Here is a 141968-nt window from a genome sequence, read left to right as displayed (position 1 = left end):
AGTACCAAGAGTCATTGATTGGGAATAAAGAGTTGGAAATGAATTAAATCTGCAAAATCAACTTATAAAAAATAAGGAGTGAGGATGAAAAGGAGGTTGAATACATTATTTTGAGTTCATTTTTAGATATTATATTAAGGACTCTATTGTAGGTGTGATGAGTTGAATTAGATTATTGACTAAAGCATTTTTAACTAAACCACTTAATATATTTTTTTTAAATCGCTAAGTGCTGTACAGAAATGCAACATAAAAACAATTCAGCCGTTTTCACGAAAAGAGAAAAGAGAAAAACCAGCAAAATAGTGCTATAAAAACAGAAGCTCGGTAATAGAGTCCAATCCTATGGCTCAGGGGAAATCTTGGCAAAAAAAGAATTAGGAAACTAATTGAAATGTATATAACATGTTAAAGCAAGGATTAAAGGCTTAATATATGTAATTACTGATTTAGTATATGTGGAAAAGAAATTATAAAGTAAAGTAATTGGATATGTGTGATGAAGAGGTTGGCATTGTATTCCCTCATATTGATACCTATGCTTTTATTTATTAGTGTACACTATTTAAATATGAAATAAATTTTACTACAGTGGTGCCTCGCAAGACGAAAAGAATCCGTTCTGTGATTCTCTTCGTCTAGCGGTTTTTTCGTCTTGCGAAGCAAGCCCATTAAAGGATTAGCGGATTAGCGCTATTAGCGCTATTAGCGCTATTAGCGCTTTTAGCGGCTTTTAGCGGCTTATCTGCTGATCGGATCAGCTGATAAGTGGCTTAGCGGCTTAGAAAAAGGGGGGAAGGGGAAAAAACCAGCAGGAACTCACAAGACATTGTCGTCTTGCGAAGCAAGCCCATAGGAAATTCGTTTTGCGAAGCACCTCCAAAACGGAAAACTCTTTTGTCTAGCGAGTTTTCCGTCTTGCGAGGCATTCGTCTTGCGGGGCACCACTGTTTTGTTTTTTTTAAAGTGGCATTTTTTGCAGCTCCCAGGTTTTGGGGGAGGCAGGAGAGTCAGAGGTGCTCAGCTTCTGTGCACAGCAAATCAGCTGATGACATCAAGAAAGGCAGGGCAGAGAGATGATAGTTCTGCAACACCCAGAGGGCCAAAGAACTCCCACACTTAGTGTAACTCTTTGACTGGAGAGCAAGAAGGTAAAATGTCATAGCCAAACTCATCATAGGTGGCGGCAGAAGGAGGATGAGAAGACCACCCACCCCCTAGACCAGCTTTTCCAACCTGTTGCCCTCCAGATGGACTTTAAGTCTGCCCACCTATCTTCAGTACAGTGGTAGCTCGGGTTAAGAACTTAACGTATTTTTCGCTCTATAAGACGCACCAGACCACAAGACGCACCTAGTTTTTGGAGGAGGAAAACAAGAAAAAATATATTCTGAATCTCAGAAGCCAGAACAGCAAGAGGGATCGCTGCGCAGTGAAAGCAGCAATCTCTCTTGCTGTTCTGGCTTCTGGGATAGCTGCGCAGCCTGCATTCGCTCCATAAGGCGCACACACATTTCCCCTTACTTTTTAGAAGGGAAAAAGTGAGTCTTATAGAGGAAAAAATACGGTAATTCGTTCTGGAGGTCCTTGCTTAACCTGAAACTGTTCTTAACCTGAGGTACCACTTTAACTAATGGGGTCTCCCGCCACCAGAGCACAATTTCTGTTCTCATCCTGAAGCAAAGTTCTTAACCTGAGGTACTATTGCTGGGTTAGTGGAGTCTGTAACCTGAAGCGTCTGTAACCCGAGGTACCACTGTATCTTTCTTTCTTTCTTTCTTTCTTTCTTTCTTTCTTTCTTTCTTTCTTTCTTTCTTTTAATGTAGGACAAATACAGGACAAAGCGTTCTCCCTCCACCCCTGGCCAAGAACAGACCCTCCAAGTTTCCCTTTTTCCAGGGACATCCCTGATTTGGAGAAGCCATCCCGGTTTCTGATTTGATCCCGGAATGTTCCCCTCATCCTTAGGACATCCCTATTTTCACTGGAGAAATGGTGGAAGGTATGGAATTATCCGACCCCTGAGCTGTCTGAAGGCAATCCTGTATAGGGAAGATTTTTTAAATGTTTTCTGAGGTGCTTTTTCTGGGGGGACGGTTACCCCTATACATTTTGTGAATCTTTGTACTTTCGTCCATTTACTGTATTTATATTTCCCAATAACTATAAAATTGTGTTTTTCTTTAGTCAAAATGAGAGAACCCCTAAACATTTTTTTTAGAAAAAAAAGCACTGGTTTTATTATGTTTTTATATATGTTGGAAGCCGCCCAGAGTGGCTGGGGAAACCCAGTCAGATACGTGGGGTATAAATAGTAAAATTATCATTATGGAATGGGACGTCCCTATTTTCATTGGAGAAATGTTGGAGGGTATGCAAGAAACACACTTCTTCCATTCTGTGCTCCCCCCAAATATTTCTTTTTCAGACACCACCCCTGAAACTGGAGACAAAATGGGCCTCAGCAGCATGAAGTCTTCTTCCAAAAAGAAATGTACAGTGAATTAAACCACTTCTATGTCTTGTTGGCCACGTGTCCTTCAGCTCCCTCTCTTCTTTTTAAACCAATTTTTCTTAAGAACCCATTTAAAGAGAGGTCACGCTCACGACGACAGAGCATTGAAGGCTGATATGATGTCTGTTTGTGAGGGAGACGGAGGGAGGGAGCGAGACTGTCTGATTGACTGAATTAGCTCGGTGAGCAGGGAAGTTAGTGTCATTCAAAAACGAGGTCTTACAAGCACCGGCTTCTTCATAAAGTAAATTTACCTTTTCGTTATTATTTACTGGGTACGCCTGGATTTCATTTGTATGGATTTTTATTCGGCAAATAATAAAAAAATGAAATAAAAATAGTACAGACAATCTAATAAGATGGGGATGGCAAACATTATTTGGAGTCTGTATTATGATCCTGAGGTCATGATTCTTTCTTTTCTTTTTCTTCCCCCTTCAGTTTAAAGCTTGCAGTAGATTATGGGTGCAATTCTGCAGGGAGTTCTCTTACGCAAACGCCACAGAATGACTCTTACCTGTGAGTAAACTTGCATCCATGCTGTGGGTAGTAGTCAACTATGCCTTACTCAGACTAGACCCACTGAAATTAATGAACATTGCTACTCTGAGTAGAACTTAGCTGTCAATTTAAAGCATTCTTAAACCACTTTTAACTGTCATAGTTCCTTCATAAAGAATTATGGGAACTGTTGTGTGTTTAGGGTGCTGGGAGTTGTAGCTCTGTGAGGGGTCTCCTAACTACAGTAAACACAATAATAATAAAATGACATCCAATTGCATCCAAACATTGACCGAAATCTGCTCCTTATTTTCCTGAACCACCATGCAAAATTCCATTGTGGTATCTTAAGAGGCGTTAAATGCAGAGCAAATAAATTCCCAAAAATATATATAGGAGATGCTGGTAGATGCGTCTTCTCGTCCATTCATTATTATTTTTTGAAAAATTTTAGCTGATGGTTTATCATTTTCATTGCATTTTTATTCTCTGCTTTGAAAACATGTAGCGCAGAGAAGTAGATCATGTAAACCTTTGTAAATTGTAGGATCGCCTTTATGGTTTTTTAAAATGTTTGAGGTGTTCAAATACCTTTGCATTTGTGCTTTTATGTGAATTCAATTTATTATGCCAAATACGTGGTTCTACTTGAATTCAATTTATTACGCCAAATATGTGGTACTAACTGAAAATGTGTGCAAAGGTTGTGACAAAGACAAGAAAGAAATGTAGATTACCTACTTAGAAAAGCCATAAATATAGGGAAGGAAGGACATTTTGGAATAAAATATGATGTAAGAATGGTTGGGACATTTGGGACATGAGATAGTAGTTAGAATCAAGGGGTTCGGTGCATTCATTTCAATGAGAGTGTGAATGAAGACCGTGCCACTGAAATTAGTGGGACTTCAAAGTCCTGGCTGATAGCTGCATCCTCCCAGGTTTTTTAACCGTAGATTGCTTTGTAACATTTGCAATGCAGACAGGAGTGTGAGAAGCAAATGGAGGAAACAAAATGGATTTTTCCATAAAATTCCATCGTTTTGTTATTTTCTGCCTAGCACTCGTATATGCATTCAAATCAAAGGTCCTCTGGGTATATACAAAACCACACACTTTGCTTTTGGCTTGGCTCTTGGATAAAACAATTTACAACACTGCCACCTTGTGGCAAAAGAGCTGCATCTGTTTATTCTGAGTTTCTCTTGGATCTTGCCATGTGTGCATTCAAAGGCATATGTTAGACCCAGTCAGCTTTTCCTACATGAGCTCTATCTAGTACCGTGGTTCCTAATGTGGGGGGAAAGGGGGGCAATTTGAATTTTAAGGGGGGCAATTCGGGAATGTGTTATTAACCATGAAAGGCATTTTAGGCTTCCTGCACGTGAATAGGAGTTCACTTTTTGAATAATAGGAATTATTTGTCACTTGGGTGGGGAGGAATCAGGATTTTAGAGATGCTTAGGTGGGGCATGGCCAAAAAAAGATTGGGAACCACTGATCTATTGCAACTGATGCCTCAGCTGGTCACCATTCTGTGCAAATGAAGCTTACAGTGGTGCCTCGCAAGACGAAAAGAATCCGTTCTGTGATTCTCTTCATCTAGCGGTTTTTTCGTCTTGCGAAGCAAGCCCATTGACGGATTAGCGGATTAGCGCTATTAGCGGCTTTTAGCGGCTTATCTGCTGATCGGATCAGCTGATAAGCGGCTTAGCGGCTTAGAAAGGGGGGGGGGGAAAAACCCAGCAGGAACTCGCAAGACATTGTCGTCTTGCGAAGCAAGCCCATAGGAAATTCGTTTTGTGAAGCACCTCCAAAACGGAAAACCCTTTCGTCTAGTGGGTTTTCCGTCTTGCGGGGCATTCGTCTTGCGGGGCACCACTGTATTCATTTCACAACGGCAACAGGTGTCTGAGAGATCCGTCTTTGTTAAAAGCTTGCAGGCTTGGAGCTGGCTAAAGTTTTGGGGAAATGCCTCAAGTAGTGGTGCAGGTGGGTCATTTTAGACTCTAGAGTTAATATTGTTACTGGAGGTGGGGTGTGCTCTTTCAAGCCCATCTTACCCATAGAGGCTAGTAGCACGGGACGCCAGGGCGCCAAGTTCTTGAGGGCGCCAGGCGAGAGTCCAGGGAACACCAAACAAGTGCGCTGAGTGAGTTAGTGAGGGTGCATGCGCTGCTCCCACAGAGCGTCGGCTCAGTTTTTTCCCTTTTAGCCTGAAGGCGCCGAAACGCTCAGCACAGGCCCACTCACTCGGTGTGCTGCCTGCCGTGGCCATGGCGGCACAAAGCGGCCAGCTGAGCCGGGAAACTGCCTCTGCCTCTTCCCCGCCGGAGGACCCACCCTCCAGCCGCTGTCCGCCTCCTCCAGCCCTAAAAAAAGGTCAACTCTGGGAAAGGGGGGGCGACAGAGGGATCTTTGCACCACGGCGCCGGATATGCTTAAGACGGCCCTGTGCTCTTTAGATGGCAATCGTAGACTTTTAGAGTTGGAAGGGAAATCTCAACTAAAGCATCCTTGACCATCCAACCCATGGGTAGGCAAACTAAGGCCCGGTGGCCAGATCCGACCCAATCGCCTTCTCAAACTGGCCCGCAGATGGTCCGGGAATCAGTGTGTTTTTACATGAGTAGAATGTGTCCTTTTATTTAAAATGCATCTCTGGGTTATTTATGGAGCATAGGAATTCGTTCATTTATTTATTTTTTCAAAATATAGTCCGGCCCCCCACAAGGTTTGAGGGACAGTGGACCGGCCCCCTGCTGAAAAAGTTTGCTGACCCCTGATCCAACCTCTGCTTAAAAACCTCCAATGAAGGAGAGTCCACAACCTCCCGAGGGAGACCGTTCCACAATGTACGTATATTATTTGCACAGTAATATAGAAACATAGTGTTATGTACTGAAGTTCTCACCCTGGGCCAGCAGGGGGATACTGTAGATAGTTTTCACTCAGGTCCACATATGCAAATAAGGAATTGAAAGTGACGTTCAGTGATTGGATAGTTACAGAAAGTTGTTACTGTTGCGTTGTAGTTGAGCTCTATATAAGCAAGTTGGCTGAACCCTTCAACTCAGTTCTGTTCTGGCCTGTGAATAAACAAGAGCTGTCTGAAGAATCGCTGGGTTGTCTGATATGTTCACCCACAACTTAACACATAGGAAACTGCTTTCCTGAGTCTATCAAGCTCAGAATTGACTACTTTCAGGGGCAGCAGCTCTTCAAGGTTTCAGCCAAGAACTTTTCCCAGCCCTACAAGGAGACACCAGGTATCGAACCTGAGACCTTTGACACACAAGACCATGCACTCTGCCACTGAGCTGTGGTCCTTTGCTTACTTCAAAATGTGTTAAGCCCCTACTGCTGACCCTAGAGGCCTCGCCACAGAGTAGGACCTCAGACTTCTGCCTCAAAGCCCTGTCCTGAAAGCGCATTGCTATATGTTGGAGTCTTTTCTTTAAACCAGTTTTACATAGCATTAGTAACCCATTAAAACAAGGATGGGAAGGATGGCAATTGCACACCACCAGCTAAAGGACTACAATTCCTATCAATGCCAGCTAGCATGGCCACTGGTCAAAGATGAGGAAAGTTTACAAAAGCATTTTTACTGTAAAACAGTTGATATTTTAAAAATCTCCAAGATTTTTTTTCTAATTTTTTTTAACACACAAAAATTAAAATAAGGGATGATGGGAATTGTAGTCCAACATCAGATTGATGGGAATTGTAGTCCAACATGCTGTTTCCCCATTCTTGCTTTGTCTGTTATGCTTATTACCAGTGCAGAAACCAGACTGCAGGCAATTGAAAAAGGGGGAAGCCCTTCAGTTCTCCTGCCATTTCACCAATACAGTGGTACCTCAGCTTAAGTACTTAATTCGTTCCTGAGGTCCGTCCTTAACCTGAAGCTGTTCTTAACCTGAGGTACCACTTTAGCTAATGGGGCCTCCTGCTGCTGCCGCGCCGCTGGAGCACGATTTCTTTTCTCATCCTGAAGCAAAGTTCTTAACCCAAGGTACTATTTCTGGGATAGCAGAGTCTGTAACCTGAAGCTTATGTAACCTGAAGCGTATGTAACCCGAGGTACCACTGTACTTATTTGCAGTTTTTATTTTTTTACGTTTATATACCACCTTTATCTTCCAAAGATCTCCTCCTCATTTCATCCTCGCGACAACCCTAAGAGGTAGGTTTAGGCTAAGAAATGGTGACTTGCCAAAGGTCACCTGGCAAGCTTCATTGCTGGGGGTGGGGGATTCGAAAGCTTCATTGCTGGGTGTGGGGGATTCGAACCCTGATCTCCCAGGTCCTAGTCCAACACTCTAACCATTATGCCACACTGGTATAGCACAGGAGGTCAACAGGTATCCCAAAGATATTCCTCACCAAGTTTGAAATGCTGCATGGAAATCAGTGGTCAGTTAAGTGGAATTAAGAGCTTAACAGGAATCTTCTGCCTGCACCTGATCCATGAAGGTGGTGCTGTAGTCTAAACCACTGAGCCTCTTGGGCTTGCCGATCGGAAGGTCAGCAGTTCGAATCCCCATGACGGGGTGAGCTCCCGTTGCTCTGTCCCAACTCCTGCCAAACTAGGAATTCAAAAGCATGCCAGTGCAAGTAGATAAATAGGTACCACTGCAGCGGAGAGGTAAACGGCATTTCCGTGTGCTCTGGTTTCCATCACAGTGCTCTGTGCTCCAGAAGCTGTTTAGTCATGCTGGCCACATGACCCGGAAAGCTGTCTGTGGACAAACACTGGCTCCCTCGGCCTGAAAGTGAGATGAGCGCCGCAACCCCAGTCACCTTAGGCTGGATTTAACTGTACAGGGGTTATTTACCTTTACCTTTTACCACCTTACCAACATAAGAGCAGCCCTGCTGGATCAGACTCAAAGTCCACCTAGTCCAGCATCCTTGTCTCAGAGTAGCCAATCAGATGCAAACTGGACTCTGTCCACCAGTGCAAGTAGATAAATAGGTACCACTTCAGCAGAGAGGGTTTGCCAGTAACTGGTACAGTGGTACCTCGGGTTAAGAACTTAATTCTTTCTGGAGGTCCATTCTTAACCTGAAACAGTTCTTAACCTGAAGCACCACTTTAGCTAATGGGGCCTCCCGCTGCTGCCGCACGATTTCTGTTCTCATCCTGAAGCAAAGTTCTTAACCTGAGGTAATATTTCTGGGTTAGCGGAGTCTGTAACCTGAAGCGTATGTAACCTGAAGCGTCTATAACCCGAGGTACCACTGTATTTCAGAAGCATGTTGCTCAGCAGTGGAACTAGAACCTAACCATCATGCCTAGTAGTCATTCTCCCTCCATGAATTTTGTCTATTTCTCCTTTAAAGCCATCTGTGAGATCACTGCATTTTGCAGGAGTGCATTCCAAATCTTCCAGCCCATGCATGTCCTATGCAGACACTGCCAGGCTTAAGATCTGGATCAGCATCCTTGCCCCATGTCTGCAGAGGCTACATAAGAAAGGGGGTCTTCCCTGTGATGGTACCCAAGACCGTGGGATGCCCACGCTGAGGCCCTGCACTCTGCCAACTGCTCAGCCCCCACAAAGTACAGTCAGGGAATCCCATCCAACTGGCTGGGCTATGATGGACAGCATCTTCCTTTCCCTTGTGCTACACTCTGGAATCCAAGCAGCAAGAGTTCTCCATTCCACCTATGCCCTCCTCGAAAAGAGATACAGCCTGAAGGGCCAATTCGCTGGCACATCTACAGCATCGATACCCTCGCCCCATTTAAGCTACAGATAGGTAGCCGTGTTGGTCTGCCATAGTCAAAATAAAAAATTCCTTCCAGTAGCACCTTAAAGACCAACTAAGTTAGTTCTTGGTATGAGCTTTCGTGTGCATGCACACTTCTTCAGATATCTGAAGTGTGCATGCACACGAAAGCTCATACCAAGAACCCATTTAAGCTGTTTGCAAGTGGCATGTCAAAAAAGGAGAGCCTTGCGTCTGTTGGTGAATAGTGGGTGCACATGATTGATGGGTCATCAGCACCCACAGGTGTTTCCCATGAGTAAAGGTAAAGGTACCCCTGCCCGTCAGGGCCAGTCGTGACCGACTCTAGGGTTGTGCGCTCATCTCGCTCAAGAGGCCGGGAGCCGGCGCTGTCCGAAGACACTTCCGGGTCACGTGGCCAGCGTGACGAAGCTGCAACTGGCAAGCCAGCACCAGCGCAGCACACGGAAACGCCTTTTACCTTCCCGCTAGAAAGCAGTCCCTATTTATCTACTTGCACTTAGGAGTGCTTTCGAACTGCTAGGTGGGCAGGAGCTGGGACCGGACGGGAGCTCACCCCGCCGCGGGGATTCGAACCGCCGATCTTTTGATCGGCAAGTCCTAGGCTCTGTGGTTTAACCCACAGCGCCACCCGCGTCCCTTTGCTGGCACATTTACAGCATCAGTACCCTCGCCCAATTTAAGTTGTTTGCAGGTGGAGGGTCAAAAAAGGAGAACCTTGCGTCTGTTTGTGAAGGGTGGGTGCACATGAGTGATGGGTCATCAGCAACCACAGGCATTTCCCATGAACGCCAGGTGGCAAAACAATCCAATTAAAAGGTCCCCATGGCCTCCCAAAAATCTGTTGATCAAATAACCAAGAGCTTTGAAAGGGAGAGCGTATGGCCATCACTTCTAGATTGGTTGCGGAGCCGAAAGACACTCTGGGAGATCTTCAAACTGGAATTATGGGGTGGGTGGGAATACAAACATCCCAAATCAAAAAATTAAAATTAAACCTGCCTCCGTGATCAGATGTCTCTCCCTGTATGGTGTGTACAGGTCTTCATTCGGGGGGGGGGGTAAATGGGAGAAAACAGGGGCAGGGAAAATGAGCACAAAACAATATGCAATCTTGATTACAAAAATCAGCTTCCCATGTAGCTCATCTTCAGTTTTTTAAAAAACGGAGATATGCTTGAGAGTGGCAACACAGGGGCAAACTCTCAAAAGCCACAAGGGAAATACAATTGCTGAGGCTCCAGGAGCTTCTATTAGTTGTCTGGTCTCTCCCGACAAAATTATGTAAAGGGTATTTTACGTGCATAATTCATACAAGCTGAATGTTTTGGGTGACCTTGGCCCAGGTTTCTATTTTAAGTGCGGACCATGCACAGCTGTGGGGAATGAGTAAAAAAAAGGGGGGGTTAATGCTACCACTAGTAGAAATATAGAATTTATTTCAATTTACAATAAGGCAACATAACATTTCTCATACAGGAAGTGACAGATACACATATAGGGCTGCTGCCAACACAGACCATGGAAGAAGGGCATTTCATCAGACACTGTTTACCTCCAGTATTTTTTCCCCTTCCAACTTTTTAGCGTTTTATTACAAAGGGAGAAGAGCGATTTTTTAAAAAATTGAGCGTTTCAACCACTTGCTCTTCTCTGTTCTGCAAGGGGTGGGACAATGGCCCCCCAGACTGGATGAAACATTTTTCCCAGACAGTTCTTCTGAAAGATGGAGTGGATTTCTATAAGAAGCAACCTTTTTAAAAGAGCAAAAATAAAAACAATGTCTGCAGGCTGTTTTGGTTCCTCACTGCAACTGTCAAGAATAGCCACCAGTCAAAGTTTCATTTTTCTAGCTGTTCATCCTGGTAACACTAAATGACATTCACTTCCTCCCTAAAAACTTCTCGGCAACAACAAAAATACACCCATCGAAAACAAGCCATCGAAATGTTAGACCACCTATTCAAACAATCAACACACAGCAATCCATCAGAGTGACCGTAGAGGAGTTTCCCAAACTTTCCATAACCACTTAAACAACGTTGACTGTTATTTGTACAAACTGCATAACTAGGGCTCGATTTTTATTACTATTATTATTATTATAATCATTATCTACAATCCCCCTTGGGCAAACATTCAGAAGTTGCTGCCTGGGATTTTTCCATTCTGCTTCAATCCAGTCCTCTTTTCCCAGACATCAAAAGCAAGAATTCACCGGCGGACAGTGGCAAAACCAACAAGCCACAGCTGAAGGGAAAACAAAGCGATGCCTTGGCTCTCCCCACGCTTGGTGCTTTGATTTCTTCTCTTTTCTAATGGGGGGGGGGAAACAATCCACACGTTTCTATAGCGATGAGGCATGGAAAGCGTCTGCCAGAAGAGATCAGTCAGAGTCTGCTGGTCGACTCGACAAGGCTCCATTTCCTATTATCATCTTGCTGTAGTTCTTCTGCTCCTCTTCCTTGAAAGTCTCCTTGACTTTGGCTCGTTTCAAACCTCCGTCCCTTAAAAGAACAGAGCAGAAAGGGAAATGTATGAAGCAGAATAATGATGGCACTCCTAAGAAGGCTGGCTAGCGCAAGGATTCCCAACAGAACGTCTCCCTCTTCTCTCCCCAAATCATAGAATTGGAGGGTTGAAAGCCTACCCCCTGCACTGCCGGAATATGCAGCTGTCCCACACAGGGATCAAACCTGCAACCCTGGCATTATCAGCACCACGCTCTAACCAACTGAGCTATCCAGGTGATATGCTACAAAGGACTGCAGGAACTTAAAGGGGTATGTGGAGAGAGAGGTGAAAGGAGAAGGTCGTTGCACAACCAAAAGTCATTACAATCGTAGATCTGTTCAGCTAGACACTACTGCATTTGTTAGGGACACTACTGCATTTGTTAGGGACGCGGGTGGCGCTGTGGTCTAAACAACAGAGCCTAGGGCTTGCCGATCAGAAGGTCGGTGGTTTGAATCCCCGCGACGGGGTGAGCTCCCGTTGCTCGGTCCCAGCTCCTGCCAACCTAGCAGTTCGAAAGCACGTCAAAGTGCAAATAGATAAATAGGTACCACTCTGGCGGGAAAGTAAACAGCGTTTCCATGCGCTGCTCTGGTTTGCCAGAAGCGGCTTAGTCATGCTGGCCACATGGCCTGGAAGCTGTACACCAGCTCCCTCAGCCAATAAAGCGAGATGAGCGCCGCAACCCCCGAGTCGGTCATGACTGGACCTAATGGTCAGGGGTCCCTTTACCTTTATTGCATTTGTAGGCAGTGCTCAGAGGAGATCAAGACTGCAATCCTAAGTGCCATTTACTGGGGAGTGAGCACCATTGAACTGATTAGGGCTTACTTCTGAGCAGACCTGGTTAGGCCTGCACTGTTACTCCTAGAATCATAGATCTGTAGTGCTGGAAGGCACCACAAGGGTCGTCTAGTTCAACTCCTTGCAATGCAGGAATCTCAACTAAAGCATTCAAGACAAATGGCAAACTGAATTCTAGGTCATTACCACCTACTGCTGAAATTTAAGGCACTAAATTTTTGCAGAGTACTCTCTAATTTCTCTCTCTCTCTTCTCTCTTGGACATAGTCTAACTTTTCTCACCAGGGCAATTCTGTAAGTCCTCCTTGACGAGCGATAGCAGACTTCACCCTGTTAGCAAACTGAACGGCATCTTCTCCTTCCTGCAAAGAAAGAAACAGAACGCAGTTGTCTGTAACCCACATATAAATGCAATAAGGAAGTCAACTGCGGACTTCTCAAGCTTAGCCAGGAGAGGGAGAGAAGGGGGTTGACAATCAAAACAGCATCTCTGGTTAAAAGGTAAAGGGACCCCTGACCATTAGGTCCAGTCGTGGCTGACTCTGGGGTTGCGGCGCTCATCTCACTCTACAGGCCGAGGGAGCCGGCATACAGCTTCCACGTCATGTGGCCAGCATGACTAAGCCGCTTTCTGGAGAACCAGAGCAGCGCACAGAAACGCCGTTTACCTTCCCGCCAGAGTGGTACCTATTGATCTACTTGCACTTTGACGTGCTTTCGAACTGCTAGGTTGGCAGGAGCAGGGACCGAGCAATGGGAGCTCACCCCGTCACGGGGATTCGAACCGCCGACCTTCTGATCAGCAAGTCCTAGGCTCTGTGATTTAACCCACAGCGCCATTCGCGTCCTTTGCATCCCTGGTTAGCTTGCCCCCAAAAGTTATAAAGGCACCAATATGGGCCGTTCCTCCTGCTTCTTAAACGGCAGTGTCTGTGCCAACCCACCAACAATGCAAAAACGGCAGATACCTCTCTCGTCACCGGCGGCAGGTACCAGACGTGGCACACGATGGCCCAGCTGGTCATGATTCGCAGAAGGTAGCTGACGATGCCGTGTTTGCTGCTGTTCCAGAAGGCGTCGCCAAACTGGGGGTCGTACTGCAAAGGGAGGAGGACAGCGTTTGAGAGTCACGCTCACGGCCAACGTGAAAAGGGCCAGTTCTCAAGCCGTGTTAGAAGGAGCATTCAAGGAAGGGAGCAGAAATTCCCAAACGGTGTGGAGCTGTGAGAAGTTAATCAAGAGCTCTAAGGGTGGGATGGGGGTTCAACCATTAGGCCAGTAGCGAGACAACCTCTCGCCTATGGGCACAATGAGGTCCGGCAGGCTACCCCCATTTGGCTTGCAAGGTTAGCATTCATGAGTGGTGGGGAGCTGGTAGATGAAGATGATGAAACATATGGAACTTGTTGAACTGACTGGGAGACCCCGAGACCAGAGAGAAGAGACAGTGGAAGAAGATTGGAAAAAGTTTAAAGAATATCTGAAAAGATATGTTAATATTTAAATCTTAGAATAGCTTTGGAAGTGGATATAGGCTGTAGGGTTAGAAGTAGAAGATAGTGTGTTTTAAAATAGTATTATTTGTAAGTGATAAAATGTGAAGATTTTTATGGTAAAAGTAAACATGATTTTAAAAAATTGTTAAAAATTATGATAGATGTAAACTGCTAAAGATGAGGTAAAATGAAAATCAGATAGGGGGGACTTGGGGAAGCCCACCTAACAATGTTTAGAAAAAATAAGGATAAGGTAAGAATTTGTTTGTATTGTTTGTTTTTTCTGTTTGTGTTGGTTATTTGTGTTATAAAATGAATAAAAAATGGGGGGTGGGGGGGGAGCTGGCTAATTATAGTCAAGCCTCCCGGTTGTATTGAGGCTTCCACTTTCAGTTTTCGGTCTTCAAACATTTCAGAAGTCAAATGGTCTTCCGGAACGGATTACGTTCGACAACCGAGGTTTGACTGTGGTCTGTAGCTAGTTAGTACAGTGGTACCTCGGGTTACAGATGCTTCAGGTTACAGATGCTTCAGGTTACAGACTCCGCTAACCCAGAAATACTACCTCGGGTTAAGAACTTTGCTTCAGGATGAGAAAAGAAATCGTGCTCCGGTGGCGCTAAAGTGGTGCTTCAGGTTAAGAACAGTTTCAGGTTAAGAACGGACCTCCGGAACGAATTAAGTACTTAACCCGAGGTACCACTGGACTGGACTTGGTGCCATGGGTTTATGGCACACTGCTCCCTGGAAAGAGACAAATCTGCTTTCAGATATAAGAACAGGAAAAGACTGGTTGCGCTTCATTCATTCCTCTCTCCAGTCCCTCTTTAGCAATGCTCAGGGCTGGAGGAAGCTGAGCTTCCTGATACTGGATCTCACTTGCATCTCTGTCCAGTTTAATGTATCCTGAACCTGTCTGGAGGCATCTCCAGACTTCCATGCCTGTGTTGGAGTCCATGAGATCCAGCAGCAGCCACACCTTGCTGGGAAAACATGGGGAAGCTGTTGTCCTCCAGACATTGCTGGTCTCCAACTCCCAGTGGCCTCAGCCAACGTAGCCTGTGATTGTTAGGATATTTCCGTTCCACCTTAAAAGGGAGCAGGCTTTGTGAGTCACAGAGTCTGCGCATTTTCTGTTCACAGGATGTTTATGTTTTCTGTTGCTTTCGTTTCTCTCTGTGTGTCGTAGACACTGAAGCAGGCAGTCATGTTTTTCTTTGTTCTGATCAACGCTGAATAAAACTTGTAAATAATGCTCTCCTGCGTGCAACTTCTGCTGTGAATTATCTGCTGATAGAGTGTGCATGAGCTCTGGAATGTGGCAAGCTATTTCTGGAAACTCGTGTCGCTAATTGCTGATACTGTATCTACGGGAGATCGATGGATCGTCCGGCAGCCGGCTTGGGGGCCATGATGGACTTTGTCTCCCTGGCAGTATCCCAACAGTGATCAGGGTTGATGGGACGTGGAGTTCAACACATCCGGAGGGCACTAGGAATAGCTGTCCTAGGAACTGGCTAGAATTGGCTAGAAAACCTTCTAGAACCTAGAATATTTTTGCTTGTTCTTACCTTGATAGCAACTGGGTAGATTGTGCCACCGATTTCAAAGCTTCCCTTTTTAAACATCATGACCGAGGTGTTGTTTATACAAGTGCCTGGTTTTTTAAAAAATAAATAAAAGACAGAGCAATCAGTAAACACAAATCCTGATGGAACATTATTCGCCTTAGGCATTAAAGTCCTGAGTTGCAGAAGGCTGTATTGAACTAAGTTGACCCGATCATGCCAGGACTTCTGATTGCTCAATGGATCTTTATTCTCTCTTTACATCCCTACCACATTTTTATTTTTATTTTGTGGGCTAGGGGTGGGAAGTTGGGGAAGAAGAGGGAGGGCAAGTTCCATTGTGCAAACTGGAGTTGTTCCGTGAATGACAAAGGAACACAGGGAGCTGCCTTATGCAAAGCCAGGCCATGGGTTCAACCAGCTCAATAACGTCTACACAAGGGGCAGGGCCATCTTTACCCGGGGTTGCAGGGCACCTGGGCGCCAAATTCTGGGGAGAGCCAGGCGCCTGCCACTGAAGCCGCCTAAGCTCTTAACTATCTACCTGTTATGAAATAATAATTTTGATCAAGCTAGAAAAACAAAATTCATATATACCTAGGTATTACCGAAATGTATACCTGCTTCACTAAAGGACTTTCGACTTTGTGCACTCATTTACCAAAGACGCGCCGTGCCAGAGGCAGTGCTTGTCATTTACCACGGTGGCGCTTGTCAGTAAATAGATTTAAAAATAAAGTGTTTTTTTCTCCCTCCCTTCTTTCGTGAACAAGAGATAAGGCGTAAGCATGGTGTCTGACATAAGCACAATAGTCATACCTCGGATTACAGCCGTTTCAGGTTGCGTCTTTTCAGGTTATGGACCGCCAAATCCCGGAAGTACCAGAACGGGTTACTTCCGGGTTTCGGCAGTCACGCATGCAACAGAAGCACTAAATTGCGCTTTGTGCATGCGCAGAAGTGCCGAATTGCAACCCGCGCATGCACAGATGCTGGTTGCGAATGTACATCCCGCACGGATCACGTTCACAACCCAAGCGTCCACTGTAAAAGTTAATTTGGGAGCTAAACTAAATTTGGGGGTGCTGGGCAGATTTTTGCACCCTGGCGGCACATACACTAAAGACTCCCCTGACAAGGGGTATATGCTGGATGTCAAGCCACGTATCAGGGGGCAGGACAGGGGCAAGGGCAGAGAAAAGCTCAGCCACATCGCCTTTATTATTTATGTATTCATCATTATTATTTGTTGAATTGTCGCATTACCTTGCCCAGGGCAAACTAAAGCAGCGTACAACCACCCAGACAAAAACACCCCATGCAGACATGTGAAAACCAAGAGAAAATAAGAAATTAACTTATTTCTCTTGTATCTGCATGGGATGTCTGTGGCCTGCATCTAAGTAGCCACAGATAGTTAAATTAGGCCAAAGGCCTGGTTATAATGCTTTTGCCTGGTGCCTAATGAAAGGCGGCAATTGAACTTCCCTGGGGATAGCATGCCACAAACGGGGAGCCACCACAGATAAGGCCTGCTCTTGTGTTGCCATGGAGGAGGCAAACAAAGATGGGCCTCATATTACGATCTCACTGTTTACGGTCATATTCTGCTGTTTTCCTCCATAAGACTGTCACAAGAGAGGATGTTCTCACAGGAATTTGATGTAACCAACCTGAGGGGAACGCCTCACGGCGAGGGAAGAGTTCAAGCACGACTTAGACAGTATTAACTTATGGTCTGTGTGTGTGGTTTGGGAGCTGCACGGTCAGGGGAAAAACAATGCTGTCCAGGGTTGTAAAGACTGCGGAGAGAATAATTGGATGCACTCTTCCCACCTTGGATCAAATCTATGCTTCCAGGTGTCATAAGAAAGCTGCAGAGATAGTGCAGGATAGTGCGCACCCCGGAAATGATCTCTTTCAGCTTCTGCCTTCTGGAAGAAGGTTCAGGGTTATAAAGACTAGGACTAGCCGCCTGAGAAACAGTTTCTATCCAAATACGATTTTGGTTTTAAACACAGTGTAAGGTAGTCTCTATGGGAGTATATTGTATTTAATTATGGGGTATCAGAGTTTTTAGGGGGTTAACCAGGCTGGGATAGCTGGGTTATCAGGCGTGTTGGTTTTTGAATGTCTGATGTAGATTTTTCAATTTCGTTGTTCTGTATCGTATCGTATCGTAATTGTTATTAACCCACAAATGAGGGAACAGAAGTGTGTGTTTTACCTTCTGGAAAAATTAAAATGGGCAGCTTCTCCTTATCCGCAACATGTTCCCTCAACCTGAAAGAAAAGGAGAAATATTTCAGTCTTTGCCTCAGTACTCAAGAGGGTCTCTTGGAATTGAATCTGTTTCCAATAACTCAGAACATAAGTAGAGGGTTGCTGGATCAGGTCTAAAGTCTAATCCCGGATCCTGTTCTCACAGTGGCCAACCAGATGCCACCATGGGAAGCCCACAAGCAGTCGCCTTTGATGACAACATCCTCTTTCAAAGCCATCCAAGCCAGAGGCCATTGGCAACACCTTGCGAGAGCGAATTGTCTAGTTTAGCTCTGTGCTATGCAGTGAAATATTTAAGAGTCAAGCGGGCCAAGTGGTTCTCAGATCGGGAGGTACCTTTCAAGGTCCTCCTCTTCAAAGCACCATTTCAGTTTGGAAGAAATTTTACCAACAGAAGGAAGGTAAGGTTTTAAATTGCATTTTAACCTGTATTTTAAATTGGGTTTTTTTTCCTATTATGTTTTTACTGTAATTTTACTGGTGTTAGCTGCCCTGAGCCCGGCTCTGGCCAGGGAGGGCGGGGTATAAATAAATATTTTTATTTTTATTTATGTTGTTGGCAGTGGCTGCAAAGCAGCTGCATGGACTTGCCAGAGGGGTTTGGTTTAGTAAGCCGGGATATTCAAGGAGCTGCATGTGGGTTTGCAAAGCACTTTTGCAGCTGCTTCACTCCAGCCAGCACTTGAACAAGCAATAAATAATATTATATATTATTTATACCCCGCCCATCTGGCTGGGTTTCCCCAGCCACTCTGAGCAGGTCCCAACCGAATCTTAAAAACACAATATAGCATTAAACATTAAAAACTTCCCTAAACAGGGCTGCCTTCAGATGTCTTTTAAAAGTCAGATAGTTGTTTATTTCCTTGACATCTGATGGGAGGGCATTCCACAGAGTGGGCGCCACTACCGAAAAGGCCCTCTGCCGGGTTCCCTGTAACCTCACTTCTTGGAGGGTGGGAACTGCCAGAAGGCCCTCAGAGGTAGACCTCAGTGTCTGGGCAGAACGATGGGGACAGAGATGTTCCTTCAGGTATACTGGGCCGAGGCTGTTTTGCCAGTTTTGCCCAGAGATAAGGCAGACCAGGGTGCTTAAAAAACAATGTTTATATATATCAGATTTTTTTTATTTTTAAAATAAAATCCTTTTGGAGGAAAAATCTTTCTAAATATAATTTTCGATTTAAGTTACATTATAGTCCAAAGGCTATTCATCAGGAAATAAGGGTTTGTTTTACGTTTTTCATGTGTGCTAAAACTCAAGTTTAAAAAAAATAATTGTTTAACCACATCCGTTAACAAACATGGATACATATGCTATAATGTTATTGTTTTAGTTAAATACATTGTGTAAATTGTTACTAATGATTATTTTTCCCTTTCCAATAAAGTACATCAGAAAAATTGTCGAAATATACACAGTTAACTCATTAAACCTCAAAATAATTTCATAATTAACTGTCTATGTATTTCTAATAGTATAACCAAAGCAGGAATTTCTGATATAACTGAAAAAACTACTCTGAAAATTTATCATTCCGAAAATGAAACCTTCATCTGGTTGTAAATATTAAGATTATAACAACAAGAATGAGTGTTTCTGCAAAAAAAAGAGATTTAAATTAAGTCTTACTGACTAGTGATTTAAATTGATTTGAGCTAAATCAAATCCACCCTGAGGCAGACTATACCTTTATTTGCATTTGCAAGGTTATGAATGGACAGAACTAAGGCAATGACATATCAGAGAGACTGCACACCATTAGCCTGGCCCTCTTTCTTGCCTTACTTTTCTAATCCCCAATGTCAGTTAACACAAGGAGCGCCACACTTTTCCGTGCAGTAAATAAGAAGCGTACAAATATGGGCAGGCAAACTAAGGCCCGGGGGCCGGATCCAGCCCAATCGCCTTCTCAATCCAGCCCATGCACTGTCCAGGAATCAGCATGTTTTTACATGAGTAGAATGTGTCCTTTTATTTAAACTGCATCTCTGAGTTATTTGTGGGGCCTGCCTGGTGTTTTTACATGAGTAGAAAGTGTCCTTTTATTTAAAATGCACCTCTGGGTTATTTGTGGGGCCTGCCTGGTGTTTTTACATGAGTAGAAAGTGTCCTTTTATTTAAAATGCACCTCTGGGTTATTTGTGGGGCCTGCCTGGTGTTTTTACATGAGTAGAATGTGTCCTTTTATTTAAAATGCACCTCTGGGTTATTTGTGGGGCCTGCCTGGTGTTTTTACATGAGTAGAATGTGTCCTTTTATTTAAAATGCACCTCTGGGTCATTTGTGGGGCCTGCCTGGTGTTTTTACATGAGTAGAAAGTGTGCTTTTATTTAATGATAATAATGATAACAATGATAATGATAATAATAATAATAATAATAATAATTTATTTATATCCCGCCCTCCCCAACCGAAGCCGGGCTCAGAGCTGCTAGCAACAATAAAATAATACAGCATTCTAAAATCAATTCATTATAAAATCAGTTTAAATCAAATCAATTCAAATGCAAATGCAAATGCATATCTGGGTTATTTGTGGGGCATAGGAATTCGTTCATTCCCCCCCCCTCCCAAAAAAAAGAAATATAGTCCGCCCCCCAAGGTCTGAGGGACAGTGGACCGGCCCCCTGCTGAAAAACTTTGCTGACCCCTGCTTTAGAGCAACCCACAGCCATTTGTCTCTTGGTGTTCAGGTCAAAAGCAACAACAAACCCCATACCTTTTCGTCACCAGGTGGCGATCTTTCATTTCGGAGCGTTCAAACCAAACATGTGGGCAGGCTTTGACGGTGGCTCTCTGAATAACGCCCATTAGGCCCCCGTGAGCTTGCCCCACCTGTAAGGTCCCCCCACCAAAAAAAAAGACAAAATCAAATCAACAGGGAGTCCCTTCAAAATAGTTCCCTTTTAAAACTATAAAGGAGCCTTGTGAGTGGAGTTGATCCCCCCCCCACGCATTGAAAGTGATGTCATTCTTGAAGGACATGATTATGTCATCTTTAAGTGCCCACAATCTGTTTTTGGAGCTTCCATTGTGTTCTGTTTGCTGGGAGGTTAACAACGTTGTGTCGGGGAGGTGGTTATCTCACACTTCCTACTGCACATTACTGCCACTTCCTTTATTCATAGAATCCTAGAATTGTAGAGTTGGAAGAGACCCCTTAAGTCATCTATTCCAACCCCCTGCAATGCAAGGATCTCAGCTAAAGCATCCATGACAGATGACCGCCCAACCTCTGCTTAGAAACCTCCAAGGAAGGAGAGTCCACCACATCCTGAGACCGTTCCACTGTCAAACAGCTCTTACTGTCTGAAAGCCCTTCCTGATGTTTAGTCAGGATCTCTTTTCTTGTGACTTGAATCCATTGGTTTGGTCCTGCTCTCCTGAGTAGGAGAAAACAAGCTTGCTCCATCTTCCACGTGATGGAACATTGTTTTAAAGGCAGGGTGCAGATGGGGCCTTTGCCATTTATTTGATTAACAAAGCCAGGCATGTCCAAAGACAATTTCGGGGGCCCAATTCAGCCCACTGGTCAATTTAATCTGGCCCCTGTGGCAATTTATTTCCTGGGGTAAAATCCTTTAAAAAGTTCAAAGGTTAACAACTTTGGTTAATTGGCCCTCATGGCCTTTCACTTCATCAAATATGGCCCTCTCTGAAAAAAGTTTGGACACCACTGAACAAAGCCTTCGTGGCAGTGAATTGGGCAGGCATGTCAACAATATTTGTTTTGCATGGGGAGCTATTTTTCTGGAAACCCTACACACAGGTAAGACACAGCCTTTGAATATCTGCCTCACTATAGCAGTAAACCTTCCTCATTTTCTTTCCCTATTTGCCCTTGCCTCTTCTTTCTCCATTTCTCAGTGTCAACTGTAAGCTCCTCAGGACAGAGACCTGCTTTCTTAAGCAATGTCAAGTGTTATCCACACTGATAGCACTGACAGGTGAAAACTAGGAAAAGTGCTTCTGTGCAGCTGCATAGCTAAATCAGTTGCACCAGTTCCTCTTCCTTTTTGCATCAAGAGTTTTCTCAACTCAACACAAAGCAATGGCTTCAATTATTAGCAACTAGGAAGTAGCTACAGTTCAACGCTGGCTTCATGTACAGAGGTCTTTACAACTCTCAGTCCTTGCAATTGCAAAACCCATAAGACTTAAGACGTACCATTGCGTAACAGCCATCATTGGTCAAGATTATGACGTCTATTGGGGATGTGTGGTTGGCAACACAAATTCCTCCTTTCTTAGGCTTGTTCTCCCTGCAAAATGACAGGAGGACACCACAAGTTTTTCACAACTTTGTAGTAGGGGACGAGCGGCTGCGAGATGCCCATAAACCTGCCGCATGTTACACGTGAGTATTCTTCGCTGTAAAGGCTTAATGAGCAGTGTTGCCATTTAAAAGTCAAAAGAAAATGCATTCTTTGTCAACATTTAACATTTCTAAGCTGCAATTCTCAGCCACAAGCAAGACATTTAAAGCAGCGCACAGACTTTAAAAAGCATACAGTGGTACCTCGGGTTACATACGCTTCAGGTTACATACTCCGCTAACTCAGAAATAGTGCTTCAGGTTAAGAACTTTGCTTCAAGATGAGAACAGAAATCGTGCTCTGGCGGCGCGGCAGCAGCAGGAGGCCCCATTAGCTAAAGTGGTTCTTCAGGTTAAGAACAGTTTCAGGTTAAGTACAGACCTCCGGTACTTAACCCAAGGTACCACTGTATTCTGAAAGCAATTGGACTTGGCATTTTTTTAATGATCTTTAACCCCCAGAAGACCCACACACAGGCACTACACAGACAACTTGTGGGACCTTTCAGCTCAAGGAAAAGTCATGTAAGAGGGGGCATGATAAAACTTGTATAAAATTAAGTATGCTGTGGAGAAAGTGGATAGAGAAAGGTTTTTGTCCCTCTCTCATAATACTCAGGCATCCAGTGAAGCTGAATATTCAGGACAGATAGAAGAAAGCACTTTTTCACACAGTGCATAGTTACAACTATAGGACTTACTCCTACGGGAAGTAGCTATGGCCACCAACTTGGATGGCTTTTAAAGGGGTTCAGACAACTTCGTGGGGAATAAAGTTATTAATAGCTACTGGGTAAGTCTCCCTCCCCCCTTGGGAGCATTCCAAAGTCTAGGCATCACCACCAAAAAGGCCCTGCTTCATGTCACTACCCACTGCCCCTTCCAAAGGACCACAGACTATACTTGGAAGAGGATGCTGACATCTGAGCAGGGAAAGATAAGCCCAGATAAGCCCTGTTCTTCTTACTGGGCAGAAGCATCTTGCAGGTAACAGAGCTCAGAGATGACAGAGTAGGCTGTACCACTTGAGACAGCTGGGGGGAAATGAAGTTTCTGACTCCATCTCACAACAAAACACAACAGGCCCTTCCAAGCGTCCTTTTCCCTGTGTATTCATGATGCTTTCAGGGGCAGTTATGTGCAATCCCACTCTGCATACCATTTGAGCCTGCAAAGATTTTAGGGTGGACATAATTTCTTTGTTTCAAATTGGTGGCTGCCCTTTTGCTTCCCACAAAAATTCTGTAACTGTTTAGACCACAAATGTACTGGGGACGGGTGGACAGGTTGTCCCAGATGTGTTGTGCTCCAGCGCAAAAGTACAATAATGCATTGCAGAAGTGGAAGGAATGTGTGGTCAAGCCCAGCATTAATCCGCCATTAACTAGGGAACTACTGATGTACCATAGAAGTAGTGCAGAATGTACCTGCAAAAACAACACACCAGTCTGGAGGGGCCCAAAACACACACACAAAACTTACTTTTAAGTAACAGCACTTCAGCTTAAAAGAGTTGAAGCGCCAGCCATTCCTTGCTGTGCTAGCAGTTTACTTGCAGAGGTGTTTTGTTTTTTTACGCAACAGAATGTTAAAAAGATGTGATCCCAGACTTGTAAACTCTGGTGGTACAATTCATTCTACCACTTGATTCTGCCTGATGTGTACATCAGCAGCAGCAACAAAATACAGCTTGATCTACCTGGCACCATCAGAAAAGAACTTATCTAACTTCTGTCCTGAGAAGGGGTTTTGTTTTCTTTCACTCACTTGTTGTGGTAATAAATGTTGCCAGAAAGCGCTCTGACAAGGATCCGGGAGCAGGTGAGATGGACAAGGTCACTCAGCCAGTCCTTCGTTCTGCAAAACAGGAAAAACTGGGTGTAACAGCAGCCTTAGAAATCTAAATTAGGTCCACATTTTCCAGAATCTAAGAGTTGCAGCACTGGTTATTTACACATCACAACCTAATTTCAACTTCTTGATAGCAAAAGAGGAGTCAGCATTCCAAACAAGCTGACGAATAAGCAGTTCAGTAGCTCTGTCTATAAAGATACATATTCAGAAAATGGATGATTTGGGAAAGTGGACTCCCAAAAATAATGGACACCCTCTTCTCTACAAAATCCAGCAGCTCCCCACTTAGTTCTCACTCTTCTCGCGCTCCCCTTATCAATTACTTTTACACCCCAAGTCTCTAAGATTCTGTCGCCAGTTGGTTCCCATCTCTCTGCTTGTTATTTCAATGTCTCCATAAATGGAGATTCCCCCTTTGCTTTCCCTCTTATAAACACAGCCACGTATGTTTATAAGAACTTTTCTGGCAAAACTGATGGGCCATTAGTTTTACACAGCGCATAATGAAACTTGCTCCCACAAGATTATAAAGCTTCGCACAGCACAACGTTATGCGAATCCCAGCTGTCAATTGGGCATTCCAGTAATTCTAAGAAACAGCTTGCATTGACGCAAGAAGTTGGCCCAAGGCGGAGGTGGAGTTTTGTTTTCTGTTTCGTAACCTCTTCTTTTCCCAAAGCTACTGATGCAAAGGATATCCACTTACTCCCCGTTTGGAAGCTGGCCTACCAGCGTGCTGCCGCAAATCATGGAAAGGATCCCAATGTGTGCCAAGGTAACCCTGGGGGGGGGGGGGGAAACAGAAGGGAAAATCCAAAATGCATTATCCATTCAAGACCGTCAGATCCTACTGGGAGCATCTTCAGATAATTTACAATTGGAAATCCTGACAAACAAGTTTGATCAGAAGAGAAAGACTTCCTTAAAGTGCATACTTTTGGTCTCCTGATGAGTTTTTAAAATGTAACTATATCCATAACCATATAGCATACAGGGAAACCCAGCCAGATGGGCAAAGTATAAATAATAAATTTATTATTATTATTATTACTACTACTACTACTACAACAGTGGTACCTCGGGTTACATACACTTCAGGTTACAGACTCCGATAACCCAGAAATAGTGCTTCAGGTTAAGAACTTTGCTTCAGGAAGAGAACAGAAATCATGCTCCAGCGGCGCGGCGGCGGCAGGAGGCCCCATTAGCTAAAGTGGTGCTTCAGGTTAAGAACAGTTTCAGGTTAAGAACGGACCTCCGGAACAAATTAAGTACTTAACCTGAGGTACCACTGTAGTATTATTATCATCATCATCATCATCATCCTTCTCCCATCCAGGCACTGACCACCTTGGCTGCAGCAAAGTACTGCATCGTGTGTCTTCAGGCGAGGGCTTGGGTCACGTATTGTGGTGTGGATTAGTGCTTAGAGCACTATTTCCCAAACTTGGGTCTCTAGCTGTTGTTGGACTACAACACCCATGATCCCTAGCTAGCAGAACCAGTGGTCAGGGATGGTGAAAACTGTAGTCCAAAAAAAGCTGAAGGCCCAAATTTAGGAAAGACCGAGTGTCAGAGTAGGGCTTGGGCAACCAGGGTTCAAAACCCCACTCAGCTCACTGGGTGACCTTGGGCCAGTCACTGTGTCTTAGCCTTACCTACCTGAGGATTAAATGAGGAGGGAAAGGACCATGTTGTCACTTTGAGCTTCTTGGAGACAAGCTGGGATACACACTAGTGGCCAAAATTGTGGGAACATTTTGGGGGGAGTATTTCTAGGTTTGATGGCTCACAAAACCCGATTGACTCTCTAAACACTCAAGCTCATTGGTTACATACTGCATATCAACCTAAGCAACTTATGCTTCCTTTTCTGGTTATTTGGCTATAACTTTTGATACAATACAGATAACTGAGCAAACTTTGTTGCATTACATTCTTCATTAAATTATCTTTCCATTGATATATAATTTTATGGTGTTACTCAAAAAGAAAGTGGTGTTGTGAGCCATCAAACCTCAGAAATACACTTTCCCCAAAAGGTTTCCACAATTCTGGCCACTAGTGTAATTAATAATAATACTTAACTCAAGCTTGTATGTTATTTGCAGCATTCCTGCAGAGTCCAAGGGTCCATTTCAGCTCAACCCCAGTGACAGAGAATAGCAAAGGAGAGCATTTGCTGGGCTTCAGTGGCCAGCAGGAGGAATCATCCAGAAAACGAAGGGACAACATAGCCTTATACCACATTGGGCCATTGGTAACACTGACTGGCCACTGCTCTCCATGGTTCCAGCCCAGGCGTTTAACCTGAAACCGCCTGCGTGGAAAACAAGTTCACTGCCACTGAGCTACCGCCCTTTGCCAAATAGACGTGCCATGTCATTAAGTCGCAGCTAGGCTTGTTAATCCACTCTATTAAAAAAGAAACCGGTGCTGGTTTGCACATAAACCTTCAGCCTGGCAGGCAGTTTGGGCTTGTTCTCAGGGGCTAGTTGAGCAGAGAACAGCGTTTGTGCACCAGGCCCTTGCTCATTTAAAACTGCTAAAGCTCGACTGGTTCCTTCTGAATAAATGGGAGGTTTTTTCTCTTTCTTTCCTTTCACACAGGGTGGATAAATATCAATGATTATAAAAATACATATATCCAAAAAATAGTTTTTTTTAATTTAAATCCGATTTTTTACAATTAAATGCTTTTGGAGGGAAAATCTTTCTAAAGATAGTTTTCTAGTTAATTTACATTATAGCTCAAAGGCTATTCATCAGGAAATAAGGGTTTGTTTTTAATTATGTAGCATGAGACTTTATATGCAATGTTTAATTTTTTTGGTAAATGAATTCCATTGATCCATTCACAATGTCATGCTCTTCCAGAGGTTTCTGTAAGGTTATTTGGGGCAGTTTTTCTAACGAAACAATATTATCGCAGATGCTTGTTTTTGCAGGACTCAAAAGTGTGGATTTGTGTCCGCAGAGATAACATGCCTTTCCTTCACGGGAAAAATGTTATAAAATAAACATAACAGAGTTGAGGAAAAACCTTAATCCCATTGTTCCTTTGCAAATTTATATACACAGAATCCGTTTTTGTTAAATAAATAGTTTAAATTGTTATTAAGGAAATGAATTTTTTCTCTCCTTCTAATAAAGTACAGCAGGAAGGTTGTCCAAATATAAACAGTTAATTATGAAATTATTGTGAGGTTTAATAAGTTATCTGTCTATGTATTTCTAATAGCATAACCAAATCAGTAATTTCTGATATAACTGAAAAAACTACTCTGAAAATTTATTATTCCAAAAATGAGACCTTCATCTTGTTGTAAACATTAAGATTATCCCAGCAAGAATGAGTATTTCTGTAAAAAAAATATTTAAATAATAATAATTTATTATTTATACCCCACCCATCTTGTTTCCCCAGCCACTCAGGCAGCTTCCAACAAAATATTAAAAATAGAATAAAACATCAGTCATTAAAAACTTCCCTAAACGGGGCTGCCTTCAGATGTCTTTTAAAAGTAAGATAGTTGTTTTTCTCTTTGACATCTGGTGAGAGGGCGTTCCACAGGGTGGGTGCCACTACTGAGAAGGCCCTCTGCTTGGTTCCCTGTAACTTGGCTTCTCTTACTAACTAGTGATTTAAACCATGATTTAAATCATGATTTACAGTCATTCCTCTGCTTGAAGTAGCTTCGGGTTGAGCGTTTTCAGGTTGCACTCTGCGGCGACCCAGAAGTAACGGAACGAGTTACTTCCGGGTTTCACCGCTCGCGCATGCGCAGATGCTCAAAATGACTTCACGCGCGTGCGTAGAAGCGGCAAATCACAACCTGCGTAGACACAGGTTGCGTTCGTTTCAGGATGCGAATGGGCCTCCGGAACGGATCCCATTCGCATCCAGAGGTACCACTGTAAATTGATTTGATTTAAATCAAATCCACCCTGCTTTCACATTATTCATCTTTCTTTTCTTTCACATTATTTTTTCGCTGATTTTTTTAAATTTTAGATGATAGATAGATAGTCTGGAGAAGTTGCCCACTGGCTACTCAAGGTGTGGACAATGGTGAACGTGGATGGGCCCACGCCCTGACTCTGTTTAAAAGCAGCTTCCTACATCCACACACAGAGACAGGCTCACCGAAGAGGCAACAGGAGACAGTAGCGCACAAAGACGCCAATGACCCACACGATGGTCAGCCGTAAACTGATGTAGTGAAAGTTGACGTTGGTCCTGGTGAGGAGGTTCCAGGAGACCAGCTCCTCCGAGGTGAACCTCTGGGTGACTTCATCTTCCACAATCGCTTCATACCCCTTTTTGCAGAAGTAAAACACATCGGAGAGCTCAAAGTCCCCATGGCGCAGGCCAGCAATGGCTTTCTCCATGGTGGTCTGGTCCCTCTGTATGATAACTTCAGGTAGGGAATAAATAAATAAAAAGCGCATTATAGCTCAATGAGAAAACGAAGCCAGGCAGTAGGCAGGTCAATTATCTGCAACACAAGTTCCAGGCAACACCTGGTAGCATTTCCACAAGGTCAGTTTATACCTGCCATTAAAGGGATCGGGCATCAACATTTTATCTAAGAGATCAGCAGAAAATAATTTTGCCAAAGTCCCATTAGCTCGGTCGGTGACTCCCTGGGTGGGAAAACCTTGCTCCCACATGTGGTTTGGCTGAAACCAATTGGAATTACTCCATCCATCATCAGCTTTCTGCAACACATCTGCTATACCAGCTTTCAAATAACCAATTGCATAAATTGATTGGGAGTGTGGAGGTAGAGGTGATGCTTTGGTCCTACATTAATGGCTTGCTCCGTTGAGTGGGGACCGCACTTCCAGTGTGCTTGGCTACCTAAAAGACCACCTGCCCCTGTGTAGACTTGTAAGATTACTTAGACAATCTGGGAAAATTCTACCCATGACGCCACACCCTACAGAATATCAGAGGCAGTGACCTGAAAATGGGCATATTCTGCTGTGGCCCTAATAAATAAATAATAATTATACCTTGCCAACAAAGGCCCGTATAGTTAAAGCTATGGTTTTCCCAGTAGTGATGTATGGAAGTGAGAGCTGGACCATAAAGAAGGCTGATTGCCAAAGAATTGATGCTTTTGAATTATGGTGCTGGAGGAGACTCTTGAGAGTCCCATGGACTGCAAGAAGATCAAATCTCTCCATTCTGAAGGAAATCAGCCCTGAGTGCTCACTGGAAGGACAGATGCTGAAGCTGAGGCTCCAATACTTTGGCCACTTCATGAGAAAAGAAAACTCCCTGGAAAAGACCCTGATGTTGGGAAAGGTGGAGGGCACAAGGAGAAGGGGATGACAGAGAACGAGATGTTTGGACAATGTTCTCGAAGCTACTAGCATGTGTTTGACCAAACTGCGGGAGGCAGTGGAAGACAGGAGTGCCTGGCGTGCTCTGGTCCATGGGGTCACGAAGAGTCAGACACAACTAAACGACTAAACAACAACAAGGTGTTTCCCTCAATTACCTGTCAGCTGCTTTCCCCCCGGGTAAAATCATGGCTGCTTCAAGCAGAACCCACCCATTTCCCCATCTGTTCATCCACCTGCGGCAATTGGGAAAATTCACTTCAGCAAGTGAAGCTTTTGTTTTCCTGATAACTACATATTTACTATCTTTCCTGAGTCAGGAGGAAAGACTGGATTTCTGGCTGCCACACCATTGCCCAATGCGCTGGAACCCAAACCGGAGGAGAGATAACAGGGCAACTCTGGAACAACCCAAGGTCCCCAATGCAATGCACGGTGGGGGAAATGAAAGAGTTGTTTCTGTGGTCTCGAGAGAATAATACAATCCTCCAAGTCAACAGCTGGTGAAGGAAAGAGACTCCCCCCAGATCTTGTTCCTCGAGGCCGGCCTGACAGTGATGAATTATGCAAGCCCAGGGCGGCGTTTTAGCTAACAATGCGCTATAGAAGAAGGAGGTGCAACACTGAGTAAAGCAGGGGTCACATTCGCAGAGAGAACTGGAGCAAGCCTCAAAGGGACGCCAGGGAAGCAGGAAGCAGAGACAGCACAGGGGTAAAAGAAACATTCAGAGAAGTGAATCCACCCTCCTTTTACCCTCTTCTGGGTGGGGTAGGGATATCAAGCAGTAACAACAGAAGTCTTCAAAACCTCAAGCTAGTGACGACAAAAGTAAAAGCAGCGTAATTCTTTTCCACCCGGTCAACCATGGCCTATTGACAACCGCTGAGCAGTGAAACCACAATTTCAAAATCTTGGTTAAATGGAAGTTGTATTAAGCAACCACCTTTCCTTAAGTGCAAAGGAATCAAGTGGGGGGAAAATGTGTTGCAACTAAAGATACCAGAGCAAGTAAAATAAATCGGATAAAGGACAGATTTAATCAACTTACTATGTTGTTGTTTTAAAAAATGCCACCCTCCCGCCAAAGGAGCTTAGGGAATATCTATGACTCTTCTCTGCCACACCAATTCTCATTCTCACAACAGCCCTGTGAGACAGGATAGGCCGAGAAAAGGTGATTGGTACAAAGCTACACCGCGAGCTTCACAGCCAAGCGGGGATTTGAATCCACATCTCTCCACTCCTAGTGCAAAACAGTGTTCTGTACCAAACTGACAAACCTGTGGTCTTGGTTTGCAGGCAAGCACAAGCGATAGTTTGGTCATTTGGAAAAAATAAACTATGGTTTGCCTCGAATTGCTTTGTGCAAGAAGCACACAAATTCTTCAAGGCTAGTCTAAAAAGGTAAAGGGACCCCTGACCATTTTGTCCAGTCATGGCCGACTCTGGGGTTGCAGCGCTCATCTCGTTTTATTGGCCGAGGAAGCCAGCGTACAGCTTCCGGGTCATGTGGCCAGCATGACTAAGCTGCTTCTGGCGAACCAGAGCAGCGCACGGAAACGCCGTTTACCTTCCCCGCTGGAGCAGTACCTATTTATCTACTTGCATTTTGACATGCTCTCAAACTGCTAGGTTGGCAGGAGCTGGGACCGAGCAACGGGAGCTCACCGCGTCGCGGGGATTTGAACCGCCGACCTTCTGATCGGCAAGTCCTAGGCTCTGTGGTTTAACCCACAGAGCCACCCGCGTCCCCCAAGGCTAGTCTATGTAGTGCCAAAATTTGGTATTATGTTTGCTTGAGCCCAACCTTAACATCTACCACACCACTTAATCAACAAAATGTTTGTTTGGTTGATTAATCTCCTAATTAAAGCTACCTGGAGCCCAGTGGGTGCATCTGCATCAGAGATGGTGAAGCTGTGAGCTTTCCAAATGTTGATAGACTCCAAACTCCCATGAGCCGCAGCCAGCATGCCAAATGGTCAGGGATGAAGCGAGTTGTACTTTCACAAACCTGACATAGAGGCCTTATTTACTAAAGGGGGCATGGCCTCAGCTTGCAATTCAGCATCACTTTCCAAAATTATAAAAAGGAAGGGCAACTAGTGAACAAAATTTCCACTGTCTTTGGGCAATGTGAACCAAATGGATCTGCACAAGCTTGTAAACAGCCACCTGGGGCAAGAAGGAACCTCCTCCAAGCATCCAGGAAGGAAAACATTGCAAAAGTTGTTTTACTTAAAAGCCACACTTATGCGTCCCAAATGACTAACACAGGCAGTTGTGGGTCAGGCAATCATGGTTCCAGGACTATCAGATCAAGACCCGCATACAGAAGACTTGGTTTAACACCCTTGATGGACCCACATGAGTGTCTCTACCATTAGATGACAGCCAAGTATTGTAAGATTTTTACATCAGATTTCAGGACCATTCCCCCCCCCCCCCCTTACAAACAGCCATTCTTGTTATAATGGGGCAACAGTTCTAATTTTTAAGAAAACCCTTACCATTTGAAGAAGGAAGCCTCTGTGCCTCTCTCTGTTTCTCAATACGCAGCGTGGCCCACTGTTTTGTAAACAAGAAAAGGGACAGATAAGGCAAATGTGCAGTATTAATTCTGATTTAGTTCATCTTCCTGATCTAAATATTGTTGTTGCAAGAGATGCTCACTTTATCCTTTTATCATTTCTAACATCTTATTGGTATGTGTGTTTTTATGGTGACTACTACCCATTCAAGAGTTGCATTAAGAGATGAAAACAAGGAATAGACTTATTTGAATTACCATATTTTTCGCTCTATAAGACGCACCAGACCACAAGACACACCTAGTTTTTGGAGGAGGAAAACAAGAAAAAAAATATTCTGAATCTCAGAAGCCAGAACAGCAAGAGGGATCACTGCGCAGTGAAAGCAGCAATCCCTCTTGCTGTTCTGGCTTCTGGGATAGCTGCGCAGCCTGCATTCGCTCCATAAGACACGCACACATTTCCCCTTACTTTTTAGGAGGGAAAAAGTGAGTCTTATAGAGCAAAAAATACGGAAATACTGTATTAGTAATGCTCACGTAGCTACTGTACTTGAGCATTCAGTTCCCCATTCTCAAGTTTTCTATATCAAAAAAAAGAAGAAAAAAACCAGCACCACCCCTTCAATCATATTCTAATTGCTACTGTGCCACAGAATTAAAGAATTGGAGAGAAGTCAAGGGTCATCTAGCCTAAGCCCTGTCAACGTGGCTTTTAAATTTTTTGTTCTCTTTGCCGGCTTTCCATGGACATCTTCTTGGCCGCCGTAAGAACAAAGTGCTGGACTAGATGGGCATTTGCCCCTGAACCAGCAGCATTCTTCTGACATTAAGAGCCATTCCCCTCCCACCACCACCCCTGTTAGATATGCCAAGCCAGGTTCATAGGAAACAATTCTTTCAGCCCCAGCTCATGCTCACTGCCTTTTCCCATCTATAGGCTTGTCACCACAGCCCAACTCAAAAGAAACTTCTGCAAGTAGAGCATCGCAGCCACCAGAAATCTGCTTCCCACACAGATCGGTTGGATCTCACGCCTGTGACAGCACCACACAACCAATCAAAGTTGTGGCAGCTAGCAACAACCTCCTCTGTTGGTCCAGGAATTTCTACTGCATCTTCAAAAGGTGGTCATCTAGCCTCAACTTCAAGCCTTCTAATGAAGAACCTACCCCTCTTCACTAAACAGTATTTGCTCCAATCACCTATAGGGACAGGGAGTTGCGGCATGGCTGGTTGCAATCCAGGTATGAGCTCAGAGCTACCAGTCCAAGATAAATAGTCTGAAGATGGATCTATAAATGGATTTGAGGAAAGAGCTTGGAAAACGGCCAGCAGCACCTACTCAAGGGTTCTCCCGTTCATGTATGTCAACAATGATATGAAAAATTGAAAGACACGCCAACAACTCCCATATGTTCATGTTTTGGGGAGAGGAAGAAGTAGAGCAGGAGGGAGAAAGATGTTCTTGAGAAACCAACACTTCTGCTTGGAATCTCCTTCCTCGCTGGCAGTTTTTAAAGCAAATATCTGGGCATCTTTTGATTGCATTTCTCAGTAGAAATTAATCTGAAACCTGCATGCAGATTGTAACATGTGATCCTCATCCCTGTTAACTGTATAATATAATTACAGGTTTTAAGGTGTAGTAGTAATATGTAATCTTACTGGTTTTCAAACAACAGACTAGTTCAACAAGGTAACACGTAACAACTATAATAACTTAATCCCCACAGAGTACACAGGAACAGATGGCGCAAACCAGTTCCAATCAAATAGGTTTCAACAACTCAACTAAAACTGATGTTGCCATTTTGGGGCAAGACGGCTCTAAATTCTTATTTTTCAAATGGTTGACTGACTGTGATTATCAGTCAAACATCTGGCTAGGCTAGTTCCGATAAAACCTTGAGCTAGGTTAAGAGCTCTGAGAACTTAAAAGAAGAAAAGCTACTTGATCCAGGGACAGTCTACATATATATATATTGGCCTGTTCTGACCTCTTTTTCTTAATGGTGACTGCTCCTGCTCAGGCTGGACAGAAAAAGCATTTTGGATTCAGAAATTCATTCCGATTGTGCAGATAAAATAGAACTGATAGAATTCTACAGGATAGAGTTTTAGTGTGTGAAAACAGTCCAGAACAAATGATCCCCAGATGTTGGAGATGTCAGGCGCCATGCTGGTACCCAAGCATCTTCACCTGGCCACAAGCGGTCAAAAGCCAGGTGGAAAATGTGCTTGGCAAATTTTGAACACTGCACAATAGCTAAAGGTAAAGGGACCCCTGACCATTAGGTTCAGTCGTGGCCGACTCTGGGGTTGCGGCGCTCATTTCACTTTATTGGCTGAGGGAGCAGGCGCATAGCTTCCGGGTCATGTGGCCAGCATGACTAAGCCGCTTCTGACGAACCAGAGCAGCGCATGGAAACGCCGTTTACCTTCCCACCGGAGCGGTACCTATTTAGCTATTTGTACTTTGACGTGCTTTCGAACTGCTAGGTTGGCAGGAGCAGGGACCGAGCAACGGGAGCTCACCCCGTCGCAGGGATTCGAACCGCCGACCTTCTGATTGGCAAGTCCTAGGCTCTGTGATTTAACCCACAATGCCACCTGCGTCCCACACAATAGCTACCCAAACCCTTATGGTGGGAAGCCCACAAGCAGTTCCTGAGCACGATAATACTCTCTTCACTTGCCTTGCAGTTCCCAAATGCTGGTATTCCAACGGTGGAGGTACAACACAGCCATCGTGGCTACCTACCATTGTGTGGAGTGATGTTTTGACCCATATTTTTCAGTTCCCATTCCTTTTCAAACCTGTATCCTTGCCTACTCCCACATAGCTATGACAGCAAAGGAGTTAAGGCCTCAGCTATGACTCTTGGGTCTCTAGAGCACCCTCAGGACCTGTTCACAGGAATACAGGAAGCTGGCTTCTACTGAGTCCGACAACCATCCATTGAGCTTTTGTTGTTGTTTAGTCATTTAGTCGTGTCCGACTCTTCGTGACCCCCTGGACCAGAGCACGCCAGGCACTCCTGTCTTCCACTGCCTCCCGCCATTTGGTCAAACTCATGCTGGTAGCTTCGAGAACACTGTCCAACCATCTCGTCCTCTGTCGTCCCCTTCTCCTTGTGCCCTCCATCTTTCCCAACATCAGGGTCTTTTCCAGGGAGTCTTCTCTTCTCATGAGGTGGCCAAAGTCTTGGAGCCTCAGCTTCAGCATCTGTCCTTCTAGTGAGCACCCAGGGCTGATTTCCTTATGGATCGATAGGTTTGATCTTCTTGCAGTCCACGGGACTCTCAAGAGTCTCCTCCAGCACCATAATTCAAAAGCATCAATTCTTCTGCGATCTCCATCGAGCTTAGTAGGCAGCATTTCTCCAGGATTTCAGCAGGGGATCTCTTACCTGGAGATGTTAGGGGTTCAACCTGCAAACTTCACCTCTTCTTGGTGAACCAGGAGGCGGCTCTACTAATCAATCACATGCCTCCTTTTCTACTGTCCTACAAACCCTGCTTGTGTCCTTCTCCAGAGGCTTCTTCTTGGTTATTGGGGAGCAGAAGTCTGCGTTAGTTGGACCTTTGGCACGATCCAGCAAGGATCCTCTCTGCACTCACATGCCCCGTCTCGCCCTCATCCCCAGCTAGCTTGTTTTAGCTCTGTTGTGTCCTGGAATCAAACCGGTATCTGCTCCTTTTCTTCCACCAAGGAGCCCGGGGATGCTTATTATGGAGTTATCTAATTTTATCCTCATAGCAACCCCGTGAAGAAAGTAAACAGAGACAGCCGATTGTTTTTAAGGCTCTACTATTCATAGTTGACCCTGTGAGGAACAGCATCTGGCTAATTCTTGTCACCTCCAACACAGTTGTGTATTTTTATGTTGTGAACTGCCCTGTGACCTTGTGGTGAAGGGCGGTATGCAAAATTAATCATCATCATAATCATCCTAAGCACACTGACTTGAATGAAAGCCCCACTGATCTCAACAGAACAGTTATGTATGTTTATGTGTCCAAGGCCTGGAGCACAATGTCCCAGCACTAGTCAATAAATGGTTTCAGGGTGTGGAAACTCCAAGTTGTGACAGTGGTTGAATGCATTTAATTATGACTGTTCCATGACAAGGCCTACAGATCCAGCAATGTCATGATGTTTAGCAATGTTAAGAAGTTTAGTACAGCAGTATGGTCTCTGAAGGGACGCGAGTGGCACTGTGGGTTAAACCACAGAGCCTAGGACTTGCCGATCAGAAGGTCGGCGGTTCGAATCCCCGTGACAGGGTGAGCTCCCGTTGCTCAGTCCCTGCTCCTGCCAACCTAGCAGTTCGAAAGCACATCATGTGCAAGTAGATAAATAGGGACCGCTCCGCCAGGAAGGTAAACGGTGTTTCCATGTGCTGCTCTAGTTCACCAGAAGTGGCTTAGTAATGCTGGCCACATGACCCAGAAGCTGTCTGCGGACAAATGCCAGCTCCCTCGGCCTATACAGCGAGATGAGCGCGCAACCCCAGAGTCGGTCACAACTGGACCTAATGGTCAGGGTTCCCTTTACCTATGGTCTCTGAACGATGCTCTTGAAGGCATATTTATGTATGCTGCAGCTGATGCAAGACAAAGGCACCCTATATCTTCAGTGAAAGATTCAGTGCAATGAAGTTGTTATGCTCATGAAATGCCACAACTTGCAATACTAACTTCACACAGCAGACCACAGCTGTGACTTCAAGGTCCCTTTCCAGATGACCTGTTTATTGTACAGTCATCACGATTTGCGGGGAGATTATATCAAGCAAGTTTCATCCCACACTTTCCCACCATGCCCTTACTGCAAAATGACCAGCCTTTTGGGGAAGCAGTGTTGTTGTCAAGAGAGCTCCAAATCAGCTTTAATTGCACAACCTGAATTGGCCAGTATGTGACTGAATCCCACCCAAAAGGAGCGACAGTCTGGAAGCATCCTTTGCGTTATTTACCAAGAACAAAACTGACTAGGGGCATAACCCTTTTGCATGATGAATTAGGACTTCATCGCAAGAGTATAAGCACGATTCTGGGTCTAAGGCAACTGAATGGCAGCTTTATACAGGGAGAGAAGGACAATAAAGTCCATTCTCTCTCCCAGCACTGTTAATTAAAACCTGCTTCGGATGAAGAAAAATATTGCAGGACAGTATTTTGCTATTCCACCACGAGTCAGTAAGTGGAGTCCAAAGGGCAACTCTTTATGTCCACCTCCAGCCTTAAATTGTTCTCCTTTTGCTTTAAGCACTTTTCCTTTAAGTTCCTGGTTTTGTTGCCCAACAAACAAGATTCATTAATAGCCAGATGCAAGTCCAAAATAAACCAAGATCCCATAACTCATCTTCCAACGATGAAAGGCAAGCAGGACGGTTTAAGAAGAGGACGCTGAGTTAGTCGTGCTCCTGAAGATCAGATTTCAGTCTCTGGAGAGCAATTGCATTCTACACATGGTGGCTGGATGTCAACAGGCCTTGGGAGCTGCTGACAATAGGCTGGGTGGCTCTGGCAAGCGACTGAATTTACCATCGCAACAACTATGCATTTTGTTAAGAGGAGACAAGGTTTTTCTTTACCTGCTCCATGAATAGGCTCACCATCAATCTTTTCTTCTATTGGCTTGACTCTGCCATTGTGTGTCAGCATATATATAAGTGTCCAAAGCATTTAATATATATATCATGAGAGCCAGCCTTAACCAACCTGGTGCCCTCCCTACGTTTTGGACTACAACTCCCATAAGCCCCAGCCAGCAGTGATGGGAGCTGTAGCCCAAACCATCAGGGAGGGAGGATAAGGATAAAACCAACCTCTAGATAAACAAGGAAACCAGAAATCACACAAAAATGAGGTAGAGGCACTAAATGGGAAGGATGCATCCCAGATGCTCTGCATGGGGGAGAACGGATGTCCTTCAGGCTTTTAAATAAGACCAGTAGGCCGTTTTCCCCCCATAAGAAGAAACTATCCGAGGCACTGCAGACATCTCTAGAGTGAAGCCAACATAATCTCACAACAAAGCAGAATCAATAAGCATAAAGCGTATTTTATGGGGGGCGGGGCGAGTTAAATGCACTAACCTGTCGGTGGAACAACACAGAGGAGACACCTCTCGAGCCTAAAGCCCTTTATTATCTTTGGGTGTGCGCGTATCTGCGTTCCCCGATTGGCTAACGCCGGGGATGCAACGCGAAAATGGATTTTTTGGGGAGAACTGAATGACAGGCACAGCGACGAATTGGAGGTCAGTCTCGCGTTCGCTCCTCCGCTGAATTGAATCTAGGATTTTTAGGGAGGGGGGGGGGGAATCCCTAAAGAGCTGCCATTGTTCGCGTCCAAGACCCTTTCCGGGCTTCCCAAAGGCCCATTTCATTGAAGTGCAAAATAAAAATAAAAAGCATCGCGGGTGCGAGGACGTCCACGCCCTCCTCCGCGTTGCAAACCGCTGAATCACGCAAAAAAGGTCAGCTGTTGTTTATGGCATGGGGGGGCGGAATGGGGGGGGAAGCGCAGCAAGGAGAAAGCAGGCGGCGAAGCGTTACCTTGGGGGGGGGGATCGGGAAAGAGGGAGGGAAGCTCTGCTGCTCATTTTGGAGAGGCAGCCCCGAGGGGGCGGCGCGCGTCGCCCTTTGCGCAGGCAGCGCAGAGCCGCGACTCACCTCCAAGGTCTTCACCAGGACTTTGAGGTACAGCTCCGAGATCCCCAAGGACACGCCGAAGATGGAGGGCAGCACGATGAGCAGGAAGACCGCGGAGAACCAGAAGCCGAAGAGGCGCAGCAGGAGATCCAGGAGGTCTTCCATCCCGAGGGCTGCGGGCGCCGCGCTGGCTTCCCCAGACGCCCTACTCGCCGCAGCGCCTGAGCCGGACGCCGGCTCGCCGCGCCCCGCCTCGGCAGGGGGAAGCCGTCCGTGCGGGCTCGCCGGGGGAAGGCTGGGCAAAGAGCAGCGCCGGAGAGGCCGCCTCTTTCTCCGCGCGGCTCCCCCGCGGCGCAGCTCCACCCACTTAACTCCTTTGCGCCCAAGGCGCAAGGCTGCTGTTGGCGAGGGTGCTGTCGCCGCCGGGCGAGCGCTTGGGCAGGAGGGAGACTACGTCCAGGAAGGCGTGTTCGGAGCTGGGACTCGGGTTGGTCAAGGAGGAGCGGAGCTCCTGCCGAGCCCCGCAAGAGACGAGCTTCCCCGATCTCGTGAGCGGCGTGGGTGTCTCCCTGCGAAGGCTCCTGGGGGCGCGCCATCGAGGCGCAACTCCGGCGCGCGGCGGGATCCCGCCCCTTCGATTGTTCGCTCACGGCCGCATTGTGATCTCAGCATAGGAGCCAACTCCCATAGAATAGTTGAGGCGGCCATCCCCAGCCCCCTCCCCCCATTTGATAGTCATTGCCATTTAAATAGTGTGGATTCGCCCTGTCCTGTGATCGATCTGGCTTACCTGTCGCACCCCCTCTATTCAAGTTGGCACCCATGGGGGCCGCGAGTAAGACCGGCGGCAGTGGGCGGAACTACTGTCAGGGCGCGCGCCCCCCCCCCAGCTGCAGGTGTATTCAGCAACATGTCCTGGAGAACAGAAGAAAAGCCGACTGTATGTCACCTAATCTGACATTCTGTTCTCACAGTGACCAACCAGACACGCATAGGATGCCCCCAAGCAGGGCCTAAGTGCAGTAGCAAGTCTCCCCCCACCTGCACTGGCAGAGGAAGCAGGGTGCTGAGGGTGTGGTCTGCACTGGGTGTCATTCCTGAGGGGGGATGACATCGCCATGCCGCCCCCCAGGACGTTCGACGCTCGCTCCATCCCCGGGTGCACAGCAGCTATTTCCGCCCCTGCCCACCTGGGATTCCCAACAAGTGGTCTTCACTTCACATATATTGCTGTGATTATGTATTTTGTGGTTTTTATATCTTGATTTTATTCTGTGAACCACTCTGAGACCTCCAGGTATAGGGCAGTACAGTGGACACTCGGTTTGTGAATGTGATCCGTGCAGGAGGCACGTTCGCAACCCACGACCCGCGCGTCTGTGCGCGCATGGGTCGCGATTCGGCGCTCATGTGCAAGCACAAGCGCTGAAACTTGGAAGTAACCCGTTCCAGTACTTCTGGGTTCGGTACAGTGCGCAACCCAAAGCGTCTGTAACCCGAGGTATGACTGTATATAAATTCAATAATGATAATAATTACAACGGTTGTAGCCATGGATCACCCGTGAATTTGTCTAATCCTGTTTTTTAAGAAAATGTATTGTCATCCAGGAACTTGACCTCACTGTGATTTTAGATTTGCCTCTGTCATAAAAACACAAAAATAACCGTTACTGGATCAGACCAAAGTCCCATCTGGTCCAGCATCCTATTCCCATTGTCACCTGCCAGATGCTTAATGAGCACAGCAGCACACTCTCCTGTTGTCTTCCCTCCTACACCTGGTATTCAGGTGCATATTGCCTTTCTCACTCCAGGTGTCAACAGAGGAACATGATTAGGCAACACAGAACAGCTGACTTAAAATGATCAGTGAAGTACTCTTGCAGGTATGAGAACATTTAAATGCCTTTATGTACTGCCGGACCTCTAACCTAGTTAGGTAATCCTGGATTCTTCTTAATTTGGTCATCCTAGAGCACTGAAGGAGGAAGCCATTTGTATCTTTATCAGTGACAAGCAGCGGGTTATAATCCATCACTTTGCTGAGCTGTGGCCTTTCTCCTTCCAAGGGTATAAAATTTTGCTCATGTGGCGGGAGGGAGAAAATGGCCAGGCCCTCTCTCATAATGCTAGAACCTGAGGACATTTGATGAAGCTGAATGTTAGGAGATTCAGGATGAGCAAAAGGTCCAGCGCCGAGGGCCTTCTGGTGGTTCCTTCACTGTGAGAAGCCAAGTTACAGGGAACCAGGCAGAGGGCCTTCCCGGTAGTGGCACCCGCCCTGTGGAACGCCCTCCCACCAGATGTCAAAGAGAACAACAACTATCTGACTTTTAGAAGACATCTGAAGGCAGCCCTGTTTAGGGAAGCTTTTAACGTTTAACAGACTATTGTATTTTAATATTTTGTTGGAAGCCGCCCAGAGTGGCTGGGGAAACCCAGCCAAATGGGTGGGATATAAATAATAAATTATCATCATCATCAACATCTCCGCTAGAGTGAACCGGCCCAGGTGAGGTAAACCTTGCCGACCCCTGACATAGTTAAACTATGGAACTTTGTGCCACAGCAGACAGTAGTAATCACTGACGTGGATGGCTTGAAAAGAGGACTGGACAAATTCATGGAGGATAATATCAATGGCTTACTAGCCATGATGGCTATGCTCTCTCTCCCAACGCTGTACGATTCCAAACGCTGGTTTGCTGGAAAACCATAGGAGGGGAATGTGCTCTTGTGCCCGGGTCCTGCTTAAAGGTTTCCTACGGGCATCTGGGTAGCAGCTGCAAAAACAGGGTGTTGGACTAGATCGGCCACTGGCCTGATTCAACAGGCTTTTCTTTCATTCTTCGGAACCGGAAAATTATATCACAGATATGGCCAATAGACGGGTTTTCGAAGCTTCAGTCCAGCAACTGCTTGGCTCAGCTGTGCTAATGTGACTTTCCTCATTCCTCTAGAAAACCCTGTTCCTACCAAGAGGCTTTGAGGCTGGGAAATCAAAATAAGTAGCTAAAACAGTCAGCTACCTCTCTGATAAATATGTAAGAGAGTTCAGAAGGTAACCATCCCCTTTGGAGAACTAGGCTAGGTGCCTACTTGTTGCAAAGTTCAATCTAAATAGAAACGATAGCAATTGGCAGGGTTTCACATCTCGCATTAACGCATTACATAAGTATGTGACAGATGAACGCGGGTAACTATTGCATCAGTCAGACTAAAGAAGTGGTTTTAAGTATCGAGGGTGTGGATAGTGCAAGATATGGGGCCAGCCTTGATTACAATCATTTTACCCACTGCGTTATAGTAAGTCCTTCTGTAGTTAAGCCCCAGCCGACAGGATTGCGACAAGAACTGCCCCACTGAGAAACATGTGAGAGGTAGTAGCATTTTCAGTGGAATTCAAAGATTTGCAAATCTACCCCCCCCAAAAAAAACCCAGCAACTAAGCAGACAACCCACACACACCCTCCCCCTGCAGCTCAAAAATAAAATAAAATTCTGGTGTGGCTTAAGCGTGCTCTGTAGTCGTGGAATATTAAGTGGCGAGAATTCTCTGCAAACATGATAGGTAAAGCAGTTAATAAACCATATGACGAATGCATGCACACCAAATAATCCTGAAACCATAGTTTGTTAAGGGTAAACTATAGATCTTCTTTGGGAAAGTCTCGTGCTTTAAATATATGGTATGTGTATGTATGCATCCGAACTTCAATGTCTAAAATACCTGGTATAGGACAAGGATCCTGAGATCACATTAAGGGTAGCCAAATTCTGTGTGATTGCCATAAAACCTAGGGAACAAGCTGTGCTATCATAATGATTAAGGCTTTAAATGATAATTTTAGACTATTTGTTAGTGACTAAGTTTTAATTTAAATATTTTTTTAAACTGTTGCTATATCTGTAGTGTCCCTGTTATACCTAATTGCAAATTCAAATGTATCCCTATTGTGTTTTATGATTTCCTTGATATTGTATGTGGGCTGGAACTGGTCTGTGACAGAAATAATAAATTATTCTTCTATGCGTATGTATCCAATATTTGTAATAGGGGCAGACTCCCCTGGACAATGGAGTGGCCATTTGCACTGCTCAGGGAGGGGAGAAAGGAGAAAATGTAACTTTATACCAGCTCCCTTTTCAAGGTCACAGAAACATGCTCTGATCCGCAGTGAGCCATCAGTTTTCCTATGTGTTCCTTGCTGTGCTTGTGTGCAGTGACACATTTCAAGGCACCCACATCTTTGTCAGGGGAAACCACCTTGCCTTGCAGATATTTATCTACGATGGCTCAGGTTTCACTTATTTAAACAGCTGTGCTGTTTGTCAAAGGCAGAGCTGCTGGGGAGAGTTTTCTATCAGTCAAGGGAAGGGAAGGGAAAGGTATTTTGAGGGACGTGAAATAATAGCAGGAAACGAAAGGAAATGACCTCAGTTGAAAGCAGGTTTTATTTCCGCATCGCAATATGAAGTTTTATGATCTGCAAGATCACAGATAGGTCCAGTGCTTTTTTTCCTAGGGGGACGCAGGGGTACACATACCCCTAAACATTTTGTGAATCTAGGTTTGGCCTCATTGGAGGCCAGTATTTCGATATGAGTAGGAAAATGAGAGTAACCCCATAACATTTTTTAAGGAGAAAAAAAGCACTGGGTAGGTCTAACTCAAAGCTGTCAACTTTTCCCTTTTCTTGCAAGGAATCCTGTTTGGAATAAGGGAATTTCCCTTTAAAAAAGAAAAACGTTGACAGCTATGGTCTAACTTGCACTTAAGGCATGCGCCACAACCAGATTCACATCTGCACAGTATATTTAAAGCAGTATCGTAACACTTTGAACAGTTATAGCTTCCCCCAAAGAATCCTGGAACCGAAGTTTAAGGATGCTGAGTTTGGTTAGTAGATTCCTATTCCCCTCATTGAGCTACAATTCCTAGGATGCATGGGCGTAGCCAGGATTTTTTTGGGGGGGGCCCTCTTTCGTTGGGGAGAAGAACCTCAGTTTGCTATTGATTTTTATTGATTTTTATTGATTTGGGGGGAGGCAACTGCCCCTCCCTGCCCCCCTTGGCTACGCCCATGCTAGAGTGTCTTGGGGAGAAAACTGTATTGCCGCCAGAGGTTCACACCATTGTCCCTCAAGACAAGGCAGGTGCCAACAATAAGAACTGGAGCTATACAAGGGGAATGAATGGAGATCTCTCGGCACCCTTAGCAAACTACAGTTCCCAGGATTCTTTGAGGCAAAGCCATGATTCTTAAAAGTGGTATGGTACTACTTTAAAGGGGACGCGGGTGGCGCTGTGGGTAAAACCTCAGCGCCTAGGGCTTGCCGATCGCATGGTCAGCGGTTCGAATCCCTGCGGCGAGGTGAGCTCCTGTCTTTCAGTCCCAGCTCCTGCCCACCTAGCAGTTCGAAAGCACCCCTAAGTGCAAGTAGATAAATAGGTACCGCTTTATAGCGGGAAGGTAAACGGCGTTTCCATGCGCTGCGCTGGTGCCGGCTCGCCAGAGCAGCTTCGTCACGCTGGCCACGTGACCCGGAAGTGTCTCCGGACAGCACTGGCCCCCGGTCTCTTAAGTGAGATGGGCGCACAACCCTAGAGTCAGACACGACTGGCCCGTACGGGCAGGGGTACCTTTACCTTTACCTTACTACTTTAAATGTATAGTGCAGATGGGGCCCAGGAGAAGTGTTTTGGCAGCATGTGTCAATTATGTTGGGTCGTAAACAACCAAACGTACAAAGAACCATAGCCAATCAGAGCACACACTAACTCAGCAAAGAACATGCCACTCTGCTTGGTTGCTAAACAACACAACACCCACCCACCCCTTGATTAACTGACTTAACCCTTCAATCACCCACAGAATGATCTCTGCTGTTGTACTTCTGACAACATCAGGAGAGTCACATGTTTTCCATTCCTGCACTATAGCATGCTTAGAATAAACTATCAGGCGTAGTATTTTAACATGCACAGCCTGATCCTATACGGAGTTAGCTGCACCTGAGCCCATTAAAAATCAATGAATTTAAGCATACCTAACTCTGCAGAGGATAGAGGCCTAGCCGATTATGTTATGTACTGAAGTTCTCACCGTGGGCCAGCAGGGGGATACTGTAGACAGTTATGCAAATGAAGGATCAAAAGTGACGTTCAGTGATTGGATAGTTTGTATGCAAATGAAGGATCGAAAGTGATATTCAGTGATTGGATAGTTTTAGAAAGTTGCTACAGTAACTGTTGTACTGGAGCTCTATATAAGCAGGCTGACTGAGCCCTTCAGTTCAGTTCTGTTCTGCCTCTGAGTAAACAAGAGCTGTTTGAAGAATCGCTGTGTCGTCTGATATGTTCACCCACAACTTAACAGGTTACAATTACTTTTACTGTACATCTTAAATTATTGCTAGCGTCGTCTGCTGCTGCTGTTTGTTCATTTAAAACATCTTTGTCTTTCTTAAGCTGACCTCACAGTGATTATAATCATTACTTATTTCAATTGGATTTTTATGCTCAAGTTGCAAACCTAACACGCACTACTTGGGAGTAAGGTCCATTGAACACAGCTGAATTTACATCTAAGTAACATGCAGAGGTTTGTGTGCTAAACTGCTTCAGAAAACTTGTATAAGGTGTAAAGGCAGTGTGGAATTTTAAAAATTGTTCTAACCTTGTTTGTAATTATCATTCAGCTATAAAAAAATGTGCCTAATCGTGATCTTCTTTTAATGACACAACTATTGGCAAACTCTGCCATAAAAGATGCTAAAGGTCATTGTCCACGCACTGTCTGCATTCTCATCGTATAATAACTGGTTGTTAAATTAGGTGAGAGGGAAATGCTGACTCCAAAGAACTGCTATTTTTGAACCTTGGACTGGTTTGTTTTTTAAAAAAAAAAGTTCCTACAGGTTTTCTTACAGTGCCTCAGAGTCCACCACCTGTTCAATGAACCCATTGCAGAGTAAAACTGAAATAAATCATACCAGCAGCCTTGTACCCAGCAATGTTTTGGAATTCTAAGAAGTCAAGAAATAAATAAATGCAGTTTTAAGATCAGGGGGTAAAATCAGTGCCGTTTTGAAAGATTCATTCCGCCATCTTGATTCAAAATGGCACCCCAAATGTAGATGAAAACCTGCTCCTCATCTCCAGAACACCATGCAAAATTTGATTACGGTGTCTTAAGAGGTTCCCAGATGCACAGAGAATGAACAGGTTTCCAAAATATATAGCAGATTAGCACTGACATGAAGTTGACAGCACCTTTCCCATGCACATGGTTATAATAAACATATTAGCAGTGTTCACTTTCAAATTTTATGCTTCTAAAATCCCATCCACACTAGTAGGCAGTGCTTGAGGGTATATACTGTATTTGTGCCATACGTTGTCCCCTCCCCAACCATTATAAGTGAGAAAAACCTAAGGTGTGTGTTGTTATAGTAGTATTATTATTATTATTGAAATGCAGGTTGTCAACCTGCTATAGTTGCACAACATAGTAGTCAAAAATAATTTGTAACTCTTGAATGCTCCTCCTTAACCGCAAACCCAAAGTGCAATGGTTAATTCAATAACTGGTTAAAGTTCCTATTAGGTTTTTGGCTTTTAACTATTTGGGAGTGCGCATACCTCCCCCACATCTGTATACACTGAATTATCTACTACTTTTGAGGCAGGCAAGAAGGATGCTTAAAAACTGGAAAGGAAAACCTTATTCACACTGCTATATAAATTAAATTATATAAATTAAAATTGTGCCTAGATACCTTTATTTGTTTTCAGACAACAGCTCCTATCATCACTCACTGTGCTGACCACGATGGGGGGGAAGGGAACCAAAATAAATAGATAACAAAATAAAGGTGTGCGATATACATATATTCCTTAGGTTGGTTTGTTAATAAAAACCGAACAAAAACGCACGTGTGTGTGTGTGTTTCCTTATGTTTATTGTTCGTGTGTTAATAAAAGCCAAAGAAAGACACCTGCAATGATTCCTTGTTTCTTGCGTGTATCTTAATAAAAACCATATAAAGGCTGTAAAGGCTGTGCGTGTGTATACTGATTCCTTATGTACACACACACGTGTCTTTATTTGGTTTCGATCAACGGAGACAAGTATAGATCCCTTTAGATCCCTTTCTCTGTGTGCCAGTGGGCGGCCTCTTTCTCTCTAGGCGCCCGATGTCTCCGCCTCCTCCCTCGTCGGGTCTCCAGGGCCGGGCGCGGCCATTGCTCCTCTCGCAGCCGGCCTCGCTTCCTTCCCCACCGGCCTCGCCCGCCTTCCGCCGCGCGGCTGAACAGGCCCGTTGGGCGCGGATCTGGCCATGGCAGCCGCCGAGAGCACGACGGCCCTCCTCTCGGGCGCCTTCGTGGGCGCGCTGGCTTTCCACCATGTCAACAGCGGCTCCGACACTGTGCGTAAAAAGGTGCCCTTCGCCCCGTGTTGGCGAACATCCCCATCGCCATTACGCATGAAGTAGACGGGGGTGCTTTCGGGTTACCCCGAGGAAGTGCTTTCGCCCCGGCACCTCTTGTCCTTGTTTAATGGGAGCTCGGGTGCTTTATGCGTAAAAGGGAGCCAGGGCGTGTTGTTGTTGTTGTGTAGTATGTGTTTGTGCAGAGGCCAAGTGAGGGCGCATCTCCTGCCGTGGCTGCCCCTTCCCGCACCAAGTTTCACTCCTGCTTATATGTTTGTATGCATGCGTGTATATATGCACGTGTGCATTTCCCACTTTAAGACAGCGACGGAGCTGCAACGCGCGCAGACCCCCCTCTCCACCACTTACTTTGGGAAGAGTTGCCTCGCGTCTCGTGTGACTCCCAAACCCGAGTGCTTTGTGCGCGCAGCCAGCCCGGTGCCCTGCGTGGGTCTGTAACAACAGAGGGACCGTAACCCTCTCTGCGACCCCTCTTAAAAGCACGGCTTAAATTGAGCTTCCCCTCCTCCCCAGGAAGATTTCACGTCTCCATAAAATGCTGCTGTGTGTCTCCGCTTTGTCTTGGGCGTGCCTGAGATATATGTATTTCAAATTTCCCTCCTCGCAGATCTCCCGGGTCCTAGTCGTAGTCTGACACTCCATAGCCACTACTCGCTTGACACAACGTCGCCTAACCTTGCAAAACAGCTATAATGGTTGCTTCATGGTCAGGTCACCTGGAAGCATCCATAGTTAGTTTAATGTTAGAATAAGCTTCCAAATTTGCTAAAGTTTGGGACTAGTCAGTGGCAAAGGGTGTGATTTTATCTGCTTTTTGAAGGGAGACGACTCAAATACTTCCGTCCAGGCCCAGCCCTTAAATTATGCTGTTTTAAATGAGCGTTTTATATTTGACTTCTTTTAGTAATGTTTTCTTTTGAAAAATTTGTTTTGTTTTGCTAACTTTGCTGCTTTAAATATGCATTCTGTAGTTGGCCTCCTTTGTAACATTTTGTTTTGAAATCTAATATTTTAGATTCCATATAATGTATACATCCAAAGTAACAAAAATTTTACTTTCTTCAGTAATGTTTTATTCAGGATTGTTTTATTTGATGTTTTAATGTAGGTTGCAAACCGCTTTGAGATTTTTTTATTCAAAATGTAAAGTGGTTTAAAAACAACAACAACAACAATAATAATACTGATTATACAGCTCCTGTTAGTGATGCGTAACTTTGGTGTTTCTTCAATTGCAAAGGAAGGATTCCTTCTTGGGGAAGTGAAATCTGAAGCCAAGGACATCATTACTGACTCTCAGATGGATGGTGCTGAAGTTGTGTATACAATTGGTAAGTCAGCTACCAACCGATTCATTGCCTTTGGGGCGGAATGAACATTATGTGGCGCTTGTAAAATATTATTAGTGCATAAGTGTACCAGTATACAGTGGTGCCCCGCAAGACGAATGCCTCGCAAGACGGAAAACTCGCTAGACGAAAGAGTTTTCCGTTTTGGAGGTGCTTCGCAAGACGAATTTCCTATGGGCTTGCTTCGCAAGACGACAATGTCTTGCGAGTTCCTGCTGGTTTTTTTTCCCTCCCCCCCTTTTTCTAAGCCGCTAAGCCGCTTATCAGCTGATCCGATCAGCAGATAAGCCGCTAATAGCGCTAATCCGCTAATCCGTCAATGGGCTTGCTTCGCAAGACGAAAAAACCACTAGACGAAGAGAATCACAGAACGGATTCTTTTCGTCTTGCGAGGCACCACTGTATTTGAATGCGGTGATGGTACTGCTTCTGAGCTGCTGTGAAGTCATTCTGTGGGATCCCATGATGTCTAGCAGCAGGATCTATTTTATACCGCAACTGGTCCTTTCCCTCCCCTACCAGGAATAGTATTATCTCCATGTTTGTCCGGTGGCTGTGTAGTTCTTTTATTTCTATACAGCTTTTCATAATGGTCCCTCGACACTCCTATCTCTTCAGAGCAGCAGAAAGAGAACAAATGTGATCAAAGGCCTCCCCAATTTGTTTTGCATTTGTTTTTAAGGAAGAAAAATTATATAGATCTTCAAATTTACTGTAGTAGTTTGTGTGTCAGTATACGCATGAGAGAAAATACCTATGATGTGTGATTTTTGTGGATATACCCAGCTGTATACTTCTTTTTCAAGGCTCTTTAGTCACATGGACTTCTGCTTATCCACTGTTTGAAGTATATAAACGGAATGTGGGCGAGCATTTTACAAATTTTATATTGTACATTGTTCTTAATTTTTCTGACTTTTAGTTGATTTTAGCAGTACTTCATCTTAAGTTGCTTTAAGACTTTTTTTGTACAAAGCGACTAGCAGATGTAATAAATATTAAAATTATTTGAGCATCTTATAAGGTTGTGACTGAACACAGAATTCAGTTATTACTGTCAGCAGACCACATTGTGCAGTGATATGCCTACACAATCATTCAGGGGAAAGTAAGATGTCGTTTCATTTTCAGATATACAAAGTCACATTCCATGCTACCAACCCTTCAGGTAAGTGCTGTACCCTATTTCAGAAAGAAACTTGAATTCTGTTTCATACAAGGGGATAGTAAAACCCTCTCCCTTGCACGGAGCACTTCATGCGTTGGATTCAGTCAGAGCCTTGGATCATGGTAACAGAATATGCATGCCTAAGGAAACTTATTTCGGTGGGGCTTGCTCACAGATAAATGTTTTCTGTTTAAGTAAGCAAGGGAAGCATGTTTAGAGAGTTCAGGTTACAGATGCTTCAGGTTACAGACTCCGCTAACCCAGAAATATTACCTCGGGTTAAGAACTTTGCTTCAAGATGAGAACAGAAATCATGCTCCGGCTGCACAGTGGCAGCAGGAGGCCCCATTAGCTAAAGTGGTGCTTCAGGTTAAGAACAGTTTCAGGTTAAGAACGGACCTCCGGAACAAATTAAGTACTTAACCCGAGGTACCACTGTATTTTTATTTATTTATTCAGGGTATTTATTAGTTGCATGTCCTCCATAGTTCAGGGCAATGTACAACCAACAAAAATTTAAAAACAAGGATAAAAAAAAATGCAAACACCAATTTTAGCAACCAATCATTGATGTTAGGGTTGTCATGCAGCAAAAGCCAGGGTAAATAAATATGCCTTCAATTGATGTTGAACAATACATATGGAAAGTCAGTAAAGCAAACAAAGTGATTATTATTTCAGGGTAGAAGATGTTACATGATTTTCTCCATGACTTCCTTCTCTTCCAAAGGTCTAAAGGATTTGATTTCTGTATTTTTATTGAAATTATCATTATACCCTGTGTTCATTTGCTGTATGAGCAAATATGTGAGGCTTAGTAATAAAAACCAATGCCACTCTAGAAATGTCTTTGATTCAACATCTCTGTTGCCCTTGGGATTCCTCTTATCTTTTCCAGCTTTTACAACTCGGCAGGAGAATTGAACGAGCCACTGCTGAATAATATATTGTCGAGTTGCAAAAAGGTATTTTGCATTTAGAACTCACCTCTTCACAAAACAGAAATGTGTTCATAGAAATGTATGGATACCAAAGATTACTACTATATTCTTGTTTAAATGCATGCATAATATCCTACAGACTGGTTCTTATTAGACATGTACAGGCAGGTTTTACTTTTAGGTAAGTCCCAGTGAGTTCAGTGGGCTTACTCCAAGTAAGTATAAGTGTGTCTAGGATTGCAGCTTTTGACTGCTATCTCCACACACTTATTGGCAAAGAAGCTCAAATGAATACAGTGGACCATACTTTAGAGCGAACATGCAAACAGTTGATCTGCCAGTGACATGGTTTTTCAACTTTTCACATTATGGGCACATGGTTGTTGTTACAACCTGCAATCACCTTTTAGCACCAGCAATAGGGTGACTCTCAGTCATTATGCAAGAGGTATGAGAACCAGTGAAGGCAGTGAAGGTCCTGTGTGAGTGTCTGGAGGCAGTTGGAGGATGGATGGCGGCTAACAGATTGAGGTTGAAGACAGAAGTAGTTTTTGGGGGGACAGGAGATGGGTGGGTATGGAGGACTCCCAGGTCCTGATTGGGGTAACTGTGCCCCTGAAGGACCAGGGGCGCAGCCTGGGAGTCATTCTGGACTCACAGCTGTCCATGGAGGTGCAGGTCAATTGTGTGTCCAGGGCAGCTGTTTATCAACTCCATCTGGTACGCAGGCTGAGACCCTACCTGCCCGCAGACTGTCTTGCCAGAGTGGTGCATGCTCTAGTTATCTCTCGCTTGGACTACTGCAATGTGCTCTATGTGGGACTACCTTTGAAGGTGACCTGGAAACTACAACTAATCCAGAATGCGGCAGCTAGACTGGTGAGTGGGAGCGGCCGCCGAGACCATATAACACCAGTCTTGAAAGGCCTACACTGGCTCCCAGCACGTTTCCGAGCATAATTCAAAGTGTTGGTGCTGACCTTTAAAGCCCTAAACGGCCTTGGTCCAGTATACCTGAAGGAGCATCTCCACCCCCATTGTTCTGCCTGGACACTGAGGTCCAGTGCCAAGGGCCTTCTGGCGGTTCCCTCTCTGCGAGAAGTGAGGTTACAGGGAACCAGACAGAGGGCCTTCTCGGTAGTGGCGCCCACCCTGTGGAACGCCCTCCCACCAGATGTCAAAGAGAAAAATAACTACCAAACTTTTAGAAGACATCTGAAGGCAGCCCTGTTTAGGGAAGCTTTTAATGTTTAATAGGTTATTATATTTTAGTGTTTTGTTGGAAGCCGCCCAGAGTGGCTGGGGGAACCCCAGCCAGATGGGCAGGGTATAAATAAGTTGTTGTTGTTGTTGTTGTTGTTTAAAGAAGCTATATCTAATTTTCAGATTGCCATTTCTCTTCCAGACTGTGGTGGGCTGGTACAAACTCAGGCGTAATACTGACCAGACAATGACGTTCAGAGAGCGACTCCTTCATAAGCATTTACAGTCACACTTGTCAAATCAGGGCCTTGTTTTTCTGTTACTGACTTTCAGCCCAACGTCTTCAAATTTATCCACTTACAAACTTGAATATGCCTTACATAAACCACAAGAAGGGTAAGTATATTCATTACCCTTTAGTGCACTTCTGTAACTCAGTGAAATATAGCTAATCACTTTCTTGGGTTAATCCCTTTTCCTTTGAAATTTGGAGGAAATCTTGCAATGGAAATGCTTTCTTTCTGTTGAAATTTCACTTTCTTACTCTTAATATCATTGGCTGCAACCTTACACGTAGTCAGACTTGTGATAGCTCTACAGAAATGTGCAGGGGAGACCCAACATCACATTAGCGCAAAAAGCTTGAGAGCTGATGTGGTGCAAGTGATAGCAAACTGTAACGAAGCATAGTACCGTATTTACTTGAATCTAATGCACACCTTTTTTGGCCAAATCACATTGCGAAAATTAAGGTGTGAATTAGATTCAATGGCGCATAGCGTCTAGTTAATACGGTAATAGCAGTTGCACTAGGCATTGCACTAGGCAATCTTTGTAAGTTCCAAGACAACCACGGGATTAGTTTGTGTCTGAGCAGTGTTCAATCTTAAAATATTAAAAGCATATTTCTGAGCAAGTTTACTCAGAAGTAAGTTCCTCTGAGCTCAGTAGTCTTAACTCGCAGGTAAAAATGTATAAGATTTTTTTGTAAAGCTGCAAACCTGGGAGTAAACCCCATTGAACTTAGTGGCATGCACAAAGCAATCCTATACAACTCTTCCCAAAAGTAAGTTGTCTTAAGAATTAATAATGGAATGGCACTATTTTGTGCACTCAGTAAACCTTCCCATTGTAGTTACATTACATTATTCTATTTATCCTTTTCTAAAGTCCTTTTCAGAAAGTTCCTCTTGTTATTGCCAATTTGAGAATGGCAGAAGAGCACGGATACCATACCGCGTCTGGTTCTTGTATTTCTTCCGGCTATTGTAGAGCAGTTGCAAAACACAGGTATGAAAAGGACATTTTGATTTTTTGCATTGCGTTTTTGGTGACTCCAAATGATTGCCAGCTAGCAGCATAGATGTGTGTATATAAATATATTTGTGTGTATATATATATTTGTGTGTGTGTGTATATATATATGCACACATACATACACACACAAATACTTCTTCTTCTTCTTTGGCGATCACTCGTAGCTGAGTAGGATTGTCTTCCATAAACATGGTTTTAACAATGAGTCCGTGACTGTGGAGGCCAGTTCTGGATCCACACCTCCTTCCACAGTGGGGACATTGGTTTCCGGGCAGGAGTTGATCACTGTGTGGATTTGCCAAGCATGCCTTCCTCTTGGCACGTTTCTCCACTGTACCCTGAGTTTGAATGTCTTCAAAGCCCATGACACCTTTGGTAAAGGCTGTTCTCCAATTGGAGTGCTCACAGGCCAGTGTTTCCCAGTTGTCAGTGTTTATACTACATTTTTTTAGATTTGCCTTGAGACAGTCTTTAAACCTCTTTTGTTGACCACCAGCATTACCCTTTCCATTTTTAAGTTCCTACAAGTGGGGAAATGCTAGTGTGTCTGCATCTCCCCTAATAGGAGTGCTCCCGTTCCAGCTATGGCCTCTTCCTGGATATTGCAAATTGGCCCAGTATGCATGTAAAATCAAGCTAAACCATAGCTAAGCCTGAGTGCACAGGTAATCAAAGCAGAAATAGTGGCCACTTTGCTCCTTCAGTCCTCATGGTGCTGTGCTACCTGCAGCAAAGCCATTGTTTGGCATAGTGTTGTATTTAAACCTCAGCCTTGTGTTCTGTCTCCCTCCGACAAACACTGGACAGTAAGCCAAGAACAAACCTTGGCTATCGCTTGCAGCTTGTCAAGTGAGACAAACCACAAACCCAGATTCAGGCAGGAGCAAAGTGCTTGCAATTTCTGCTGCAAGTACTTGTGAGCTTGTGCATTTATGCTTAGTGCCATATGTGGACCAGACCACAATGAGGGCCAAGCAATTAACCTTCCTCCTTCAGCTTTCCATTTTTCTCTTTCACCTGACACTCAGTATTCTGGGCCTGCTTGTATCTTACGAGCATGCTCAGGCCTCATTGGACTTTTGTTTTAAGTGCTGCTCCTCTTTCAGCGGTGTTAAAAAGTTTTGTTTTGTTTTAATTCTGCAAACCTCAGGATTCTCCCCTCTTGTTTCTCAGTGGCTCAATTTCACTGTTGGGATAAGTAATTTTTAAAAAGAGGGGTGGATGGTAGGCTTCAGCCTAGAAAGCTGGACTGTCTGATGTTTACTAAGGAAAAACATGTACTTGCATTATTTTAAGAACTCCACTCACTACATTGGAGCTTGACTTTTAACTTGCTATAAACAAACTTGTCTTATTTTAACCAGCAATTCCATCAGCGAGCATTGTCTCCTAAATGCCCTAGTGCTTGAGATTTCCTTATTCCTATAGGTTTTCATGTCAGCTAAGGGACGCGGGTAGTGCTGTGGTCTAAACCACTGAGCCTCTTGGGCTTGCCGATCTGAAGGTCGGTGGTTCAAATCCCTGCGACAGGGTGAGCTCCCGTTGCTCTGTCCCAGCTCCTGCCAACCTAGCAGTTCAAAAGCACACCAGTGCAAGTAGATAAATAGGTTCCTCTGTGGCAGGAAGGTAAACGGCGTTTCCGTGCGCTGCTCTGATTTTGCCAGATGCGGCTTAGTCATGCTGGTCACATGACCCAGAAAAACTGTCTGCGGACAAACGCCGGCTCCCTTGGCCTGTAAAGTGAGATGAGCGCCGCAACCTCAGAGTCGTCTGCGACTGGACTTAACTGTCAGGGGTCCTTTACCTTTTTTTGAAGGTTGTGTTCAGTTGTCGATGCCAAAATTTAGAGATTTCAAAATCCACTTTGCATAAAATGGCAGATGGAAATAGTACATTCTAGATTTTCTTTTTTGTATCAAAAGGTCAGAATTTTTTAATGAAGATGGGTCTCTAAAAGAGGTTCTGAAGACTGCTGAAATGTCTGCCACCTTGCAGGAGGAAATGGAGGTAAGTTACATGCTTTTGGAAAACTTCTCACGCACCTTTTAACCAGTAACACAAAGTTTGAAATAAGTGTTTGGCAACACAATCTATATGAAGAAATGTTGACGCAAAATGTCCTGAAGCTGGAAATTAGGGAAAAGTAAACCCCATTAACTTGTGCACCAGGCAGATATAATATTATTGTGTATCCTAGAAATAACCATAGGTAGGGAAATGAGTGACATGTGCAGAATTACACTTATTTAAGCTGTATTCCAGAAAAACCTGTTGTTCTGGGGTCACCTGAAAGCTTAATCACACAACTTTTATTCAGGAAGTTAAGTGTTCGGTGACAGCATTATCTAGTCTCCAACAGCACACATAGAGAGTGCCTCAGTTTTATAAGAATAGCTCTGCTGCATCAGGCCAGTGGCCCATTTAGTCCAGTATCCTGTTCTCACAGTGGCCAACCAGTCGCCTGTGGGAAACCAGTAAGCAGAACATGAGTGCAAGAGCAACTCTCTCCCTTTCTGTGATTTCCAGCAGCTGGTATTCAGAAGCCTTGCTACTTCCAACTGTGGAGGTAGAGGATAGCCATCATCAGTTAGCTGTTAAACGTTTTGATTAAGCTATTTTATGAATTATTTGTATACGGATAAGATGACAATTCATTCCACAAGGTGTCCCATATTTTCCCTCTCTCCTAGAATATAGGCAGTAAAGTAGCAGATAGTGAAAGATCAGTAGAGAATCTGCTAGCAGAGGTAGATCAACTGAGACAAGAAGTACGAAGGAAAAAAGAACAGATGCAAACTGCAGGTAACGTAAAACACCTAACTTTCTGTTCCATCTCATTAAACTGACAGGGTACGCAATCTTCCAGAGCTGAAATAGGAACCCTCATTCCCCTTTAAGTGAAAGCTCCATAGAAATGTAGGAGACAGAAGAGTAAGAGTTACAGGTTCCTACTTCAATACCTGTCCTAGGATCTTAAATTCAATCTCCTGGTTCCAATTCGAAAGCAGGGGTGCGTTTATGAATTGTCACTGGATTCCCTTTACATTTGGCATCTTCAGTTTACTTGTCAGCCTTTGCTCCTGTGAAAAGAGCTTACACACTTAATCAAGTGGTAAACCAGGCACTGCTCAGAATTCTACAATAGGAATCAAGAGCATAGATCAGGAATAGGCTACGCAGTGCCCTACTGCTGTTATTGGACTTCAGCTTTCACCACCCTGACCCCTGGCCATGCTGACAGGGGTCGGTAATGGTTAGGAATACAACAGCCAATTGGATGACACCAGGCTGGCTACCTCTGATATAGATATATAGATATATAAACGGCCTCGGCCCAGTATACCTGAAGGAGCATCTCCACCCCAATCATTCTGCCCAGACGCTGAGGTCCAGCGCCGAGGGCCTTCTGGCGGTTCCCTCATTGCGAGAAGCAAAGCTATAGGGAACCAGGCAGAGGCCCTTCTCGGTAGTGGCGCCCTCCCATCAGATGTCAAAGAGAACAACAACTACCTGACATTTAGAATATATCTGAAGGCAGCCCTGTTCAGGGAAGTTTTTAATGTATTTTTAATTGTTGTTGGAAGCTGTCCAGAGTGGCTGGGGAAACCTAGCTAGATGGGTGTGGTACAAATAATAAATTATTATTATTATTGATACTTACTTGTCTAGAAATGACCCTGATGTTGCAAAAGGCATGTTAAGCAAATAGTTCAGATATTTAGAATGTATGAGCTGCTGTTTCACATATGCTATGGTTGGATGTTTTATTAAGCTGTAGTTTCGCACAATATGAAAAGGCTTCAGCAAGTCTCAGGCCCCATGCTTTTGCCTTTCCTTAACCATAGTTTGTCACATCATCCAAATCAAGGGACTTGAGGCTTGCCAAAGTCTTAGGACTGCTCATTAAATAGTTACCAGTCAAGCAGCTGCTGTTCTATGCACTTGGAGGTCTTGTAGGCTGCTGTAGCTGTTATATCAAAAGAAAATACCTTCTGTCTGTTTCAGAAGTTACCCAAACGAAGAAAAGTCACCCAGATGAATCGAAAGAAAATATCTTCCTCTGTCAGGCTTTGCAAAACTTTTTCCCAAATTCTGGACTGCAGTCAAGCAGTGTTACTTTAAAAGGAAGACAGATTTCTAAGCATTGCTGCAACATTGACCACAACACAAAAATAATGGACTGGCTGACCTTAATGTTCAAAGAAAATAGTTTCCCTGAAGCTGAGACAAGGCAGGTAATTAAGCGAAAGGCTACTGTAACTACAAGTGGACCAAAGCCATTCAAAAGGCTACGATCTTTCAAACTTCGTCGAAATCTATTTCGGGAGGACGAAAAGAACAGTGACCAAGAAACAAACATTCCAACCAGTGACACTGAACCTGATGAGGATGTTACAAAAGAGCCTGAAGAACGCAGAGTATCTCCAAGTTTTTAATCCCTTTCAGTACAGATAAAGGATTTCTTTCCCCCCAGAAATTGTTGCCTATGTAACTGTCCATTTGTTCATGGTCTCTGAGAGGGGAAGTCTTGTTTATGAAAACTCACCCATCAAAAATTAAACCAGCATTAATCCCCACAATTTGGGGGGAAACAAAATAGTCTAGTTTCTTCCTCAGTAGATTTTGTATTCCTTATTTTCCACAGGGATTATCCCTGGTGGAAGACTTCAGCATAAAATGTACTGTACTGATAGTACCATGTTTGGACTAAGAATGCAACAATATTTCTTGGCTTTTATCCTGTTGTTCCTCTTTGATCCAGTGGAGGCTTCTCTTGAGGGAAAAGAGAGGTGATTTTCACTAGTTCCTCCCCTCTTCAAGTTCTCATGCTGCCTCCCATGTACCATATTTTTCGCTCTATAAGACGCACCAGACCACAAGACGCACCTAGTTTTTGGAGGAGGAAAACAAGAAAAAAAAATCTGAATCCCAGAAGCCAGAACAGCAAGAGGGATCGCTGCGCAGTGAAAGCAGCAATCCCTCTTGCTGTTCTGGCTTCTGGGACAGCTGCGCAGCCTGCATTCGCTCCATAAAACGCACACACATTTCCCCTTACTTTTTAGGAGGGAAAAAGTGAGTCTTACAGAGCAAAAAATACGGTAATTCCAAAGGGTCCACCAACCCTCTGGAGCAGAAGGGGGTGGTGCACAGGTCTGCAGAGGAAAGCAGGGGGAAATCACCACCACCACTGGATCAGAGTCTTCTGTCAGCAGTAGGATACAAAATGGTTATAACCGATTAAGTAACATGCTGTGCTTGAAAGCGAAGCGGCTGAATTGAAGGCTAAACATGGTTTCGTGTCAGCCTAGAGAGAAATGGGCAAGACCTTAATACAAATATTTCATTCATGATACTGCCTTTGATTGTGTTCCACTAATCCATTTTCCACACGGAGCAATATAGTACATAGTAATATAGCACACAGATGCGCCAAGCCTACACCTACCTAGGGATAAGCCCCATTAGACATAGACACTTGCTTCCAAGTAGGTATCTTTATTGTTAGGCATGACAGCATGTGTTTCCTTCTTTATAAAGTTTTTACTTCATTTTATGACAGCATGTTTTCCATCTTGCATACAAAATGACAGCCATTTGAAGAATGACATGATTATTAGCACAGAGGAGAAGCATTCTGCCATTCACATGGCAATCCTGTGTACTCTGTATACAGCAGAATTAACAGGATCGTATCTGACGTGCTAGTGGTTTGCTTATTAAGGATGTACCAGGAATGACTACAAATCAGTTACAAAATCAGTTTTATTAAGTACAGTTAACATAATTCATTCTGGATATTTGATACTACATACTTTAGGGTCGCTGAGGAATGTTGGGTCCTTATATGTAACCGACATAAATCCTGCAACATAATAAATTCAGAAGCTTTAGAAACAAAGCAATTTGCAAAACATCTAAGTACCTCCATATTTTAAAAAGATGCTCACCCAGTTGTCGGGCTCTTTTAATATTTTTTGCAACCTCTTGCTGCTTCTTCATACATAAGCCTGTAAAATCAAAAAATCCTAAAAAGCCACTTCATTTGAAAACATCAAAAGATCAATTCCTTTATCAATGCAGATTAAACCTATTAAGGGGCCTTTAAAAATATAAGCACTCAAGACTGGTCTCGATTTAAGTTTTAGAAACCAAATTCAATATAATTCAGAATGATGCACAGGTCAAAGGTGGCTGGCTATTTAAATAGCCTTAAAATTAATTAGTGAAGCATTTACCTTAAATCTAATACTGCTAAATCTTTCACATACCTGTTATATGCCTTCCAAAAATGTGACCAGAGTATGGCGAAATAAACTGTGATAAAAGCTGTTGAAGGAGGAAAAAAATTAACAAATATTAAGCAACATTTTGATTTCTTCTTTTTTTTTTTTAACATATTGGTAGCAAATCTCCACAGTTCATTTAAACATACTAATCATGCAGTATTTAAAGAAAATTAAGTACTGAAATTTCACAAGCAGAAAACAATTTAAAATGTAGTTTCTGTTTTGTATGGCCAGTCAGTCTGCAAAGTGGAAATCCAAAGGAAGACCAGAGGATTGGTAGGATAAACCAAAGTAGAGGCCCCTTGCACTTCAGACTGGGTGAGGCTTAACACTGTACCACAGGTATAGAAACTATTTTGTATGCAAGAGAAGAAGCACATGAGCCCACAAGATAATCCTGAAATAGCCGTGGTTAAGAGATCCAGCAATGTTATATACTTTATTCCAAATGCAATCCTGTTTCTATGCTTGCTTTACTTGGCTTTACACCTCCTACTCTTGGTTATTAGGTGTAGAATTATTGTACTTGCAAGGTGACACCCTATCAACCACATGTGCTGCGCAAGCACAGTATTCTGCATTCCTGCAATTATCCTGCCTCCGCACCTTTAAGTCATAATAACCATGGGGATTTGGCATATGTCCAAGGCATACTTTGGATTTCCAACATGCAACTGATCTTGTTATATTTTCTTTGCACGTATTCCTGAGTGTATTCTAAAAGAGTGAATTTTAATTTTACATATTTAGTGCCAGCGGCATTCACTCCTAGGTGAACGGAGCCGCATGAAAGGAACAGAAATGTTGCAAAAGTACCGCCCTGAAGCAGTGTTCTTGTAACACGTAGGAGTGTAGACAAGTGAACTAGCATGATCTCCGATAAGCATAGGCCGGATTTTGCTTAGCTTTCTTTAGTACACCTTGACAACAAACACAAATACAGAGGAATTTACCTGTACATTTTTGTAGTCAACAGCTACCCCACACAAGACACACTTTTTAGGGGGTTCCTTATAGGGATTGTCCATTGGCACAGGCTGAAACAGAAATAGTTTTAGCAGAAGTGTCTTTCTACTTTCTTTTAGTACTGACTGCTTAAGTCAGCCTTTCTCAGCCTGTGGGTCCCCAGATGTTGAACTACAACTCCCATCACCACTAGCTAGAAAGGACAGAGCTCAGGGATGATGGGAGTTGTAGTCCAACAACATCTGGGGACCCACAGGTTGAGAACTGCTGGCTTAAGTGCTGAAGCAGACATGATACTATCATACAGGACAAGTGTCTTGCAACATGTTACACAAAAATCAGCCCTAGGTCAGACTCTAGCATAGATATATGGTACATGTCTATTTGGTTGACCCACCAAATGGGGCTTCTAGTTAGAACTGTTTTATAGAATAGACTAAAAAAAGCAAAAGGCTGCTTCTGGGCGGTTTTTTAACTTATCTTAAAATTGCCACATAGTTCTTATATTAAACTTTAAATGTAAGAACAGAATCCATCATTGATCAATCTTCTTGATTGTCTCCCCTCGTATATATGTACTCAGCCCATCTCAATCCCTTGTGTACCATCCTCGTACAGGAAAGGCGGGGTAGGAATTTTAACCATATTTCTGGCGCTTTGGTTTACAAGCATTGGCTAGTGTAATTTATACCAGGCTGTGGTCAAACATTTAATATCAGGCAGGCACCTTCACAGTATTCTTTTTTGGCACCTACTGAAAACATTTGGACAAGCCTACCCAGATGTTTAGAAAGTTTGTGTGAGTTTTGATTTGTTTTAGTCTATTATATTGTGGTTTTAACCTGTATGTTTTTAATTATGGTTGTAGTTTTTTTATTGTTTCTTCCTTTTTGTAAAACACTTTGAGGTTTTTTTCTACAATTAAGCAGCATATAATATTTTATGAAATAAATGAATAAATAAAATAGGCTGAGAGGCAGTGATTGGCCTAAGATCACCTGGGGAGATTCATAAGAAGGACCTTGTGGATCAGACCAAGAGACCACCTAGGCCAGCAGCCTGTTGTTAACCTGATGCCTAAGCCACTTGCAGAACCTGAGCGAGACAGCAGTCTCCCCACCTGTCAATCCCAGAGACAAGCATTCAGAGGCATACTGCCACCAACAGGGGAGGCAGAACATAGCTGTTGTGGCTAGCTACCACTGACAGCCTTGGCCATTCTTCCTTGGTAATTTTGGCACCATTTTCCAACTTGACACAAAGTTTCTTTTAATTATTTGCCAAACAAGTTCTGTATTTCATGCGTCACAGTTTTCAGAGTAAATAAATTAAGATTGTTGTAAACACTGTAATTTTGAAACACTCATTTTTACTTCAGCTACCTTCGAACAAGGTGTCTTCTATGTTTATAGTTTACAGTTGATAATGAGCCTTAAATAAAGTAGAAATACCTGATTACGCTCTTATATATTTTATACTGACTCCTGTGCAGTTTCACAGCAAAAAGTGCAGTTGCAATACAATTATTTTCTTTAATAATAATACCTTTATTGTCATTGTACAACCTGTGTAAACCACTATCACCCTATGTTTTGAGTTTGAAAACTTTCACAAATATGTAGGCTGATTAGAATGTTAATTGTAACACACATTTCTTACCATATCTGCATTACTGGACAACTGTTCACTATATGAACTACACTCCCGTCTCCATGATGCAACTGGAAAAGACATATGTAACAAAGCACACTCACAACATGTTTTTAAGTATTCACAAGAAATTTAAAGCTAGCAAAGAATTAATGTTAAAGCACCCAAAACCCATCTCCCCTTTTTAATACTTTTGTGGAGATTTATCATAACCCAATAGATATGCATTGATATACCAGCAATGGTTCCCCACCCCCCAGCAAAAATGCTGATGTTAGCACAGGTTTTGTGTTTATATTTAAAATACCTAGCGACCATACATGAGAAAGAGTCCCATGCAGGCAGCTGTATGGAAATCCATGCAGAGGAATGAGCAGGCTGGCAGAGGAGGGACAGATCATTCTCTCTCCTCTTTCAGCCCCCTTAGTTTCATGCTAGCCTCAAGAGGAAGCAAATTCCCTTCCTCCACAGCAAGCACAGAAGCCAAGTGGGCTGAAGGAGGTGCAAAGTAGTGTTCCTACTGAATTCAGTGAGCCCAGGTAGATGACATTAGAGTTGCAGCCTAAGAAGCTGCATTTCCATGTTTGCTGCAGAGAAGAGGCTTCCTGTCCTCTGCGCCAGCAAACGTGAAAACAACAATAATGCAAACTAGTAGTTTTTGTTGGCTTATTTACAAGTCTGCATTAGAAGGAACCACACAAAGAATACATAGCCTGTAAAAACAATTATACACCTGGTACAGTGGTACCTCTAGATGCAAACGGGATCTGTTCCGGAGCCCCATTCGCATCTAGAAGCAAACGTAACCAGCAACGGCATGTCTGCGCGTACATGCACACGTCGCTTTTCGCCGCTTCTGCGCATGACGTCATTTTTAAGCGTCTGCGCATACGCAAGCAGTGAAACCCGGAAGTAACACGCTCCGTCACTTCCAGGTTACCATGGAGCACAACTCGAACGCGCTCATCCCGAAGCACATTCAACCAGAGGTATGACTGTACATGATCTCCAATATCATTCAGCAAGCAGTACTATACTATTGATTTTAACTAACTTTAGAAAGAGAGTGCACACAAGCTAAGGAAAGCTCCCAATTACCAGCTTTGGCATTCCACGAGACACAGTTGGATGCAAAGGTGATCAAACGGGGGAAATCCCTCAGCGTAGATTTTCTACGTAACTGCATTCACTGCTAAAATGGGTGTGTAACAATGCACACCAAGTAAATAAAAAGATGGAAAGAGCCCAGCATGCAGTGCATAGGCCACAGCCTGTGCGGATGGTATCTACTAGGGATCAGCACAAGTCAATGTCATCAACCCATTATTGTGACAAAGGCTCTCTCTAAAGGCTTTTGTAAGGTCCAACACAGTGGTGCCTCGCAAGACGAAAATAATTCGTTCCGCGAGACTTTTCGTCTGGTGATGTTTTTTGTCTTGCGAAGCACGGTCCGTTGCAACTGCGCCTCTTCAAGCGGCTTTTTAAAAAAAGCGCAAGACGTTTTCGTCTTGCAAAGCAAGCCCATAGGGAAATTCATCTAGCGAAGCAACACAAAACCGAAAAACCTTTTCGTTTAGTGAGTTTTTCGTCTTGCGAGGCATTCGTCTTGCGGGGCACCACTGTATTCCAGACCAAGCCAAATCCAAAGTGCAGATTCTAGTGAAATCAGCCTCAGTTCCACTAGGTTCAGAACTCTGAAATACAACACTGATGAGCATTATGAAAAAGCTGAGCCACTTCAGCCCTTGAGCCAATGCATGCATATATAAGTCTGGACATCTGGCTTCACAATGGGGTTATGTAGACCCTTGGACATCTACAAATAGTGCCGTAATGAACAGAATTACAGAGTTAATATATAATGTGGTTCAGGGTTTGCTTGAGGAGCTGCTCTTCCTAAATATATCTTTAAATCATAAGGGATTTAAGCCTAGCTCAAGCTACTTACACCCATGCTATTCTGAAGACAGATGAAGCAGTTATTGTAACACTTCAAAACTGTGCCAACTTATTGACGACAATCAGGACTTACTCCCTAGCAATAAACATACATAGGTTTTGTGCTGCACGCTACTACGTTGCAATGCATAGAAAAACGGCGCCCATATGTTTTGTTTATTCAAGCTTAAAGCTCTAAGGTGTTCCTATTATCCACCCCCCAGCCTGCACAAGGCAGGCCAGTGCCGAATGGCTAAACAAGGTACAGCTTAGGGCCCCACTCTCTTGGGGGCCCGCAAAAATTTTAAAGGAAAAAGAACCAGATGTACATTTCCAAAATATAAGTTAAAAAACAAATAAAATAAAACCTACATACAGCAACAGTGTTTTATGTTATGTAGGCTCCAATGATGTAATTAATGGGCCCTGCCTGCTAGCCTGCTCCCTAAAATATCACTGGTTTGCTCACTTATATATAGGGTGCCTACATTCTGCATAGGGATGCAGGTGGCGCTGTGGGTTAAACCACAGAGCCTAGGACTTGCCGATCAGAAGATCGGTGGTTTGAATCCCTGCGACGGGGTAAGCTCCCGTTGCTCGGTCCCTGCTCCTGCCAACCTAGCAGTTCGAAAGCATGTCAAAGTGCAAGTAGATAAATAGGTACCACTCCGACGGGAAGGTAAACAGCGTTTCTGTGCGCTGCTCTGGTTCGCCAGAAGCAGCTTAGTCATGCTGGCCACATGACCCGGAAGCTGTACACCGGCTCCCTCGGCCAATAAAGCGAGATGAGCGCCACAACCCCAGAGTCGGTCACAACCGGACCTAATGGTCAGGGGTCCCTTTACCTTTACCTTGCATTCTGCATGGACTGGTTGCAAAGCAACATGTGTAAATGGTTTTAGATACCTATTAGGTCCATAAATTACCGTATAGCATATATTCAACACAAAAAACAGTGACAAATTGTTGTTGACAAAGGACAGCTGAACATATAAAGGGCCCCATTACCTTCAGTAGCTTAGGGCCTCATCAAACCTAAATCCACGCCTTAGCGAAAGAAGCAAGCTCCCTCCCTGGTTGGGGCAGGACCTTCCATCTCTTACCTGCACCAGAGGAAACAGCGCCCTTCCTTACGCCAGCGAAGAGGCAGAAAACTCGCCCTGAGTCCTTGGCTGCCATCGCCAAGGCAGCCATGTTTTCCGCCTCCCAAGCTTCCGCTGTGGAAAACACAGAGAGCAGCACCTAAATCCTTCCCTCTCGGTACATTTCCTGTCCCCTGACACGTTTTAGGGCTCGCGCACGCGCCGCGCCGGGAAGAAGCCGCAAGGGCGCCCAGTTCGAACTGTCAACAAAACACGGAGTCCAATCGCCGCACGGCGTTCGCCCCTTGCCCCGCCCCTCTCTCAACGGTCATTGGTCGAGTTTTCTTATACCCACATTTCGGTTTCCTAAGCTTCTCCTCAAAGGGCTCATGAACGGGAAGTGACGTAACACCCCGCATGCACCTTCAATCACACACAAATAGCCCTCGCAGCCTTTGCCTGTAGGGAATTTCAAACTGCAACTGCCCTGATTTAAATTGCAACTGCCCTTTGCTGGGGCTGATGGGAGTTGTAGTCCAAGAGGACACCGGCGCTGCGGAAGGACTCCTTAATGCCATGTCCTATAGCAATAGCCGTTGAGGGGGGGGAGCGGACCTCTTCGAGTCAACTATGTCTCTTCCTTTCCCCCTATTTCTATAGCAGTTGGTATCGCCCTCCTAGGGGCAAGAACGCGGTTGTGCGGAGAGCTGGGCGGTTCCATTTGTGTCGAGGGGTGTGAAGGCAAACGGGAGGCGATGAAGCCGCGGCTTCCCCTCGCGAGAAACGGCTGTGTCCTCCTCCTCCTCCGCCCGCCCGCCCGGTGCCGGCTTGGCGGGGGAGCCCTCTGCTAGGCTATGCCGCTGCCCGATGGAGGGCGACGGGGTCGCTGTGAGGAGGGTGCGGGAGCGGCGGCAGAAAAGGCAGCGGCCGGGAGCCGAGCCTGGCGAAGGCAAGGGGAGCTGCGGCCGGACTTCCTCCCGCTCCCCGCCGGCTCCCAAGAAGCTGAGCACCGGGGAAGCGGAGGGAGAACCGGAGGATGAGGTACCCACGTTGACTCTGGGCCCCATCCTCCTCTCAGAATACAGATCCATCGAGCTCAGTATTGCCTACACGGGCTGGCAGCTTATCTCCAGGGTTGCAAGCCAATAATAATAATAATAATAATAATAATAATAATTTATTATTTATACCCCGCCCATCTGGCTGAGTTTCCCCAGCCACTCTGGGCGGCTCCCAATCAAGTGTTAAAAACAGTACGGCAGTAAATATTAAAAACTTCCCTGAACAGGGCTGCCTTCAGATGTCTTTTAAAGATAAGATAGCTGCTTACAGTATTTCCTTCTGTCTTGTCAGGCTTCAACCTCAATATGTTAGCTGCCATCCATCCTCCAACCGCCTCCAGACACTCACACAGGATCTTCACCGCCTTCACTGGTTCCGATTTGAAAGAGAGGTAGAGCTGGGTATCATCCGCATACTGATGAACACCCAGCCCAAACTCCCTGATGATCTCTCCCAGTGGCTGCATGTAGATGTTGAAAAGCATGGGGGAGAGGACAGAACTCTGAGGCACCCCACAAGTGAGAGCCCCACGAAGCTTCAGCCCTTCCCCTGTGGGCTTAGGAGCAGAGGGATTTATCTGCCTGTCTGTTATGCTCAATATTACCTTCACCCACCAGTACTGGCTTTCCAAGGTTTCCAAGCCCTCCCTGGGATTTGAACCTGAGACCACCTGCATGCAAAAGGAGATGCTCCCTGCTGCCTTTCACAGAGTATACTCAAGACTTCAGGGATAATTCCCACCCAGCGCAATGCACCTGTTAGGCGCAGCGGCACTGTGGTTGGAAGTATGAATTCTTGTGCTGTCAGTGCATGTGGCCCTTCGCAGAAGTGCAGCAGGAAGGGGTGGCCCTCGTGGGATTTGGCAAGGGGGAGCCCAGCCGAGGAGGTGGATCTGCTGTGTTGTCTTCCTGTTTGCTTTTCTGCAACGTTTCCCCAAAGGGCAAGGGCCATTGCTCAGTGGTACAACATCTGGTTTGCATGCAGACTTCAATCTTTTGACATCTCCAGGTGGGGCTGGGAAGGGCTTCTTTCTGAACTCTTGGATAGCCACTGCCTGTCGGTTGTAATGCTGAGTTAGGTGAAGCAAAGGAACTGCGATTCAGTATGAGCCAGCTTCCAATATAGAAAGGAATCCAGAGTAATGTTTTCCAAGCCCTTCCAGCTCTGTCTGTGAGACTTGTAAAGAAATTTTGACAACAGTGATTGTAGAGGCTAATTGGCTTTTTGGCAGATGAAACAAACCTGTGCTATGCATTTTACCATTGGAATCCATCTAATTTAAACATTAATTTGAAGAAACTAGTGTATATAGGTGAAGTTTGTCAGTGTTTGAACCAGATTCACGTTTCATTGTCCTGTAAGTCTTAGTAGAACTGCCATCATTTTTTATGCTCTTCTAAAAATAACCTAGAGGAAGCTTTTAAAGCACGAGACAGGGAAAGTTTTGCTGTTTAATTTCCTACTTTTGAATGCTGTTAATGACACAGAGCCAATAACAATAACTTGCCTCATGCAAGATCTCATTAGATGGTCCTTGATAAATTATGTCTTAGTTCACCTTCTGAACAGTGAGAATAATATTACTCTTCTATCCTAATAGATTGCCATAAGGGTTATTGAGATAATGTGTCTGAAGTGCATTAAACTCTCCAAGGTGCTTATGTAAATGCTAAATATTATAAAAACTCATTCAGATTTTTATTTCTTGCAGTATCTTGACAGTGAAGTTGAATTGTTTGGGGACTATGACAGTTTTTCTGGCAACAACTCTTTGTTAGCTGAAGTACATGATCTAGAGCAAAGATGCATGAAGTCCACTGATGGTGTCCTGGATATTAAAAACCTAGATTGCAGTACTTATGTGGAGCCTGTATGTGGAGATGTTCAGCTACAAAATGCTAAGAATATAGAACAGATATTGCCAATTCCAGAATCAACTACTGACTCCAGAAGCAGAAGAAAGTATGATTTTTTAAGCACTATGGAAGAGCAGAAGGATAGCAGTCTAAATCCTCATGGTGATAGTCTAGAAAACCTGCCATCATCACAGCTTTTATTTCTTAAACAATCAGAGGAATGCTTGATTCATCCTCACAAAGTGGCAAATGTAAAAGAAAGAGCCTATCACCGGAATCAAAGTCCTGATAAGATCTCAGACGTACCTCTTTGTCATGATACAGAAAATGTTAAAAAAGGTAGTGAACCATCTACAAGTTCTTTGTCTGAAGCAAGGAGGAGGAGTCTCAAAGATCATCTCAAAAGTGCAATGACTGAAAATGCTAGAGCTCCTGCGTCACTGGTGTCTAAAAGCAAACAACTCAAAGAGGCTGTTGTATCTGAAGAGATTGGGGTTGCTGAGAGAACTCACAGTGCTTCCTTTGTTGACATTGGTCCATTTTATGGATTGCCAACCAAGGTCAAGGAGCTGCTAACAGAGTTCAGAGGAATTGACAAACTTTATGGTAATACCACTGTACTGCTTATTGGAGTATTAAATTCTGTGCTAATCATAGAGTTGGAAGGTACCCTGAGGATAATAACCCCCTGCAATGCAGAAATACGCAGTTGTCCCATATGGGGACTGAACCTGTAACCTTGGAATTATCAGCACCATCCTCTAACAAATTGACCAATAATGATCCTGTTTAGTGAACAATTTGCAGAATTCCAAAAGACTCTTATTTTGATCTTTAATCACTGAATAAAAGGGTAACACCTGTCTTCTTATTTTTACAGACTGGCAGCATGCTTGTTTAATGTTAGAATCCCTGCAGCAGAGAAAGAATTTAATATACTCCTTGCCAACCAGCGGTGGAAAAACACTTGTAGCTGAAATTTTAATTCTTCAAGAATTACTCTGCAAACAAATGGATGTTTTAATGATCCTACCATACGTGGCTATAGTCCAGGAGAAGGTGTGGAAATAATAGGCTTTTTATCCTTATGCATCCTTGTAGTATACTTCAACTTTTTTGCATAAATTTCTGAAAGTGATGGGCTGCAACCCTGTGCACACTTAATTGGGAGTTCCAAAATCCATTTTAGGATGATCAGGTCAATAAAAATGCCCCCAAATAGTGTGCAAGCTTTCTCCAGTACTCTTAATCAGGCTAGTGATAAACAAAACAAGTGGGAGAGGGGGAAATACTGTATTTTTCACTCTATAGAACCTGACCATAAGACACACCTAGTTTTTAGAGGAGGAAAACAAGAATAAAAAATATTCTGAATCAAATGTTGAAGTGGCTTTGTGCAGCTCTCCCTCTTGCTGTTCAGGCTTCAGCGATAGCTTTGCAGCCTGCATTCGCTCCATAAGACGCACACACATTTCCCCTTACTTTTAGGAGGGGAAAAGTGTGTCTTATAGAGCGAAAAATATGGTAACTGGCTGGTGGTTAAATGGCGGGGGTCTGCATGTGATCAGTCTAAAGATGAAGTGTGGGAGCCCTAGGGAGCAGATAATCAAAGGAAGCTGTTTTAAAGCTCTTTTATGCAGGTAGGTCTCCTTAACTGGAATTACTGAATTCTGTGGGATTCACTTCTGAGGAAATGAGCACAGCACTGGATAGGCATTCTTCATTTGACAGTTGATATTTTACTTATTAATTTTGAGCTGTAGTGCCACTGAACACTTATAGCTGTGAAATAAAGCTTGCATGCAGCAGCTGGTCTCTATTATAAGCTACTTGCAAACATGTTACTGGTATAAAATTTTGATAATAATTGTAAAAAAGGAATTCTCAGTTGTGTTTTTATTGTTTATTTATTGCATATGGTAGGTGGCTGGTTTGTCGGGTTTTGGAATGGAACTAGGTTTTCTGGTCGAAGAATATGCAGGAAGTAGAGGAAGGATCCCTCCAATCAAAAGAAGGCTTAAGAAATCTCTGTACATTGCTACTATTGAAAGAGGGCACACCCTAGTGAATTCCTTGATTGAAACTGGGCGAATTGGTGACCTGGGTCTAGTTGTGGTTGACGAGGTTTGTTATAAAACTCCTGAAACTATTTTAAAATGCTTTTAATTTATTTATGAATTCAAACTTGTTACACTGTGCTACTTATTTATATTAATGGGCACTTGGCTTTTTAAATAATCCCTAATTGGCTGAAATATACAGTAGTGCCTCGCAAGACGAAAATAATCCGTTCCGCGAGTCTCTTCATCTAGCGGTTTTTTTGTCTTGCGAAGCAACCCTATTAGCGGATTAGCGCCATTAGCGGTTTAGCGGCTATTAAAGGCTTAGCGGCTAAAAGGCTATTAGCGGCTTAGAAAAGGGGGGGGAGCGAAAAAAATCGCAAGACTTGCAAGACATTTTCGTCTTGCGAAGCAAGCCCATAGGGAAATTCATCTTGCGAAGCGCATCGAAAAACGGAAAACCCTTTCGTCTAGCGGGTTTTTCGTCTTGCGAGGCATTCGTCTTGTGGGGCACCACTGTATTCAAGACTCTGTATTGGTAACTAGTAATATTACACATGCTTACATTCAATTGTAACCAACACAAAACATAAAAATGTGTTTTAAGACTGACATTAATTGGTCTCCCTACACTATGCCAGAGAACCAAGCCTATAGCTTTAAAGAGGGAGGTCAAAATGCAACACATACGCAAAAGAAATCTGATCTCCATTTTAACGTTCATAAAGTTCTTGGGTTCTGATTCTTTCCTGCTCTCATAATCTCCTTACACCTTTCTTTAATTCAAGTTGCACATGCTTGGAGAAGGAAGTCGTGGGGCTGTTCTAGAAATGACTCTTGCAAAGATTCTTTATACAAGCAGTAAGTAATTTCTGCACGTCTTGGACTCAAATAATAGCTGCATCGATTGTGCTGTTTCTAAAAATGTATGTAATTTGTCTGTTTAATAGCATATTTCAACATACAACAAGTGTTTTAAATGCTTATTTTTCATCTCAAGCCCCCAGACCCCAGGAAGCATAAAATATATCCCACTTGTATTGTTTTGTGTTTTGTATTTTGTATTTGTATTTTATTCTTAATTTTTGTGAGCCACTCAGAGAGCATGTTGGTTGGCAGCTGTTAGCTACACAGAATAAAACATCAAACAACACTGGCAACATGAAGTTTAAAATTATTTCAAGATGGTAAAGAGAAATACAAAGTAAATGAATCAAGTAACCTATTTGTATATACTGAGGTTTGTTTTGTTCACCTTTTCTTTTTCTTTCTTTTTCCAAAAACTTTATTGATTTTCCAAATGTTTTTTAAATAAATAAACAAACATAAATCTCTACCGTATTTAAACCAAACTTAGTAACATTGTTAAGTGACTTCCTTGTATCCCCCTGGTTGAATTTCAGTGTATATCATTTTAACGGTTTTCCAAAACCACTATTCTTATAAAATTAACTTAATCACTTAATATCTTTTTGTTTTCCTTTCCAATTCAGTATTAAACATACTAATTCATCCCATTACCTGATTAAATCCTAAGCCTATCTGTTATTTGCAACCTTCTCCAATTAATTTAACTTAACATATTTAACTAAATAGTCTTTAAATTTTGTCCATTCTTCTTGGTAATCCTCCTCCTTCTGGTCACAAACTCTTCCAGTCAGGTCAGCTAGCTCCAAAAAGTCCATCATCTTCATCTGCCAATCTTCAACTGTTGGTACCTCTTGTGTTTTCCACTTCTTAGCTAATAAAATTTGAGCAGCAGTTGTGGCATACAAAAATAATTTAACATCTTTCTTGGGCAATTCCAAACCTGTTATTCCAAGAAGAAAGGCCTCTGGTTTCTTAGTAAATGTATATTTCAACATTTTTTTCAATTCATTATAAATCTTCTCCCAGAAGTCTTTCACCTTGGGGCAGGTCCACCACATGTGATAAAAAGTACCCTCTTTATCTTTTGTTTTGTTCACCTTTTCAAGCTACACCCTAGGATGGAGGGAGCATGGGAGGCAACAGGCTATGTAGCAAGGAGAGCTCTTTCCTTCAACAGAAAGGTACAGCCATGGGTCTTAGGAAGAACAGCCACTGCTGCCTGAGGCAGCTGCCTCACTCTGCCTCATGATAGGGATAGCTCTGTTATGTCTGCTTATTTTGGCAGCAAGTCCCACTGATTTCCACTGAAATTATTCCCCAGTTAATCTGAATACCGTATTTTTCGCTCTATAACACGCACCAGACTATAACACGCACGTAGTTTTTAGAGGAGGAAAACAAGAAAAAAAATATTCTAAACGAAATAGTGGATATATGATTTTTGTGGTTCATGCTGTGGCCACAGACATGTGATCTGACAGTGAGTTTGGAGTAGCCCAATGCAAAAATCCTGAGGATCCATGTGGAGCTATGCTTTGTAACCACGGAGGAGGGAAGGAAGGGGAACCATGGATCCTCTGCTCACGACTGCAGCAGATCCCCCCCGCCACCCGCAGGCATTCATTCCATAACACGCACAGACATTTCCCCTTACTTTCTAGGAGGAAAAAAGTGAGTGTTATGGTGCAAAGAATACGGTACCATTGCAGCCTCAGATATACAAATACTTTATTATGTAACTGTAGACTTAGGAAGTTTTGCCACCTCAGCTTAGAGTTATCCAGGGCTGCATTTTGTGGGCCAGTCTTAACAATATCCGGTGCAGTTAGTCAAAAAGGGTGATTATGAGGCTGATGCTGCTCTTGCTATTTATCTAATGAGGAACGTGATTGTCTTGTTCTATTTGAAATATGAGATACTATGACTTTCCTTTACTATTCTTCTATGATACATTGAGGGTAATATTTCAAAGTATGTTGCTATATTTTGTATAGAAACCACTCAGATCATTGGAATGAGTGCAACTTTAAATAACGTTGGAGATCTGCAGCAATTCCTGAAAGCGGAATATTACACCAGTAATTTCAGACCAGTATGTATTTGACTAGAGAACTTGTTGACTTTCTTAGAGGTAAATGTTGCATCTTGACCATTTTGAACTAACTGAAGGGATGAGAAGGCATTTTTCCTTTCTGAGCTTTTTTGGCAATTAATTTGCAGAAAAGTGGTATTTGTTGTTTTTTCCAGGCATTTAATTTGACAATGAACATAGCATTCATTATTAGCCTTTCAAATGTTTAGCTTTGCATGGTCAAATTTCTTTAAAATACCTTACCTTCTAATCACTATTCTGGCAAAGATGAGTTTACAGATTCCTCTTCGTAAAACAAGTCATAAGGAAAATACCTTACAAAACGTAAAAGCCACAGACACCATAATTCAAGAAAGTGTTTCAATTTATTTGGGATTTTTAGGAAAGGCAAAAAGAATAATGCATTTTTTTTAAAAAAAAATCTACTCTTCTCTTTTCAAATGCCTTCCACATTACATCTGCAGTATGGCTTTTTGTCAATAGATTCGTAATCTGATTATTCTATGTACATTTGAAAAAATTTAGGTAGAACTGAAAGAATATGTAAAAATACGAGACACAGTCTATGAAGTTGATAACAAAGCGGAAGATGGCTTTAGATTTTCACGTCTTCTTAATTTCAAGGTAATGTCAATAAGCATAAAAAGTTTTTCTTTAACATTTATCCATAGCCAGTTAAAGTAATATGCTTCAACATATTCTTCCTTGTGTCTAACAAAAACAATTGGCTCTAAAAATGCAAATCAGTCTAGATAGTAGTAGTAGTAGTAGTAATAGAATTGCTTACTTTGTTTACAGATATGTGCGTATTTTACCAGCAGAGAATGTATGGTCCTGATTCTAGTATCCTTAGGTGGGGGATACTAAAATGACAAAAGAAATGGGTGCTGTTTTTGTATTTATTTTTTCATTTAAAGCAACGGATGCTTCAGTCATGTTTGTAACGTCAAATACATTGAAGTTTTGTATGAATATTTTGATTAACTGAGACACAACAAAGTTATCCAGAACAGAAACAAAACTGTGTTATCTTTTAGTATTCTACTGGTCTGCAGAAGACTGACCCTGATCACCTTATTGCACTGGTGACGGAAGTTATTCCAAAGTACTCCTGCCTTGTCTTCTGTCCCACTAAAAAGAACTGTGAAAACGTAGCAGAAATGATTTGCAAGCACTTGAACAGGTATGCTTCCTGGATGCTGTATACCTACTTCATTGGCATGTTTACAATTAACCTCAGAATTTACTCATGTTGACGCAGAGGCCTGTTCCTTCACTTTGCAAGCAGAGTGATCAGAATGGTATGCATTGATCAAACAGGATCATGTATAACCCTGTAGGATTATATCTGCAGCTTGAGCAAACTGTTGAGTACTGCAGGGTGTGATGGTACAATTGTGTCCAGAATAACAACCTTTGAAGTACCATATAATTATGTGTTGTGGCAGAGATGTTGATGGAGAAAGGGAGAGACTAGGAATAATTTAGCACTGTGTGAAACATAATAAATAAATAAATAGATTTTTATTTATACTCCGCCCTTCCCGGTTCAGAAAACCGGGCTCAGGGCGGCTAACAACAAATTTAAAACACTTAATTGATGCAACAGAAAACAGCATAAAATACAGTATAAAACGTGAATAACAATAAATTCAGAATTCAAAAATCAATTTGGGGGGAAATCCATCCAGTAAACATTAGATGATCACCAGGGCTAGCTGGCTAAATTAGTCCTATTTGGGCCAGCGAGGAGACCAGGGGAGAATTAGCTGTGGGATCCCAGAGCGGGTAATCTTCATAAAAGGGGGAGGGGGAGGGAAGGAAGGGGAATAAAAGATCAGGCTAAGTTCAAATTGAAAGTCAGGTGGAATAGCCAAGATGGTTGGTATGCAAACATAATCTAAGTGTACTTTTCTTTCCTAGAGACTATAAAAAGTTGAAGGAGAAAGAAAAACACGATCTTCTTACAGATTTGAGAAATATCTGCAATGGAAGACTTTGCCCAGTACTGAAGCAAACAATTCCATATGGAATCTCCTATCACCATAGTGGCCTTACCAGTGAGGAAAGGAAACGAATAGAAGAAGCTTACTCTTCAGGAATCCTCTGTCTCCTTACCTGCACCTCTACCCTTGCTGCTGGGGTTAACTTGCCAGCTCGAAGGTTAATCTTTAAGAAATGTTGCGTCTTTGTGTTTTTATCATGTGGAGCATAGAACAGATTTTAACATTTCTTTCACTCAGGAGCATGAAGCCAGAGGCAGGGGTCCAGCAGGGCATCGGAAGCTGACTAGAAAAGAAGAGCGCAGGCACCTTGTTCTGACATGCTAGCATTCTGTATGCAGGGAAATGTTTTTACATAGAAGAACATTTTGTCCTCTGAGCCCCCTTCCCTCCTCCCATGCACAAAAGAAATGCAGGAGTCTGAAGTGATAATTTGCAGAAACAGATTTACCACCTTATTTGTTGTTGGTACGTGGGTGGCGCTGTGGGTTAAACCACAGAGCCTAGGACTTGCCGATCAGAAGGTTGGCGGTTCGAATCCCCACGGCGGAGTGAGCTCCCATTGCTCGGTCCAAGCTCCTGCCAACCTGGCAGTTCGAAAGCATGTCAAAGTGCAAGTGGATAAATGGGTACCGCTCCAGTGGGAAGGTAAACAGCGTTTCCGTGTGCTGCTCTGGTTCGCCAGAAGCGGCTTAGTCATGCTGGCCACATGACCCGGAAGCTGTACGCCAGCTCCCTCGGCCAATAAAGCAAGATGAGCGCCGCAACCCCAGAGTCGGTCACGGCTGGACCTAATAGTCAGGGGTCCTTACTAGCCCTGCGTTCAGGGACTGGTGTGAAGATGCTCTCGAGTTCCTATTGCATGGGGTCACATATGACCAGTACAGTACTAGAGATAGCTAGTAACTTCCCTTTCCAGTCTCATTTCACTCTTCAGTGATTCCTCCTTGAAGCACTTCTGGCAATGATGAAGAAGAAACGGAATTTGCAGGATTAGTCTTGAGGATTTTAGTATCCCTTAAGGAATTGTTCAGGTGTTTCCTTTGCTGCTCAGCTGCTGCCTACTCATTAATTCCGAGGATAGCTTAGTCGGTAGAGCATGAGACTTAATCTCCAAATTGTGGGTTTGAGCCCCACGTTGGGCAAATCCTGCACTGCAAGGGGTTGGATGAGATGACCCTTTTGGTCCCCTCCAACTACAAAATTCTATGATTAAATCTAAATCAAGTTACAGTGGTACCTCGGGTTACAGACGCTTCAGGTTACAGACTCCGCTAACCCAGAAATAGTATCTTGGGTTAAGAACTTTGCTTCAGGATGAGAACAGTTTCAGGTTAAGAACAGACCTCCAGAACGAATTAAGTTCTTAAACCAAGGTACCACTGTACTTGGATGTAGTATACTTGTCTTTTGGTCTAACTATTCTTTATTCTCTCAGTAGCGCCAGGCATAGAACATAGCGGAATTCTAGAGTTTGGCTATTAAGGATACTGTTGCTGTGTCCCCTGTTGCATGCAATGCTCTACAGATTCCTACGTGCCTTTAGAGCATATTTCAGAAATAAAAGGTGCTCCAAAGTCAAAAGTTGCTATGGTATAAAAATTTGTATAACTGTATGCACTGTAACAATTCTGAGGAATGTTGGGGTTCCAACAATTTGATGCATTTTGTTTCTTCATTTCAGTAATTACTTTTTAAAAAATCAAATGCTTTGAACTTTATATGCGGTAATTAAAACACATTCTCAATGTTTCCACAGGGTCATTTTAAGAGCTCCATACGTTGCAACAGAATTCATGAAGAAAAACCAGTATAAACAGATGATAGGCAGAGCTGGCCGTGCCGGTATTGACAAAGCTGGTGAAAGCATTCTTATCGTGCAAGAGAAAGACCGAAATCTGGTAACTTAAGCAAAAAAAAAAAAAGATTTTCACACTTATCAGTATAAGTCAATTGCGTATTATGGGGTGATGGTCAAATTTTTAAATGTAAGCGTGCTCTGAAATAATTTGATCATCCTTTTAGGAAGTATATTTAAAGGCCCTTTTTCTTTTATTATAAGTTAAGCAAGGCCAGTACCTCATCTTGAAAACCAATGATATCTCATCATAAAATAGCATCACCACCCAGTAACATAACGTACTGACTTTAGAAAATGTTTTATAAAATAAACTGCCTGCCTGCATGGAATTGGGTAGATAGCATTCTGTAACAAAAATGTGATATATGAAAAAATAAAATACTGATTATAAATCCACATATTTAAAATATGAAACATATGCATTGTTAAGGTATGTACAGCTGAAATAATTGCTTTCTTATCTGTTAAACAAATGCCAAATTGTCACCACTGAGAAAGGCTCAGTGTCATATTCAGCTAAGTCCTACATTGAGTAAACTCACTGAAATTACTGAACACAAGTTACTCATGTCCATTAACTTCAATGGATCTACTCGGAGTAGGACTTGCATTGAAAACTCTCCCCAGTAAATTTGAAGAGGAATAGATCTGTAGATCTGGGAAGCATCCTCTGAGAATAGCTCTGTTCTGTATCCTTTTTGTTTGTTTTTATTTAAAACTTCTATAACTTTCCAAAATAGCTCGAGACAGATTACAACCAGCATTTAAAGCTGTAGTCAAGCAGAGCAAACCCACAATTTTTAAAATGCAACAGCAGAAAACAGGGCAAACTATCATACATCATAAAAACTCAAAAGGAGTTGTAAAGAGCCAAGAGCTGTTACTGCCCAAAGGTTTCATTAATAGATGGACATTATATAGCCACTGGTACACAGCCACTCCCCGAGAAAGAGGTCATTCCATAAACCTGAAGTTTTGGAGAAGTTGCTACTCCTAGCTGCAAATGACTTGATTTGTAAGGCATTACAGAACATGGCAGTTGATTCACAAATGCAGTGGTTAAAGGAGTGCAGATCTTGTTAGGACATAATGGAGAAGATAATCTTTTAGGAACATTAGGTACAAATATGCCATATTTTATAACTTGCATTCACATAGCTGTTGCTCTTTTTTTTAAGGTTCAAAAGTTAGTATACAGCCCTCTGGAAAGCTGTTACAGCAATCTCCTGCTTGAGTTCAACAAGGGCATCCGGAGTTTAATCTTATCATTGGTTGGATTAAAGGTAATTCTGAAACCTTAAAACTGGTTGATTGTATTAAGAAGACTGATTGGGGGAGGGAAAGTTTCAGATGGAATAACGAAACACCAAACTTTTTTTAAAAAGTGGTATTTAGCTTGTCTTAGTATACTCTCGTTTGTCCTGTTGTGTTCCACTACAGATAGCAACCAGTCCTGAAGAGGTTTTCCAGTTCATGCATCTAACCTTGTTTAGTGTCCAGCCACAGCTTCTGCCTGAAGGAAAGAGCCTACAGGATGTAACTACGGAAGTATTGCAAGGGCTGAAACAAAATGGACTCCTAAAAGATAGTACAAGCTGTGATGATGGACAAATTCTAGTTGTCACTAGGTTGGGTCAAGCCACTTACAAAGGTATAAAACCTCCCTCTGGGATCTATTAAAATACAGCCACGCAAGGCCAGTCTTACCAGCAGGCAGAATGAAGTGGCTACCCTCATGAATCTCCGTAATTTTAATTTATAGCCACAGTTAGCGACCATTTTGTGTGCATCTGCTGATGCACGGGACCCGGATGAGGGCAGAATGGGACAGGGTGGGTGCATGCAGGGACAAAAAATGGACCCTCCATGCAAAATGGTTGCTGCCTGTATCTTTTTCTGAAATGAAAAGGGATTTGATTTGATTCGATTTTTCACCTCGCTCATCAAAATGTCTTAGCCTGGCCAAGATGGATCTCAGTTCCCAGCTCAACTGATTTTGTATGGACGTATAAAAATAAATCCAGTATCTCTTTAGCTTCTCATTTCTGCCCCCCAAATATTGTCCTCCTTTTGTAGTTTAATCACATCCAGACCTTGTCCGACTGTCAGATTGGGGTGGAAGGAAACATTAATAGGTAAAACATGTTCCTGGTGTGTTTTGCAAGGGAACTGCAATTTCCCAGTACTCCACAAATTCAATCTGCATGTAAGCTACATAAAAACCTGCTGGATCAGACTGAAAAGCCTATCTCATCCAGCATTCTGTTCAGCAATCTTTTCAAGCAGAGCAGCCAACTAGATACGTATGGGAAAGACACAGCAACACTCTATGTATTCTACAATGCTTGCAAGCATGTCCATGATAGTGATGAGTTAGTGTGGAATGTCATAGACATAAGGAAAAGCTTCCCCACAGAACTGATGCCCCCTTGAATCAAGGAGAGCTCTGCTGGGCCTGGTTTGTGGGGATCAAATATGGAGTTTGAGGTGACAGCGCTTCCTGCTAAGAAGAGCAAGTGGTTTGCCACCCTGAAAGGGTTGTGAGCATTTAAGAGTCTTCCAACATGTTGACATGCTGAAATATCTCATCAAATTCTGAAGATCAGATCTGTACAATGTGGGCCATTGTATGATGTCTACCTTTTTATTACACCTTAGGTTCTATCGATTTGGCGTACTGTGACACGCTCTATGCAGACTTGAAGAAAGGCCTTGAGGGGCTAATCCTTGAAAGTTGCCTACATTTAATCTACCTGACAACACCGTACAGTATGGTTTTGCAGTGCAGCCCAAATTGGATGATCTATTTTAGACAGGTAACCTTTTTAAAAAAGAAAAAGAAAAAAGAAGATTTTTATATATTTACATAGTGTCCCTGGGAGCCTTCCTCTCTTTTTCTGAGCTTAGCAAGCACAAGGCTCTCTTGTCAGCTTCAGTGGAACAGCTAAAGTTGTTCCTTGTGCACATGGGGTCTTAAATATCCTATGGAATAAATTATGCTCAGATACATGCAGGATCTAGACCTTTTAAAATTAAACTCCTGGGTTTTTCTTTTTCTTTTTGCATTTTCTTACAAGGCAGATATTGAAACTTATGTGCAGCTAGTGAATTTTTTGCAGTATACCTCAAGAGTGTTTTATCTGTTATACGTCTGAAGTTTTTCATTTCGCGTGCAGCAACTGCATTTAGAAATCAACGTCACGGGACTCTTCTTCCCATAGCCCAGCACGTGCATGATTTGAGTAACTTGCACCCAGGCAAGACAAGAGAACTCGGAGGGTTCGTGGAGGGATCTCTCATTCCCAGAGATTGCCTGCGGTGTTGCAGTGTGCACATATCTCTGCTCTCATGCCAAGTTTGGGTGGTGGGAGGAGAACACTGTACTGTTGAGTCCAGTGCCGCTCTCCTATGTCTCTCACAAGGGGCAGAGCATGCCCTGTGTTTTCTGCAGAAGGTAACTTTCCTTTAGATCTGAGATTAATTCTGCTTTTTAGTACAGTCAGCTAAGTCCAGCAGAACAACAAGTGGCAGAGATTGTTGGTGTGCCGGAGAGCTTTATTACCAAAAAGGCTTCTGGACAAGCTGTCAGAATGGTAAGAGGAAGATTTCTTATTTCAGGTGTCTAAAGATAACTGTGGGAATGGATTATCCATCAAAATTGTGAATTCAGGGGAGCTTCTGTGATTCATTTCTTGGAGTTGGTCATAAATGATTGGATTAAAATTTTGAGTACCTTAACATTAAGTAGATCAGAAATTAGTTGCACATGAATGGCGGAAAAGCATCATATTAGAGTCATACTAAAGCTTATTTGTTGTCATATTTGGGACTACTTGTTTCTGAAATTCCTAGCTGGAAATTGTCTTGTGTGGCCTCTTATGTTGCATTTCATGGTTTAGATAGCCTCAGAAATGGATGAATTTAAAATTGTAAGAGTGTTCCACTATTTCAGATAACTTGAAAGATTGAAACAATTTTTCCATTGGATTGTGTCTTCAATTTCTAATTATACTCCATATTCCTTTAGGATGTGGACATTGGCACAGCCAGTAGACTCTACTTGTCCTTGGTTCTTCATGCTTTGTTAAAAGTGAACAACGTATGGGAGGTGGCAGAAAAATTCAACATATCACGAGGATTCATTCAAACCCTTCTTAATTCAGCTGCTTCGTTCTCCTCCTCAGTTCTACATTTCTGTGAGGTAATGTATAGTAGCTGAATACTTCATTGATGGAACACAGAAATGTTGCTCAGAAACTTCTTTTACTTCAGATTTTCCAAATTGTTCACGCAGCTTCCCTTTCAAATTCCAGAACTGATTAAAGTTGCATTTCTTAAAAAATAGTCCACATTCAGCACATTCTGTTTTACTTAACTTGCATGTGGAGAAGCTGAGAATAAATAACCAGTTCGTTGTGCTTTTATGACAGTATTTTCATACATGTTTCAATTAAAAAATCAATTTAAAAAGGACCACATTGAAATTAGTCAACTAGAAGCAAAGGATTTCTTGCTGTTAGCTCCTTCTATTGCTATTGAATCATTGCATTTTAAGATGGTACCCAAGGAATCTGTTCCAGTGACCTTCCACTGTTTCCTCTTCTAGAAATTTGGCAGGATTTTGGTAGACAATTTTTTGACAAAAATGGACAGACAAAAGTTTTTTATTATTATTATTATTATTATTATTATTATTATTATTATTATTATTATTATACCCCGCCCATCCGGCAGGGTTTCCACAGCCACTCTGGGCGGCTTCCAACTGAATATTAAAAATACAATACAGCATCAAACATTAAAAACTTCCCTAAACAGGGCCGCCTTCAGATGTCTTTTAAAAGTAAGATAGTTGCTTATTGCCTTGACATCTGCTGGGAGGGTGTTCCACAGGGCAGGCGCCACTACCGAGAAGGCCCTCTGCCTGGTTCCCTGTAACCTCACTTCTCACCCTCCGAGCTAGACCTCAGTGTCCAGACTGAACGATGAGGGTTTCCTAACATTTTAAATTATGTTTTATTTTTACAGGAGCTGAATGAATTTTGGGTTTATAAAGCTCTCTTGACAGAACTTACCAAGAGACTAACGTACTGTGTTAAGGCAGAGCTTATCCCTCTTATGGAGGTGGCAGGAGTTTTAGAGGTCAGTATATGCATAACAAACCAGAATAACTACCTTAATACCTCCGCAAACATCCACCTTGTCTAGCGTCCATTCCGGCAAACGTTTGTGGCAAACCTGGAAATACCGTAACCGGTTACTTCTAGGTTTGCCGCTAGCACATGCGCAGAAGCGCAAACCGCTCTGCACACATGCACAGATAGGCGCTTTGCCCTGCATCCTTTTTGGCTAGCGGCCGAGGCTCCGGAACGGATCCCAGTCACAAACAAGATACGACTGTATTCTTTCACCAAACAAATCCAAGCAGAATTTAAAGATGGTTTGTAGAAAATCCTTCAAAGTAACTGTTACTACCTGAGATTGGTACAGCTTTCCCTTTTCCAGAGAAGCAGGGTTTTAATACCCAGCAAAAGAGCAGCACATTTGCAAGCTCTGAAAAAAACGTAATTCCTGCAGCAGAAGTTTCCTGTTTTGCATTCCTATGCTTCTGAACCCATTGCTCCAGCAAGTCTCATTTTGCCATGTTAGCTTTTGAGATGATGTTCCTTTGGGAGGGGTCAGTACAGGAACAGATCTTTGCTGCTGTTTGATATGTCATAGTGAATGATTGCGGTTTTTTGCTGTAGGCTGCACTGAGGAAGTTATTCGAACTCCGTGTTCTTTCGGTTATTTTATGCACCATTAACTGTGGCTGCACAGCTGTCAACACCACCCTGGGATACATATTTAAAAGGATATATATAAATGCATTAAGGGGTGTCTTGGAATTGTAAATTGTGTACCATTGCAGTATGATTGTGGAGTATGTGTTGCAAAGCACCCTGAGCAGCAAACACATCTTCAGTACAAGACGGAGGACAAAATAAACTTGGCCAATGGAGCCAAAGTTCTCTGGTGTCATTTTTTATGAAAGTATTTTTATGGAAATTGACTAGACAGATTGGAGATGGCCCTGAACTGAGCTTTCTAAAGTTGAAAGCTTTCCTCAGTAAGTTTTGCTGTTAAATAGAGCTACTGCATCATCTAATGGTCAGGGGTCCCTTTACCTTTTTACATGTGTATGTGCTCAAAATACAAACCATAAAGCATTCGTACACAGGAATAACAGAATAAATATTTCCAAAAGCCCTGAATTTTAAACAAGCACATTTGTTTCCGTGTTTATCATAGGGCCCAATAAATCTTACTGAGGCTAGTGTGCATTATGGGGGTGAAAGATCTCGACCAATAGTATACGAACAGGGCTGTTTTGATGAAAGATTCAGTGGTCAGAAACGGTAGCTAGAAATATGACAGGTTGGTAGAGACTAGAGGTGTGGTGGTGATGATGAATAGATTTGTTGCCACCTCTCTTTGTAATTAGCCTTTTGTCCACTTTCTCAGGCTCGAGCCAAGCAACTCTACAACTCAGGGTATAAAACTTTAGCACACTTGGCTAATGCAAATCCCGACGTGCTGGTGAAGACTATTGAGCATTTGTCCAGAAGCCAAGCTAGGCAAATAGTTTCATCTGCAAAGGCAAGTAAAATTTGTGAAAAGCATCGACAGGAATGGGGATGAAAATTGTGAATCTTAATGGGGAACGGTCTAATCTGCACATTTTCAAACCAATATACCAACCAAGACACAATTATCCTTCCAAATTTGCACTTCTCTCAATTTTGCAGTTCTCTAACCAGAAATTGGGGGAAGGTGCATAAAAATGAACGTCTGCTTTTTGCATAGGACTGAATGCTCTTGTGCTCGGATCCAACTTGCTGGTTTCTCCACAGGCATCTGTTTGGCCACTGTGAGAACAGGATGCTGGACTAGATAGGCCACTGGCTTGATCCAGCAGGCTCTTCTTAAGTCATTATGAACAGTAAGAGTTCACTAAAATGGGAGGAACTAAAGATATATAGTTGGAGATGCCATAAGAGTGAGGATCAAGTCTAACCCTTGCTCCTGGAGACCATAGCCACTGAGAATCAAGCCCTGCCCTTTCATCTGCATAACTCCTTCCTTGGTTCTGTTTTTGTTTTGTTTTGTTTTACCAATAGGTGCCAGCATGTTGGAAACTGGCATGTGTGAGTGTGTGATAGAGCCTTTGTAGGGATCACACTAGTCTTGTCTTTGTGAGTCTCTTTCTGCTACAGGAGAATGAAATATACATCATCCTGAGAACTGTCAACTCTCCCCCCACCACCAATGCATTCAGAAATGTTTCTTATACTGTATCAGGTTAATTTGACTTTACATGGTTGTTTTTGGATGCAGATGCTCCTGACTGAAAAGGCCGAGGCATTACAAGAAGAAGTGGAAGAGTTACTGAGAATACCTGAAGACATTACTTGAGGCTTCCTAATCACTCTAGCTTGTGAATCAAGAATCAAACAATTATTTTTCTACTCTAATTATTTGCTATACATGTACCTGAGCTTATTTCACTATTAATAAAAGCTCCAAAAATTTCTCTATACTTTCTGTTCAGTATATTATGAAACTCTGATGTTCTTTGGCAAAGCTGAAATTGATTTATCATCTTTCAGTCCTCTTATTTATCATTCGTGGCATCATCATTTGCTATGGATATCTGCTTATTTCTGTTATAAAGTGCTTCTTTTCTTTTTGAAAATCATTTTTGCTTCGTCTCTGTAAACAATGCCTTTCATAAGGCCACGTTAGGAAATTAGAAAGGGGTTGTGGTTCTGAAGCAAAGATCAATTTCTTGGGCTACTCAGAACATAAAAATTGTATAGACCTAATCATGATTTGCCAGCACTGAAGAAACTATCAAATAAACATGCCTCTTTAATACCTGGATTACAAAATCATTATGAATTATGATTTATTGATTTTGGATTAATAAAAGTTACTATTTTAAAATATACTTTGGTATATTAGACTGCAATCTTATGCACATAGTGAGAGTTCTTCTGCGTAAACATGTATAGAGCTGTACGTACATGTCCCTACGGCATGTTCTAGGGGCTGGGATTTCTGCATTGCAGGGAGTTGGACTAGATGACCCTTGGCATCTTCACTATCTTTCAGTGAGTGCTGAGGATGCCCCTCTTTAACCTGGCCTGTGATATCTCAGATGTGTGTTTTCAGAATCCACCCTATTCCAGCTCTACAGTTTTGTAATTTTGTGGCTTTGTGTCCCACCATGGCACATTGACAAGATGCCAAAACAGACATCAAAAAAATCTCATAGGTTAGTGAATGTATATTTCACTCTCTTTTAATGTGTCTGTAGTGTAGTAACAAATGGAACTCTTGTGTCTATACTACAGCCTTCGCACAGCTGCTTCCACTTACTGGGGAACAAACCCTACGGATCATTTGTAACCAGTTCCACGAGACAAACTGCTTTGGTCAAGGGACCAGAGAGGAGGGGACAGGAAAGCTGCTTCAAGTGTTCCATCATTTCTTGGGGTACAGGGATGTTGCTTATCTGCCACTTTCATTGCCTCTTCCTTTCTCTGGTCCTGTTGCCGAGTCCACGAGGGAACTAGGTGGGGTGGGATATTTTCGAACAGGAGGAGGCCATAGTGGAAGCAGCTGGGTGAGTGTAGTTAGTGTTATAGACAACCAAACCCAGTTACCGTGTACTGATAGCAATACTGCAAGTTCTAACCGGGTGTGTGCAGACACTTAAGGCACATAGGTTCAGAAACCAAAGCGAGTCGGATGGTCAAACGTCAACATAAGTAACAAGATCTACAGTAGAGAGCTGCAAATTGTAATCTGCCATTTTGGGGGCAATGCCACGCTAAAAAATCTAGGTGATTGTCCTTTACATATAAACCTAAGAGGAGCCAGCTGCATCAGACTGGAAGACCTATCTAGTCCAGCAATCCGTTTTCCCTAGACCTGGAGAACCTGCCACCTTGCAGTGAGATTTTACTTTCTTGGGCTCTATGATCACTGCAGATGGTGACAGCAGTCACAAAATTAAAAGAAGCCTGCTTCTTGGGAGAAAAGCGATGACAAATCCTAGTCAGCATCTTAAAATGCAGAGACATCACCTTGCCGACAAAGATCTGTATATTTAAAGCTATGGTTTTTGCAGTAGCGATGTATGGAAGTGAGAGCTGGACCGTAAAGAAGGCTGATCGCCAAAGAATTGGTGCTTTTGAATTATGGTGCTGGAGGAGACTCTTGAGAGTCCCATGGACTGCAAGAAGATCAAACCTCTCCATTCTGAAGGAAATCAGCCCTGAGTGCTCACTGGAAGGACAGATCGTGAAGCTGAGGCTCCAATACTTTGGCCACCTCATGAGAAGAGAAGACTCCCTGGAAAAGACCCTGATGTTGGGAAAGATGGAGGGCACAAGGAGAAGGGGACGACAGGGGACGAGATGGTTGGATAGTGTTCTCGAAGCTAACATGAGTTTGACCAAACTGCAGGAGGCAGAGGAAGACAGGAGTGCCTGGTGTGCTCTGGTCCATGGGGTCACGAAGAGTCGCACACAACTAAACAACAACAAGCCTAATTTCATGTGTGTTGTGCATTGGAATTATTGAGCAAGCCTCGGTCCGAAGATTCATGAGAACTCTGTTGAAATATTTGCCTTTGGGTTATTTTCATGCATCATAATAGCAAAGGGAGGAGGAGGTCTTCCTGTGAGCCTGGAAAAGAAGTATTATTGGTTTGAGGTGTGGGGAAAGATAGAAGAGTAATAATAATTATAATAATTATAATAATTTATTATTTATACCCCGCCCATCTGGCTGGGCTTCCCCAGCCACTCTGGGCTGCTTCCAAAAAAAATATTAAAATACTGTAATACATCAAACATTAAAATATTAGCAGAAGGTATGTTTCAATAGCCTGTGTCATTTCGATTTACTTGGTCACTTTGGCCCCACTTGGCTCTGTGATTGATTAAAGTAGAAAAACCTGTTGCTGGGTGGAGATTGCCTGGGAACAGCTGACTCATTGGCAGGTTACTCCTTGTTTATGTGCCACCGCCTTTAAACTGTGACTTCCTGTATTTATGATGACAAGTCTTGGGAGGCACGAAAGCTAATTTGAAAATACACCTTTCTTCGGAACAGATGTGCTGGTGTTATCAACGTGCCTAAAGCAGAAATTGCAATTTTTGAATTGAAAACACGTGCGAACACAGGTGGCTTTTTCAAATTCCTATTGCCACATTTCCAGAACTCCAAAGTAGGGGTCAAATTGGACCTGGCAGCAAAAATAGTAATAGATGCCTTAGATCAGGGATGGCTAAACTCCAGCTGTTGCTGCACTCCACTTCTGCCTGCCCCAGCCAGGACAGCTAATGGTCAGGGATGATGATTGTTTAATTTATTATTCACCCTTCACCAGCAGAACCCAGGGCAGCTTACAAGAATAGGATAGATTCTGAAAACACACACCTGAGATATCACAGGTTAGGTTAAAGAGGTGCATCCTCAGCACTCGCTGAAAGGTAGTGAAGATGCCAAACACTCTTCTTTTTTTAAGTTTTTATTTATACTTTTCAAATTTACACATTTCATTAGTTTTACAATCATTTTAACATTTCAGAGTTTGACTTCCTTTTCCCTCTTTTTGCGGTTCCTTAAATTAATTTTTCAAATATCGGCATATCCAAATTCATTTAATTTGCTCATTTAATTATCTACTTTAAATATATACTCTTATGAAACTGCAGGTTATTACAATAATCCTGCCAATGTTTTTATCTGTTTGTAATTTATCTGTAAATATTCAATAAACCATTTCCATTCTTTTATAAAAAGTTTGTTACCTTGATTTCTTATTCTTTCAGAAAGTTTTGCCATTTCTTACCGTTTTTGTATCCATTCTTCCTTTGCTGGGACTTCTGCTTCTTTCCATTTTGAGGTGAGTAGCATTCTTGCTGCTGTAGTCGCATACATAAATAAATTTCTACACAGTTTAGGTAGTTCTGTCCCTATAATTCCCAAAAGAAAAGCTTCTGGTTTGTTTGTTTTTACAAAGGTTATTTTAAACATCCTTTTCAATTCATTGTATATCATTTCCCAGTAAGCTTTAACCTTACTACAAGACCACCACATATGATAAAAATAACTTTCTCTACATTTCCAACACTTGTTTGATTTAGATTTAAACATGTCCAAAACTGGTTTGAAGTCTATATCGTGATATCAGTTTCGTAATTTTTGACTTGACAATACATCACAAATCACGATGTGTTTGCGTGCAAAACTCGCCTTATGGTAAAAACCATGAAGCCAGCCAACGTTTCTCTCAATTTCTGCAGTCTGTGTTAACTCTGCCAGCTCAGTTCTCCCCTGCCTCGTGCCGGGGGCAGTGAATCACAAGAGCAGGTCCCAGCAAAAATCACAATGCAGAAAAAAACATAAAACCACCCAATGCCTCTATATAGCTCCATCCTTATTTCAGACACTGTGACATATTGGCGTATCGCAGTGTTTAGCTGGCGATACATCACCATGTTCAAAAACAGATATCGCCCAGCCCTAGCCCTAGGGCAGGTCACAGCAACCAAAACCATTAAAAACAACTTAGGGTCACAAAAATAAGTTGTGCCAAAAACATACATCACAAGCATCAAAAGCCAGTGTAAATAGGTATCATGTATAATGAAGGTGTTCGATGCACCTCTGCGGAGAGGAACAACTTACAAAACACCCTCTGCTTAAATATGTCTCTCAAGGTGATTTGCAGACACGAACAGCTAAAAGACTGTACAAAAAGCAACTGAGAATAAGCTTTAAAACAATGCTAAATGAAAACCAAAGGCAGAGACCTTTCATCCAGTAGGGAAAACTTGTCAAAACAAAAAGTGTTGTTTTTGGAAAGCATAGGGTGTAGGCACCAACAACAGGAATGCTATTCCACAAAACAAGGCGGCCACACTGACAGCCCTGCTCTGACTTGCTGTGCAGCCAGCTTCTGATATTTTGGGGACTGAAAGGACAAATTCCTGCAGAACACACAGAACACAATGACCTACTGGTCACGTAAGGGGTGTGGTGGTCTCAAGTCACCTGGTCCAAACTGTATAGGCATTAAGTACCAAAAGCTGAAACGTGGCCTTGTAGCAGGGTGGCAGCCCTGATGATGCTGGTGATAGTTTGCTCTTCCCACCCACAATAAACCTAGCTGCCATGTGCCAAACTACCTGCGTCCTCCAGGCATACCTCAAGGGTAGCCTCACGTAGAGCACATTGCAGTAATCCAGCCTTAGCTTAACAGTACATGGACAACTGTGGTCAAGCTCTCCTGATCCAGGAACAGCTGTAGCCAGTAAAAGGCGCTGCTAGCCATCAAAGACACTCCTGCCTCCCGTGGCAGGGCAGGATTCAGGGGCACTTCCAAATTATGCACTTGTTTAGAGAGAGTGGGGACATGGGTGGCGCTGTGGTCTAAACCACTGAGCCTAGGGCTTGCCGATCAGAAGGTTGGCAGTTCGAATCCCCGCAATAGGGTGAGCTCCCGTTGTTCGGTCCCAGCTCCTGCCCACCTAGCAGTTTGAAAGCACATCAAAGTGCAAGTAGATAAACAGGTACCACTCCGGCGGGAAGGTAAATGGCGTTTCCGTGCGCTGCTCTTGTTCGCCAGAAGCGGCTTAGTCATGCTGGCCGCATGACCCGGAAGCTGTCTGCTGACAAACACCGGCTCCCTTGGCCTAGAGCGCGAGATGAGCGCCCCAACCCCAGAGTCACCTTTGACTGGACTTAACCATCCAAAGGTCCTTTACCTTTACCTTTTACATATGGTAGTGTGGAACTGCAGAGCAGCGCTACCAACACTGGGCAGGGCTGACCGTGAGCGACGTCAAGGTCAACAGTGGTGCCGGGTTAGTATCAGTGCTGCTGGTGCCCTGCTTCACATCTGCTGTTGCCCCAGCCCAGCTCCGTTTCTGTAGGCAGCAGCAACATGAATCCAAAGGGTCTGCCTCTGCCACAAACAGCTGAATGTTGGGAGATTCATAGAGTTGCAGAGTTGGAAAGGACCCTGAGAATCATGTGGTCCAACCCCCTGCTATGCAGAACTCTCAACTAGACCATACGTGACAGATGGCCACCCAACCTCTGCTTAAAAATCTCTAAGGAAGAAGACTCCACAACCTCCCCATGGAGACCTTTCCACTGTCAGACAGTTGTTCCTGTCCTAGCCTCCAGAGCAGGAGAAAACAAGAGTGACAGCCCTTGAGATGTTTGAAGATGGCTATCCTATCTCCTAGGGACGCAGGTGGTGCTGTGGGTTAAACCACAGAGCCTAGGACTTGCCAATCAGAAGGTCGGCGGTTCGAATCCCCGTGAGCTCCCGTTGCTCGGTCCCTGCTCCTGCCCACCTAGCAGTTTGAAAGCACATCAAAGCGCAAGTAGATAAACAGGTACCGCTCCGACGGGAAGGTAAACGGCATTTCCGTGCGCTGCTCTGGTTCGCCAGAAGCAGCTTAGTCATGCTGGCCACATGAGCCGGAAGCTGTATGCCAGCTCCCTTGGCCAATAGAGCGAGATGAGTGCCACAACCCCAGAGTCGGCCATGACTGGACCTAAAGGTCAGGGGTCCCTTTACCTATCCTATCTCTTCCCGGGCTCCTCTTTTCCAGGCTAAACATACCCAGCTCCCTCAACCATTCCTCATAAGGCTTGATCCAGACATTATTCAGGAAGTACATCTTAACACGGTGCATGGTTAAAACTATGGACTTTGCTACCCAGATAGATGTCGTGATGGCCGACAACCTGGGTAGCTTTAAAAGACGATAGGGCAAATTTATGAGTGGAGGAAGCTATTGATGGCTACTAACTGCAATGGCTATGTTCTGCCTCAATTATCACAAGTAAGATATGCCTCTGAGTGCCAGCTGCTGGGGACAGCAATAGGGGAGGGTGCTGTTGTGTTTAGCTCCTGCTTTCAGGCTTCCCAGAGGCACAAGGACATAAGAAGAAGAGTTTGGATTTGATATCCCACTACCCGAAGGAGTCTCAAAGTGGCTAACATTCTCCTTTCCCTTCCTCCCCCACAACAAACACTCTGTGAGGTGAGTGGGGCTGAGAGACTTCAGAGAAGTGTGACTAGCCCAAGGTTACCCAGCAGCTGCATGTGGAGGAGCAGAGACACGAAGATTAGGAGTCTACCGCTCTTAACCACTACACCACACTGACAGGTGACAGTACTCTGTTCTCTCAGTGGCCAAAGAGATGCTCATTGGAAGCCCACAAAGAGCGCCTGAGCACAACAGCACTCTCCCCAACCTGTGATTGTCAGTAATTGGCATTTTCAGAGGCATTCTGCCTCTGGCACAGGCTCAAACACTGAAATCAGGATGCTAAACTAGAAGGAGGAGTCTGTTTCATGCTCTGAAATATGTAAATTGCTCTGATTTGCAAGGTGTATCCCAGTCAACAGGATGTGGATTTCCTGGAGATACATACAAAAGTTTTACTTGAATGCATGCGAGCAAAAGTACGGGTTCCTGTTTTCTTGAAAAGGTCACTAGAATTTGCAGCAAAAAAAGGGGAACCGTTTTCCCTCGCTCACTGTTGTTGTTAGTAGAATGGACTAAGATGGGGTGACCCCAGTCCTTCTTCAGCCAGAGAGTTCAGACAGTGTCCATGGGCAAGTGACTCCTTCAGCACCAGACCTGCCTTCCAGGGTTGTCGTGATGATGAAGTGGGAAGGAGGGAAAGCCTTGTATATATACCATCTCCTTGGAGGAAGTGCGTAGGGAAAATATGATGCACACATACTTTGTGGTTGTCACTCTCCCAGGCTTTTTCTCTGTAGTCTTATCATTCAGATCTGATGCTCGCTCTGCTAATAACTACCGTAGGTGGCTTGTGGGAAGCAGCAAATGACAAAACGTAGGGGAGGAGAGAATGGACATGGGGAAAAGTCAATTGCAAATATAAATAGGATTGTTTCAAAGGCTACTAATTCTATCTCCAACGTCATTTGAACCCTATCCATGAAGAATGGAGCTGCACAACTTGTGAGCCAGCAAGTCCGGCGTTCATATCACGGCCCACCAAGACAGTTTTTGTTATGTTGTATGTTTATCTTCCTATAGTCATAAAAATGTAAGGCTGTCATCACACAGCCCCCATTGGAAGGTTTGCGGTGCCTTGTCACAATCTTGGGGTGAGGCATTGATGGAGGGCATAGGGAGGACTGGCGAGCAACATGAGCAGAAGCAGCAAATCTCTCTCTCTCTCTGTGTGTGTGTGTGTGTCTGTGTGTCTGTGTGTGTCTAATTTCGCCTGCCTCCCAAATTGCTCAGAGTATTATTCATGGTGGTCTTCTTTTATCCTCACAACCCTGAGACTGCCCTCAGGCCCCAAATCTGATCCTTCCCAAAGGCAGCAATCCTAAACCTGTTTTCCTGAGAGTATGCCTTACCAAACATTGAATGCCCAACAACTTGGGGGTGGGGGCTTAAACGCTCCCCTCAAGTATTTTATGGGGGAGGCTGAAGGGACCTCGGCCCCCAGAGGTTGGCTCCTATGGGGCAGATGCTGCAGGTGTGTGTGTGGAGGGGTGTATGTGGGTACCCACCACCACCACGTGAAGCTAGACCTCGGCCAGTCTGCTACTGAAGGCTGCACTTTGTACAGGCCCAGAGGCACTCTGTTCTGGGTGGCCATGGCACCTATATCCTCAAGCTCAGTCCCCTGGGGTGGCAAGCCATTTAAGGCCTCGCTGTAGAGTGTGTGCGCGCGCGGGGGGGGGGGGGCTGATGCCGGATCCCCCTGAACGTGGGAACTCTTCCCCAAACACCTCCAAGACTGCCTCTCCCGCCTCATCTGGGTCGTCCCCTCTGCGCGTCTTTGCGCGTCTTTGCGCGTCGGGTGACTGAATCGGAGGGCGGATCGTTTCTTGCCTTTCCCAAAACGCCGCAACAGGAGGCAGGACAGCGCTTGGGACGCAGAAATGCGCGCTCCCTCCTCCTCCTCCTCCTCTTCCTCCAGCTCCCAGAGGCAGTCAGGCACTGGCAGTAGTAGAAATAGCAGGAGGAGGAGCAAACGCCGGCGAGGATCTCCTTTCTTCCGATCTCTCCAAGCGCGCGCTGGGACGCAGGATGCTGCCGCTGCTGGGACTGATCCTGGCGCTTCTCTGCCGGGCTCCGCTGACCGGGGGCTCCTGGGCGGATCCCGGCCAAAGCGAGGCGGCCGTGCTGAGCTTTCAGCTGCCCGAGCAGCCGGCCAGGGAGGTCAGCCCGTTTTTCCTGTCTCTCACCATCGATGCCAACCTAGCCACGGATCCCAGATTCATCACCTTCCTGGGGTAGGTCACGCCGTTTTCTGGTTTCGCACCCCTTTTTGGGTGTGTGCGGGATCTTGCCCGCTGCGCTTTACGAGAAGGCTGTTTACCATGGGGGGGGGGGGGAGCTGCACCTGACGAGCTGCTGCCTGCTTTGCAGTGGATGAAGATGCCGGAGCTCGGTGCAGGGTCCGTGAGTGAAAATGGAAGTCCCAAGCTGGGTTTCCCCTGAAGTTTTGCGTGAGAGAGAGAGAGAGAGTGAAAACTTGTCTCAAAGCTGAAAAATCTCTTGCTTGGCTTTTGCCTGCAGCTGAAACTTCCCTTTTTGAAATGCTTTGTCCAAATTTCTTCTAACTAAAGGGCTATAGAAGTCTGAACATGCTAGCAGGAGCTAATACTTTCTGCGCTAGGTTTTGCCCGTAATTCCTAGTTAGGAAGAGGGGGCTGTTTTTCTCAGAGTTAAAAGGCACTCTGCATATAATCAGAGGCACAGAAGGTCTCTAACCCCACTGTCAAATTTAGAACATAAGCTCCTCGCAGACAGAGACCTAAACTTGCCTTTTCACTTAGGAAACTCTGTAAAATTCCATATAAACTGATGGCAATGTAGAAGCAATTCATCATCTTAAATACGACGTCTCTGGTCCTTCAGTTGAAGCATAGAGATGTAGACATTGCCAAGATCTCAAGTGCTGTTGAAGTGGGAGTTTTTCCAGGGTCCCCTCCTGCCTACAAACTGTGCCTCCAATGGGCTATATCAGGGGTCAGCAACCTTTTTCAGCCATGGGCCAGTCCACCATCCCTCAGACCTTGTGGGGGGGCCGGACTATATTGGGGGGGGGGATGAACGAATTCCTATGCCCCACAAATAACCCAGAGATGCATTTTAAATAAAAGGACACATTCTACTCATGTAAAAACACACTGATTCCCGGACCGTCCGCGGGCCAGATTGAGAAGGCGATTGGGCCGGATCCGGCCCATGGGCCTTAGGTTGCCTACCCCTGGGCTATATGCTTGCCTCTTTCTCAATTTCTCGCTGTGGCAGCAAAGGATTTCTTAGAAAGGTCCCAGTAATGACTGTATAAACCTGGAGGTCTATCTCCAGGCCTTGTGCCAGCAGTCAGCCAGGTCGGGTACTTGATGTGACCCCAGGGATTCAAAAGGCCCCCTCCTTGGCCTGACCCAACCTTGAGTTGGCAGGGATGTATATTTATTCTGTAGCCTGGGGACCTTGATCCTAAAGGTTCAGAGTTTAGGATTGTAAATTGTAACCTTAGAGCGCATTAGATCTCACTTAGATAAATAGGGTTAATTAATGTGGAATCCTACACTTGCCATCACAGCAGTTGCTAAAACCCATTTAAAAATAATTGCATCAAAATACATCATACCTACATCACAGAAAAGGCGGTCTACAGCAGAAATCTGAGCGCGTTGTTTATCTCGTCTGACAGGTTGCCTGTTTAATGATCACTTGATTGGATTGCCTGGGAAGCCTGGCCAGTCTTTTGTAATGATAAAGACTTAGTTCCTGAGCCAGATCACAGGTTCACACCCTATTCATATCTTAAATGTGCCCTTAAGACAGGATTTGTGAAGGAAAAGACAATGGGGAGGCTTTTCCATTTTCCTTTGACCTTGCAGAGAAAACATTTGGTCAGTTTGGGAATCAAAAATGGTTTCAGGTTGGTCTTCCTGTGCTGATCTATGTACGTGCTTGGTTGGTACACTTATGAACATTTAACATATATCTAAGACCTCAAAATTCCTATCAAACTGCATTGCAGGGGTTTGGACTAGATGACCCTCAGGATCTCTTCCAACTCTAGGATTCTACCATGCCCATGTGATCCCTGCCTTCCATGGCCTTTTTATAGGCACATTTTTTTCTTTATAAGACTCACCCTGTGACACTTTCCCCCTTTCCTGGTTGCCACTTTACTGCCTGGCTGTAGGGTGGCAAGGATAAATGAGTTGGCATCCTTGGGATTAAGGAGTGCAAATGCACTCTTAATTATCTGACCATTTTCGCTTTGACATTTCCTGTGGTTCGCTCCGGGTGCTTTGGCTGGTGAGATATGCCGGGAGAATCCGGTTTCCCCTTGCTGCTGAGATAGCTGACATCTCTTTCTGCTACACGTAGCTGCATTCCAGCAGTTTTAAAATGCATCGAGACATGTGTTGTTCTTTTGTTAAGTGCAGCATATATAAGGTAAAGGTAAAGGGACCCCTGACCATTAGGTCCAGTCGTGGCTGACTCTGGGGTTGTGGCACTCATCTCGCTTTATTGGCCAAGGGAGCCGGCGTACAGCTTCCAGGTCATGTGGCCAGCATGACTAAGCCGCTTCTGGCGAACCAGAGCAGCGCACGGTAACACCGTTTACCTTCCCGCCGGAGTGGTACCTATTTATCTACTTGCACTTTGACGTGCTTTTGAACTGCTAGGTTGGCAGAAGCAGGGACCGAGCAAGGGGAGCTCACCCTGTTGTGGGGATTCAAACAGCCAACCTTCTGATTGGCAAGTCCTAGGCTCTGTAGTTTAATCCACAGCGCCACCTGCGTACCTTCCTCTAATTAGCCTTGGAGCAGCTAAAATCACTGTGTAGATTTTGGAGCTGCCTGGCCACTTGCTCAACCGCCTCTGATTTGTGTTGGCAATGTCACCATTGGCTTGCAGAGTGCCAAATTGTCGGAGGCTCAAAAGGAAGATCACATGCTCTTTTTTCTCTCGAAAGGAAGAGTCCTCAGTTGACTTGCAATACTTTTTGCACGTTAATTCATATAGTGCAATTTGGGTCTTGTAAAGGGGTGGTTGGAGCAGAGTATTCTAGGGTTGCCATATTCCAAAAAGTGAAAATATTTTTTCACTTAAAAAAAAAAATCACCAAATTTTACACTTAAGACATGGGTTGCCATGCACCCAGATTTCCCCGGACATTAAAGCGATTTCTGCCTGGACACTGTTTCCGATGGCCAAATCCTGGCTATGTCCGGGAAATTTAGGTATGGCAACCCTACTGTATTTCCCAGAGCAGAGTTTCAAGCCATGAGCAGTTCAGGATAGGAGGTTTTCATACATGCAAAGCCAAATAAGCCATGGTTTTTATTTTTAAAGAAACATTCCTGGTAACCACCAGAGAAATTTCCTGGCCGCAGGATTCACAAGAGCCAGAGGTAGCACAGATATTTATTTACTCTGTTTTATTTTTTTATCCTGGCTTTTCTTCATGGAACTCAGGTTATAGTGTACATGGTTTTCCTCTCAAGAACCCTGTGGGGTAGGTTAGACTGAGAGATACCGGCTGGCCCAGGGTCTCCCACTGAGCTTTGTTGCTGAATGGGGATTTCATCCTATGTCTCAAATGTCAGACATTTTAACCACTGTGCCACGCTGGACAGATCACTGCTGTGCTAGCTGAACACAGATAAGACATGGCGTTTCCAAGCCAATTGATTCTCCAACAGGAACCCAGGTATTGTTCTCCAAAAACATTCCAATTTTAACATTTCAAGCACATTTAGAAGAAGGTTGTGGCATCTGTCTGGGTGCCTCCAGACAGTTACTCTTTTGCAGGAGGGATTCAAGAACACATGCTGCGAATTTAGGTTTGCACAACTGAAGTAGATTCAAGCACTCTGTCACTCTAGCACAAAAAAATGCACTTAGAAACATTATAACTGGATTTTTGCAGTTGATGATGTGATGGGGAAATGGCAGTGGCACCCGCCTTGTGGAACGCCCTCCCATCAGATGTCAAGGAAATAAACAACTATCTGAGTTTTAGATGACATTTGAAGGCAGCCCTGTTTAGGGAAGTTTTTAATGTTTGATCTTTTATTGTGTTTTTAATGTTCTGTTGGGAGCCGCCCAGAGTGGCTGAGGAAACCCAGCCAGATGGGCGGGGTATAAATAATAATAATAATAATAATAATAATAATAATAATAATAATAATTAGTTTTTGCTGCAAGAGATTTAACACAGCTCCCCTTCTGGAAAGTAAATAAAGGTAGGTTTTTTCCCATTCAAAAGGAAGGAGTTAAAACGATTAGCTTCTGAGCATGTGCTAACAGTGGCTACTGGCTTTGGAAGCATAGCCTGATGAAAGCCAACCACACAGGAACAAAACTGGCATATATGCTAACATGTCTCCAGTTTAATTACAGAGTACAAATTTCGGGATCTCAGCTCAGAATACAGCTCAATACTGTGAGAATTCATATGCCAAGTTCTGTTATTTCCACTTTGGCAGAATCACTAATATCCGTGTATTGTGTTCTACCCAACTGAGTCAATACCCAGAGTATACCCATTGCAATCAATGGACTTGGCTAACTTGAACTCCTTGATTTTATTGGGTCTACTCTGAGTATTGACTCTGGGGATCACCCCTTTCTGTAACATCGGCTACAGATTATTATGCTCCCATTTACTATCCTGAGGTCTAGAAACATGCCAAAGATGTCAAACTGTATTTCATATTATGTAATGAATCTGCACACTCCTTATATCTTTGTTCCTCAATTTTACACAGCCTCCTAGCATTTCTTCGTGTACAATGGAAATAATTTTCATTTCCATGTTCTTTCGCTGGGTGCCCTTTGAACCTTGGCTCTCAAAAGCAGAAGAAAAGTGGAGTAAGAAACAAACTTGTTATCGCTTGTATCAAGCGAGTCCTTTATTTAACTCTGGTATTTTATCAGCTCCAACCAGGAAGTTGTTGGTGGCTGCTGAGCTGCTGCATATTTGCCATTTAGCTGATGAGAGGCGCATATCTGATGCCTTGTGCTTGATCCCACAAAAGAAAGAAAATACATATTTTTCATTTATAACGTTACAAGCAGCGTTTGAAACTCCCACTGTTCTGGGCGCATTTTGTGACAGGGAATTTCATTAGTGAGAGCAGTTTCTGAGCTCTGGGCGCAGTACTACGCTGAAAATTTCAGATCAAAACTGCAGAGTGGAAGGAAAAGAGGCCCTTTTTCTGCCTCCCCACTTCCAGCTGCTCTCTGAAGACTGGAAAAGAGACCCTCTTAAGAATATTAGTGGGGTGGGCAGGGGAAGGACTAGACCATGTGAAAAACGAACATAATATTTTAGCTGCATTTCATTCATTTTCAGCATAATATTCAAACATCCAAATAACAGGGAAAACTAGAAAAAGGGTTCTTGCAAAACTTTGTCCTTGATATGCTATTTTTTCTGTGTGTAGGTGTCATAAACAAAATCTGCCCTTTTTCCTTTATGGGGTATCCAAGAGCCCATATAGAGTCCTTTATGTAGGTTCCCTATTCGTAGGAGAAATTAACAGAGGCCAACCAGAGAATATTGAGAAGCAAAGCAGCTAGTAAGCCTCATCTTTATTGATCTGTTGCAACAGGGTCCTCACTCACCACACGCAGGAGGGAGGAGGAACCCAGAACAATGGCGCGCAATGCCTTATATAGACATTTTAAATTCCCTGCCCTGGAGCTCAAGACCACCCCTCCAAACATCATACATACATCACAGAAGGGGTTGTAGCTCAAGACCACCCCCACCCCAGATATATCATACCTACATCACAGAAAAGGCGGTCTACAGCAGAAATCTGAGTGACTTGTTTATCTCATCTGACAGGTTACCTGTTTAATGGTCACTTGATTGGATTGCCTGGGGAGCCTGGCCAGTCTTTTGTAATGATAAAGACTTAGTTCCTGAGTCCAGGTCACAGCCTCACACCCTGTTCATATCTTAAGACAGGATTTGTGAAGGAAAAGACAGTGGGGAGGCTTTTCCATTTTCCTTTGACCTTGCAGTGAAAACATTTGGTCAGTTTGGGAATCAAAAATGGTTTCAGGTTGGTCTTCCTGTGCTGGTCTATGTACATGCTTGGTTGGTACACTTATGAACATTTAACATATATCTAAGACCTCAAAATTCCTATCACGTAGGGATCAGGAGAGATCTCACCTGATGCCATAGCTGTCAACGTTTTCCTTTTTTTTAAGGGAAATTCCCTTATTCCGAATAAGATTCCCCACAAGAAAAGGGAAAAGTTGACAGCTGTGCTCCACCACCACCACTAATCTACTCCAGTCCAGTAACAGTTTTACCATATGACAAAGTATTAGAGAATCTCTAATATAGTTCAAATAAATGGCCTAGCTCCATGGTTCTTAATCCCGAGTGAGTAGACCAGGCTGCAGTTACCTGGCAGCGAATGGAAATGCACTCCACACATGCCCAGAGGCATTGCTTCTTGTTATTATTTCAGATACTCTGGACGCTGGTGATAGAAACAGATTCTGGAGCTGAATTCTGCTGAATCCTGATCCAGATTAAGCCCTGGGGAGAGGAAATATCTTTAGCAGGGATGCTTAAAAGACATCAAACCCATAGTGGTATATTGTCAGTAAATATAGCAGGCAGGAGAGCTTGAAACTTTGTCTGCATTTTGCTGCTCTTCCTTTCTTAAACAGACACAAGAAGTTTGCTTTGAAGAGAGCCTTTCATGTGATGCTCAAATTGCTGGCGCAAGCTTTGAAACTCTTAAGATTTCTGTATGCCGTCTTTATATTTAGAGTTACAAATATTGCATGTAGGCAAAAGAGAAAGAAAGTTGAACACATGATGAGTCACAGGCCACTGCTGTGTCAGGCTTGGCAAAGGAAATCCTCCTAGTGGTTCTCTTCGCTTTCTGTTCCAACAGCCGTGTTCAATTAAACACTTCAGACCGGAGGAGATTGCTCATCACCAAACCACACACAATGTGGGAGATCTAAGACTGGATCTCCAGGCGTATCTTCCCTCCCAGCTCTCTAACACACAGAGGAAACTGGTCCCATAGGCGACTGATAGGGCAGAAGGTGGGGAGGCCACCAGCAGATGGCGCCAGAGCTAATGGCAAACAGCTCATTCCAGTTTTGTCCCCATCTTACTCCCAGCTGAATTCTACACATGCAGCACCAAGACTGTGGAGCGGTAGGCTGATACTTGGGTACCACACATAGTTTCTGGAACTACTGAGCAGAGAATAAGGGCACCTCTGGTTGGCCTGTTTATTGAGCATTTATTCTGATTTGTTTCTGGGGAGGTTAGATGATGTTGTGTCAAACTTGGTGTTATCCTACACTTTCCAGCTTGCTTTTCCATTGCTTTCCTTATCACAAAAACTCTAATTGTTTGGGGAAGCAGGTTCATTTCACGAAAGCTCCAAATCAGCTTGAATTGCACTGCCTTAATTTACCAAGTTGTGATTGAACCCCACCCAAAATTGCCACAGTCTAGAAGCGCCTGATATGAACTGAATGAGCTGAATGGATGATGACAAATCAAAGCCAACAGAATGAAAAGGTGTTTCCTTTTAATTTCTCCGCATTCTCACTTTTCCAGCTCTACGAAACTGCGCACATTGGCGCGAGGTTTGTCTCCTGGCTTCGTGAGATTTGGCGGCACCAAGACAGACTTCTTGATCTTTGATCCTGAAGAGAAACCAACGGCAGAGGAAGAGGTTTGTCAGAATTTGCTGGCTAAACAAGGTAGGTTGGAGCCAAAAGGTTGCAAGCTGCAGCACACTTACACATGAGCAAGTCTCACCAAACACAGAGTCAGAGTAGATGGGCATTGGGTGGCAAAAGCAATTATGAATGCCTTTGATTTTCAGAGATGAAAGAGTGATAGATTATGAAGAATATTCAGCATAAAAACTAGTTGACACCATCCTCTATGCAAAAAGCAGATTCATTTTTCAAGTGTGGATCATTATGCAGTCTCAATGGTATTGCCTCTACACAAGAGGAAGGTATCAAAATGTAGATACCTGTAGGTATCAAAATGTATGTATAGGTTGCGGGGTTGGGACATGGGTGGCGCTGTGGGTTAAACCACAGAGCCTAGGACTTGCTGATCAGAAGGTCAGCGGTTCGAATCCCTGCGACGGGGTGAGCTCCCGTTGCTCGGCCCCTGCTCCTGCCAACCTAGCAGTTTGAAAGCACGTCAAAGTGCAAGTAGATAAATAGGTACCGCTCCGGCGGGAAGGTAAATGGCGTTTCCGTGCAGTGCTCTGGTTCGCCAGAAGCGGCTTAGTCATGCTGGCCACATGACCCGGAAGCTGTATGCCGGCTCCCTCGGCCAATAAAGCGAGATGAGCGCCGCAACCCCAGAGTCGACCACGACTGGACCTGGATTTATCTACTTGCACTTTGAGGTGCTTTCGAACTGCTAGGTTGGCAGGAGCTGGGACCCAGCAACGGGAGCTCACCCCATTGCGGGGATTTGAACCGTCAACCTTCTGGGTTCTCTTTTGTTCGGGGCTTCCATCTTCTTTCACCTGGCGGCAGGTGGGAGTCCTGTTGCGACAGTCTTCAATAAAGACCAAGCCTACTGGCTGCTGTTTTGCTCTGGTATTCCTGGCTGGTGTCCTTGTTTTTTGTCCAAGGGAGTCCTCAGATTTCTCCGTTAACAGTACCTAAAACCCTGGAGAGCTGTTGCCAGTCAGAGTCGACAACACTGAACTAGAGAGACCATTTGTCTGACTCAGATATAGGCTCCTCAGGCCTGCCTTGGCTTTCAGGTTACCCTGACACCCGGCACCTTTCGCTTTAGGAAATTAGGGAGGCAGCTTTTCCGCAAGGAAAACTGAGCACAGGAAAACCTGCTCTCTCCTGAGTTGGCTGAAACAACAAAAGCCAGGATCCCTCTGTTAGTGGCATTAATGGTTGCTATCAATCTGTGAGGCCAAGTGGGGGAAAAAATATTATCTGTTCTAGAACTTCTGCACAGGCTTTTCATAGACGGGTGTCAGCAGTCCTATTATACTAACTGTAAATGTCAATTTCATCCAGTTTCAGGCACTGGGAGCTGCTGACAAGGCTGTATTCTTACACAGGGCTTCTTGGCGTCTTTTGCAAGGGCCTCCCCCAGGCACTCTGCACATGAGATAAAGCAAAATTAACACAATCCTTGACTGCGCTGCTGGTTTTTTCCAAGACTATCAGGCAACTGATACTCTTTGCTAGGGGATGGTCTTGCCCCGAAGAATTCGGGAAAATCCATATTGGATAGGACTGCGAACTGAAAGAAGTTTTGATGAGTTTAGAGTCAGATTTTAGTCGATGGATCTATCGATTTTTTTAAATTGCATTTTTTTTGACATTATTGCAGCGTTCCAATACTCGATTGCATTTCGTACAACTGTAAATAAATAATAAACACCCACAAGATATTAAAGAGAAAAACAACTACCAGACTTTTAGAAGACATCTGAAGGCAGCCCTGTTTAGGAAAGCTTTCAATGTTTATTTTTTTTAAAAAAATAGAATTTGCATTTTATTTATTTGCTAACATTCTTTTATTTCATTGGTAAATGTCATATTACATTACAGGACTTACTATAATATAATTTCCAACATGTATGCAAAAATTATATACAAATTTTATATACTTAGAAAGGAAATGAAACAAACAAAAGAAAGAACAAAGAGAAAAAACAAAAACAATCCCCCCCAAATCATATACATACCAACACACTAGACTTCCTGTCTATCCTGTTGTATATTCCTTTTTTACAAATGAACGTACTCTTATTATTATATATTTCTTTAGGGAAGCTTTTAATGTTTAATAGACTATTGTATTTTAATATTCTATTGGAAGCCGCCCAAAATGGCTGGGGAAACCCAGCCAGATGGGAGGGGTATAAATAATAATAAATGATAATAATAATAATTAGTATTATTTTGTTGTTGTTATTATTATTATTGTTATTATTAAAGTTGGGAGGGACCCTGAGGGTCATTATTCCAGCCTCCTGCAATACAGGAATATGCAAGTGGGCCATACAGGGATCGAACCTGTGACCTTGGTGTTTTCAACACCAAGCTCTGGGGTGTCTGGGAGGTTCCTCATAAGGGACTTCAAAAGGTTCCCTGTTCCTGCTGGTGAGATTATCGCCCTGAAACACCGATCACTGTTGTGTGTTCTCTTTTCTCTCTCTCTCCTTCTCTCTGCTGCCACAGATGCTGCAGATGTCTGTGGATTCAGATCCACGCCTATGGACGTCATAGAGCAACTGCAGTCTCAGTGGCCTTTCCAGGAAATGGTCATCCTCTGGGAAGAATCCAGGAAGAGGCCCCGAAACACAACCATTACGCGTAAGACGCCTGCAATCACCACGCGCTAATTGGAAGGTCTCTCTCTTCGCTGTTTGCTGAAAATGATGGGGTCTGGAAACTTAATGAGCTCTGCTAATTACCTTTACATTTAAAGGTAAAGGGACCCCTGACCGTTAGGTCCAGTCATGGATGACTCTGGAGTTGCGGCACTGATCTCGCTTTATTGGCCAAGGGAGTCGGAGTACAACTTCCGGGTCATGTGGCCAGCATGACTAAGCCGCTTCTGGCGATCCAGAGCAGCGCACGGAAACGCCATTTACTTTCCCGCCAGAGCGGTACCTATTTATCTACTTGCACTTTGACGTGCTTTTGAACTCCTAGGTTGGCAGGAGCAGGGACCGAGCAACGGGAGCTCACCCCATCGTGGGGATTTGAACCGCTGACCTTCTGATCGGCAAGCCCTAGGCTCAGTGGTTTAGACCAGTGTTTTTCAACCTTTTTTGGGCAAAGGCACACTTGTTTCATGAAAAAAATCACGGGGCACACCACCACTGTGTGCGGAGAGGGAGATGTCGGAGCCCCGCTGCTCTCTATGGGGAATCGGATGAGAGCAGACTGCCTGTCCGCTCTCATCCGATCCCATCCGATCTGATCCCCACCCAGGACGGATGGGAAATAGGGTGGACACAGTCCGGCGCCCGCCTAGTGGGCGAAAATTTGACTTTTTTTAAAAAAAACCTTAGGCTTATTTTTACTCATGACAATATTTGTTAAAAATATTACATCTGCCTTTGAGAAGAGAGAGTATCATATTTTTATAATGTGGAAAAATAAACTCTACAGACATCCCAAATTGGCACACAGGTGCTTTAAAATAACATCCTCTCACAGGATAATTCCAAAGGGGTGCCTTGCTCCCACCCTGTTTACCCAATTATTCTTTAAACACACTGGACTGCATGAATGGGTATAAGACGAGAATACCTAAAAACAGTAAAATGTTTATTTTCTTAGGAAAAAAAGAGGGATTCAAACTGATTGTGGTCACAACGTCCATCTGTTTAACCTTGAAGTCCCCCCCCCCCCCGGCGCGCTCTCCTTCCTCGGCGCCTCTCGCTCCCCGGAGAGGCCGCCCAGCGCGGGGCTCTCGCCGTCTGCCTGCCTGGCTGCCTGCGAGCTCGACGGGCAGCGCCTCCGTCCGCAGCGCCCGCCTCGCGGCTCTCGAGTGGCGCTCGCCCGGGAGGACACGCCGGAGCCCGGGAGCTTCTTCCTCCGCCCCCCGGAGCCGGAGCGCCGCTTGGAGCGCCGAGGAAGGAGAGCGCGCCGGGGGGGACTTCAAGGTTAAACAGATGAGAGCCGCGAGGCGGGCGCTGCGGATGGAGGCACTGCCTGCCGAGCTTGCAGGCAGCCAGGCAGGCAGACGGCGAGAGCCCCGCGCTGGGCGGCCTCTCCTCGCCGCGGCACACCAGGCAACATCTCGCGGCACACTAGTGTGCCGCGGAACAGTGGTTGAAAAACACTGGTTTAGACCACAGCACCACCCACCCCACCTTTACCTTTAGGGATAAGCAAACCAATAGGCAAGAGGAGTACATGTGACTCCTGGCATAACTGCTGCTCCAAAGGGCCTCCTTGTCTTTTTTTTTTTTTAAAATAATTTTTATTAACTGGCCAATCACATCAAATTAAATCATATCACATAAATTCCGAATTACAAAGCCGAATTTTAAATTTTGTTGGGGGGACCCATATTTCAAGATCCGAAGGGGGATTCTGATCATCTTCTTGCTGCTGTGTTAATGTCCCAATCAGTCCAAATCAGTCCAAACAAAGTTCATAGTTCTATCCCATCTTATCTTGCTGTTTCCACATCACATCTTGTTCATATATTTTCTCGTTTTTCTTTATGATCTCTTCTGATAGTCTCCTTAAGCCGATAAACACCAATAGTAATAATAGTCCTGTGTGAATTTTCCGTTCTTCCAATCCTCAAATCGAGATGGTTTCCATATATCGTCTCCTTCATAGATAACATCACTCTTTCCATCATAGTCTCGTAAAACTGTCGCTCTTAAGTCCCACTGAGGAGTTTAACCCACAATATATAAACAACTCTATTTCTCTCTTTCTCCTCCCAGACTCAAGACCTCCGACAGAACTTCCCAATATGGCGACGGCATTTTTAACTGCGTCATTCCAAAGCTCTTACACATTCCACGCTCTTCTTAAAACGTGCTTTGGTTCGAAAGTTTATCTCCACACAGCCTTAAATCGACAGCTTAAGTCCTTAAAACAACATTTCTGACTCATGAGAGGAGGGGATTCTTGTTTAATCACATAGGGAAAGAAGGAAGAGGTTTTTTCCCCCTCCCCCATCAGTCATTTGCCGTACCTTGTCTTGGCGTATCTTCTCATGTTTTATTCTTATCTTGTTTTGTCAGAGATCTCTTCTGTTAGCCGTCTTTACTCCCCCTTCTCTCTTGAAATATGTGCATTCCTTTCATCCAAATTGTTTCCTTTGAAGTTCTGCATCTAGTGGCGCGAATCAGGGACGGGTTCAGGAGTGCCGAAATCCCACAGGAGGGCTTTGTGCCTAGTGCCCCCACCCCCACAAATTCGGGGGTGGTATGGGGCACAGCAGGCAAGGGCCATCCCCCCCAGTCCTGGGGGGGTTAAGGAGGCTAATTACCCCCATCATAGCCTCCAAATTACCTCGTGTGGGTCGGAGAGATGTTATTGTCAGCCATCTTCCAATGCGCCCCCTAGTGGCCCCCCCAAAGGGCCTCCTTGTCATGTCCTCCCTTGCTGAATACCCTCCTGCAGCAATGGCGGGTACTCTGGTTCTTGCCCCTCTCCTAATGGAGAGGAAAAGAGGCACCATCTATGTATGCAAGTCGACGATGGTACTAAAACTGCAAGAACAGAGCTAAGACAATGAGTAGCTGTTGAGTGTAAGGAAAAAACTGGATCTGGAGGCTTCCAGAGAACCTGTTTATTGAGCACAAAATAGCTGCTCTTTGAAACCTTCTTGTGGCACTCTTCTTGTGGAGCTTTGTGTATAGCACCAGCTCATTTGGGGTAGGTGTCTCCTGAATCTTTCTTTTTAATTATTGTTTAACATCTTTATTGACAATTCAAAAAGTACATAAATATATGTGTACTAAACATGGTGAGACGTAAATAAGAGAGAGAGAAATAAAACGAGAAACAGAACCTGTGTAGAAGGGAAAATAAAGGGAGGGGTGTGGGAACCCAAAACTGTATATTTTACAAAGTTGTTATTGTGCTTCGCCAGATCTTAGCCTATTACAGTATTTGTAAGAACGGATTCCAAATATCATTGAATTTGTCCATGGCAAGTCTGCCTTTTGTACGCAAGTTGTTCATATGTTGTGAGTTTGTATGTCTTCAATCCAATCGTAGAAGGGAGCCGCATTTTTATTTTTCCAATTCATCAGTATCAGTCTTTTTGCTGTGATAAGGGCACGGAAAGGCCACTCACATTGTCCTTTTGTAAGGTTCCATGTGCTGGATATATACGTAATTCAAGAGGATATTTTGCTCTGTAAATGTAAGGGGTAGTTTTTAATTCTGAAAGTAGATCGCAGTCTCTTGATAGTTGGCCACCCTGCTCTTACAGGAATCAACACCTTTTGTCATGTTAACGCCTCAATTCCAGGAGAAGACCTGGGTTGAAAAGGAAGCTTAGCCTATGCTTTCCCATTGGCCTGCAATCTTCCCTTCAATACTCCACATAATCAGAAATCCTACCATTTATTAATTTAATTAATAACTGGGTCTCCCCCAATCTGCAACAAAAGATATTCTTTTTTAAGAGAAAAAAGAATAACAAGCAGAAAATTACAACTGCTTTTTTCTGGACTCTGGACTGCAATTAAACTTTACAACATGTAACCCTATGCATTAATCTTCTTTTCACAACTGTATATAACGAACTTCGCAGTTGCTGCTTCCACCCCAATATCCACACATTTGTTATATGCTGTTTCAGACTGTGCAAACTTGGGCCAAACTAGAGGATAAGAAAAATCTATAACTGTGGTTCGTGCAATTTTTTTATTTTTTTATTTTAAGCAGCCACTGTAGGTCCCTTCCAACTCTACATTTTTATGATTTTGTGATTCATCTTCGCTGGTGGACCTTCTCCAGTGAGATGATTTTTCTGACCTAGGATTCCGGTGGGGAGGAGTTTTTTCCTGGGATTTCCTCCTCGTAACATGACCCTTTGTCCTTATTTTCCCACCTGCTCACAGGAAGTACAGTGGATATTCTGTACGACTTTGCACGCTGCGCCAATCTGCACCTGATCTTTGGACTCAACGCTTTGCTGAGGAGAGGCAACCAGTGGGACAGCTCAAACGCCCAGCTGATTTTGAATTATACTGAATCCCAGAATTACAACATGGATTGGGAACTTGGGAATGGTAGGTTTCAGATTTGAGTGTGCTCTTGTGTTGGCAGTATGCAAATACATATTGGGAGAGCAAAGGGGGAGAGGGAAGAAAACCCATAAGCTCCTCCTCCCTAAATTCAGCCCTGCAAAATCACATGCCATGTCAAGGATTTATTTATTTATTATTTTTTTAACACAATGATTTGATTTTATGCACCCCTCACAGCTTTGTGAAGTGATGCCTTCAGGACAGAAGACAGCAGCAACAACAAAATAAATTGTTACATCGCTTTGAAATGTTTAATGCAGAGCTTTCCAAACATTTCATGTTGGTGATACACTTTTTAGACATGCATAATAATCATCATCATCTATTTATTTATACCCCACTCATCTGGCTGGGTTTCCCTAGCCACTCTGGGCAGCTCCCAGCAGAATATTAATTAAAAAAGCGATAAAACATCAAACATTAAAAACTTCCCTAAGCAGGGCTGCCTTCAGATGTCTTCTAAAAGTCAGATAGTTGTTTATTTCCTTGACATCTGATGGGAGGGTGTTCCACAGTGTGGGTGCCACTACCGAGAAAGCCCTCTGCCCGGTTCCCTATAGCTTCACTTCTCGTAGTGAGGGAACTGCCAGAAGGCCCTCGGAGCTGGACCTCAGTGTCCGGGCAGAACGATGGGGTGAAGACACTCCTTCAGGTATACTGGACCAAGGCCTTTTAGGGGTTTAAAGATCAGCACCAACACTTTGAATTGTGCTCGGAAATGTACTGGGAGCCAATGTAGGTCTTTCAGAACCACTATTATACGGTCTCAGCATCATTTTGCGACACTGTAATTCAGTTTTATTAGCAAACCGGAGGTTAAACTAACCCGTTTCTAGCCCTGGGAGGACACATTAATGTCTCTCCACACACAGTTTGGAAAGCTCTGGTTTAATGGAAAGCAATTCAGTGAAAGAAAGGGGGAAAATCCATCACAGTTTAGATGCTCAGGTAATCTGAGATACAGCCTTACCCCTTAGATAAAACTGAGTCCCACGTATCTTTAGTTCCAAGTGTTCCTTTGGAATAGTAAAGTTTGATATTTAACATTCTGTACTTCTGGTTGATTACTGCCGCTGTGCAAATTCTGAATGAGTCACGCAGCTTTGAGAGCCCTCTAAGGATGTTTACGCTTTCTACAGAGCCCAACAGCTTCAGGAAGAAGTCTGGCATTTATATCGATGGCTCCCAGCTAGGACAGGACTTCATACAACTACGTCAGCTGTTGGACAGCTACAGCAGCTACAGAAATGCCAAGCTCTATGGGCCTGATGTAGGTCAACCTCGGAAGCACACTCAGAAGTTGCTAAGGAGGTAAAAATTAAATCACCAGCATCATTTTGTTGGCTTTTTGCAGTATAGTAACGCTGCAGAGAGCTTGCTGGGGAGATCATGCATTAAAAAGAAAGGACTCAAAAATAACTTAAAGAAGGTTTTAATAAGAAAAACAAAAACTCCATTAACACTAAATATATTAACAAACAAACATGACCCAACCACCAACCCATCCCCCAGGGTAATGGGAGAGCTAGATGCTGCTCCTTATATACTCTACCCAAATGCTGACACACCTTAATCAAATACAACTCAGCAGCACCTGCTATGTTTCACAGCTGTAAAGCTGGGTCTCGTTAGTTTGCTCTGGCCCTTGCTCCGGCCCCTTAAAGACATACACATGGAGTGGAACAATGATGAACCTTTACATTTAAAGAAGCCATTCAACATTTCCCCTGCGGTTCATCATTGTGGAACAAAAACATAAAGCATACTTTGTACATGTTTTTCATGTGTAACCTTTGGAAGTGCTTTAGTAAAAATGTCCGCAATTTGGTTGTCACCTGGAACATATTTAAATACAACCATTTCATCAGCAATTAGTTTCTTTACAAATTCTAAACGTAATCTTAAGACTCTAGTGCGCTGCGTATTGGTCTCTGAACACAGGATAGCAAGTCCACTCTGGGAATCAAGGTAAACTTTTACTGGTAGTGTTACTTGCATCTGTAGATCTGCAAATACTTGCATATACCATTCTACATCACGAGTGGCCTGAACGCATGCACATAATTCACTCTCTGTTGTGGAGAGACAAATAATGGTTTGTGTCTGGGACTTCCATTCAAATGGACAACCGTTATAACAAAACACCATACCAGACACACCCCTGCAATTATTTTGTTCTACTGCATGAGATGCATCGCAGAAAATTTCAAAACCTTTGTCAATACTTGATGTAAACTGCAGCCTATAATGTTTGGTATGTTTAAGGTACATTACCACTCTCTTAAGAGCAGAGAAACATTGTGTAGTGGGCTTTTCCACAAATTTTGCCAGAAAGTGAAAAGCATAAGTTATATCTGGTCTTGAGATTCTTTGAATGAAATTTAGCTTGCCTATAGCAGAACGATACAAAGTTTTGTTAGGAAATGGCTTATCTTCATCTGTAAAGGTGAAACCACACACCATAGGTGTTTCCTTCCCATTTGCATTTTCTAAACGTAGCATTTCAACTAGATCATCAATTTTTGCAGTTTGATGAACCAGAAAAGATCCATTTTTGCCTTTCTCAATTTGCATGGATAAGTAATTTTTAGCTATGCCTAATTCCACCACATCAAATTTCTTCTGTAACTGTGAAACTACCTGTTCATATTCCTGTTTAGTTTTTGTAGAAATTAACACGTCATCTACATACACACATATTTTTGTTACAGAGTTTGCCCTTTCCTTTATAAACACGCAATTGTCTGCCTTTCCTTGTGAAAAACCAATATCTAGCAATTCTTTTGCTAAAGTTTGGTGCCAATTCCTTCCACTTTGGTGCAGACCATAAAGGGATTTATTTAATTTGCATACCAAACCTTCAGCAGCATCTATGCCTTCAGGGACACGCATAAAAATTTGTTCTTTTAAATCTGCAAACAAATATGCGGTTTTTATATCTAGGTGATAAACAGAATGTCCACGTTGTGATGCATCTTTTAACAAAAGCTTAACTGTTTCATATTTTACACTTGGTGAATAGCACAAATCATAATCTTCGCCTGGAATTTGTTGAAAACCCTTAGCAACTAGTCTTGCCTTGTACCTTACAACTTCATTTTTGTCATTCATTTTAACTCTATAAACCCATTTTGAATCAATAAGTCTCATATCTGGGGTTTGTGGTACAAGAGACCAAGTGTTATGCTCTTTTAAAGAAGCTATCTCAGAGTTCATAGCTTTATACCAATTTACAGCTTGGTGCAGAGGTAAATTCTGAACATCACTGTAGCTTTTTGGCTCAAAAACCACCTTATTGGCATACACAGTATTAAAATGTTCATCTGCAAAACGTTGTGGCTTCTGCCTCTTTCTATCTGAACATCTCAGTCCGGAAGGAGAGTCAGACTCCTCAGACTTAATGGGACTAAGTGAACTACTAGTTTCAGGTTGTAAATCATCATTGTCAGACTGAAGAGGTGCCTGTAGGCTAAGCTCATGGTCAGAAAACTCAAGAGAATCTAACCTCCCCTCGGGTGCCTGTGACTTTAAATCATCAAACAAATTATCAGATTCAACAGGCTTTTTGTCTTTTTCTATTAATTCAGAATCACCATTTTCTCCTGCTGCTGCTGCTTCTTCCTCTTCTTCCTCAGTATCATTTATACCATCAGTATCTTGGAAAACAGCAACCCCATTCCAATTTACAGTTTGTATCATGCTTCTGGTAATATGAAATTTGCCAGTTGCTGGTATGTAAATTCTGTACGCCCCCTGCTGGTAGCCCATTAATTTTCCCTGCACACTACGTTCACCCAATTTCTGCTTAGCAGGATAATGCATAATTACATCTGAACCCCAAATGCGTAGGTATTTCAGATTAGGGCGTTTTTTAAACAGCTTCTCATAGGGGGTGACATCTAAACCAGAATGATAACTGCGATTTCTAACATAACAAAAGGCATTGAGCGCTTCAGCCCAAAAGACTTTGGGCAGATTAGCATCATGCAGATAAGTTTTAACCCCTGCCTGCAAGTCACGCTGCACAACTTCAACAAGCCCATTTTGCCAGGGACTTCGGGGGCAAGATAACTCATGAGTAGTCCCCTGCGCTTCCAGGAATTTCTCAAAATCCTCAGAAACAAATTCCCCGCCCCAGTCAGAAAACAGATTCTTAATAGGTTTGTTAAAGTGCGTTTTTACCCAGTTGCAAAAAACCTTGTACTTCTCAAAAGCTTGGGACTTCTCAGCTATTGCATAAGTCCAACAATATCTACTATACTGGTCTATCAGAGTAAGCCAGTACTTCGAACCTCCTAATGAGGGTGGGAGTGGCCCAACTAAATCACAATGTACACGCTCAAATGGCTCAGTTACTTTCCTATCTGAGCACCTGCCCTTGCGTGCAACCTTAATCTTATTCTTGCAACAGGATAGACACTGCATATAGAATTTACATGGTTTTAAGTTGAGGCCATTGACAATATTCTCTGTCTTAATTACATCAGCAAAATTCAGGTGTCCCAGAATTCTGTGTGCCACGTGGATACACCCAGAATGTGGCCTTACATTCCTCAACCCCTGGCTTGACTGTGCTGCTCTGCAATTTATATGCGATTGGGAGTAGGTGCGAAAATACAGTCTATATAAACCATCAGATTCCCGGGCATACAATAGACGTTTGTTCCCCTCGAAAAACTCACAAATAGACTTTAAGAAACGCACAGTTATGCCTTGACGGGCAAAGCACCTTACTGACAATAAATTGTCCACTGACGGGCAGTAAATGCAGTTCGCTATTGTAATGTTTAAAGAGTCAAGTTTAACGGTACCCCTGCCAAGTGACTGCAAGACTTGTGAATTGGCTAAATGTACATTACCAATTTCCTCTTCGAAAGAAATAAACAAGCTTCGATCATTGCAGACGTGCTGCGATGCTCCTGAGTCGACAACAAAAGACTTCCACTTGGCACCTTTAATTCTTTTACGATCTTTAGACCGAGCGTGAAAAGCTCGCGGCTCGTTTCTGTCTCTACTATACGATGCCGGCTGCTGGGCTGACGACCGTGACTGACGAACAGAAACAGGCTTGGGAGTACTTTGCTTTCTTTTGGATCTGCAGTCCCTTGCAAAATGTCCTTGCTTATTGCAGAACCAACAACCCTTTGCAGCTTTAAATGCAGTTGTATCACCACAGGTTTGCATATGGCGTTCCTCATTCTTTCTGGAAACAGGAGTGCTTATGGCACAAGCCTCCCTTCTATCCAACTCGCCCATTAATCTTGCCGTTACCCCTTCCACAGTTAATTGTGCTGGTGGAACAGCAGATATCTGGCTAGCTACACCATCAAAGTCCTCATTAAGGGAACAAAGGATGATAAAAACATACTGAATATCAGGTATCTCCATGTCCCTTCGAATTAACTCGCCGCGTATTGCCTCCAGACGTCTCAAATGTGCTGCCAAATCTCCACCAGGCTGCAACTTCGTCTGGTACAACTGCTTGAAAAACGTCAATGCAGACGCTGACTCTTTTCTAACATGCACTGCTGCAAGACTGTCCCACATTTCTTTGGCAGTTTTCTTATTTCTTATATAGACTACTTGCTGGTCGCTGACTGCCAAATTAATTATCGCCCTGGCTTTCGCATCTCCTTTCGACCAAGCATTAGTTACAGGGTCAGGAGGGTCATCAGTTACATAGGTCCATACTTCTCTAGAGGTCAAAAGTGCCTCCATCCGAAAAGACCATAAACTATAGTTCTCATCTGTCAGCTGTGGGAAGACCAGAGCCTTCTCAGCTTCAGGAACCCGGTCAACCATTCTGGAACTCTTCCAGACCCACAAAAACTACGCTAACAGGAGAAGGAGTTTTTAAACCTTTCTCAGAGTCCAAAAATATGCAGTCATCCACTCAGCAGCTGGGCCCATAACCAAAGTTGTTGGCTTTTTGCAGTATAGTAACGCTGCAGAGAGCTTGCTGGGGAGATCATGCATTAAAAAGAAAGGACTCAAAAATAACTTAAAGAAGGTTTTAATAAGAAAAACAAAAACTCCATTAACACTAAATATATTAACAAACAAACATGACCCAACCACCAACCCATCCCCCAGGGTAATGGGAGAGCTAGATGCTGCTCCTTATATACTCTACCCAAATGCTGACACACCTTAATCAAATACAACTCAGCAGCACCTGCTATGTTTCACAGCTGTAAAGCTGGGTCTCGTTAGTTTGCTCTGGCCCTTGCTCCGGCCCCTTAAAGACATACACATGGAGTGGAACAATGATGAACCTTTACATTTAAAGAAGCCATTCAACACATTTGACTTGATAGATCAACAATGCAATATTCTGCCCCACTTCAGAACATAACAAATAACCATTGTTGGCTTTAGCCGTGATTTGTTGCCTTAATGCTGATTGAGATCGCTAGGCCTGGGAAGGGTGCAATTTTCTTTGCAGTTTAGATAAAATGTTGTTTCTGAGACAAAATGGACAAGGTTACAGTAGAGCAGAGCAGCAAAACCACAGACCCAATACTGAGCTGGATGTCTAAAAAGTATAATACGGAGTATAGCTAATCATTCTAAGGCAGCTTCCTAAATTTGTATGGTCCAACGTCTGTATTACTGGATTACAGTTCCCACAGTTTTGTAGATCCCTTAGAATTTGAGGAAAAGCAGAGGAGGTGGTAAATTTAACCCTTGTTGTTTTGCAGCTTCCTGAAATCAGGAGGAAAAGTAATTGATTCTGTCACATGGCATCAGTAAGTACTGAGTTCATATTCAGCAACTCGTTACCCAAGCATTACGGCAGCATATGTCAAAACATTTACCAGAAACTGCGGGAGGGAACAGTGCTGTTGTGCTCAGGTCTTTTTGGGGGAACTGTCCTGCCATTTTGAAAGCAAGATGCTGAACAAAATGGATGCTTTGCCTGATCCAGCAGGGCTTTTCTTAGCATACGCCTAGTTCAGAGAAATATTAAGTCGATGATAACTGCGGAGAAAATATAAAGAAAACCAGAAGGAAAACCATTTTGTTTTTGTTTGTTTCTAAAAGTATGTACTGTATTTTTCGCTCCATAGGGTGCACTGGACCATAGGGCGCACCTAGTTTTTTGGGTTTTTTGGGGGGGGGAATAAAGAAAAAAAATTATTCCCCCAACCCCAGCCCCCAGAACAGGCAGCTATCCGCAAGCCTTCCGAGTGCAGCAGGAACTCCTGCTGCGCTCAGAAGGCTTGCGGATAGCTGCCTGAAGCCTGGGGAGCGCAGCAGCAGTTGGCGCTGCGCTCCCCGGGCTGCAGGCTGCTATCCGCAAGCCTTCAGAGCCCCGCGGGAACTCCCGCCGGGCTCGAAAGACTTGCGGATAGCTGCCTGAAGCCTGGAGAGTGAGAGGGGTCAGTGCGCACCGACCCCTCTTGCTCTCTAGGCTTCAACGAAAGCCTGCATTTGCCCCATAGGACGCACACACATTTCCGCTTCATTTTTGGAGGGGAAAAATGCGTCCTATAGAGCGAAAAATACTGTATATGCTGCCCTCACAAAATATCAGGCTAGTGTATTAAAACATAAAAAACCATTAAAAGCACTACAGAACAATCATTGAAATGACTGGCTACTCAAGAATGTATCATAGAATAGACTCATAGAATTGTAAGGGATCCTGCGGGTCATCTATCGCAACCCCTCTGCAATGCAGGAATCTCAGCTAAAGCATCCATGACAGATGCTTGAAAGTCAGAAAGCAAGGGTGCCTGTCACTTCTCTGCTAGGAGAGTGTTGCACCGTGACATTAAATGCCTGACTTCTTGTTGAGGTCATTTGGGCTTCTGTAACAAAATGGACACCTAACAGCTCTCTTCTGGGTGATCTCTAATAGAACTTATGCACCCAAATTGTGCAGGACTTCTTGTATCAACACAAGAGCCTTTTCCAGCGCCGGTGTAAATTACGTCAAATGTCTCGATTTTGCAGCTATTATCTGAATGGCCGAACTGCTACCAGAGAGGATTTCCTGAGCCCTGATGTGCTGGACACTTTCATTACAGCCGTACAAGAAGAACTCCAGGTAATCGGGAGTCTGTGTGGGTGGCTGGACAGCTCATCTATTCCTCCTAATTTAAAGTTGCCAACCTCCCAGGCTCAAGTCTCTGAATTGACTCACCTTTATATGCTTTGATTTCACATTCTCTAGCTTGTTGACGACACTGTCCCAGGCAAGAAAGTTTGGCTGGGAGAAACTAGTTCAGCCTATGGAGGGGGGGCTCCTCAGCTGTCCAATACGTATCTCGCTGGCTTTATGTAAGTAAAATAATATACGTTCCTACGAGCTCTACTTCCTTCTGTGGAATACCAGGATCTTGTTGCGTGTCAAGACCCCATAGCCACCCCCTTGTAACACGCACAAGGACACGGATATTAGGTTTATGTTACTGGGCAAATTTGGCCACAACTTTATTGATTACAGAATGTGAGCTGTATTGGCTTAGGCATTGAATGGACACGACTATATCTGACTCCTGCCTGATGCGCAGGAAGTCCGGTAAGGGTAAACCACCGGAAGGGAGAGCCCTGTTGATGCAGACCAACTCAAGCTCCCCCTGGTGTTCCCGTTGGGATCGTGTCATGGCCCTAGCCCCCGACCCGGGCTTTGGACAAGATCAACACCCCCAGATTCCTTTAACGGAATACCCTTAAGCTTGGAGGGGCAGGTGATGGCCACACCTCCCCTCCCCCATCACAAGGTCAAACAATGCCTAACCGCAACCCTAACAAAGTTGTGACGATTGCCACGAGGTAGGCGAAAACCACATGGCCAGTGCCAATTTGCCACGTGGAAAAATTCCTACAAGGCCCCTCAATGGTGACCAACCAAGGTCCATAGCAAGGCCAGTGCCTAAACCTGCAAAATAGGGAGGGAAGGTGGGTGATTGAGGAAGTGAGCCAAAGAGGAAGCCCTCTAGCTCGCACCTCTGATTTAAACAGTCCCAGCCACACACCCCCGGCCAGCGGATTGGCTGGCCGGGCTCTGACATGACCGGGATCCCCCAGTGGGGAGTGGGTGGCCACGTGGTCCACCGCAACTCCTCCCCACTGGGAAGTGGAGCGGATTTCTCTACCAATGCCCTAGAAGCCCTTCCTTTGATCAAACAGGAGAAGCTGTTGTGATCATTGATGCCCATAAAGCTATCCATGTCTAGTAGCTATGGTGGCTATGTTCTGCAGTAATGTTTCTGAGTACCAGTTGCTGGAAACCACAGGAGGAAAGAGGTCTCTTGTGCCCAGGTTCTGCTTTTAGGCTTCCCAGAGGCATCCGGTTGGCCACTGCGAGAACACAATGCTAGACCAGATGAGCCAGTGGTCTAAGCCAGCAGACTCCTCTTATTTCCTGATCTGCTTGCACAACCCCTCAACACATCAGTGGGAAGCACATAAAACATTCTGCCCCTTCCCCGCTCCACCCTTTAGTGGTGTTTTAGGGTCTTTTCCAGGTCTGGTGCCATGCGCATGTGCACAATTATGCGCCAGTCGGTTGTTGACTGTACAACCACGAGCGTTCATCATGAATCCATCCAGATTTGTTTACATGGTTCTTCCCCTTGCCCACTCCGTTTCCGTGCATTTCCCAATCACTTCCATAACCACAAAAAGTCAGTTTCTTTTCACCCAAGTTTCCTAGCATTTGCTTGAATCTCTCCCATGAAACACTGACATTCTGGAGGTTTCCTAATGTTGGCATTGACCGGCAACATCTGGTGGTGTCTAGGAACTCACCATGCCATATGGCAAATCAGAAAGGAGATGAATTAGATACCAGGACTCGTTTTATTTAAGACCAAACCCAAATCCTCCCCCCCTATTGTGGAGCCCATTTATCCTCCTGTATGAGGAATCAAGCTTTGATGCTTTTGAATTATGGTGCTGGAGGAGACTCTTGAGAGTCCCATGGACTGCAAGAAGATCAAACCTATCCATTCTGAAGGAAATCAGCCCTGAGTGCTCACTGGAAGGACAGATCGTGAAGCTGAGGCTCCAATACTTTGGCCACCTCATGAGAAGAGAAGACTCCCTGGAAAAACCCTGATGTTGGGAAAGATTGAGGGCACAAGGAGAAGGGGATGACAGAGGACGAGATGGTTGGACAGTGTCCTCGAAGCTACAAACATGAGTCTGACCAAACTGCGGGAGGCAGCGGAAGACAGGAGTGCCTGGCGTGCTCTGGTTCATGGGGTCACGAAGAGTCGGACACAACTAAACAACAACAACCCAGTACCTGACAGGGATGCGGGTGGCGCTGTGGGTTAAACCACAGAGCCTAGGATTTGCTGATCAGAAGGTTGGTGGTTCAAATCCCCGCGACAGGGTGAGCTCCCGTTGCTCGGTCCCTGCTCCTGCCAACCTAGCAGTTCGAAAGCACCTCAAAGTGCAAGTAGATAAATAGGTACCAGTCTGGCGGGAAGGTAAACGGCGTTTCCGTGCGCTGCTCTGGTTCGCCAGAAGCGGCTTAGTCATGCTGACTACATGACCCGTAAGCTGTATGTCTGCTCCCTCAGCCAATAAAGCGAGATGAGCACCGCAACCCCAGAGTCGGTCACGACTAATGGTCTAATTAGTCTGGACTAATGGTCAGGGGTCCCTTTACCTTTACCCAGGACCTATGATGGCAGCATGTTGAACTGCTGTGCAACTGAGAAAGTTTCATAAGGTGACAGTAACAGAAGCTGGTCTGCTTAGATACTGTATCTCATCATCTGTTTTGTTTCTCTTATGGAAAAAAGCCACACTAAGGGAATTTGGGATCTGTGGGTCTGCATACTGCTGTGAAATTCTGTATTGAAGGACAGGCACTTCAATTTAAGGACCTCTCATGTCCCTGCCAAGAACTGAGAATGCTTTTCTACAGCGTTCCCTCTGCTCCTCTCAACTACTTATTAAAGGTCATGGTTACAATGCTGCCAGAAAGAACACCTGCCTTTTCTGACCTTATAACTATTGAATGTTTGTTTTTTTTAAAAGCACCATTTCTTATGTTTGCATCAGCTCTTGTTTCTGCCTTGCACGTAGAACAAAACATCACACCTCTTTAGTTGCCACTCCCAATTCTTTTCAGGTTGCTTGAATTGAAGTTTTCTTTATTTTTTGCTCTCCCCCCCCTACTTTTGTTACGCAGGTGGCTGGACAAACTTGGTCTGTCTGCCAAACTGGGCATTGACGTGGTGATGAGACAGGTTTTGTTTGGAGCAGGAAGCTATCATCTGGTGAACGCCAGCTTTGAACCTTTGCCAGTACGTATACCTCTAATAATAAATATAATAACAATAATTTATTATTTATTCCCCACCCATCTGGCTGGGTTTCCCCAGCCACTCTGGGCGGCTTCCAACAGAATATTAAAATACAATAACCTATTAAACATTAAAAGCTTCCCTAAACAGGGCTGCCTTCAGATGTCTTCTAAAAGTCAGATAGTTGTTTATTTCCTTGACATCTGATGGGAGGGTGTTCCACAGGGTGGGTGCCACTACTGAGAAGGCCCTCTGTCTGGTTCCCTGTAACCTCACTTCTCGCAATGAGGGAACCGCCAGGAGGCCCTCGGCGCTGGACCTCAGTGTCCAGGCAGAACGATTGGAGTGGAGACGCTCCTTCAGGTATACTGGACCGAGGCTATTTAGGGCTTTAAAGGTCATCACCAACAATGAACAATGAATAAAACAATGAAAAGGTTGAGGATACAATGACTCCTGCAATCGACACAAGATAATATCCCCAAGGCAAGTATCTGTAAACAAATGATATACATCCATAAAAATGGCAAAAGTAGCTTCTTTCCCAAATAGGTTTTATCTTAAACAATAGCAAACACAGTAAATACGTTTGTAACAGTGTGTAGACAGTATGTAAACGACTTAAAGCAGGGACATATCTGTCCCCATCTGCATTTTTCCATCGGGAGAAGCATCCGTCAAGGAGGTTTAGCAAACTGAAGGATATCGTCCTCTTTCTATGCTCCTCCCTCTTTCTGTGCTTTAAGTTGTTTACATATGGTCTTCACTTGTATATTATTTACTACAAAGCTCGATGACTAAGCTCTTCAGCAACGAAACGTCAGAGCACTGAATCACTGGTACAGTGGTACCTCGGGTTACATACGTTTCAGGTTACATACGCTGCAGACTCCGCTAACCCAGAAATAGTACCTCGGGTTAAGAACTTTGCTTCAGGATGAGAACAGAAATCATGCGATGGCGGCACAGTAGCAGCAGGAGGCCCCACTAGCTAAAGTGGTGCTTCAGGTTAAGAACAGTTTCAGGTTAAGAACGGACCTCCGGAACGAATTAAGTACTTAACCTGAGGTACCACTGTTTATCACAAGTAGACTCTTCATTACTGCATTTGCAGTTGTTCCAACGTAAAATCTATTTTGGAAAGAGAAGAAATGAGCACTGAGCCACTGATATATTTATTACAAATAAACTCTTTATTTACTGTGTTTGCTGTTGTTTAAGATAAAAACTATTTGGGAAAGAAACTACTGTATATTTCCGTGTATAACATGCCCTCATGTATAAGACGCCCCCTATTTTGGGGGACTCCAAAAGTAAGAAGAAGGGGGGAGATTGCCCAGAGTTGTTGAGCTTCTTTGGGGGGGGGGGTGGCCCAGAGTTGTTGACTCTGTCTGATACACGGAAAAGTACGGGACTTTTGCCATTTTTATGGTCGTTTATTGTTTGTTTAGGGACGCGGGTGGCGCTGTGGGTTAAACCACAGAGTCTAGGACTTGCCGATCAGAAGATCGGCGGTTCGAATCCCCATGACGGGGTGAGCTCCTGTTGCTCGGTCCCAGCTCCTGCCAACCTAGCAGTTCGAAAGCACATCAAAGTGCAAGTAGATAAATAGGTACCGCTCCGGCGGGAAGGTAAACGGCGTTTCCATGCGCTGCTCTGGTTCGCCAGAAGCGGCTTAGTCATGCTGGCCACATGACCCGGAAGCTGTACGCCGGCTCCCTCGGCCAATAAAGTGAGATGAGCGCCGCAACCCCAGAGTCGGTCATGACTGGACCTAATGCTCAGGGGTCCCTTTACCTTTTATTGTTTGTTTACAGATAGTTGCCTTGGTGATATTATCTTATGTTGATTGCAGTACGTATACCTTAGCAGAGGAAGCAGGAAAGGTGCAAGGAGGGGAGGGAGGGGGGGAGTGGATGGGTGGCAAGAAGCGACGGCGGGGTTGGGTGGGCATGGTTCATGCTGACACCTATTTTGCTTCAAAAAAAAATAAAATAAAAAATCCCACTGATTATTACCATTATTATTTTTTCAATTTCTTAACTGCCTTTCACCATAAGCTCTCGAGGCAGTCAGGTCACGGCAATTTAATTCAAATTTCAAAGCAGTTTAAAATAAATGATAGGAAGAGGAAAAGGATAAGGGTGAATTGCCTTCTGTGTTTTTGATTCCATCTCGCTCCTGCTTATCCACCAACTCTTTGCTGGTTATGTTTCTTTAACATGTTTTTGCTATGCACAAAAGCTGTCTTCTTTTCCCTTGTAAATAGGATTATTGGCTTTCTCTGGTATACAAGAAACTAGTGGGCGCCAAAGTCCTGCACGTCAGCCTGTCGGGTGAAGACCCAAGGAGGCTTCGAGTGTATCTTCACTGTACAAATGAGCACCAGTAAGCATTCAGCCAAATGCCTAGCAGTAGTAGTAGTAATAATAATAATAATAATAATAATAATTTTATACCCTGCCCTCCCCAGTCAAGACCGGGCTCAGGGCAGCTAACAACCAATAATAAAAACAAGTTGATTGAAATACAACTTAAAAAACAAGATTAAAATACAACATTAAAACAATTAAAACATTAAAATGCAGCCTCATCACAGGAGGAGAAAGGAAAAAAGAAAGGGGGGAGGGAATCAAATTGATTCTAAGCCAAAGGCCAGGAGGAACAACTCTGTCTTACAGGCCCTGCGGAAAGAAATCAGATCCCGCAGGGCCCTGGTCTCATGAGACAGATCGTTCCACCAGGCCGGGGCCAGTGCTGAGAAGGCCCTGGCTCTGGTTGAGGCTAATCTGACTTCCTTAGGGCCCGGGAACTCTAGGGTGTTGCTATTTATGGACCTTAAGGTCCTCCATGGGGCATATCGGGAGAGGCGGTCCCGTAGGTATGAGGGTCCAAGACTCTGAAGACCTTTTGGAGACTCTGAAGACCTTTTGGAGAAGTAACCCAATTTTGTACTTTCACCTAAGGGGAGACACAACTTGGGAAAGTTGCAAGGGCCCTGGTACACTAGCTCTGGTGCAGCAAATTGCACCAAATAATCTGAAACTTTGTACATGTCAAGCGTAGATGAAGAAAAATGGAGCAGAATGAAAAGATGGCAGCTAAGATACATAAACTCTCCCCCCAAATTCCAAAAGGAGTTAGGAATCCTCGCTTTGCAAATGCTTTTCTAGGCTAGGATCCTGGTAACTCGCAGGGGCAATTTTTAGCAGATGCTAGCAAAACGCCTGTCACTATGGCAGGAAACGTGTGTGCAGCACAGCCCCACACATTGCTCACCCAGAGTGTCCCCATGGATGGAGAATGGAGTTTGACCTGCCCTATGCATTTTGCTCCGAGTGTGGCACCTCCTAACCTAGGCCCTTGGCAGGGGCGGACTTTGTAATCTTTTGCAATACGGTTCCCTGTGCAAGCCAAAATTGGGCGCTGTTGCCATTATAAGAGAACAAGGGAGGTGTTTACAGTGAGTTCCGGCACCTCTTTTTCTAGAAAAATGGAACTGGCTGGTTGTATTTATTGATTTGGGGTTTTCTTTCCCCTTCAGACTTCTCTAAATGCAAAACATAAATGCAGAGATTTCTGTGCTTAAAATACTGCAGTTGTGCATTTCCTCTGATAACATTTGAGACCTGCAGGTTATAGGACGGTACACAAATTAAACAAACAAACAAACAACAACTTTTGCACTTCACCAGGAGGAAACGCTCATGTCAAACAGAATGCCCTTATTTTCATCTGAGGAATGTTGGAGTGTCTACTATATATTATCTGGTATATCCTTTTAACAGGTTGCTTCATGTTTTCCTTCCAGCCCGAAGTACAGAGAAGGGGATATCACCTTATTTGCCTTGAACCTCTATAACAGCACAAAACACTTGCAGTTACCTTCTTCCTTCTCCAGCAGGCAAATAGATGAATATCTTTTACTGCCTCATGGAGAAGACAGCATACTTTCCAAGTAAGAAATTCCAACTTTCCTTGCCTTTCTAAATATTATTTGTTCAGTATGAGCTTTAAAAACTTGGGATTTTCAGAGGAGACCCTTTTCATTCCCTTTCAAATGTTGTTCGGGATCTAAAAGGTGTTAGCAATTTCTTTTAACCCCCTGTACCTGACTCTTGATTTGTAGACACTGGACAAATGAGGTACCACGATTGGGAAACTTTTGTTAGGCTGTGTCCACATAATACAGGGGTCAGCAACCTTTTTCAGCCATGGGCTGGTCCATCGTTCCTCAGACCATGTGGTAGGCCAGACTATATTTTGAGGGGGGGGGGGGGAATGAATGAATTCCTATGTCCCATAAATAACCCAGAGATGCATTTTAAATAAAAGGACACATTCTACTCATGTAAAAACACGCTGATTCCCGGACCATCCGCAGACTGGATTTAGAAGGCGATTGGGCCGGATCCGGCCCCCGGGCCTTAGGTTGCCTACCCCTGGCATAATACCTTTGAAGCACACACACGCCATCAAAGAATTCTGGGAACTGTAGTTTGCCCCTCACAAAGTTATAGTTCTCAGCAGTCTTTAACGCACTGCAGTACCCAGAATTCTTTGAGGGAGAGGAAATGTACTTCAAATGTGCTTTAAAGCTATAGTGTGTACACATCCAGTGTTTCCTGAAACAATCATTCCAAGAAGCTCAAGGCGATGCTTATGGCTCTTCCCACCACTAAGTGTTATGTAACATCATTCTGCATAGCAATTACTTCACACTGCATTCTGTAACCACACATTAACAAAGCGCTTCACCCAGTCATGTGTTCACACTCCACATTTCTGACTTTTAGTCTCAGGGCTATGGGATCGAGCCCCACATTCAGGAAAAGATTCCTGCATCGCAGAGGATTGGACTAGATGACCCTCAGGGTCCCTTCCAACTCTACAATTCTGTGATTCTAGGACATAGAATCATAGAATCATAGAGTTGGAAGAGACCACAAGGGCCATCGAGTCCAACCCCCTGCCAAGCAGGAAACACCATCAGAGCACTCCTGACATATGGTTGTCAAGCCTCTGCTTATAGACCTCCAAAGGAGGAGACTCCACCACACTCCTTGGCAGCAAATTCCACTGTCAAACAGCTCTTACTGTCAGGAAGTTCTTCCTAATGTTTAGGTGGAATCTTCTTGTAGTTTGGATCCATTGCTCCGTGTCTGCTTCTCTGGAGCAGCAGAAAACAACCTTTCTCCCTCCTCTATGTGATATCCTTTTATATATTTGAACATGGCTATCATATCACCCCTTAACCTCCTCTTCTCCAGGCTAAACATGCCCAGCTCCCTTAGCCGTTCCTCATAAGGCATCGTTTCCAGGCCTTTGACCATTTTGGTTGCCCTCCTCTGGATTCACAGCCCTTAATCTTCAGCTTGAAAATGACTTCTATTTCTTGAAACAGTGTTCAAGATTTGACAAAAGATTGTCATTCCTGTTCATTGTTAATGCAATAAACTTATTATTATTTTGTTCTTAGAAACTACAGGATCAGGGTTACATTTTTAGGTTTCGGGTCCCAAGTACTAAGGAAATCCTTTCCACCTTAAAAGCATTGCAGCTAGGAAGGAAGTCAAGTGACTTCTCAGAAATTGTGTCTCAGCTCAAAAACTGGGAAGCCAGTTCCCAAGAATTCTGCCCACATTTCTTCCTGATCCATATGGATATTTCCTCAATTTATGATAATGATCTGTCCCTCTATGAACTCGTAAGTGAAGCTGTATCCTGCAACCTTGTGTGCTCCAGTTCCCTGATCAGATCCAACTTTCAGCTGGCCAGGAATGACAGCCAGACAGTGTCTGCCAAACTTTATTTTTAGCATTGAGATCCACCTTTCTGGAAACATGGATTTTTCCTTTTCTTGAAGAGAGAATTCAGCTTGAACAGTGAGGATGTTTCCACACAGAAGGCTTGCTTTACATGGTGTTACATGTGCACTATGAACTTACGTTGGCCAGAAAGCTTATTCACGTTATATATACTTCTCTTGTGCATTAAAAACAAGCACACAAAGAGCATATGAGGGATCAAAAGGGATTGAAGCTCTTTGTGTAACACACACACAAAGGCAACCTAACGCTCTGAAATTTACATAGATGGTAGAGTTCCGTTATTTAAAGCCGTTCTCATGAAATAATTTAAAAATACACTTTAAAACTTCATCAATTAGAGATACCATTTTGTATTACTGAATTGTCTTTGTTTTAAAATGGTCTCTTGAAAACAAATGCAACAAAATCTTAACCAGGTTTATTCTTTGAAGATGACAGATTTTGTGTCTAAAATATACATTCTTTCCTCTCGCAGATCCGTGCAGCTGAATGGTCATGTCTTAAAAATGTTGGATGATGAAATATTGCCCACTCTCAGAGAAAAGCCTCTCAGTCCAGGAAGCCGCCTTGCACTTCCAGCTTTTTCATATGGATTCTATGTAATAAGGAATGCCAAGGTGCGGGCTTGCATTTAGCAACTTATGTCACGTTCCCAAAATCGAGTTGGTGGCCAACGTGGTGTCAAGACATTCGGCTGCTCCAGATAGTTTGGTGGCAGAAACAAAGCAAGTCAAGAGTGAAGGGGAACATCCCTCCATCATGGCCCCCATTATTATTTTAACTTTCCACTTGTAACATTTACCTAAGAACTTTGTTTCAGCCACTGTTTCCCAAGAACGAAAGCTCTGCTTAAGGAGGGATTCCAGTTAGAGATGCAAAGAGGATGGATGTCAGACAGCAAATCACGAAATTAGTGGCATAGGTTCTCAGCGACGTCTACACTGGCTTGGTCATGTACACAGAATGGAAGATGGCAAGATTGTGCTGCACAGGGAGCTGGCTTCAGACACTAGGTCTGTTGGCAGCCCAACTCTGTGTCACAAGGATGTCTGCAAACATGGCACGAAGGCTGGCAACATCAACCCCACCGTGTGGGAATACTTTGCAGGCAATCACAGTGCCTGGAGACAGACAGTCAGGTTGTGCATCCATAGCAGTGGTCAGAGAAGGAATGACCTCTGGGAGGCGTGTAGAAGAAGAAGAAGAAGAGTTTGGATTTGATATCCCGCTTTATCACTATCTGAAGGAGTCTCAAAGCGGCTAACAATCTCCTTTCCCTTCCTCCCCCACAACAAACACTCTGTGAGGTGAGTGGGGCTGAGAGACTTCAGAGAAGTGTGACTAGCCCAAGGTCACCCAGCAGCTGCATGTGGAGGAGCGGGGAAGCGAACCCGGTTCACCAGATTATGAGTCCACCGCTCTTAACCACTACGCCACACTGGCTCCCAGTAGAGAGACGCTATGGTGCACCTGCAGCAAGACAACCGGATGCCTTCATCTGCTCCACCTGCAATAAAAGACCATATCAGTCTTCACAGCCCTACCAAGTGCTGTAATTCTCCAACAGTTTGACTTTCTTCCCGAAGGCAAGACTCTTCCATTGCCTCCCGAGGCAGACGGATGCCAACAACAACCCTTTGAGCATCTGAGGATAAACAGGGAAACGGACCATTTGAGTGACATCAGGGAAAAGCAATCTTGAGGATAACAGAAGAATAAGCAAAATAAAAAAATTCCTTCCAGTAGCACCTTAAAGACCAACTAAGTTTGTTATTGGTATGAGCTTTTGTGTGCATGCACACTTCTTCAGATACACTGAAACAGAAGTCACCAGAAGAATAAGCAAGCAGGTTACAGGCACAGCCAAGGAGAAGCAGAATATAAGAGCTGTTGGCCAGCCAGCCTGGAAATTTTTATGGGGCTTCTGTTAGGCTAGCACCAAAAAGAGCAGACAAGCTCAAGCATTCTCAGGGAGTCTTGTATTCTATGACAGGGTAGCGATCAGGAAGGATTCCTCTTCGTGATTTCTTATAAATCAGTTGTAGCACTTTTGCAAATGTGTCTGGCACACTTTCATGCTGCCCACCAGCAAACTATACCTCATCCAGGCCAGTCCCTTAGCTGACATCTGCTGGGCCAAACATACTAGCAAGATCAGCATGGGAGAAACAGCAACCATCATAGCCACAAATCCCATTGACAGCAGGTTCCCTTTACACAATACTTTGTGGGTATTTCTGGCTTCGAAGCTACTGTTGCTAAGGAAGCTGTTTTATGGAAGGTACCCAGTTTCCTTCCCCCCCCCCCCCCAATATGCACAGAGTAAAACCATTTCCCCCCTTCATTATAGACATGCGACCTACAACAAAATGTTTACAGTGTGACACATTCCTGCTTGGGTTGCAGACATTCTGTTCCCAGTTCCTAACTTTTCATTTCTTCCTTGCCCCTCCAGCCCTCCAACACACACACACACACACACACACCATTTCATGCCCTTTGAGCATGCTCAGTTGTCCCTGGGCATTTTGGAGGGACTGAAAAATTATTTTTGTACTTCTGCAAATGTTGGCATTCCTCCAGATCTGCATGTAACTCCCTTTTGTGTGAGGGTAGGGTCATTTTGACTGCATATAAGCCAGGGATAGTCAACAGGGTGCCCTCCAGATACAGCAGGCTGCAGCTCCCATTGGCCCTAGACAGCATGGCCAATAGGCAAGAATCATGGGAGCTGTGGTTCCATCCCTGACAAGCGATTGCAGTCAAGAGAATTGAAATTGCTATTAGGCAACAAAGGCAAAAGGGTTATAGCTCATGATTATGAACCCATGCTTTGCATACAAACAGCGCCCAGTTCATTCTCTCTCACCCCCACATGGAGCTGCTGGAAACTCCTGTCTGAAGCTCTGGAGAGATGTGGGGAAACCTGTGGCCCTCCGGGTGTTGCTGGTCTCCAGGTTCCATCATCCCTAATCCTTGGTCACACACTGGCTGGGACTGATGGGAGCTGGAGTCCACCGACATCTAGAGGCCACACGTTGGCTTCAGTGAACCTGATGGCACAATGGTCAAACTCAGGATAATGTTCCTAGATTTTGGCATGCAGCTTGCCAAAATGCAATTCTAGGCAACTTTATTGTACTTCGCTTTGATGTGTGTTCATGTGTTTTGGTACCTGCACGTTTTTGAAATAAACTAATTTATATTAAGTGTTTGCGGTTGTGAATGTTTGGCTTTTTAGTTGTCACATAGCCTCCTTGGTGCTAAAGGGGCTGTTGAATAAGCTCAGGAGTTTCCTACAGGAATGTAGGTGCCACATTTAAAAACCATATAGCTTGATCCTGAACACTTTCATAAAGGAACTCCCACCCCATGAGCACTCTAATACCCCCCCACAGCACAAAGACAGGATCCTATCACTTTCCCTTTTACAGCAGATGGCATACATCCCAAAAAGAAGTTACTGTGGGGATTGCAGCTAAGAGGAAACAAGCCAGCAGGTGGTGTCATTGTCCCAACTTTTTTAAAAATACAAACAACCAATGTTTTGACCCCCATGTGCACTACAACAGTGTCAAAAGCTAGCTTCCTCAGGGTTACTGCATGGTAGGTAAAGGTATAGCACCCCTAGACGGTTAAGTCCAGTCAAAGGCGACTATGGGGTGCGACGCTCATTCGCTTTCAGGCCGAGGGAGCTGGCATTTGTCCACAGACACCTTTCCAGCATGACTAAACTGCTTCTGGCGCAACGGGACACCGTGACGGAAGCCAGAACGCACGGAAACACTGTTTAGCTTCCCGCTGCAGCGGAACCTATTTATCTACTTGCACTGGTGTGCTTTCGAACTGCTAGGTTGGCAGGAGCTGGGACACAGCAATGGGAGATCCCAGGGATTTGAACTGCCAACCTTCTGATCGGCAAGCCCAAGAGGCTCAGTGGTTTAGACCATAGCGCCACCTGCATTTCTGCTGCCTGGAGGGGCACTCTTCACAATGAAAGGTGGAATAATGTTTTCCACAAGTATTTAAAGGTTGAACCAGAAGGCAGCTCTTGAATGTCTATTTGAAGAGCATATCATTCCACAGCACTGGGCCAATGACCCTAAGGCTGTTTTGCATTGATGTCAAATGAGCCTCGCCAACCCAAGGGCCAACCAACAACACTCCTGCTGGTGATCAAGCTGGGATATAAGGGTTTAGGCACTCCCTAAGGTACCCTGGAGGGGACGCGGATGGTGCTGTGGTTTAAACCACTGAGCCTAGGGCTTGCCGATCAGAAGGTTGGCGGTTTGAATCCCCACAACGCTGTGAGCTCCCATTGCTCGGTCCCTGCTCCTGCAAACCTAAGTTCGAAAGCACATCAAAGTGCAAGTAGATAAATAGGTACTGCTCCGGCGGGAAGGTAAACGGCGTTTCCGTGCGCTGCTCTGGTTCGCCAGAAGCAGCTTAGTCATGCTGACCACATGACTTGGAAGCTGTATGCCAGTTCCCTCAGCCAATAAAGCGAGATGAGCACTGCAACTCCAGAGTCGGTCACGACTAGACCTAATGGTCAGTGGTCCCTTTACCTTTAAGGTACACTGGACCTAAGTTGTCCCCGACCATCCAAATCTTGGTGGTCACGTTCTGCACCAGCAGGAGTTTCTGATCGAGCATCAAATGGACATCTTAAAAGCAATATTAATAATAGAGTCTTGTTCAGATAATCACATTCAATAAAATACAATTAGAAAACAATCATATTTGCCCTGGAAGGTAGACAGTCCACTAATATTTTCAGGTCAGAGGCTGGTTTGGAGCTTCAGCCAAAAAACCCCCCATACGAAACACGGTTGGTACCAAAGGGCATTCAGCTGGAATAGCCCCCTTCCCAACCGCTCCCAGCACGAATCCTGCCTTCAGTTAAACGCTTAAACTTTCTGCTCCACTAAAGTTTCACTTTAATAATTTCCAAACTACATTTTTTTCTTCACACGAAGCAGGGAAAAACACACACACACATCAGGAACTTCTGTCTTTGGTGTTGACTCGTGTGTGTAGATGAGGAGACACGTGGCTGCCTAGTCACATGTGCACTAGATCGATTGCAATAGGTGTAATAATACTCCGATTCTGAACCTGGAATTTCCCATCTCAGACACCCGGATGGGCTATTCTACAGTTTCTTATCTCTGCGACGGCCAACCGCAACAGGAAGTGACGCACAACGTGAGCTGAAACGGAAAGCATCCGAGCGTGATGGCGCTCTATCCCCCGGCACCTCCGTGGCATCCTTCGGGTCCTTATTTTATCTCTATGGAAACTGTACGTCACAGCGACGTCAGGCGGAGGCGGAGTCGCTATGTCAGCCGCGCGGTTACTCTCTCGCCTAGCCGGGCCGCTTTGCCTCAGGCGGCCCTTCTCCCCATTCCGCGTCTTAGCTAGCTGTACTTGGAGCCATGAGCCTCCCAGGCCGCTCGGGCAGAAGACGCGGCCCCTCGGGACTTTATCGGCGGCGGGTTTGGTGCGAGCGGCGCCCGAGCCGGCTCAGCCCTACCTGCGCCTCATGAGGCTGGACAAGCCTATTGGTGAGTCTGCTTGTCAATCATCGGGCAGCCTCTTAGTCTCCTCCTCTCTTTTGTTTTTTGTTTTTGTTTTGTAGAGGGCGGGAAGTCGCGGGGCGCTTTTGATTGGCCGATCCTGACCCTGTTGAACTTGCCTGGGTTCACTTGCTGTCAAGTGCAAACGTGTCTAGGAGGGGGGCCTGTTGCTATCCGGATGAAGGCACGACGTTTAGTCGTGTCCGACTCTTCATGACCCCATGGACCAGAGCACGCCAGGCACTCCTGTCTTCCACTGCCTCCCGCAGTTTGGTCAAACTCATGTTTGTAGCTTCGAGAACACTGTCCAACCATCTCATCCTCTGTCGTCCCCTTCTCCTTGTGCCCTCCATCTTTCCCAACATCAGGGTCTTTTCCAGGGAGTCTTCTCTTCTCATGAGGTGGCCAAAGTATTGGAGCCTCCGCTTCAGGATCTGTCCTTCCAGTGAGCACTCAGGGATGGTTTCCTTCAGAATGGAGAGGTTTGATCTTCTTGCAGTCCATGGGACTCTCAAGAGTCTCCTCCAGCACCATAATTCAAAAGCATCAATTCTTCGGCGATCAGCCTTCTTTATGGTCCAGCTCTCACTTCCATACATCACTACTAGGAAAACCATAGCTTTAACTATATGGACCTTTGTTGGCAAGGTGATGTCTCTGCTTTTTAAGATGCTGTCTAGGCACGTTTGCATGAGAATAAATTCGGTTGCACTTAGAGGGGCTTCCTTCTGAGCAAACACGTGCAGGATTGTGCTGGGCTGTGCATCTTTGCAAGGGGCGCGGATCCTGTTGCTTTACAAAGGAGGTTCTTCTTGCCACAGTCCCCTTTCTAACCTCCTCTCTGGGTAAACGGCTTTGGGAGAATTATCACAACTATTATCTTGCAAATTATGCTGCAGAGTTGAGCTCTACTCTTTTCTTTGTGAATGACCCTTGATCGCTTGCCTCTCTTGTAAGCGGAGTGGCCATGTGATTTGCGTTAGGGAAGGTTAGGAATCAGCAATGAGTAAGGGTTGTACAGTAGTAGCTCAGGGATAGAGCACCATGTTTTGCATGCCTGAGATTCCAGGTTCAGTCCTTGGTGTCTCCAAATAAAGCTGTGAAAGGTTTGTGTCTGAAACGCTGGGGAGCTACTGCTCAATACACCAATGGTCTTACTTGGTAAAAGGCAGCTTTCTACCCCTCTGTTTGATAGTATATATGTTAATCTGAACATGCAAGAGGGAGTCAGATTGTGCCTGCTGACTGTCCTGTATGTTTGTATGCCTACAAATTGCACATGTTCTTTTACATTACCAAATGAAGTAAATAGGACATGGGGAGAGCAGATACAAACTCACTCCTCTCTTAACATTGCGTTTAAGTGAACTGTGACTAGCGCAGCAGTTTTTGCATTGAACTTTTCGGTTCTCCCCTTGTTGCTTTAATTACAGCCCTGAGAGAAGTGTAAGAACTTAAATGTGTGTGTCTTTTTTTTTTTAGCAAATACTACTCTGCTTGATTGCCCATCCATATTTAACATGTCCCTGTTTGTGATTCTCTTTAGTTACATGTTTACATGCCCCATACATAAAGCTGATTTGAATGTATATCTAGGATTGTCTGCTTGAAAAAGCTGCGCCTCTGCCTTTGACAGTAGCTTGATGTATAGATGTTAGCAGCAGATAATGTCTAGCTGCATGTTGAAAGATGTTAAAGTTTTATTTGTGCACATGAAGACACTGTAGAAGTTTGCACAAGAGCAGTCTGGGTTTTTTTTCCCTATTTAGCTGACAACCTTAGAGATAACTCCTTTTTTCTTGTGGGGAAATTAAACTGTTGTCGATTTGTAACGCAGGAAACCAAGAAACCAAGAAGAAAGGTGCAAGAGATCTGCTCTCAGCCCTTGCAGATAAGAAGGCTCTTTATACCTTACTTCTCAGTTCTGTGCCCCTTACTTCCTCTTGCATTTCCACAGTGATCATGTGTGGTCAGGAATGAGGCTTCCATAATTACATAGGAATTTAATTATAAGTAAACAACAACAACAATTCTAAAGGGCCATTGATGGCAGATAGATTTGTTCATCCCTAGCTAGATGACAATGCTCAAGGGGTCTGGATTTGGTGTGAAACCTCTAAATTAAGTTATAAAAATGTGGGAATGTAACCTTCAGAACAAAGAAACAGAATGCAGAAGTAATCTCTTCAATCCTGCAATTCCATAAGTTGTTGAAATTTCTTCAGTGCAAATGCAGAGCTATCCTGTCTTCAAAAGCTTCCACGTTTACTTGTGGCAGTTCTGCACATGCCCATCAAAGCAATGCATGGAAGAAGCTGCTCCTCCGCTAAGACGAATGAGGATGGTTTGTCATGATAAGAGATGTGTATTTAAGGTGTTCCTTATGCTCTGAACAGGGACGCGGGTGGCGCTGTGGGTTAAACCACATAGTAAACAATGAGGTCAGGAAAATGAAATGTAGAAAATTACCAATGTGGTAGTTAGATTTTTAGCTGTGGGTGTACACAACAAACATGCTGCTAACACAGGCATCCTGGCACAGTAAGTCAATTAACACATGTAGTGTTAATTCTATAAGTGTCAGCACTGAACCTGTTGATGTATTGCAATTCATCGGTTTTGTGGAGCAATCTCCCCTTAAAATTCCTCTGTTCCCATTTGGCCACCTTAAGGTCAATTATAGTGTGTCCTGTGAGATTAAAATTTCCTCATGGGTTTTTCAGTATTGCAATTTATGTTTATATTCTTTTGCATATTTTATTTGTCCTAGTTATTGTTTTCAGAAGCTTTGCATTCACCCAGATGAGTCAATACCAATCAAGAAGAACATACAGTATATGTACAGTATATTTATCCATCACTAATTCCTACCCTAATTTATATTTTTAGGGACGTGGCTGCTGTACCTACCCTGCACTTGGAGTATAGCCCTTGCAGCAGAACCAGGCTGTCTGCCGGCCTGGGACATGCTATTACTCTTTGGCGCTGGCGCAGTCCTGATGCGTGGAGCAGGCTGCACAATCAATGACATGTGGGATCAAGACTATGACAAAAAGGTAGAGAGGACTTGAAAAGAGCAGGCAGGCTCATAATGTTTGCTAAGTAAGTAAATTGCCTTTTTGTAAAGCAAGTCCCACCCACAAGATATTCTCATTGAAGACTGTATGCGGGCTTCCTGGGCTTCAAATACCTAAGATGCACCTGATTTTGTACTGAAATATGTTAGCAAAGTGCATCTCAAATTAAGGGGCCGGTCTGAGTTGCTGAGACTGGAAAGCACTGTCCCTTAATGTCACCCTTGTGAAGAGAAACCTAAAAATTGCCTTCACCTCCAGAATCTCTCTCTGTCTCTGCTCTGTTGTCCGTGCATATCACCAGCAATGTGTCAGCCAGCTTGATGGGCTGCGCCAGGTAGATTGAGGTTCAGTGTGAGTAAACATGCACAGCACACCATGGTGGCTCTATGATGCTTCTTCACCTAGAACCACATTGTGTTCACTGGTACTTAGTCCCCCTGGCCTTCGTGGCATATACACGCCCTCTGGTGAATAGGAGGGTGCGATGCACCAAAGGCGATGACTAAATATGGTGCGTGACTAAAACCTAAATTTTCTGGCTTGGGAACAGTATGTATACATGATTATATAATTCAATCACTATAATCTTCTGTGCTTAGGTTACAAGAACAGCAAGCCGACCACTGGCCGCTGGAGAGATTTCAAATTTTCAGTCCCTTGTTTTTCTGGGAGGACAGCTGAGCTTGGCTTTATGCATCCTATTATGTTTAAATTATTACAGGTAAGTTAGACAGGAGCTGTTGATTGCTTCGGCCATTTCTTACAAAGCTTGCTTTCATGGATGTGCTTTCTTTTCTTTTTTTATAATCATTTTTATTAATTTTAACATATAAATTATAATACATACCACAAAACTTCACCACTTATACAATCGTTTTTTGGACTTCCATCAGCACCTCTGATGATCCACCGTTTTAACCACTTCTTATGCATTCCTTAAATTCATATTGCCTTTAATTATCTTAACTAACCATCCTCCCCTTTATCCATTTTTGCAATAGTTCCAATAATTCACCCTACAAAACGTCTTGCAAACCTACAAACGTAGTCTGATCATCACAATTACTTTTCAAATAATCTGTAAATTTACACCAGTCTTCTGTGAATTTCTGGTCCTGCAGATTTCAAATCCTTCCTGTTAGTTTATCTAGTTCTGCATAGTCCATTAATTTCATCCTCCATTCTTCTTTCGTCAGTAATTCTTCTTGCTTCCATTTTTGTGCCAATAATATTCTTGCTGCCTTCATGGATGTGCTTTCTGGAGCCATTCTTATGGAGACATAAACATGGAAAGTGTTACATAATAATTGATAAAGTAGTTTTTTTAATGGAGAGGCGTGGTTCACGAGGTCTGTTGTTACGAGGCTAGGAGTAAGTAATGAAAATGTTCTGTTCAGAACCATTAATTGAGAAGGAATTGCTATGGCCTTAATTAATCCTGACTTCAGTGTATTTCAAATGTGAATTGTTGCAATGATAGAAGTAGGTTGGGGTAGAATACAAATGCAACATCTTAATGCTCTTTCCACTTCCAATGGTTGGCCCAATGGTTGCCATCAATTTGATTTGAATTACTTTTATAATGAAATGATTTTAGAATGTTGTACTAATTTATTGTTGTTAGCTGCCCTGAGCCTGGCTTCGGCTGGGGAGGGCGGGATATAAATAATTTTTTTATTTTTTATTTTTTTATTATTATTCCTTTGCAGTATTGCTCTGGGAGCTGCTTCTTTATCTCTTGTGGTGACTTACCCACTTATGAAGAGAATAACTTACTGGCCACAGCTGTTCTTGGGTGAGCTCACAAGTTGCTTTTTCTTTCAGATGGGCTTTGTACTGGCTTAACTCTACACTGGATTGTGGTCAGACTGTTCAGTGTATCGTATTCTTTGCCAGAATTGACTAGATTTGTTCTGAGCAAGCATTCTTCATTTTCCTTCATCGCAACATGAGAGTTAATGAGCACCAGCCTCTTGTATAACTTTTCCCTGCTCTCTGTCCAGTTCTGAAGTGTTCAAAGTCTGAATTACCTGATTTAAACAAACTTTTCCATGGGCAATACTTAAACGTTAGCCAAATAACAAGCTTTGTTTTTGTTTGTTTATTAGCTCTTACTGATTTATAACAATTGTGAACACACAGTTTCATTCATAATAATAGTTACAGGTAGGTAGCCGTGTTGGTCTGCCGTAGTCGAAACAAACAAACAAAATTTCCTCCAGTAGCCCCTTAAGACCAATTAAGTTTGCTATTGGTATGAGCTTTCGTGTGCGTGCAGGGTATCTGAAGAAGTGTGCATGCACACGAAAGCTCATACCAATAACAAACTTAGTTGGTCTCTAAGGTGCTATTGGAAGAAATTTTTTTTTATTCATAATAATGTAAGTATTGATATTTGGCCCTTTAACAACATTCTCAGTGTGGCTTACAAAATCAGAATGTCAAAATGATTAAAATACATATATCAAATAAAACAGCTATTACAATAAAAGCGGTATAACATAACCTGGTGGGGATAAAAATATAATGCTGAAGTCTCTGCACTAAAATGATATCAAAGTAGCTGGTCTGGGGGCAGTATTCCACAGCTGAGGAGCCACTACAAAAACAGCTCCCTCCCACCACAGTTTACCTGATAGGAGCATTCCAGAAAGGACCTCAAAGTAAGATCTTAAAAGTCTGGGTAGCCACACATGGAGAGAGTCTTTTGTAAGGAGCGAAGCTAATATTTGCATGTTTAGTTTGGCTGGCAAAGTTCAAATGAATGGGTGGAAACCAGTTGTGCTTTGAGTAGATAGACCTACTGAAAGTAATTGGAGTTGAGTTAGTCTGACTTCTCCCATTGCTTCCAGTGGATCTACTCTAAGCACAACTAAGGCTGAAGTATTAGCCCCACTTATCTATGAGTAAGCCCTATTTAATTAAAAAGGGCTCGCTTCTGAGTATTGTGTTATTAGTCTCCACCTGACCTAGCATGTGAAAACAGTATGGTAATTTGATAGTAATACCTAATGAGTTCAGATGTTTCAAATGAACACTGGAAAAATGGGAAGCTGCAATGTGAATCAATATAATTTTAATTATTTCCCTTCTTAATTTCTTTACTGGCATTTGATTTAAAGGGCTGGAAACAGAGGAACTAGTGAGGCATGCCAAACTTGTAAGGCGCATCCAGTTGGATTTCTGAATTCTTTTTAATTTGAACAGCAGGTCACTATGCTACACTGGAAACCTGTTTTGAAATTCTGGTCATTCAAAGGCAGTTTGCCGCACAGTATTGCGGGTTGGCGAAATACTGTTTAAGAAGCAGACGTTTGAAGGATGTCTTGGCTCCCAGAACTACAAGAGGAGTTATTTGAATCTTGGCATTTGAGATCCTCCTCAGAATCCCTTCTCTGGGGTTTTCCTTCTGTCTGATTTATCAGGGGGCTACCAGGGAGGAGATTTTGCAGTATTGATGCCCTGGCCTTAGAATGCTCTACCCCAAAAGCTTTCCTGGTGCCTTTTTTCTTTTCTGAAGCTTTTTATTTTATTTTATTTTATTTTAATCTGTTTTATACTGGCATTTTAGTTGCCTCTAACCAAGTCATACTTGCAGTGAACCCCCTGAAGTCTTAAGTTGACTGACTTAAGTTCATTGATATCAGTAGGTCTACTCTGTGTATGACTACCAGCACAATCCTAACACTGTCTGCTTAGAAGTAAGACCAATTTAATTCAATGGGACTTTCTCCCAGGTAAGTGAGGATAGGGCCTGTAGCCCTAGAGCTGATGTGTTTTACCTTATGTTTATGTAGTTTAAAATATTTTATTCTAAACCTGATAATATGCTTGAGTGGCAGTCTATAAATCTTAGTGATATATAAATAACAGCTGAAAGAAATACTGTGGCGCCTACCTTTTGTTACGAGGTATTCTCAGGTTATGCGGCGTTCAATAAATTTAATATATACTTTGAGCCCGAGTCTTCTTGCCCAGCTAATGTCTTTTAATTTTTCCAAAAATCCAGCTAATGTCTTTGGGTAAGATGCTGAACTTAAGGCTGCAGTACTTAAGTTCTGGGAGTAAAGCCCATTGAAGCCTGTCATACTTACTTCTGAGTAGACATGTATAGGATTTCATTTTCCTAATCTATTCACTCTTCTATCACAGTTCCCTTCCCCCATTTCATTTATATTCCTTGCATATGTCTTTTAATAAACATTATGCCAGCAGGTTGATCAGATGTAAGCGAAGGCAGGACTCCTGTCTCTCTGGAAGAGGGAGTGTTTGGCAAGTGCAATTTTTCCATCGTTATGGCTTGTATAATCAGCCAGGTGTCATTGCCAAAATTTCCAGTGATGCCTAACCACCCTGCCCTCCTTTTTGTGTGGCCACTAACAGTGAATAGAACAGATGGAATGAGATTAGCTTTCTGCCATGAATAAAAACAGTGTTGACCAATGGGACGGGCAGACTTTAAGCGATACTTTTTTTCCTTGGGAACTGCCTGACTCACTTCCGTAGAATACAATAAAAGAAATAGTACTATTCTTTCACAGAGTCTCAGTTGTTTAATCTGTTTATGAACTGGAGTCTCTTTCTTCCTGCCAAGTCAGTGTGTTTTGTATGAAAATATAATCTTGTGCTGGAAACATGGGAAGCCCTGCGTTCTTATTCCTCCACAACAAAGCAAAGATAAACAAAACCAATCCGTTTCGCTTGAAATCTGTCTTTGTCTACTCTTTGTAAGGAGGGGATCAGAGCCTATGGTACTAGCCTGGATGGGCTGAAGAACCCACAAGAATGTGCCACATTTCTGGCAGGTTCGTGTTCCCACCCATTCTCTCACTGTTGATGGCGATGCATATCTTACACGGTCAGGGGGACGGTGCCTGGTTTTCTCCCTTGCACTAGTATTAGTGCGCACACTTTGTGGTCAATTGACTCTCTTTGGGTTGAAAACTCTGATGACAGTAAAGGCTGGGGCTAGCTGGCTTATTTTGCCAAAAGCCATAATCATTTCCAACAAAGCTCATGCTCCATCTGCAGTCAGCCAGTTTCTCTTAAGTCGCCTACTGAACTTGTTACTTTTTTCTTGCTCCAGACTAACACGGCTACTATTCTGGGATTGTGATTTCTTTTTGATCAGCCAGTCATTTCCATGGTGGTTTTTGTACTGCTTTTATTGCATTTTATATTTTATTGTATACATTGCTGTACGTCACCATGTTACATTGTATGAATTGGCAGTGTAGAAATACTTTTGCAAGTAAAATAAAACTGTTTGGCCGAGTGTTGAATCATTCTGAAAACGAAGTCCTATCAGGGTGCCTCACAAGAATGTTGAATCTCATTGCAAATGAACGAGCAAGATATTTCTGAAAAATAGAGACTATTGCTGCATTTGAGACTCTTTGTTTTAGTTTTTGTCATATCTCTTTCAGGCCTGACCTTCAACTGGGGAGCCTTACTTGGGTGGTCAGCTGTCCAAGGCTCTTGTGACTGGTCAGTTTGCTTGCCCCTGTATTTCTCAGGAGTTTGCTGGACATTAATGTATGACACTATTTATGCTCATCAGGTATATACCCTTCCTGTACTTTAATAAGGAGGCTTTGGAAATTAGGGACTGGTGCTGAGTGGTTTTGATGGATTATGGGGTGATGGATACCAAAGCAGGTTTTAAACTGTGCATGCTTGTTTGAACAACTCCTTATTTGTTAATAGTTTCTTTGTTCTCATTGTTGATGTTTTTGTGGCGGTTATTGTGACCTGCCCTTATCAACCCTGTTGGGGTACAAAAGCAGGTTGTAAATGAACAAAATGAACGACTTCAGTGTCCATGGATGTTTGGAATATTTGCTTATAAATTTACATGCTTGTTTTTGGTTTTCATAATAGCTAGGCAGCTGCTGATTCCACAGTTTAGGAATGATTAATCAGAATATCCAAAAATGATCAGAATATCCAAAAATAATAACACCAAGGCTTCAGGTGCATTTATCTTCAGCAACCTTGATAAAAGAAGTTAGTCTTGTATTACTATTATTTCCATATTACATATGAGAGGCTAAGGTTAAGAGAGGGCTATTTGCATAAGGCTGCTCAGCAAGTAGTTCTGAGCTTTGAATGGGGAACACCTTAATTTGTAGCTCATGCTCTTAACTACTTGGTAGTGGCTCATGTTCTAGCATTCTCGTATATCCTTTTCCTCTACACTCTGTTGTCTTTCAGGAAATATTTTACTCTCATTTGGTTCAAAATGCGTGGGTTAACATCTCTCTCTCCATCAAATCGAGGGAAATCAATAGAAATTCTTATACAGCAAGAATTAAATAAAACTCTTTAAAAGCTAAATGAAAACAGAGTAAAACTTTGTGCCATAGATAAAACTGAGCAGTGCACACAAAGAGAAAAGTTTCAGGATTTAGGAATAAGACTCCAGGAAACTTTGTGTAGTCATATATACCTGAAGAGGAATTCAGAGCTGACTACTTTCTCTACCACATGAACCATCCAGGGGAAGATATTCCAAAGGATGGATAAAGTACCACTGATAAAGTCCATTTCCATGCAATCACCAAGAGGCAGCCATGAAACTTGGCCTGTACGAGGGGAGGCGGTCTGTTAAGTACCTTTGACCAAAGTTCTTATTATCAACCTCAAAACCTTGAACCTGATTCAGCAACTGATAAGCACCTTCCCATTTGTGCCAAGGGGTTGTGGTTTGGTTGGTGTTTTTTCTCCAGCTCTCTGGCTTTCTTATTGCTGGGTTAGGTCTCTAACCAGGATCAACATGCTCACAGGCTCTTCTCACAAAGACCACTTCCATGTAAAATCACCATCCTTCCCTGTCTAAGTCTATGAAATGCCACACGACTGGTCTTTTCATTAACAACTCTTCCCTTGTAGGATAAAAGAGATGATCTCGCCATAGGTGTGAAATCTACAGCACTCCGGTTCAATGAAAACACAAAGCCATGGCTCAGTGCTTTCAGCACCATCATGCTTTCGGGACTTACTGCAGCAGGAATGCATTGTGAGCAGACTTTTCCATACTATGTCGCTGTGACTGTGGCAGGCATCCACTTGGCTCAGCAGGTTAGATCCCATATTGTGTTGCTCTTTATGTGGAAGCTTGAAATAGATGGATGCTTTAGCAGCTTGGCTTCAGTTCTTAACCTGCTGAAGCACCCGCTCTGTCTTGTATCCACTAAAGATATTTCTTGCCTTTCTAGGTATACAATGACGTTTTTAACAGGGAGGGGATGGTGATGATGATGATGATGATGATGGCGATAATACCGTATTGGCCAAAATATAAGCCACACTTTTTTCCCCGAATTCCGACTCTGAAAAGTTAAAGTACGACTTATATTCGCGACCTTAAGATCTTGCTGCTGAAACAGCTGCCCACAAGGGCCGTCGGGGGTGTGGGACAACAGCGCCTGTCCTGACCTCGGCTCCCGAACTGCCAGAAAGAAGGGGGAAGTGAGGAAAAGTGGGACAGCTCCCACCCCCAGGAAGCAGCACGGGGCATTGGCGCACCACCCACCCGCCTCCCCCAAGCCGTCGGAGGGAAAGGGGGGAGGCCGCTGGCAAAGCAGTTACTGTATTTGGCATCGGATGACCACATGGGCTTCAGTGGTGAGAGAGTTCTTGTTTGGGACGGGTGCTTGTTGACCCCCTTTTGATTCTCGTCCCCAACCCTCCCTGGGCAAGCCTTGTGTGTGTGTTTCTCATTGTGTGATTGTGCTTCATTGGGTGGGTGCCTTTCAAAAAATCCCCCCTCCAGTTTTAAGGGAGCAGCTTATATTCGGGTATTGTCTTTTTTCCACCTCCACCTCCAATTTTAAAAGAGCGGTTTATATTCGAGTGCGGCTTAAATTTGGACCAATACGGTATTATTTATACGCTGCCCATCTGACTGGGCAGCTTCCGGCAAAATATAAAAACACAATAAAACATGGGATATCTAGAAGAGAGAAGTTGGTAAAGCACAGCAAAACTTGGGGAGGAGAAAGTCACGAATAGCATTTTTATAAAGCAGGTGAATTTATGGCAGTCCAGGAAAAAACTTGGAAGCAAAAAAGTTATCGTAAGAAGAAGAGGGAACTGAGTAAAGGGTATTGATTTGGCGAATTATAAGTGTGAATTACAGTACACTAATATTGATATCCCCCTTCCTTCTCCAGATATACACTTTGGATATTCACAAGCCTGAAGATTGCTGGAAAAAGTTCTCTTCTAACCGCACAGTAGGACTCATACTTTTCATAGGGATTGTTCTTGGAAACTTACAGAAAAGGAAAAATACAGAAGCAACAATGAAAACGTTAGATAGTACAGAAGAAAATAAAGTTGTTTTACAGAAAGGAAATGAACACAACTAAAAAAAAATCTACATGATTTCAGCTAGTGCTGTATTTAAAATACTTTATTGATGAGACATTTTTTTTAAAAAAATGTGTATCTTTATTATGTGTAAACTTCTCACTGCCAGTATACAGCTGTGGCAATAAATCAGCTATATTTGATTGCTTCCTGTCGAAACTTTAGGAGGAAACACTCACAGAAGTTTACAACTGAACTTCAGCATTGTAAAAACATTGTAATGGGTGTGAGAACTCTTACGGATATAGGCCTACTGTAAATAAGAACTGTGACTCATGAAATAGTGTGATTCATGAAATTCTTCATTTGTGTAAAATAGTTCTATTTTTAGATATCCGAAACCAAACTATAAAGGGACTTTTGTCAAGGTGATGTTCAGTTCTGTGGTGTTCTCATTTAAAATGTTTTGAGCATACTACACTTTTATATACCTGGCTGGTTGCTGCTCTTTCTCTTGAAAAGGCTGGTTCTCTGGTTGCAGATATACTGCACACTGATCTATCATCTTCTTTCTGACAGAGGTCAGCCATTCCAGAGGGGCAGGGGGGAAGCTGCAGCCTTCAGTGTTTGATAAGAATGGCTGTTCAAAACTTGTCTCATTAAATAGGATGTCCTTG

At 43.8% G+C, this 141968-nt stretch overlaps 6 protein-coding genes and 1 long non-coding RNA gene across 11 annotated transcripts; 4 read left to right on the top strand and 3 right to left on the bottom strand.

Annotated features, from left to right (window-relative positions):
• Positions 1 to 10195: 10195 nt before the first annotated feature.
• On the bottom strand, positions 10196 to 38911 carry GPAT3 (glycerol-3-phosphate acyltransferase 3). The gene is made up of 12 exons (XM_083458883.1): positions 38184 to 38911; positions 31478 to 31535; positions 27762 to 28032; positions 24321 to 24395; positions 23528 to 23617; positions 21614 to 21707; positions 20165 to 20280; positions 17386 to 17441; positions 15162 to 15247; positions 13063 to 13191; positions 12377 to 12456; positions 10196 to 11283 (listed from the first exon to the last, which is right to left on the bottom strand). Exons 1-12 carry the CDS (start codon positions 38325 to 38327, stop codon positions 11163 to 11165), a joined length of 1320 nt encoding a protein of 439 aa, XP_083315009.1. The 5' UTR covers positions 38328 to 38911; the 3' UTR covers positions 10196 to 11162.
• Positions 38912 to 46385: 7474 nt separating this feature from the next.
• ABRAXAS1 (abraxas 1, BRCA1 A complex subunit) lies at positions 46386 to 57076 on the top strand. Of its 3 annotated transcripts, none has more exons than XM_083458916.1 (9): positions 46386 to 46597; positions 47866 to 47952; positions 49102 to 49138; positions 50037 to 50103; positions 51485 to 51678; positions 52453 to 52572; positions 54522 to 54606; positions 55290 to 55401; positions 56605 to 57076. In XM_083458916.1, exons 2-9 carry the CDS (start codon positions 47922 to 47924, stop codon positions 57033 to 57035), a joined length of 1077 nt encoding a protein of 358 aa, XP_083315042.1. In that variant the 5' UTR covers positions 46386 to 46597; positions 47866 to 47921; the 3' UTR covers positions 57036 to 57076. The 3 variants fall into 3 exon arrangements, with proteins under 3 accessions (XP_083315042.1, XP_083315041.1, XP_083315040.1); XM_083458915.1 differs by having other exon boundaries at positions 46402 to 46597; positions 47862 to 47952; XM_083458914.1 differs by having other exon boundaries at positions 46462 to 46609; positions 47862 to 47952.
• A 1268-nt stretch (positions 57077 to 58344) lies between these two features.
• Positions 58345 to 64701, bottom strand: MRPS18C (mitochondrial ribosomal protein S18C). The gene is made up of 6 exons (XM_083459135.1): positions 64544 to 64701; positions 61512 to 61573; positions 59840 to 59923; positions 58869 to 58926; positions 58548 to 58607; positions 58345 to 58462 (listed from the first exon to the last, which is right to left on the bottom strand). The coding sequence occupies exons 1-6, from the start codon at positions 64632 to 64634 to the stop codon at positions 58386 to 58388; spliced, it is 432 nt and encodes a 143-aa protein (XP_083315261.1). The 5' UTR covers positions 64635 to 64701; the 3' UTR covers positions 58345 to 58385.
• Positions 64702 to 64907: 206 nt separating this feature from the next.
• Positions 64908 to 84316, top strand: HELQ (helicase, POLQ like). Of its 2 annotated transcripts, none has more exons than XR_014515532.1 (18): positions 64908 to 65563; positions 67296 to 68046; positions 68321 to 68499; positions 69364 to 69564; positions 70289 to 70361; positions 72365 to 72462; positions 72988 to 73086; positions 73500 to 73645; positions 74386 to 74625; positions 76225 to 76366; positions 77505 to 77609; positions 77767 to 77977; positions 78985 to 79142; positions 79826 to 79919; positions 80354 to 80527; positions 81355 to 81468; positions 82831 to 82965; positions 83704 to 84316. XR_014515532.1 is itself a non-coding variant. In XM_083458625.1 (18 exons), the coding sequence occupies exons 1-18, from the start codon at positions 65390 to 65392 to the stop codon at positions 83779 to 83781; spliced, it is 3177 nt and encodes a 1058-aa protein (XP_083314751.1). In that variant the 5' UTR covers positions 64908 to 65389; the 3' UTR covers positions 83782 to 84316. The 2 variants fall into 2 exon arrangements, 1 of the variants encoding a protein (XP_083314751.1); XM_083458625.1 differs by having other exon boundaries at positions 79821 to 79919.
• A 7999-nt stretch (positions 84317 to 92315) lies between these two features.
• HPSE (heparanase) lies at positions 92316 to 127536 on the top strand. The gene is made up of 12 exons (XM_083458820.1): positions 92316 to 92686; positions 100039 to 100184; positions 102663 to 102797; positions 107033 to 107203; positions 108361 to 108532; positions 113923 to 113970; positions 115181 to 115274; positions 115401 to 115507; positions 118377 to 118491; positions 120761 to 120879; positions 122303 to 122449; positions 124798 to 127536. The coding sequence occupies exons 1-12, from the start codon at positions 92481 to 92483 to the stop codon at positions 124955 to 124957; spliced, it is 1620 nt and encodes a 539-aa protein (XP_083314946.1). The 5' UTR covers positions 92316 to 92480; the 3' UTR covers positions 124958 to 127536.
• A 1787-nt stretch (positions 127537 to 129323) lies between these two features.
• LOC310686070 lies at positions 129324 to 132883 on the bottom strand. The gene is made up of 2 exons (XR_014515702.1): positions 132773 to 132883; positions 129324 to 129603 (listed from the first exon to the last, which is right to left on the bottom strand). It is a non-coding gene; the product is annotated as an uncharacterized lncRNA (long non-coding RNA).
• COQ2 (coenzyme Q2, polyprenyltransferase) lies at positions 129602 to 141723 on the top strand. 2 transcript variants are annotated; one of them, XM_083458949.1, is made up of 7 exons: positions 129602 to 129889; positions 132791 to 132957; positions 133578 to 133699; positions 134688 to 134773; positions 138405 to 138538; positions 139870 to 140058; positions 141153 to 141723. In XM_083458949.1, exons 1-7 carry the CDS (start codon positions 129664 to 129666, stop codon positions 141348 to 141350), a joined length of 1122 nt encoding a protein of 373 aa, XP_083315075.1. In that variant the 5' UTR covers positions 129602 to 129663; the 3' UTR covers positions 141351 to 141723. The 2 variants fall into 2 exon arrangements, with proteins under 2 accessions (XP_083315075.1, XP_083315076.1); XM_083458950.1 differs by lacking the exon at positions 129602 to 129889 and adding an exon at positions 130098 to 130189.
• Positions 141724 to 141968: the final 245 nt, after the last annotated feature.

The sequence above is a fragment of the Podarcis liolepis genome (genome assembly GCF_965112155.1).
Source record: "Podarcis liolepis genome assembly, chromosome: 9".
NCBI lineage: Eukaryota > Metazoa > Chordata > Lepidosauria > Squamata > Lacertidae > Podarcis > Podarcis liolepis.
The sequence above is the reverse complement of the archived record's forward strand: the minus strand, read 5'-3'. Positions and strand labels throughout refer to the sequence as shown.

What these genes read in the sequence shown, in the direction of transcription:
- GPAT3 (XM_083458883.1), bottom strand. Translation starts at nt 38,327, where the DNA reads ATGGAAGACCTCCTGGATCTCCTGCTGCGCCTCTTCGGCTTCTGGTTC. An exon ending in AACATTTATTACCACAACAA is followed by an intron (nt 21,708 to 23,527) that starts GTGAGTGAAAGA and finishes GTCATTTTGCAG; the next exon opens with GGAGAACAAGCCTAAGAAAG. An exon ending in GGACTTACAGAATTGCCCTG is followed by an intron (nt 11,284 to 12,376) that starts GTGAGAAAAGTT and finishes TGTTCTTTTAAG; the next exon opens with GGACGGAGGTTTGAAACGAG.
- ABRAXAS1 (XM_083458914.1), top strand. Translation starts at nt 46,508, where the DNA reads ATGGCAGCCGCCGAGAGCACGACGGCCCTCCTCTCGGGCGCCTTCGTG. An exon ending in CCGACACTGTGCGTAAAAAG is followed by an intron (nt 46,610 to 47,861) that starts GTGCCCTTCGCC and finishes TCAATTGCAAAG; the next exon opens with GAAGGATTCCTTCTTGGGGA. An exon ending in TTACATAAACCACAAGAAGG is followed by an intron (nt 51,679 to 52,452) that starts GTAAGTATATTC and finishes CCTTTTCTAAAG; the next exon opens with TCCTTTTCAGAAAGTTCCTC.
- MRPS18C (XM_083459135.1), bottom strand. Translation starts at nt 64,634, where the DNA reads ATGGCTGCCTTGGCGATGGCAGCCAAGGACTCAGGGCGAGTTTTCTGC. An exon ending in TGTCCAGTAATGCAGATATG is followed by an intron (nt 59,924 to 61,511) that starts GTAAGAAATGTG and finishes TTTCTGTTTCAG; the next exon opens with CCTGTGCCAATGGACAATCC. An exon ending in TTGACTACAAAAATGTACAG is followed by an intron (nt 58,927 to 59,839) that starts GTAAATTCCTCT and finishes CTCCTTCAACAG; the next exon opens with CTTTTATCACAGTTTATTTC.
- HELQ (XM_083458625.1), top strand. Translation starts at nt 65,390, where the DNA reads ATGGAGGGCGACGGGGTCGCTGTGAGGAGGGTGCGGGAGCGGCGGCAG. An exon ending in GTTAACTTGCCAGCTCGAAG is followed by an intron (nt 74,626 to 76,224) that starts GTTAATCTTTAA and finishes ATGTTTCCACAG; the next exon opens with GGTCATTTTAAGAGCTCCAT. An exon ending in AAGAGAAAGACCGAAATCTG is followed by an intron (nt 76,367 to 77,504) that starts GTAACTTAAGCA and finishes CTTTTTTTTAAG; the next exon opens with GTTCAAAAGTTAGTATACAG.
- HPSE (XM_083458820.1), top strand. Translation starts at nt 92,481, where the DNA reads ATGCTGCCGCTGCTGGGACTGATCCTGGCGCTTCTCTGCCGGGCTCCG. An exon ending in GATTCTGTCACATGGCATCA is followed by an intron (nt 113,971 to 115,180) that starts GTAAGTACTGAG and finishes TCGATTTTGCAG; the next exon opens with CTATTATCTGAATGGCCGAA. An exon ending in CCGTACAAGAAGAACTCCAG is followed by an intron (nt 115,275 to 115,400) that starts GTAATCGGGAGT and finishes CACATTCTCTAG; the next exon opens with CTTGTTGACGACACTGTCCC.
- COQ2 (XM_083458949.1), top strand. Translation starts at nt 129,664, where the DNA reads ATGTCAGCCGCGCGGTTACTCTCTCGCCTAGCCGGGCCGCTTTGCCTC. An exon ending in TTATGTTTAAATTATTACAG is followed by an intron (nt 133,700 to 134,687) that starts GTAAGTTAGACA and finishes ATTCCTTTGCAG; the next exon opens with TATTGCTCTGGGAGCTGCTT. An exon ending in CTGGCCACAGCTGTTCTTGG is followed by an intron (nt 134,774 to 138,404) that starts GTGAGCTCACAA and finishes TATCTCTTTCAG; the next exon opens with GCCTGACCTTCAACTGGGGA.